Raw genomic sequence first — 144,179 nt, 5'->3', positions numbered from 1 at the left:
GGGGAAACAGGCAATTCAATGATGTTTGTGTCACCAGTATGCAAAGAAAGCTTGAATTAGAGTGTAAACGGAAGCAAAGCCCACATCACTCTAAATTACGGTTATGAAAAGCACTCTGAAGGTTTTAAAGCAGCCCCTATAGCAACCACCCAAAAATAGCCTGCTGTCTGTCTTCATAAAGACACTTGTACAGCGTAAAAATTAGAAATTCTCCGTTGTAGAACTCCCCAAATGTCTCTGTCCAGACATGCTTGACCTGTCTGACCTGTTCAAGGCCTGTTTAAAACATCTATTTTAACCAGCTCTAAGAAGAATAAAAATCGCCCCTTTGTACAATATGTGCCTGTTGCCGTGTGGATAAAGAACACATTTTGAAATGAAGCTCTGAACATTTTTGTGGCCAGCAATTCAACCTTTGGATAGATGTCTCTATTTAAGTGGAGTGCATGTATGGCTGTGGATTGGCTGCACTGCCCTGGTCTGCCTTCTGGTGACCTTGTTAACCAGAGAGCTGACCTGTGTCCTCACCTCACTCTTTTTCCTGCTTCAAGCCAAATTTGTCCTCCAGCATAAATGCAGACCTTTGGCCCCGTCCACTTTTGTAATTTATATTTTTTTTGGTCCAACTGTTATGCCACGGTGTTTGTTTCATGTGCTTTTTTCACCCAGATTCAGACACCCACAAGGTAGAATAACCTTGTCAGAGCTAACATGATAAAATATGCACCTTACATTCCATTTGTATACATCTTATTGGCCACCTACATTTCCTGTTTATTTGTACATAACAGTTCATACTGTCAAACCTCTTTTACACTATTATTACAATATTTATTTTCATTAAATCACTTACATTTGTGGGCTTCTGCAAAGGTCCGACACATCCATTCATGTAGTTTTCAACTTAATGTCACATGACAGTTCTTCAAAAGCTGTGTCAGACAATCTCAGACTGATCATGGACACATGAACGTAAAAGCACACCGCACTTCCACACCGTTCCCTAATAACACTTTGCAAATGTTCTCAGTTTTCTAAAAGTTCAGGTACATCAACAGCCACCATCAGAGTAGACACACAAGTGAGTGAGTGAAAGGTCTGTGGATCCATTGTGTGCCCACATAAAAATCGCCACTCCAGCATGTTAACCAAGGCACAGCAGAAGGCATGTTAGAATTTAAGTTACCAGTCAAGAGGTTGTCTTTGTGTGGAAACCCATCTGTTGCGTTATTTTGTTATGCTCTGAGCATTACAAACAAGACGGATGGTGGTTTCATATTTCCGTTGACATGTTTGCTGTGGTCTCTTTCCTTCTCGTTCTTTTTATGTTTAATTGTCGATGACAAGATGGTGGTAATGCTCTGAAGTATGTTCATGCTTTTCCCTCAGAGCCTTTGTTTACATCTTGGGAACACAAACATGATGGTACTTTCAGCCAGCACATCTGGACAGTGGTTGTACCTGAGCATGTTGAAAATACAGACTGTAGTAGCCAGAGAAGAGGCTCGGGCAGCTGGGGTACACTCATTTTGCTGCTGTCTAAATTTGAAACTAATATTTGTTTTTCTAAGAACTAATGTACTTTTTGTACATTTAATAGTAGCTATAGTATGAAGTATAGCAGCCTAGTGGTGGAATGGGTAGGGCAATTTATCGAAAGGGATGCATTCTATTGAGAGGGGCTGTATGCCATTGGCCCTCAAACCAAGCCCTGCTTGTAATTAACACTTGAAATATTGCTCTAAATGAGCATTTAACAAATGAACATCAGTTCACTTTTACCAGATAATGTAAGTGCAATGACAGATAATACTGAGTGATGGGAAATGTCTTTCCCAAGAACGCTTTCATTGTAATGTGGTAGCCATGTCAGGGTATTGGAGCTGAAGGACTCCATTGACACATGGAGCATTTTAATTATTTAGCCCATAGGTGGTGCTATTCATCAATTTCATCATGACTTCAAGTTCTCCATCGTTATTGTCTTTACCATGAAAAAACAAATCCAATATCCATTTTCCTGACTGTTCTATAATGCACTGTGTTTCATTTCATTGTGTCTTGTGCCTTATCGATGACAACAGCAGGCTTTTATACGTAGCTTCAGCTGGCAGAGTGTGCATTGGTGGACATCTAAGCAGGTAGACAGGCAGGTGGGCCCTGCAATAATTTTTGACCAAATGAAATGATCAGATGGGCTTATTACAGAACTGTCACAGCTTTAACAGCCAGTAACCAGGGTTGTCAGAGCATTTTATTTATTGGTTGCTGTCAGGATGTTAAGAGATTTTCTACAAATACAACAAAAAAATAACTTCCCAGCCTGCCTGTGATTTTGCCTGGTCTGTTGCAAAAGTTGGTCTCTCTGGGCGTTAAGAGGCAGTGCAGTGTAGACACACTCCTGCAGACACACAGCAGAACTGAAATATGAATATATGTGAATATTAAACAAATGAGAGATTGTCAGTTTACAGAATCAACCAGTGATACTATGATCATGCACAAACAACATCTAAAGTTTGTGATCAAACATTCGTTTGTGAAATGTTTGTACTACAGTATCATTATTTCCAAAGGTGCGCTTCCAAGTCACTCCAGGCACACGATCACATCAAAAATAACATGAAAAGGGAGCGTACATTCATTGACATACCTAGACAGTTTAGCATGTAACCTCTTAGGTCCACATGTGGAAATTCCCTCAACATATTCTGTCAGATTTCTTCAAAGCTCTTCAAGTCAAAGAGGGCAACATGCGATGTAATACTGGCAGAAATCAAGGCAACCTCTCGAGGTTTCAGAGACAGGTGCTATTTTTTTGTTTTATTTTTTTGTATTGTTCTTTTTTATTCTTCAACAGGAACCTTAAAGAAGAAAAAAAAGCTTATCTTGGGGCTAGTACAAGAAGCTGAACATCAATATGAATGTGATACTGTCAAAGAGCTTCATTTCTGGGCCACTTAATATTCCCGTCTGGCATCTGTTAGCTCCATTTTATGTAGAGAGCTGAATGGCTCAGTGGGAAAATGCAATGTCAATGAATTACATGACATTATCTTAGCCACCTAGCTTTGTCATTCAGTTGATGGGGCTGTTGCCTGTATGCCTGGACAACTCTGGCTGTTTGCCAGCATGTCCTGTTGATGTAGCCAACTTTATCCCCTTTGCCAGTGAGCTGTGACTAATATGAAAACACATCTGACATCTGGCTCACTCAGTCTGCTGGTTTTAAATAGATGTTGGCTCGGTAAAGCATTCATTCGCTCTTTTCTTTAAGGGGTTAGACATCTGCCTCCTCAGTGTCTGGGGAAAATGCAAGAGAAGCTTCTCAGATGGTGATATTTATCATGAAAGTGTAATATGTATATATGGATAAGCAAGCATGTGTGACCTTTTAATATTTATTTTACAAGTGCTGTGGAGTTTTTGTTTTTGGCACATAAAAGCACAGACAAATAAAAAGAATGAGTGGAAAATATGTCCTTGTTGCTGCACTGGGAGCTTCTTCTGGATGGTCAGCTCACATGAGTCATTTGCATTCAGGTGAAACTACTCTTGTGAAATGAAAATGAAAAAAATCTGATGACTCCATGCATATCACAGCAAATCCACTTCACAGTGGTTCTTAACCTTTTTGCCTTGCGACACCTTTAAAAGAAGCCAAGTCTGCATGTGATCCCATGTCACAGGTCATGGCCTCATTGTGGACAACCACAGAGTGATTTTTTTTCGGATTGTTTCATTTTAAGTATAGAAGAGAAAAAGGTGTCCAGTATTTCACAAATATTTGAAAAAAGTCAGAAAAATGTAAATAAATAAATAAATAAATAAATAAGAAGTTTAATTTTAACAATTCATTTTAATTAAGCAATTTTGTTTAAATTTAAATATATCTTTCTGCCCTTTAATTATACTGTGACCCCTCATATTTATTTTTGGAACTTTTGGCAGGCCCAAACCTCAAGTTGGGAACTTCTGGCCAACAGAGGGATTTAGCAGTGATCAAGACTGTTCCTGGTTGGTAGAAAGGCTGACCAAGGCCCGGCCTGTCTCACCCTCCTTATTACAGTTTGTGACTAGCACACCTCCAACACATCATCGAGGTTAATAACTTTGCCTTGAAGTTTGATGCAGTGGAAAAACAATTCCACCACATCACAGTGGTTCGATGGCTCACAGACGTTCACGGTACGGCCGCACCCCACCAAAACACTTTACTGCTTTTTATCTTGGTGACATGAAACTTTACTGGCTGGCTGGCACTTGCAGAGTCTCAGTGTTTACCAACAGCACCCTTCACAATTTCTGACATTATTTGTAGCTCAATCAGTGGTGTTCAGTCAATGAACAGGAAAACTGCTGAATAAAATATGATATCTTCAGGGCGAGGAGATGGTTTGATACATGCTCATTATGCTGTAAAAGATTACTTGCTGTTAGTGTCTAATTACTCCTCCTATTGCACATCCTTTTTCTGCCTCTTGTCCTCTCTGTCTGACCTCAAACTGTTTGGTATCCCTTTGTTTCTTTTGCCTTTTTTTTGTAATTTTTAGCATGAACAGCTAATTCATCAAATGCCTCACATTTACTGTGCCCTTAGGCTCCCTGACATTAGAAAAACCTTTTGTTTTTGTTCTCCCAGTCTTTCACTCTGTATGTAAGTGCTATTATTCAAACTCATGTTTAATTACTATGAGGGGAAAATAAATATGTGTCTTGGTACTGCAAATTAGGCAAAACCCGAATAGTAGCTCCTAACAAACATCAGCTTGTGCACAAATTCATGGCAATTGCCTGCTTATCAAATCAAAAACTGGAGGTTAAACTCAGGTACCACTCATTCCATATTGGTGTCATGTATCTACTGTAGAACCCATGAGGCATAAATAATAAATTGTCCATTGACTGAAGTAGTTGATAATTAGTGCACAGTCATTGTACATCCTTGGCCTCAGGCTGCTCCTCTGAAGACATCCTGCAGTGCCAGCTAAGGACAAGGCAACACTGTGTGGCTACATTTTACAAATTAATGTGCAGAAACAGCTGTGGTACACGTTTCAGGGCTGCAGAGTGCAGTTTATGTATGGTGTGACATGCATTCACAGCTTATTCCAAGAGATACTGTGTTTGAGTTGTACTTTCTTGGGGGTTACAGATACATATCCCATGCCATGTAACTCAAGACCCCTTGATTATAAAGAACAGAAAGAGCTGCTCAATTGACTGTGTGCTTTTAAAAGTTTCCCAATTAGTAATGAACAGCTTAATGTTCTAACAGATACAGGTACATCTTCCGATACCACCCACTGGGCCCAGTTAGTAGACTGCCACATGTGTAACTGAGGTTGATGTGTTCTTTCTTAGTATGCTGGGATGCCAAGTACTGAGGCTATCATCAAAAACACTTTTTTCTAACTACCAGTGAAAAGCACAGAAAAACTTCAGTGCTCTAACTTCTTGTTTTGTGTATTTTTAACTAAAATTATTGGTGTATTTAATGTGATATTCATACAATAGTGATAAAAACAAGTATGGCATAATAAGAAGTGTTTTTTTCAATGTTAGGGCAGGAACATGCAATAAATATGAATAATTGTCTGATACCAACTAGGGTGAAAAGATGGAAAGTTTCTTTCTTGAAATGCACCTTTGATCAAGAACAAACTCTTTACGGTCACTTTTCATGCCTGCACAGGTATTTCATACTGGAAAGATGAAGGTGTCACTTTACAGCAACAACTGTTTGAAAAACTGCCCTATTATTTAGCAAGTTGGCAAACAGGTTTTATTGCCTGTGTACAACATGGGCAGTGGTCACATGACAGTGAACATTTTAATGTGTCCTATTTTTCATGTCAAAAGGGATCTATTGTGATATTTAATAGCTTTCTGAATTTTGTCAGCATGCTTGTCTTTCAGTTTAATGTGGCTGCTGCGTGGCCTGTTTTGTCCATATCCCCTTTTAGCATTTTTACTGACAAAGCACAGTGATATTTGTTCTTCTATTGTCATAAATATAAGAATGAGCTGTACGTCGCTCTATTCAATACATATAATATGCTCACTGTTTGTTGTCATGGTTATATAACATCCTCAGATACCTCCGCACTCCCTATGTCTGTCTCGTTGCCTGGGACTGCAGCTTGTTCTTTGCAAAATCTACAAGTGTTGTTTGGGTTTTGGCAACAAACTACTGTCACTCACAAAGGTTTTTCCAGTGACATCCCATTCTACAGAAATAACTTTCTCTTGGAAACAACTTCTTTGCTGAATTTGACCTGAGGTTGACCTTTAAATTGACAGTCAAACCTATAAAAAAATGATTAGATCATAATAAACCAAATGCTGCAAACTCATCTAAATATTAAAATATACAGATTATTATGGTAGTGCTCAAGGAGAGCATGCTTTTATCATTTCTTTGTATCTAATGTAATAATCTAAACTTAATATTTCTCAAAAGGTTTGACGTTTGGAGAACTATACTCATTTTTTTGTTTTTTTGCAGAGAGTTACATGAGGTGACTGACCCCACTCTCTAGCCAGCAGCAAAACAACAAATAATATATTACCATCTAAGACATATTTTGGTTCAGCACATAAATTCAAATCTGCAACAAGAACTAATTATTTGTCCCATGGTCAACAGCATATTCGCAACACATTTCGCTAATGCAGTTCCTTTAAAAAAAAAAAAAATCTCACCAACAAGTCAAACAGGGCTGAAAAGATCATCTCTTTGACAAAGGAAGCACTAAACACATTAAATAAAAATTCACTTGATTTTTAAAGGATTAAAAGATGAAGATGGATGAATAAAACAAAGGTATTATAACTTAATGCATGGTAAGATTATGTGAGCATTACCCAGCATCAACAATAGGGATAAGACAAGTATTAGGGAAGGTTTAAAATGATATACGTAGCCCAGGCAGTGGCTGCCATTTGAGAAAGAGTAAGACAGGGAGGTGGAGGGATGGAAGAATTGATGGGAACGAAGAGAAAGAAGCCAGTGCAGTGATCTTTCATCATAATCCTGTTACTGTTGAATAATTTAAGTATCTCCTTGCTGACATTAATTTCCTATCATCTACTCTGCCTCTAATTCAGTGGGTGAATTAATGAGGATTGACATGGCCGCTCTTTCTTGTGCCGTGAAAGCCAACATGGAGCTGTTGATAAGCGGGATGTGGTGGTGGAACAATGGGCAGCTGGTTATAGCCTAATCATTTATTTTACATTTTATCCAAGCTTTCATTAGCTCCCAAGAAAAAGGGAATTATATATATATATACATATATATATATAGGCCAATATATGGAACGTAATGTTAATTAACAACAGTACCAATGTTCAAAGTTCTACAGATGTGTTGCATTTCCACTGAAAAAAAATAGCAGTATCATAATAGTATCATCTTTAGTGTGCATTATCTTTGAAAGGTCACCTCTATGCAGTGTAGAAGAAATGTCGAGGACAAAGCCATGCAACTGATAGGCCATCTGTTTCAAAGATTGATAGCTCTCTGTCAATATCAATGATATGCCCATGTGCCTCTTAGCATTCTGTAGATCTCCATTGTTTTTCTTCAAGGACATCAGGGATATACAACACCATATAAAATGACATTTCTGAATAATAGAAAGAGAGATGCAGGAGAAAGAGTGGGAGAAATAAAGAGATTATAGTCCTAAAAAATACACCACTGTCAACAATGTTACTACAATTGGTTTGAAATACAGTGCTGTAACATCGGACAGATCTTAGAGCTCGTCATTTTAGGCTGGAAGGAGACGAACATCGCCGGGTAGAGTCGAGAGTGCAGCTTCAAAGATCTGTCATGTTCCAGGCCAACTTTAATGGGAGAACGGGAGAACAGAGTTGCAGTGACATTCACATCATAGACACCCAGAGGAATTTTGTAAAAGATAAAAACCTGAAGATGTCAGTGTCTAGATGTAGAATAGTGAAGGGGAATTATCCTAATTTTTATTTCATATGTTTTTTGTGAATGGACAATCACCTAACTGTGCCTGTGTGTCTTTTGCGCAGTCTTTTCCGACAGCAGACATCTTCTGGCTGTCAGTGAAACTCGAGAATGTCTGCCACTTCTATCCTCTCCTGCTTTAGTTGGGGATATTTCCTACGCTTTTCTAAGAATTCAAATCCTTCAGAGTGAAAAAAAATATCCATACGAGATATGAAGTCAACAATACTCTTGGCACATGTGATAGCAATTTAATTGAAATGTCAGTCGAGAGACAGGGACTCAAAATCCACGATGTGTTTTTTTTCCCACTGTCCTCATCTCTTTATCTTCTCTTCTCTCTGTCTTTCAGTGCTCTGAGTTACAACTTCATCTTTCAGCCATTGCCGAGGACACGGGGAGAGCCATGCATCAGGTAACGCCATCAATGCTGCACTCATTTGAACCATCACCCCAACAATGGAGGCTGACCCTGAACTGCTCCTTCAATTAATCACCCAACCTTCCCTTCAACACCACCAGCTGCCCTCCCTCCTCCTCCTCCTCCTCTCTCCACCCAGACCGCCCCCATCCAAGTTGACCCAAGGTGGCTGAAAACCTCCACCACTTCCCCTGCCTATGAGGGTCGAAGACAGTGGTCCACCATTCCACATGACTGCCAGTATAAATCTGACGGAAGTAATTACCCATCACCCTCTGGGGGCCATGAGCAGGCTTCCCGCCCCCTCTTCAACTTCAACGTAGTTCAACCTTATTATAGTCAGCTGGGAGGAGAAGTGCGGTGCATGAGCTGAGAGAGTCGTATTTAGAGTTAATTGCCTCTGGCAGGTGAGGACATCAGTTCCACCCGGTGCCCAGGCAGATGGCTCACTGGAGGCAGGTTCAATCAACTAATTGTAAAGTTCTGAAAGGGCTTCGGGGAGGCGTTGACCTAGAGGCGAGGTTGAGGGACATGACACAGACTGAACAGATAAAGGTCTGCGCAGGGTGTGATTTATTCTGCATGTTTCATAATTCTCACCATTTGAGATATTTCTGGACTTCTCAACATCACATTAAGTGCGCATGCAGGCTTTCTGGAATTCACAACACACACATACCACACACAGGTATGTGTGAACAGGTGCTCGTATAAAGCGAGGCCCCGCTCAAGCACATGTCCTTGCAGTTGCCTTGAGCTGTGGCCTTTATTGCTGAGGGAATTGGGGGAGATGTAAATAAAGTTGTAGGCTGAAGCGAAATTACTTTGCTGGCAAAAACAAAAGGTAAGGAAGCCAATATGGAACAAGGCCAACGAGAAGCCAGAGGTGATATCCAACACCCACAGCTGTCAGATGCCACACTTATGAAAAAAAAAAAAAAAAAATAGAGGCTGTTTTATTTACTTTTAATATTGACTTGAGGTTTCATTTATTCTCACACAGCATATTGCTGTCTTTATTTCAAAAGTTAAAGGTACAAAAGCTACAATAATATATAAAACAAGGTCAGAGCCAGACATTCGAAGTTAAGAGACAGAGAGAGGTGATGTGAAATGGATGGAGCGTACTACAGTTAGCAGAAAGAGAATGATGACAGGTCAGGTATGCCCATGGGGTTTGTGTCAGTGAATAATCCTCACATTAACGTTGACTCATTTAAATAATATGGCTCATTCAGCAGATACAGTGTTGCAACAGGAATATTAAACCCTCAGCTGCCTTGATACAAACTTATCTTTAAAACCACTCTTGGGTTGATGTTTTGGCTGTTTCATTACCTAAATACAATAGCGCACTGACTTACAGTTGATTCTGTGAATTTTTAATTACAAAATATGTAGTAAAATATTGACTAAATAGATTGTATACTGTTTGTCAAGCCTCACGTGATGTTCTGAGACCTACACTGACCTACACTGATATTCCAAATTGAAGCACGCAACCTCAGCAAGCAACCTCAGTTTTCTGTGAGTAAGTACAATAGGGTTTACAATAGGGTAAGCGAAACTGTTACTGTACAGTGTTGGCTATTAATTAAAATATTAAAGCATTAAAGCAACAATCTATTCACTATTAGAACAAGCTGACTATCATTTTGACTTTAAACAACAGCTTCTGCCTGTTTCTGGGTGTCCTGGTTCCATAGGGGTGTGTTCTTTTAACCACAATTTATGACTATATTTATATTTCATCACTTAACCAAACTCAAGTTTCAGTCAAGACTTTTACTGACCTGCAAAACACCAGAAACATGCTCAGCACAAGCCAACATGAACTGAACAAAACTGAGCTGAGGCCCCTTGCGGAGAGGCGAACTACACTGAGCAGAGTGCTGGGGTGCTGCCACTTCCTCATCTCAGGTGCAACACAGCAGTCCTCACAGCAAAAACAGAGCAGTCTACATTCATGTCCCAGTGCTCTTTATGACATGCATTAGGTATGGGGACCCAGCCTCCAACCAAAAGTCAGGTCCACTGAGCGAAAGAAAACTGCAAAAAGATTTACAAGCAAATAAACAACATAGCTGGTTAAACACAGGCAGAGCTTGTAGTCCTTGTAGTTCTCTAACAAGTAGTTCATTTACAAAGGGAGAACAAAAATTAGCTCACCATGCTGCGTACTAAATGAAACTTTGACAATGACCTACTCTTCCCCTCTGGTATAGGCATAACACATAAAATCACTACAAACATGTTGAGCACAAGGTTCCAACACAGCACACAACCAACTCATCAGATCAAAGCAAGAACAAGAGGACGAAACTTAACTAATGCACTGTGACAAAGGGATGAAGTGTGCTTGATAAGTCATCACTTTTATGACAAAACCTGCCGAGCCAATCGCTACCAGCTGCGAACAGAAGTGATATATATTCACTTCATAAGAGGAACATTTCCCACCACATAGGGATTTAGCCACTTTAATGGGCTTGCCTCCTCATGTACAAACTAAGTTCCCCTGACACTATTTTGCAGGGGCACAACTGCCAGATCCTGGACACCAGGAATACGATTGTCATTGATTTAAGGGAATAAAAACAAGCCAGGGTTTTTCCCCCTTCCCTATAGCAGAATGTTAATGGATGCAACCAGGTCTTTGTCCAGTCCTGACACAGCGCTGTGGACTACTCCTATGCTAACATTAACACAATACCAGTCTAGATAAATGAAGCGAAACAAAATGGCAGGTCAGTCTGATTATCAGGCTACCTCTTAGATTAGTATGATGTTCAGTTATTGTATTACTAGACTTGAAAATAGAGAAATCAATTCAGCATTTGTTTTCTATCACGTTTCATTACTTCAAACGATATTACTCAGGTGAAAGGCACTGCAATGCAGTTACAACCTGCTGCTCTGCTGCATTAAATGAGAAAACTTTTATGGTCTTTTGCACATGAAGCTGACTAGTGCAACTGAAGGCAGGAGTTCATGGATGAGTTCATGTTCAAGCGGTTGCTGCTTTAAATACCAATAAACTGCAATAGTGTTTTGGATTCGTTAAATAGGTTTCTTGGGGTCAGAGCAGGCATGAAGGAACAAATTCACTCTGCTGATGTTGGGATAAACTTTTTGCAAAACAAAAATTGTCTCAGTTTTGAGTTTCTGACAGTTTTGTATTAGAATTCAAAGAAAACATAAAAACAGAAGTGTGACAGGCGCTCGGGGCAATTTTGCTTGGGGAAGTCTTTTTGTTTACTGTGATGTCAATCAACTATCGGTTTAGATGGAACATGTAATGCTTCTAAAGCAGCTGGCAGCTCCCTTTTCTTGACAGGATATCCGTCATAAAACGTGATAGTCTTTCATTCCTCACCGAGACACTCAAAGTCAGCTCTCCGTCTCTCACACATTACACATTCGATCCACTTTGGATCTCTCTATTCGTCATGTTGGGCTGTTGACTGCTCTGTGTTGTGGTGATGCAGTTGATAAACACCAACGGGGATGACTGCTAAATCTCACCTTGGCAAAAACATTAGGGCTGAAAAGTGCCAGACATGACTGAAACCACACCTTGACTTTGATGGGTCACAACAGGAGCAAAACAGCAACGAGCTGCTGCGGCTCCATCAGAGAAAGAGCAAGTGAGAGTCTGAGGGATGAGCTGAGGTGGCATTATACTCATCAGGCACAATGACAGCTCTGGTGGATTGGATTTGTCTCCTTTTTTCCAGCCATAACTCATTCTGCCTCTGCAGCCACTGAGCCGCAGTAGACAGAGACTACGAGTGTCGTTTCAGTGGGTTATTGAATTGTTTTTGTTCTCTTATTTTAGTGCAAATGAATTCAGTTCATATTTGAGTGCAATGCTTTTAGCTCAAGCTGCATGATGAATGTGTCAAATGAAGTGTGTTACACAAGCTCCTTGGCCTTGGGAGAACTGTGCTGCTTTCACTGAATAAACCATTGTGTGTGTGTGTGTGTGTGTGTGTGTGTGTGTGTGTGTGTGTGTGTGTTTGTGCGCGCACCAGAGAGAGTTAATGGTCTCTGTGTGTTTTCACATATGTACTGTACGTGCTCAGACAATGATGTGCATTAGTGGGCAAGCAATAGGGATCCAAACTGCTTTCACAGAGGTGAGAGTATTGAAAGTTTTGTTGCCGCAGCAACCATGATGGCAACTATAAATCACATTAATGGTGCCTCTCATTGTGCCTCCATCTTGATCAAATTTACGTGCTGAAAAAATGACGGGGCCCTGCCCAGAGTGCTGCCAATCTGTCATAGGGAAAGGAATAGTGACAGTAAGTTGCAGTGATGACTCGGTAGTTCCATGTGTGTTTACTATCAATATCATAATATCTTATGCCCAGCACTACAGATGTGGTAAGAGGGAAACTCAGAGAGGCAGTCAGTACTGTTGATAATTGTTGAATCAGTGTAAAAGATTCATATGTTGTTCTGGGACTGAAGAGTAGAAGTACATAAAACACAATGAAATTACCACGAATGGATCATCACTTCAGTTGTGTCATCTGACCAGCCTTGAGAAAATGAAATACTCTTATGTGAGCATTCCTCCATTCCCAACATTTACACAGTCTAGAAACAGAAATATTTGTGTGTTAAACCTTCATTAATTCATTATTTTTGGCCCCATGACAGCAGCAGAACAAGCTGGTCCCACAACACTGACATATTACCACATTGTAAAGCTGATATGGATAATAATGTGTGAGCAAAGAACAATTTACAGCAGACATGGAACAGCATGCCCATTAACTTAGAGTTGTATTTATATACCCAGTCTAATATTGACTGTCCTTAAGCTCTCCGCCAACTCCCGAGGGAAATATCTGATTTTAGCTCCTCTGTGTTTTGCCTGACTTCCAGTGAAGGGAAATCTTACTTCAGCATATCAAGACATTTTGGACAAAGCTATGCTTCCAACATTGTGGCAACAGTTTGGGGAAGACCCTTTTCTATTCCAGCATGACTGTGCCCCAGTGCACAACGCAAAGTCCATAAAGACATGTTGGATGAGTTTGGTGTGGAAGAACTTGACTGGCCCACACAGAGTGCTGACCTCAACCCCATCCAACACCTTTGGGATGAACTGGAACAGAGACTGTGAGCCAGGACTTTTGACCCAACATCAGTGAATGACCTGACAAATGATCTACTGCATGAATGGGCAAAAATTCCCAAAGAAACACTTTAAAGTTTTTTGGAAAGTCTTCCCAGAAGAGTGCAAGCTGTTATAGCTGCAAAGCTGTCTGTTTATTTAGAATGTGATGTTATTTAAGTTCCTGTTGATGCAATGGTCAGGTGTCTCAATACTTTTGTCCATATAGTGTATTTCTTGTACTGTATATGTAAATGTTTAAGTAAAATAAGTCTGGGCACAAATTCATACCACTTGCTCTGCCCCTGTACAGGCTCCTGGCAGTGACTATGGCTTCTGACTTTGACAGTTAAAATGAAATTGCCAATTTGAAGTCAGATGAGAAGTGAAAGACGCATTGTTCACCTCCCCAGCTTTCTTCACAGAGATGGCAGCAAAGCTTCCAGATAGATAAACATCTTCACACAACACATCTTATGTGCTGTTGCAGCTCACTGCAGCTGAATCTGAAATTGTTACTTTGGCTGGAAATCCTTTAAAGGCAACATATATAGTTAATCTTTAATATGATCAGTAAACTCTACTCTATTGATATCATATTCTTGCTGCAGTAATAACTAAATTCGCCCTTGGGGATCAATAGATTTCATTTCACCCTCCTCCTTTACCTCCTTTAACAACAAGGGAGCTGTAAAAATGCCGTCCACAGCCAGCTATGCAAGCCCCCCCATCTGAGCCAATCAACAATACAGAATGTTCACCTGGAATATGTTGTGGGGTAATTTCAATCAAACTGTGAGATGCATCATTTTGCACGTTCTCCAGTTGTTCAAAATGTAATCTGCTGTGCTATAATCAGCACATGTACAGTTTGTAGCTTGATTGAGATAAAAAAGAAGCATTCTTTTGAAAACTCCACAATGCAGTTTTTTTTAAGCTGATCAGGTAGCAAACAGAAGGAAACCCACTTTCCTCTCCTACAGTTTCAAAACACATTTTTATCTTTGTTGTATGCTGAGCAGTAATCCAGGTCAAACAGATCATCAGCACTTTGTGTGTCTATACCTGTTCTTGTTTCCTGTTTTATCCTTTAAAGTCTGCCATTGTTCTCTCCAATTATATGAAGAAAAACCACTCTGCAGATGACTCAGTCTCACACAGTTAAAAGAGAGAAAGCCCTTATAAACAATCTCCCAGACTGGAATAAGCATCAGTGACTCTAAAGTGTCCTTTTGGGTCTTCATTTTCAACGGGACATGATGCACTCACTCTGGTGAATGCTCACACATGTGTTTGTAAGAACACACACACACACACACACACACAGAGTCGTGCACTGTGACCTCACTCTGACATGAAGGGGGCAGCAGCACTGAGGCGTGGCCAGGGTTGGAGGGCATGAATCAAGATCACCATAAACAGAATTAAAAAGAATAAATACTTAGCTATCATAGAGGCCGAGTGATTTATTCCACACATTCACAGCGCTGGCTGAACAGCGGCCCCTGAGAAATCAATATGTAATTATAGACATCCTACCCTGGGCCGTTCCTCTCCCAGCATCCACCTCCCACCACCTGCCCCGCACCAACACCACCAACCTCAAAACAAATGTCAGAACAGCACTGGGCCCAGAACAAGAACAACAAGACATAAAAGACTTCTCCCTGTTGAGCACAGCCTTCTGTTTTTGTGTGTTTACCGTCTATACATGCACAGTTTTGTGTTTTGGAGCCCTTTTGTATTTTTGTTTCTTTTGGATTTGATTCAACTGAAATAATATAAGGAATTCAATAAAAAATACCCACAATATATCTACATTATGAGATAGAAAATTGACTCAAAATGAAAGCAAAAATTGAACAACTGAGCATTAAGACATTAAGACAGGAGAAAATAAAAAAGTTTGTTTAATCTGTACAAAAGGAAAAGAGTAAAAATGACTAGTTGCACATATGTACCTATGTGTTTTTCTCTGTTCACATGGTCCAGCTGAAAACTAGAGGCGTCAGGGCATTCACAGTCAAAGCACCAAAGCTGTGGAACGAGCTGCCTGAGGAAATCAGATAAAACATACTTTTGTCTGAGAGCTTTCCTTAATTGTACTTAATATTTATTGACTGTCCTTTCAATCATTTATTGCTTTTATTTGTTTTATTTGCTTACTAATTTAGGGGCAATTGTTCATATGTTGTGTTAAGCACTTTGTAACATGGGTTTAGAAAAGTACTCAATAAATTAAAAAAATATTTATCATTATTATTATTATTATTACAGGGGCTTATGTGGCAGACTGGAGTTGTCATACAACCACACAGGGACAACAAGACTATATATATATATATATATATATATATATATATAGTATATATAAAGTAACTTCCACCAAGTTAGGAAAGACAACTAGCACATGCAGCACTTGACTGAACATTAAGTACCTGTTTGGTTGGCAATTGTATAAGTCAGTGTAAAGAAGCAATTATGTGGATGTCACTTTATCCTTGATGCAGCAATAGGAGCAATGCAATCAAGCCTGCGTGTTTGAGAAAAAAGAATGATTGCTAAACTGGAAAGAAAATAATAAGAATGTTCCTGATAAGTTTTGTTACCAGGTAGAAGCTGGGCTGTCACATGAGCACACCCACAGGGGTTCTGATGCACACGTTGCTGGCTAGTTACAGCTAACATTGGTGGTGCGCTGGCTGTTTGGGGCTGACTGAAAAAAACATCCATTAATTAAACTGTTCGAACAATAATCTGTGATATATAATCTGATATTATTTAACATTTAAGCATATTTTATACAGTATTTCAGCACTTGAGTGGGCCAAACAGATTTCAACAATGAATTCAAGACAGTAATATGTGAGGGAGCAGCTTAAGCTCATGTAAAAAACTAAAGAATGTTTCATTTTAGTTGCTTTTGAGTGATTGATGAGTGGGAAATATTTTGTGGTGGCTTATTCCTTTTTAATGAAACCCACTAAAATCTTTGTGTACTGGTGTGTTTAATGCAAAATATACAATATAAAAAGGCAGGCACAAGGCTAAGAATATGTCAATTGCAAGCATCCAGTCAAGAAAACCAGAATGAGTCTTGGGATGATAGATATGATTCCTCATGTGCATCCATGGCTAAAAAAAAAAAAAAAAAAAAAGTTTAAATGATGCCCCATATTTTTATTGTGTCCCCTCACTGTCCAGTAGAGACAGGCCTCGGTGGGTGCTGTAGGCCCTGACAGGTTGATGAACAATTGTACAGGTCAGAACTCTGCTCATCACTCTGTGCTCACTCCCAGCTAAATCAATGAGGTAACCAGTCAATGCGTGCCCACACTCAAGCTATTGCCAAGCCCTTATCTGGCCCCGGCAGTTTAACACTGACCCCCACACAGGTAGAGGGAGACACACTAATCCATCTCTCCTTGCCCTGACAGACTCATCTCATCTCATTCCTGCTATCTCCCCCCTCTCTTTTTCTCCCAGCCTCAACGATTCAGTTGCTCAAACACATTTTCTTTTCTCTTCTTCAGTTTCTCCTTTCGTGTCTCACACAGTTTCATTTTCCCCATATCTATGTAGTCATCCATTTCCCTGCTGCTGCATTTCTCTCTGTATCCTGATCCATCTCTAAACGCCCCCTCCCATCTTCCATGCATTGTCCAATGCTTTCTCCCCATCCACCTTGCTCTCACCATGGGTGCCTTCTGGTCTGGCCACGATGGACGGAGCTCTGGTCAAATTGACACACACATCATTGCCTATCAATATCTGCTCTCAGTGGGGGCTGAAATGATTGGGAACTGGAGCTGTTTTGATTTGCCTCCCCCTCCTTCCGCCTCAGGCTCCAGCGTTTGATTACAAAGAGCTTCTGTCGAGTTGCACAAGAATGTCTGAAAATATCTCGGTAACCATAATAGCCATATGGAAGAAGTGAAGTCATTTGATGCAACACACCTCTCTGATTATTGCACAGGAACAAGTGTTGGTAGCAGATTGAGACTGCAGACATAATTTTATCATAGTAGCAGACAGTGAATGTTGGAAACAGCTATCGCTTGTGGCATTTCCATTGTGGAAACAATTATGTAATGTTGTGAAAGCAGAGGATTGAAACAACTTCTGTAACTGAAGACTGTTTCAATGGTATAATGTGTGAGAAAACACAAGCCACTGAATGCATCATGCATGAAGCTCTGGATATTGTGGTGTGAAATGTGACTTAATCTCAGTTCATTTTACATAAAACTGAGCCCCTCCCCAGCCTTATTTATGTTTCTGGTCGACCCTCTCTCTGACATTGAATAAAGTGCAATACCTCCAAGATTTCAAGTTACTAAATAAAAGGGGTTGAGGTCAGGGCTCTGTGTGGGCCAGTCAAGTTCTTCCACACCAAACTCATCCAACCATGTCTTTATGGACTTTGCTTTGTGCACTGGGGCACAGTCATGCTGGAATAGAAAAGGGCCTTCTCCAAACTTTTGCCACAAAGTTGGAAGCATAGCTTTGTCCAAAATGTCTTGATATGCTGAAGCATTAAGGCTTCCCTTCACTGGAAGTCAGAGGCTGAGTCCAAAACCTGAAAAACAGCCCCAATTCGCACGTGAATTCAATAATAAAGAGGTTTGTCCCAATACTTCTGTCTTTGTAGTGTAGCTGAATGAGTAAAACATGCACAGATGCAGTGTAATTTTCGTTGCCCCACTGAGGATTAGAAACAATAAAAATAATTACATCAGATCGTAGTGTACCCTGAATGAGATCAAATATTTAACTGTCATCAAGCAATTACATGTTGTCTGAATTGCATAAACAGATGTGTTGGGGACAACAGTGGAACAAATTACAATGAATAGGATGCAGGTATATTAAGTGGCATATTCATGTGATTTCTGTCTCTTTTGTCATAACATAGTGTCTCTTAGTCCATTTCCAAGACTGCATGCCCTCACAATACAGTGTTGTCCTGCTGATAACTCAAGCCTGCCTCACCTCAGTGTGATGGCAGCATCAGCACCTGGGACAGTGATCATAACTCACTTGGGGCAGAATGCAAAAGATGCACCTGTAAAGCTAGGCTAAGCTGCAAGCCGAAGTCCTAATAGCCTTCGCCCTCATCACAGCTGGACTTTGACATCAGTAAAGTTTTCTGGTCATCGTAGCTTTGTTATCCAGAAGTAACCAAGCAGACAGACAGATTGCAGATAGACAGCCCTGCAGCATTTTAGAAAATCTCCAGCTATTTGAAATCAATGCTTCTTTTCCCTTTTTAAAGTCTGTTTAACAAATTTTATTTCATTGTTCATTTGGTAAAAGTCAGTGAAAATCATTAGTTTTATACAGACAACACAGCAACAGGTATGCGGTATGTGTAGGTCAGGATCATAGCTGATTTATAAAAGTTGTAGTTCAGTCTGCTACCCGTGAGTGCTGCTGTTGATGGAGATATCTGATAGGGCAGACACATAACTCTTGGCTGCAAAATTTTGGATTAATTTAGAGCAGTGAATGGTGATACATGTGAAAGAAACATACTGCTCAAGTCTCTCACGTCACCTTTGCTCTAATTCTACACCATAAACACATGCCACAAACAAGAATTATTTGGAACTGTAACAGTACTCTTATCCTTCTCTCTCTGTCTCTCTCAATTCAACATCTCTCCACCTGAGGAATCTGTAACACACATCCATCCCTAAAGTGTAGATGGAAATGCAGCAGGACCTAATTTGGTAATGTTATAGCTTTAAATACTTCACATATGGGACATAACTGAAACTAAAAACAAGTAAGACTTTGAAAAGAGAGTTTGGGAGAAAGAAAAACACTGAGTCAAACATGTATCCAGAGTTCTTCATACAGAATGTCTGATGACAGGGCTATGACACGCTGAACTGACCAAGAATTAAAGGGAGAGACCTAGAAACTGAGAGCGCAGAGAAGACGGCAAACGTCTTCAGTACAAACAAAGACATGAAAACACATAAAGACACTGGTGCACTTAGGGGAAATCAAGTGAATGGCAATACGGCAGATAAAACATGATGAAGTGTCACCTCGGGTGCCCTTCCTGTGGAGGGAACATCATGCAGTGACATATTGACATCCCTACATGCTAGAAAACCATGAACTCTACATGTCTCTTAATGATCAAATACATCTTGGTTCCGTGTGTGCTTTTGTTGAAGGGATTGTAGTAGTTATACGTTAAATCTGAATTACAAAATAAAACAATTTTACTCTTGAGCAGGTTTCATGATAAATGTACCGAGACTTTCTGCTCAATGCAACTGGGGCCCTTTTTGTTTTTTTGCCCCTACTCCTTGAACAGTCCACCAGTGAGTGAAGGAGTGAAGGCTGTATTGCCAGCAGGCATTGGCATTTAAGATTCATTATGGGCAAGCGTGCCTGTTTCAACAGGGAGAAATGCAGCTGTCACCCTGATATATGATAGCAGTGTTTCCCTCTAAATTCTGAAGGCCCACGGTAATTTGGTATTTAGTAAGTGATGTTTATCCGCCCTCCTCCTCTTTCTCCCTCTCACTCTCTGTAATAGCTGTACATTGACATTCTAGTTGGCTTTAAGGAGCTACTGTAAATAAACAAGATAAAGTCTCTGTGGATGTATTTGTATGTTAGAAAGAGACAGCTACTTACTTGATGTGAAGCGACATCATGTCCCATCAGCAGGTGGGGGTTCTGTTTAATATTTATTTAGGTTTATGCAGTGTCCCAACTTTTCTAGGAATCAGGGTTGTAGTTTACGTTCCCCAGTGTGGGAACGGTTTGGTAACCACTCATTCAAAGAATTATTGCAGTGAAATTAACACTGGACTGATTTGTGCTCCAGACTAAACGCTGTTTACCACATCCCCACTGCTCCCCGGGCGCTGCACGCGGTCGCCCACTGCCCCGGGTTTGCTGTGTGTGTGTGCACGTCACTTGGGTGGGTTAAATGCAGAGAACAAATTTCGTTGGAGTGAGTTCCCTCCAATGACAAAATATGTCACTTTAATCTTTTAATCTTTAATCTCAAAAGCAATGAGTGTTTCACTGGCACTTCAGTCACAATACAGATTATTTCTTATGGTCAGCTGGTGATAGCCTATTGAAAACAGAGTAAAACATTATCATTATCTATTAGAACACGAGCACCCAGGCCATGTGGTTGAAGAAGTTAAACATCCAAAATGTGCAGCAAAGACTGACACATTATGATCAGTCTATTACTTTAAGCTTGCATTATAAATTGTATGATCACTCAATGATAAAACTGTTATCTGAAATAATTTTGTTGCTTGTTTTAATTGCAATTTATTTCATTTTTGACAGAAACTTAGTTGAAGGTTGTTGACTTTAATCAACTGAGGGAACTGTGTCTCCCAAACTATGAGTGTTTCTCTCTCTTTCAGCTCTGCCTAGGTTACGGGTTGTGGTGGAGGCCTTGCTCTTGTTTTTAAATATGAGCATTAGAGCAATAGCGTCATCAGTTTCTTAAGTTTTGAGGTGTTGATGCTGAAAATTACTGGGGCCTCTTGACCCCGAAAAGCGAATCCTGTGTTTTTATAAAAATTCTCTGCACGATAAGATGACCCTGGTTGGTGATGTTGACATAAATGGTACCTCTAATTCTACTGTAGTTGTGTTTTTCAGTATTACTGAGTCCAGTGTTTCTCTGAGTTAAAAACCACCAATTTGCACAGTTCCAGATTTTTATTTACAGCCATTAATCTTCTTGTCAGACCTCCCACCACTCGCCCCTCTGCATTAAGTGCTGCTGACGGTGAGAAATTTCCCTCCTTTTCTTGTCACCAAATTCAATCAAATATCACCTGTCCACTTTAGCCCATGATTCTTTCTTGTCCATGTCCTGATTCAATCTGTCCCTGGATATTACCCCAGCTGAACTGTTCAGAGAAGTTATGGGGTATTTAGGCCCCAAGAGCCCTCTTTGCTTATGTTCAGCCATAAAAATACCTGGCCTCCATCCATCAGTTTTAAATTATTTTAGATCAGTATCAAAATTATCCTAAAACTCCAAAGTTTTTTGAAAACTGGCTTTAGAACAACCTCTGGAAGCACTTAATAACAATAGAATTTTTGTGAAATTTCAGTCTGACTTCTAAGGGCTGCAAATGCCTTGCTAATGGCTGCAGACTGCACTCTCTGCTCTGTACTAGTTGACCTTAGCGTTGGTCACACCACTGTAATCAACAGACTTAAGAATTGGTTGGCATCTTTGGAATGGCCGTGGAGTAGTTGTACTCCTATCTGTCAGAAATTTTGATTTATCCATCTCCTGAACTGCATGTTTGCTGTTTATTTAAAGCACTTTGCATTATTGTTATTATTATTATTCTTATTATTGTTAGGAATATTTGGCTATGATCAGATTTCACTGAGCATACATTTTCCTGTCACACTTATCGTGTGCCTTGAGTCATTCATCTTTTCTCCTAATCTGAATGCCTGCCATGCTCACATGAGTCTTTTTATAGGCTAGCTGCCACACCACAACCTCCGCCTGTACTTGGCATGCCAGTGTTTATTTTGTAATAATGTAAGCACAAGTAAATGTTACGATTGCACACATGCATGTGTGGCTGTGCAGCTTAGCTTTAAATACTTATATTTACTTGGTATGCATGGGTGTAACCCAAAGAGTTCCTATGTCTGCAAAGTCCTATCAGCTATTTCAGCCTTGTCTCTTGAGTACATCAGATTCACCCTGAACTGTTCGCCAGAGGCTTTTTCCCAAAAGATCTTTGTACCAGTGAAACAAAAAGGCCTCATATCAGACCTGCTGCATCCTTTGCTTTGGGCTAAGTGGCAAAGATATGAAGACAACCCCAGCCTTCCTCCATGCAGGCTGTTTTCATTCACCCCCAAGTCGAGATGCATACAGCCCAGCATGGCAAATCTCTGCTGGTGGCCTGCATTTTCTCATCATCATTCCTCACCTGGGGATCCAGCCATGGATGCATATGTGAAGGGAGGCTAAGAGAGAGAGAGGACAAGAGAGAAAGAGAGGAAGATGGAGGAGAAAGATGAAACTTTCATGAGGCACAGGGCTGATGTGGGCAACCACAATGAAAATGCAAAGATTGAACTTTTCTCCAGGACTGAGGGTGGAGTGATGAGAGTAAAGACTGCCGGGAGGTACATGAGTGTGGGGGAGGAGGGGCAGGTGAGGGGCTGGGGGAGTCAGGAAGTGAAGATAGCCTCTGGATGTGGGGGGGGAGGGAGAGAAAGGGCTTATCGCTACAATTCTAATCCCACATTTCCTCTTCTATTTCTACCCTCTTGTATTGTTTACCCCCTTTAATCTCCTCCCTTCTTTATTCCCCACCGGTTTCATTTTTCATTTATTTCATTTTTCATGTATTTCAGTCAAACCTCCTATTCTATTATTTTCCATCTCCACCAATACTGCACCATCCCCCCGGATGTGGGAATGAAAACTCTGACCACAGCCTGGAAGAAGCACCAGGAGACCAGGGTTGGGAGGTGGCAGATGTCTGGGTGGTATCTCACAGGATGTCTAAGTCCCCAGAATGTCTTCCAGTCATCTATTGTATCTGTACAGACACACACACACACACACACACACACACACACACACACACGCACACAAACACACGAGTGCACCGGCTCCACTCTTCTCTCTGTCTACATCATCTTGTCTCCCTCTTCCAGGAAATGTTCGGTGCCGTGTAATGATCGATGGGTTGCGTTCAGAGACAGAGCAGTCCCCACTGTTTGTTTGTCTCTGTCACGCATGGCTGCAGAATGACAGCTGGGACCAATGCATGGTTTTGAGTCTGTCTGGCACGAGAAGTTAGGCTCCTTTGGTTTAACTCTTCTTTTGTTCCAAATAAGGAAAGAGAAGAGCGATCCAGAATGCCACATGGCTCTGATATGAATATCCTTTGGTAAACCATATTCACTCTGGGCACTTGAGGAATTTTGAATATTACATGCTGCTGCTAGAATTTATGTCATCCAAACTTGATTATGCAGCAGAAGGAATCAGAGCAATGTTAGTTTTGCAAGTGTGTGTGTGTGTGTGGTGTGTGTATCTAGGATGTTTGCCATCAGACAGAGTCTGTTTGAGGAAGAAAAAGAAAGAGGGTCAGCATGTGTGTTTAGCATGTGTGAAGGCTAGGAACACTTTCAATTATTGCTCATCTCTGTGTGTTCTGTCATATCCTGTGTATACAAATACTACATGCTAATCCATGCTGTGTGTGTGTGTGTGTGTGTGTGTGCAAAGAAGAAAAAAATGAATCATCAAAAATATGAAAAGATGTGTTTTCGATCTGGACGTCTAACTCAGGAAATATAGGGGTTTTTATCTGAGTTCATCTGATAATAAATTCTGCTTTTATAGCCCACAACATAAAAGCATTTCCTGTTCTGGACTGGATTCATTAATTGCCATTCTCTTGGCATGACATACTGGAAATTAACCACAACTACACTGATCAAACCCTACACTGCAGACACTGCACTGCAACTAATCTAAGGACAATCTCCTGTGGAAGCAACTTCCACTGGCAGTTTTGTCTTTTAGTAACAGTGACAAAAGTTTACTTTGATAGTAATAGACATCAAAGTCTCCAGACAACTGGAGTATTACAAGAGAAAATAAGCTCTAGATTTCCAAAATGCTATTTCAGGAGGTGTTCTACTCTGGGTTTTTCTGCTAAAGATTTTTGTGTGTGTGTGTGTCAAAACACTGCAACATGCTTTGAAATTTATGACAGCAATTAGACCAATTCTCATCACAGGTCTGCTGTTTTACTTTATGTACTTTAAGTTCTCCAAACTCAGTTTCACTGTGACAAGCTCTCAATGAAATGAGCTTAACTAAACTATTGCAGTCTATCTTAGAGCTGTTAGTTAACTGTCAGTCAAAATTTACAAACACTGACTCAACATATTTACCTGACAGCTTTGGCTACCAGGAGCTAATCATTTCTGTTATTACCAATAATAGAAAGTACACACATTTTTTAATAACCAGTTAAGAACTGATTTAACCGGTATACCTCAGTGCAAAAAAATTGCTGTGTTTCATGCTGCAGAATGACATTGCTCACAGAAAGTTTCAATAAAAAAGGAACTTGCTGACCATGTTGACAGTTTAAAATGCTGCTGAGAAGAATGGGAAGTAATGCAAATGAGGTACCAATTACTCCCTCTACTTTTTCACAGTGTTTTTTGTATTACCTTTTATTAATGACTTTTGTTTGCTGTGTTTGGATGATCAAAGTGACTTGACTTTGCTTTCATAGGGAGAAATACTTAAAGGTTGCACAATGGAATGACATATTTGCTTTAATTCCTTGACTCTCCTGAGTCAAACAAGTTTTGATAATGCTGTGATGATGTGCACAATTGGTGCTTATATGCTACTAGACAGCTAACAGCTACCTATTGTGTATATACTGTATAGTTTAAGCAGGCAAATAAAGACTGCAGTGACACTCTTAACAGTCAGGTTTCAAGCTTTTCTTTCTACCTTCTACAAAAACCAAATGTAATGCTGTGAAGCCACTGTAGGATCATCTGGATGCAATCCCCCCTTTTCTGAATTATTTACAGGATTTTACATTAAGGATTTTGCACCTGGAAGTTATTCAAAAAATGCAAGAGAATGAAAAATGTATCAGGCAAACACAGAACAAGTGAACATACAGCAGCCTCGCGCCGCCTCAACACCACCACCCGCACCCGTGGAGACATCAAAGCATGTCTCATCACAGTGGGGAAAGTTTCGAAGCTGGTTAAAATTATACACCTGAACACAGTTGTTGTATCATCATATCATCATCCTCATGAAACCTACACGGAGAAATGCTGGCAGGCAGGCAGGCAGGCAGGCTTCATGCTGCTTTCACAGATAGATAATGTATGACCTGTACAGCGTTCCAACTCAGCAACCTCTAATATGAAAAAGTCTCATAATAGTCTTCATAGCTGTATATTTGTTGTACCTCAGCATAAATGATACTCTTGCTTTTTTTTGTTTTATTCACAGGTTTACCTTATTAAATAGATATACAATGACGTCTTGTATAATGACATAGAAAATACACCTTTAATACATCTGCGTAAACACATGTGAATGCAACCACACACCAGTACATTACTTACAATAAGGTGTACAAATGGAATTATACATGGAACACAGATATAAATAGAAATTACTGCCAGTAACAGTCAGTGTAGCACCTGGTGCTCAAGCCTGGTGATAACATACACTATATTCACATTCACTTAACACACCAGTACATCAATGTAAACAAGCACATACTGTAAAATTACAGCCACAAAGCAAACATGCGTGAGTCCCAGGTTGCACACGTGTGAACAAAGGAGTACATATATATGTATAAACATATGTATAAACATGCACACAGTGAATGGAAATACCTGCCTTTTTTTCTCTGACACACACACCTGTATATGCAAATATATCCCTCCTCCCATGAGAAGCTCAGACATAAATACTTACACAGGTAGCAGAGTTGCCTGGGGTTTTCTCTGCACCTTTCGTCTTAACCTTGATGTTCTCTCCAATTCCCACACATCTGCTTAACACGTGTAGCCCTGAGCATTCACTTCCGCCTGACAAGAGAAAAAGGAGAGATGAGAAGAGAGGAGAGAAGGATTGGGAGGGGATCAGGTGTCTCCAGAGACTATGATTGGCATTCAGAAGCAGCTTCTACTCGTGCCCTGCATCCCTTAGAGGTCCAAGCGGCCTTCGCAAGGTGTTGAGAAGAGGACCAGAAGTCCTTCAACGTTCCTTATGCTCAGTTCCTCTCTGGCAAGAGTTGAATGGTTTGTCAGGGAGTAGGATTATGAATTATAACAATTCCCTGGTTTGGTTTTGTGTGACATCACGTTGACTTGAGCTCAGTTAAGTTTGATTGCAGATGGGGGCTTAAGTAGTGAACGTAATTTGTATTGAACTTAATCCACTCAGTTACTTACACTTGGATCACAAGTTTATGATCCTCAGTGCCTCTTAGGTCTTCATTTGCTTACTTTTTATTGTTCTGGTGCACTCAATCACTCCTTCCTCTTCACTTTCCCGACTTTATTCTAAATTTCCAAATTGCTGAAGTGCAAATATTAGTAGTGTAAGTGTAAGTATATATATGCTTATTTTTGTTATGTTTTAGACTAAAGATGGACTCCAAAGGAGCAGGTAAACAAGGCAGGATAAAAGTTAATGATCTTTTACTGAACAAAGGAGAATTTAAACAGTTCACTGAAAGAGTTCCAAATGTCCGATACAAAACAACCCATAAACAGGGGAACAAGTCAGTACTCAACTGTCCAAAGCTTAATAGAATAAACTGAAATCCAGAGGTAAGGCAGGTGAACCGATAAAAATAGAATAAAAAAACATCCAGGGGTAGCAAGCAAGGAGTGAAAAGAGCCTGACTAAATACCACTATGGCGACGGAATAATCTGGTGATGATGGACTGGGAGAGTCGATCTTAAGTAGTGGAGTGGTGAAGAGGATATTGGCCACAGATGAGAAACAGGTGTGCAGGTAGGTGGATGACTGGAGGAATGTCCGCTTCGCCCTACTCCGGTAGATCAGGTAAATTAAAACAGCAGGGAAGGGAATGAATAGCTGGGGAAAAGGATGAAGGAGAGAGCAACAAAAACAAAGAGCAGAAACCAAACAAGATAGCAATCCTAACAATTTTTTTGTCTTTTTTGAAATTTCCATCACGTAGATGATTAGATCTACATGGATCTTTGAGGCACAGAGCTGAATGTCAGATTTACCTAAAATTACTATTTTTGAAAGACTCATACATGTGTATGAGTATCTATATCATGTATCTGTTTGTTTTAAGTGTTTCCCAAGTTGTGACTGTATTTATTAATCCAGGGACATGTATCCAGAAATTATATATATCCTTGCCCTTCTGATAAAAGACAAAGTGTTTTGAGTGAACTTAAAAAATATTGGAAAAAACTAAACAACTAAAAATCTCTCATTTTATTGTACACACTGATGTGTCGTCTCTGCCCATCAGGTTTGTTTGGATTAGGAAAAAGAGACTCAATATTTCTTTATCCGGAAGGTTCAGTCTTTGAAACAGTCTTTGAGGATTCTTAAATATCTTTAAACTGACAGTGTGTTTTGATTTCTAGCAAATCGGATGCTTCTGTGGTAGATTATTAGATTTGACTTTGGTGTCCATGTCACGTACTGAAACCTTAATGTCTTGAATATTGGCTGCTAAATGGTTCTTTGAGAGATATTTATTTCATCCTTGGAAGACATCACAGACCTTAATAAGCAAACAAGAAGGGCAAACATTTCTTTTATTTCTGGTCACAGACAGAGAGAAGAATCAGAAGGAAATATCTTCAGTTACAGGAAGAACAAATCCTGAGTATCTCTGCCTTTGTATATGTGTGTGTGCTCATATATGTGTGTGTGTGGAGGGTGTTATTGCTGAGGGCAGAAAATCAAAGGGAAGAGAAAACAATACAGGCTATTCTCTACATTCTCTCCCTCAGTGGTTCTCAGAGACTGGCTTCTCTACAGAGATGAGCTGCCTTCTCTTAATATTCGCTTCCCCCATCTCTTTGTATATTCTGTTTTCCTACTGTGTTGTAAGTGTGTTTGTATGTATGTTTCTATAACCTGATGAATTTGAGACAGATTCGAGTCACAAATTTAATGACTTCAAGATCGACAAAGATAAAAAAAAAAAAATGCTTAAAATGCTGGCAAATTTTCCATTTGGTGAGAAAGTCTCAGAAGGCTCTTCGTCATTGCTACCAAAACAGTCATGTCGCTTCTGTCTCCTGTTGCTTGTCTATATTGGAGTTTGATATACACACAGAGACGTGGAGATATGGAAACACGGTGCATTCAAGTGCATCTCATAAACAAACCACCTGAACAAAAGCAAATTAGCGTAAGCAAAATGTGCAGGCACAAAGAACAGTAAGTCAAGGTTGTTAAAATGGTAGTGGAGAGCACATTATGACCTGTTCAGGATTCAAAGCCCAGAGTTTAGGACTTGGCATTTGACTCACTGTGTCTACTGTCAAAGAAATTAATAGTGACATGTTCTCAGCACACAGAGATGTGTAAACACACACACACACACACACACACTTATACAACTCATGTAGAGCATTCAAGTCATGCCCCCCTTGTAACAACAGCACATCCTGGGATAAATGTTCCTGCTCTCAAACCACTTCAACCCAACTCTCGGCTTGAATAAACAGCACTTGTCATCTTGTAAAATATCCTCTATTCCTCTCTGTTTTCCTGTCTGACTGAGTCCTCACTCCATCATTCTCCCACTCCAAAGACGTGATGTGACTTTTAAAGAAGATGATGAGGAAAAAAAGGGAGGTCTGGTCCTCATGGACTGACTGGTTCCTGTCCAACCATTTGTGGCTTCCATTAACCCAGCCCATGCAGCCTCACTGGTTTCACACTACATTTCCCTTCATTCACTTTAACACTCCATTGGGTCTCGAAAAGAAAGAGGTGGGGTGTAATTGCATTTTGAGTGATGTTTGTGTCATTACCTTGCTTCAAAGTCAGCGACAACAACAGTTTAGCAACACACACTCAGCCTGCCTCAAAAGTCGCAGCTGGCAAATTGTGGCGGAGATGGTCTCAGCCGAAAATTGTCAGCTACAGGAGTCACTTTGAACAGTGCTTAATACTGATTACAGATCATTTCGAATAAATTTAAGCTGAACCCGAAATTTGAATTCTCAGTGTATTTTAATTTTTCTTAAGTATATAAATCCATTTTGAACATATTTCTAAGCATTTTAGATCCTGACCTATTGGCGGGTGCATCCCAGGACATGTGCTGTTGGCATGCTCCTTTGTAGTTTAGAAACCCTAAACCAAGTATGTTTTCCTCCTTTTTCAACAAACCATAAGCAATTTAAGTCCAAGTTCCAAGTCCAAGTTTATGTCCATTCCTTTACAATACTGAACATTTGTGATGACCTATTGTGCTGTTAAATTTGTTAAGTCTATATTCCGTCTGCTGGCCTAGATTCCTGTCATTAACACTGATTCCCACTCAATGTTACATTTCAATGTCATGTTTTTTCAACACCCACCTACCATATTCAGTGTTGTGTCTGTCCTACATTATAGAAAAGAGTGGGACAGTGGCTCATTCAACAGAGACCAGACTGTCAAAACTCAATCCAGTGGGTAGATCTGAGTCTACAGCACTCCAAGCATTATCCTACGATTCAAATCACGACATGGTGACTAAATGCTAACAATCTGAGTCTCTGAGAGTTTTCTGAGTTTTCCTCAGATGTTACAGTTGTTTCTTCTTTACAGGCTATGTAACGTTTTGATTACATTTGAATATTGCATGTGACAACAGGATGCTTTTAGTCTGTTCTATCTTTTCAGTATCAGAAGAGCTTGTAATTGTTTGTCATTTGGCTCGCTGTTACAATGGTGGTCTGAACTTATTCTGCCATTGGTCCTGTTATAGATGTCTCTGTTGTTACAGTGTGATTTCCTATCGGTATGATGTGATGCACAACATTTTAATGGCTGCATCTAAGCTCAGCTTCATTTAGAAGCCAAGCACACTCCAACAGTTGCATAAACACAGCTGTTGTTTGTTTATTTTTGCAAAGGCTTGCAAGTGCAAATTGTTCCTCTGTTTCAGATTCAAAGATAATAAAATTATGTGCTCAATTTCAACTCCAAAAAGCTGCAAAGCACTGACCAGAAATAGACCGCTGTCTGTCAGATTAATGAGGGAGTCATTTGCCAAAGCGAGAGAGATGCTCAGCTGGACTGACTCATCAAATAACCATATTCCAACCCAAAACACAGCTTTGGTTCAACCTGTCAAAAAGTCAACAGTCATGTTATGCTTTTCATGTCCTCCATTGTCAAGCTGCAGGGACTGGCATACTGCATTGCCTTTGCTATCTGGTGCTCCGCATGCACCTACCATGTTGGCGTGCAACATGCATGTACATGCACATGTATCCTGTTTGAGCACGGTTTTGCTGTGCAGTCCTATGCTAATTTGCTCAGACAACAGGACCAGCCGTATCCAGAGGCTATGGGCTAAGGACAGAAGGACCTTGACAACGCTATGTCTGCGAGAGTGTATGAATGCCTCCACCCACACTGAACGGTTGGCCTATCTTACAGCGTGACTGTCAAGGCAATTATGATGGTGCCCATAGTGTAGAATTAGATCTTTTTTAAAAAAAAAAAAAAGAAAAAAAAGAAAAGGTAATGGTCTGAAACATAAACAACCATCTAATGTGCAGTCTCAGACACACGTTAGGCATTTCAGCAGCAACAGCAGGTGAGTCAGATTTATACAGTGAAATAAAAAGACTGAGATTAAATGAAAGACAGGCGAGTTTAACTGATTGACAGGAAAGAGAACAAGATAGCAGCATGGCAGTAGTGCAGAGACAGGAGAGGGGGAGATAAGAGAGAGGGACAGAGAAAGAAAGAGGGAGAGAGAGAGCCAGAGAGATGTGGGCAGCCAGCCAGTGGTGGCTCTGTGGGGAAGCTGGGATTGCTGGCGGTTGAACAGCACGTAAAGCAGCTGGTCAGTCCGCGCCATTTGCTATATTGGCCTTAAAGCACTGCTGAGATGAAAGCCTCCCACAACTCCAACCCTTACACACACACACACACACAGAGAGAGAGAGAGAGAGAGAGAGAGAGACTCCCATATGCCATCCTCTGAGCACATGCACCTGCACTCCTGTGGCTAAAAGGCAACTACAGTTATCGCATAACGGATCTTTGCCCCGTTGCTGGAACCTAGCCACCTGGATATCAGATGAACTGAACTTCTTCTTCAGGTGTATGATATAACCCAGAAAAGGAAAAAAAAAATAAAGTGAGTAAGAGAGATAGGGCTTAAAACACACAAACACACACACATACACACACAGTTGTGGGGTCAGTCCATTATTAGTAGTCCACAAGTAGCAGAAATCACATACATCAACTATAATAGCTTTCATTCATCACAGTGCTCACTGAGGAGGACCAAACTTATGCATACAGGGCTCCCTGCCAAAGACACATTACTCGTTGTCAGTGTGAGGGGCACTTCATAGATTAGATTCATCACTGACCTCATCAACTGCACAAAGAAAACAAATTGGTTGAAAATGTGCAGTGTTTGTCATTAGCTGACATGTGGCCTGTTTTCCACCTCTTCTTGTCACAGCATCGACGCCGCGGGCTGCCATACAGTGCAAACAAATGTAACAGCACTGCGCCGCAGAGAGCACGCGCTGACTTGTATCTAGACAAACAAATCGATAAGCAGTCCACTCTGTTCCATTATCGGGCAGAAAAGTTAACCAACAGCACCAACAGCGGGAGTACAAAAGCAGCAGAGAGTCATGAGGGGGAGGAGGAACAAAACAATATGAATTCCAAATTCATTTGAGAGCAAACACTAACGCTGGCATCCTATTGATTGAGAACAAGTTGGGTGGAAAATGTAAGTGTTTTAATGTTGAATTCAGTAGGGCTTTCTCGGCAGTGCCACCTCGGACAAAAATATTAGATACGGCATTAAAGTTTGACCCCAGTTCCATCTGAAGTTCGCTCCAAACTCCAGACGAAACTTTGAAAATTGATGTGATATTTCTCTCTCGTGTTCAAAAAATGTCATCTTCAAGGTTGTACTTACTGTAAATATCAAGAGGCAAAATTTGTCTTTCAAGCCATCTGTTGTGTGCTTTATTTTTCCCGTTTGATTTCATATAATCACCCCTGAATGCAAGATTTATCCTGGAACAACTCCATAACAACAGATCTTGATACATCGTTTCACTCCAGGAAGGTGCAAGATGTACTCACTGTGGCACAAAGAAAAACCTTGCCTACAATATTCAAATTAAAAAACTTCACAATTTGAATAAAGCTCTGTGCTGTGCTCTAAGTGAGGTAATTTGTGATGTCGCAGCCTCTGTGGCAGGGGTCACTGCTAATCAGCCAAACCAGCAGGGGCATATAATCTCTCTCACCTACGCATCTGAAAGTTGGCCTGCTCCGAGGGCGTCTGTAGCTGGCACATATATTTCCAAGGCTCTCTCTCGCTCATTACCTGAATCCTTTCCCTCTCTCTCTCTCTCTCTCTCTCTCTCTCTCTCTCACTCTTTCTCTCTTTGTCTTTTTTCTAAACACAGTCTCTTGCTTTTCTCAAATCATCACTGGTGTTACTATTTTTACCAATCTAACAAGGTTGCTTGGTCACAGAGGACTGTGGGGAGATGAGAAGGAAAGAAATGTTCACTGAGATCGGAAATGCAGACATGCTACTTCTCTTACGCCTGCCCTCAGAGTAAAGGGCCCTGGGGCTGTAAGTGGAGCCCCCCGAGATAGAGAGAGAAGGGAGAAAAAGAAGACAGAGCGAGTGCAAGAGCTGATCCAGGCAATGGTTAGACAAACCCTTAACCTTGAAGACGGATGAAAAGAGTCAGCCCGCAGCAAAGTAAAAATGAAGAAAATCGGGGTTTAAATCGGGGTTGAGTGTCGTTTGGGGAAAGAAAAGTTGAACCTCTGAAAAGTCAAAAAGGAAAAAAGACTTTGATGTAGTGAATAAAGTGAACTGCTGGGTAACTATTTGAACTGATCTTACCCTCTCACCGTGTTAACTTCTACTGGAAGCATCAGTTGATCTAATGATTGTTTTGAATTTGTGTCGTCTTTCGATGAATATATATCATCTTTTACATTCCAGTCGAGCCAGGTGAGCTGTTTCACCATCTCCAGTCTTTATGCTCAGCTATGTGGCTTCAGCTTCATAATGAATGGGCAGGTGAGATGAGACTGTCACCTTCTTACTTTTCTCTAGCGTGTGTTTCCCCAAAAACTGTGCTGTTATGCAGTATATATGAAGAGGCTAAACAAAATAATGATGACAACAACTGCCCTGCAGTATAAATAGCATGGAAAAAATTTCTATTTTTTTGTCGAGACAGGGCAAAACAGGAAATTTGTTCTGGGCCCCTACTGACCCGTCTTCTGAAGCCCTTGTATGTGCCCTGTTGCCTCCAAATTCCTATAAAGTGCAGTTTAACTGGAATAATACTTTGATTGCATTAATTTGGTTAAATAGAACTATACTTGGGAATATAAACCATGTGGAAACAGTGTAAAGAAAAAAAAACTGAAATAATAAAGCTGTTAAAAATATATCTTGGATCTCTACAAGACACGGCCACAAAATGTACTAACAATGCAGGACACACTGTGGATGAGATTGTACTTCAATGATGGGATTGCTTTCCTGCTGTGAGGTAAATGACTATTAAAAGCTACCATTAGCCAGTTAGCTGGCTTTATACCTTAGCATAAAGGTAACTGTCCATAGTTATAATAATCCACATGCCAGTACCTTAAAAGCTCACTGGTAAAATGACACATTGTGGTTTTATGAAGGATTTGTGACCACTTCCTGTAGTCTCCACTGGTTGTCTTGCCACCTCACAGGTACGAAAGGACTCTCAGCATCAAAGTGATCGTGCATAATTCTCAACGGGTGAAACTATCAATGAAACTATCAGTACAATATGACTGTCACAGGCATGAGATTGTAACACAGAAATACCAAAGCTTTATTTGAGTATCCACACCACAGGTGGAGAGGATTTACTTTGTAACAGAAATGCTATGGAGCTGGGCTCTGAAAGGACCAGGTCGCATGAAACACAATAGCCTCCTATCTACACAGAGGTCACACACAGTCCATTTGATATAATCTACTGGCTTCCATGACATATGAATAACTCATGCTATGAAAGGAGGAACACACATCAATGCACAAGAAGTCATTTTCTGTCTGTAAGACATGGAGACCCATTCAAACCTACTTGACTGTGCTTCACATTAAGTCTAGTCAGCAAAAAAGAGGAGGGGCTTAATCTGGGAGGGATAAATTATTCAGTGCTTTAATGAAGGTGCACAAGGGTAAATTTGCTCTGTAAAATGGTGCGTCCCTGGGAGAGGACGTTCACTGAGTGACTCGGGACAAACAGAATAGCTGTAAGGTCACAGATTATCAATATTAATAGATGTAAAGCTACAGAGAGCTGCACTATTCCCCAAAGGTTAATGCCACAGACAGGTTACATGACATGATATCCATACAGCACAGTCTGGCTTGGAAAGGGGAAGGCTGGATTCAAAGGTGCCCTCCTTCTGTTGCGTTATTCCATCAAGGTGACCACCAGGGACCACTGCCAATTACATCCCTAACGGACAACAAGACTGCTGACAGACAAAAAGCTGCTAGATGCTCAAACGTCAATTAGATAATATACCACACATCTCAGACTGAAAAAGGTTTTCTAAGTTTTCATGCTGGTGGTATGACACCAGCATGAAAAATTGCAGTCATTCCAAACCTTTCTTCCAGAAGGAAATATCTCTACAGCTAATGAATGAATTGTTATGAAATTTTATACAGAGATTCTTGGTTCAGGATAACTTTTCATGGTGAACATGAAAAACATTATACCTGCCAGAGAACCTAGTATGACTATAGATTCTTGTTTTTGAAGCAGACCAGTGCTTCAGCCATATAACAGAAAACTTGATGGTTGACATGTTTAGAGTCCATCACCTGTCCATTCTGAGAGAGAGAGAAAAAGCACGATGAGCATCTTTGTTGGGGGCTTGCTGTGTCACAGAGGTAGGAGAAAGTATTTTATCATGTCATAGATAAAAAATGTTCACATCAAGGAGAGAGAACACTATTCAGAACTAAAGACAATTATTGCTTGCTCACTCTGAAAATCCTGATAATCAAAGTTAGTAACCCAGGTCTGATCAATTTGCACTCTTGAAAAAAAAAAATGACATAGTTTGACAGCATAGCGTGGGGTCATGGGAGTTGTTGTTTTCATTGTTTAACAACCACCATTGCTGATGAAAGACTATCCAACTTGAATTGTGCAGAGATGTTCACAGATGAGGTGATGTTTTCAAGCTTGTTCACACTACATTTACGTTCTCTGACATCCTTCCTCACTCTCTCACCCTCTCCCATAAGTTGAATCAGCATTCAACCAAATAAAATGCAGTGTCATCTTAAGTTAAATTTTGGATTTTGAGTACACAGCTTAACAAAATATGTAACAAAACTCTAGTCATTTTTACACATTGTTTTTAAGTGAAAATGGTATAAATTATATTTTTACAGACAAACATCAGCTTTGATTTCACCTGCATGCTTTACTAAACCCATTTCTGCTGCATAATGGGCATGGATACATTGTCTTAGAATGAAACCGTTCCCTGTTTCCCATTGAGTGAGCATTTCCAAAGCACAATAACAGTGTAATTTTACTTGCTTCCTATCACCCTTAATGCTTGACAAGATAAACCCACTGATGTATTTGCAGTCGAGCCTCATTAAAGTTTTTGAAATGAGCACAGATTACATGTGATTATATTCATCCACCACAAATTAAATTATGTGAATGGGACATGAGCTAGAGACGCCCTTTTCTCTTGAAGGCCATGGTGCTAATTCTTCCTCATTTCCTTTTTCAGAAGCTGCTATCGGATGCTCTACTCTCTAAAGTCACAGGCATGAAGCTGCCTTGATTTATGTGTCATCTTAAAATAACACATGTAGCACTATATTTTACTGCTTAATTCATTCTTCTTCTTCTTCTTCTTCTTCTTCTTATTATTATTATTGTTATCATTATTATTATTATTACTTCAGTGTGAGTATAAATTCTGTCAATTCAAAAAGTGCCACTCTTTCAGCAGTGACTGGTTATGTTGAATGCTTTATGTATATTGCAGATCTTTGGTGCATATTTGCGCTCTCGCTTAGCGTGAAGGTTCTGTGTTGCTGCTTCACTGCCACTGTAAGCCCTCTAACTGTGAAATAAAGCCAGAAGGTGGTGAAAGATGAAGCAGATGAAAATACACCTCCCACATCCTCACAGGTGGTCAGAAACTTACATAAAGGAAATAGAAATAGCCTTTACACTGTTTATACTGCAGTGTGTGTTATTCCTTATCGGTACATACAGGTGATACTCTTTAGAAGGCAATTTGGGATGTGTAATTGTCCTTAAAACCACCCACATGTCCCCAGTTTCTAGACATACTGCTGCCCTGAAAGGCAAACAAGCTGCTAAAACAGCAATACAAAAATTTTAATTTTTGCTGGTAGATTGCAAGATGCATTTGTAGCAAATACACTGTTGATGGCTCATAGGCAAATTAAACTGGTCTGTAATTTAACTATGAATAGGGATGTTAATCATAAATATTTTTTTCCAAAGAAATCAGCGTGAAATTTCATTCTTTAAAAGAAAGTCTCACTGGTACGCCACATCTGCTGCTGTTGTTGCTTAGCAACAAAAACATGTTATAGATCTGTAACAGTGACATGTTGACCTGCTCACTTGACAGTGCTCTTTGATGGGGACATTGGGCCCCAGAATGATTGCTCTCATATTAGATTACTTTGACAAAGGCACATAAAAATATGGAAATCAGCCCTTTTCCAAACAACACATCAACACATCACATCACATCGCCACTCTGATGTGCAAATTGCTTTCTATATCTTCTGATAGTCTTCCTCTTTACAAAACAAATGGTGCAAAAGCACTGTTTTGTAGAAATTTTCTTCCGGCTGACTTCATTTTTCCTTATCCCTTTTGCCCTTTTGAAGCTGTGCCTTCGCGTTGTACTGGATGGTCTGTTTTCCCTCGTGGTGATTTCAGCTTTGTACCTGATAAGAGGTGCTGTGTTCCTCCGGGATAAGCTGTCTGATGTGAGAAAAGCTTATAGTATTCGAGAATATGTCCATTTCCTCAAGAAACACTCTCACATTCATGCACATGTGCACACGTGCCAGTGGGAACTGACATACAGCCTCACTCACCACTCACCATATAAGATAAGGTAGCTGACTTCACGTCACTGGGCTCGGCCACCAGATGAGCCAATCATAACATCAGGCTGTCACCAGTGTGCTAATGGCACTGTCACATCAAGGATATGTCACATACTGGGGGAATATTTTGATTCAGCACCCTAACCTTTTAATAGCTTTGCAGCGACCTGTGAGACCCCTGACTGTGCTGGTAGGTGTTCAGGGACAGAATAGTGATGTGTACATACCCATCTTAGTTTTATTTAGTGTCTGCAAGTCCACTGCCTGACCACCTCATAACTTGCCAGAAGTTTTACATTACATTTTTTAAACGTGTCCATGGTGGTTACATACTGTACACTACATGATATAATACTACAAGTTAATGTCCCAGTAAAAACGAGTAAGAAGAGTTAGAAATAGCAGCACTGCATTCTGAATTGTGCCTGTACTGCAGGTTAGAGTTAGTTATTCCTGATATTATGGTACAGTATTATCAGTGAGGATGTCACTGAAATGTTATTTGTACTAATATAACCCATGGCTGGTTTTGGTGTTTAAAAGGCAAGGAGGAGGTTAGATTCACACCTTAATGTTTATATTTTCAAACAGTGTGTTTTACTTGTACAAGAGAGGAGTGTTTAGTCAGGATAATTATCTCAGGAAGTGTAAACCCAGCTACCCCAAGAGCACCACTAAACTCTAACACAGTGGCATGTTGATTGGCACACTGTGGATGTTGCAGCGCTATTTTCTCCACATCTTTTAATTTCCAAAGAATGTAGATCAACGGGTGATTTTTCTAGAGATATTTTCTATTCAATTTTTTAGCATATAATTCTCCATTTTTTGAGCTAAGTAAAAATATAATTTACAACCCAGACTCCTAAAATATTGAGACACTGTGTAGAATGTAAATTTAAACAGGATTCAATAAATTCTAAATCCTTTTCAAGCTATTCACTGAAATATAATGAAAGTTTGAATTTGATGCCTTAACAAGTCAATCGAACATAGGTTTTAAAAAAATGAAATTGCCACATTGTTGCATTTAGTTTTTAAACCTTTCAAACAGTGTCCCAATTTTACAGAGTTTAGAGTTTAAATCAAATTCTGTTCACAAAACTGATTGAAGTGAAGGAGTGAGTCAAATTCTATTCATCAGATTGCGTTGCCAAAACAGATTCATAAATGTTCAGTCTTTGTGTTGAGAATGACTGCTGCAGTCCTGAACAGGCACTTATCTTACTGAACTTTAAACCCAGCTAAATGAATAAATAATAAATTTACTGTTTAAAAAGGCTCAAGTAACAAGACACCACCCTCCTTCACTATTCATGACTTGACTTCGCCATCTAAGTAAAGACAGTTTTGCATCAGGGTGCAGGTGTATAAGGGACAGTCAATCCAAAGTGCTTCACATAAAAACTAACAGGTCCTCAACTCTTCAGTACTGTGATATTTTCAATCTCTGACGTAGGCAGTACGAGCTTTGGGCCATCTTATATTATAACATTTCACAAACTTTCTAGCAGCTCTTTGCAGCTACATCAAAACTGCAAAACTCCCTTCCTGTACATACAGTAGCATCAGCCATGTAAGAGCCACGACTGCTGCTTTAGTCTCTTGTCGTATCACAGTGGGAGAAAAAAGGCTCCCTCTGGTCCCCTGGGGACAGCGCTGTCAAGGACACCTGTCTGCTGCTGTGTTTTGCTGTGTTTCTACTGCACTCCAGTCAGCACGCTGCCTGATTACATAAAACACTGAATGCATGAGAGTGTCCTACAGCAGGACGCCTAAGGCTTCAACAGTCATGGTGTGCAGTGCCTGCCCGAGCTCCTCTCTCTCCTGTCCCAGACTCACTCCACCAGCTGGCTGCTCATCTGTCTCCCTCTCTCTGCCTCGCTGTCTCTCTGTTATTTGTACCTCAGAAGACTAGGTGTTTGTGAGGACAGCTTTGCATGCTCGTTTGAATCCCTTACTCTGGTCAGTGTATGTTTGTGTGTGTGTGTCTGTCTGTCTCAGAGTGACAAAGAGGTCGGCTCTAATTAAAATCAGCATTTGTTGCCACGGGGAATGGCAACCATTGTTGTGGCGACAGTCAGCCCACTCAGTCCCCTAAGCAACAGAGCTACAGCTAATGAGAGGAGAAGACATGGCTGTGCTGCCAGAGGAGCATGAGCTGCTCTCTGTCTCTTTTTATTTTCCTTTCCTGTGTCTTTATTCATCTTTACATTGAGCTCATAAACGATTTGGTTTTTCTGCTCTGTCTTTCTGAGACTCCTCATCTGTCTCTCTTTGGTTCTTTGCTAATTTAGGAGACCTATAGGCGTACTTGCCATGCTTTGATAATGTTTTCTATTCTCTCTCCCATTTTTTGACTTCACCCCTACTTTCTAATTACATCTAGTGTTGACTTTCAACCGTTTGTCATCTCACTATTCTTCCATTTTGCTTATTAACCGCAACACATGCATCTCCTCACTCTTCCCCCACATTCGTGTCTTCCTCTCTCTCATATCTTTCGTAATTAGCGACTTCACATTTCTTTCCATCACAGGTTCTCTCTCTGTTTTTCTGTCCTCCCGTCCCTCACTGTCCTTGATGAGGTGAGAATGAACATTTATAACATACTCAAATATCTTTGGAATGACTGTGAGCACATAAAGACATTTTGAAATTCAAAGCAACATTTATCTGTCTGCGGTCTGCAGCCTTATCTCTATAACGTTGGCTCTATTTGCCTCCAGAAATACCACCAAGTTATTAATTTGTGCTGCAATTCAACATACTTTAAGAAAGTTGTATGATGAGAATACAGAATACTTTAGCAGTTCTCCTTTGTGACAAGTACTGCAATGTAACAGCATTATGTCCCTGCCCACCAAGCTGCATGATGGCCTGAAAAACAGGTGATATGAACAAAGTGCTCTCCCTCTTTCTGCTTAAGTTTAGATAGACATGCTCTATTGCTTCTTGTTCCAGCTCTTTGATAGGGGGAAAGTGTATAGGGATGAGCTTAAGCTGAAAATGAACAGCTAGTGTAAAATTCCCATGTGTAGTTCTGAAAATGGCAGGAATGTCTAATTGCCATTTCAAGTGGAGAACCACAAGGTCAGTGGCTCGCACTTGGAGGGAAATAAATATCTGCCTTTGTCTCCTATAAAAGCTGATTGTTTGGGGATTTGCATTATGTGCTGTGTCTGTGGGTCAGCCGAAGCATTCCTGAAGATAAAAACCACAGTGCGGTGCTCAAAATGATAACTTCTTTTTCTGTGTTTCAGCAGCCACTTCAGCATATAATTCACTCCAAAATCCAAGGCTTGATATATGCAAAACTTTGGCTGGTGTCAAAAATCACATCCAGCAATTTTCTTTTCTTGTCTGCCCCCAATTATCTTATTTTGCTCGACACTCAACTCATAACCAGCTATTAATGTGTCAGAAAGCTATATCTACTCTGTGTGTCAGGTCTACAATCTTATTTATTCACCTCAATGGCTTGTTGCTCAGAAACATAAAAGAAATAAGGCCAGAATGCCTTTGACTGTGAATAGCTTTCATCAGATTGTCAGTGTGTCTCTTCAGCATGATTAAATTAAGACTTGAGTCTATTCTCTTTCTTCAGTATTAAATAATTCTGTGTCCCAAAGCCTTTGTAGCTCTGGTTTGCAGTTACCAACTAGCTATGGCCGACCTTTAACGATGAAACAAAGAAACAAGTGAAGTAGAGAATACATATGTTCAAAGCAGTCACATCAAACCTTTTTCAATTTGGCTGATTTGTTGGCGGATAATCATTTATCTCATCTGCAGACTTTAGTAGCCTAAAGCTCAATCGGTTATTCACAGAGTAAACACGATAAATGCTTGGAGTAGGCAGTCGCTTCTCTCATTTACCAATAGTCTGATGTAACTATCCCCTGTGCGTCAGATCTTGTTAAATGAAAAACACTCCCCTCACAGTACAGCAGCTTTCATTAAAACCCTGCAGTTATTGTTTGAATATGGGGCAAAAAAAAACTGCTATGGACAGGTGTCTGTCCAAACCACAAATCATTAGCAGACTTAAAACCTTTAGAATGGTGTGCCATCTTTTATCACAGTGGTGCTCATGATTTCCTGATGGGATGATTCTGGTGTGGTGTGGTGTGCTATTTCTATATAAACGGTGGATCAAATTTATGATGGTAATCTTTCTAAGAAAAAAAAGCTTGCAGACTGAAGAATTTTTGGCGGGATCGTTTTTTAAAGTATTTGTTCTTGCAATGCTCATTTTAGCCATGAGAGGCTGAAGTGCACCACTACACCACGTTGTAAATATAGGACTAAAAGACTTCATGTTTTCTTCAAGGTTAGTTTTCATTTCTCCATTGGTTCTGGTCTGCCGTTAGCATTGGTCATTTAAAGTACATTTAAGAAGGACATCACAGTAATTTTACATTACGTGCTCACACACAGTTCATGTACCTTGTGTTTTGAGTGCACTCAGAAACTAAAATTTACCTGGGGAAAAAACGTGATTACGTAACAGTACATCTGGAATTGGCACACTTCAGCCTCTTGTGGTCGGAATGAGTGTTACACAGAAAACCAAAATCTAAAATATAAATGTGATATAACTATACTAATTATATGTAACTATATACTAATTTTCACTTGTTTTCAGAGTAACGTCATAACTTTTATACTGCCTGTTCTTAAGTTTTAAATATGGGACAGAACAGTCTAGATCAAACTCAAAGATTACTTAGCAGCCATGTTGTGGCTGCCGGCACAGATGATCTACTAGATCTACTACAATTCCGAAATTTTTGGTAAGTATGAGTCATTTATGCTGCAAAATATGCAACGATCAGGTCCAGGTTTAAAAATATCCAAATTCCCCTTTAAAAGCTAATTATGGCATATGTGCGTGGATGAGAGTGGCCAAAAACCTTCTCCCTTAGCATGTGTGACAGCTACAGGGAAATACAAGATGAATTATAAAGTGGACTTGGATGAAGTTCGGAGGAATTCTGCAGGACGGTCAGTTCCAACTGTCCTCCCGCAACAGGACCCGACCTAGAGAGCTCCCCGTATTCTCTGAATCATATCGTCAGTGTGTTGTAGCTTTCTCTCAGGGTGAGTTTTATTGCCAGAGCCAGCAGTGCCTGAAGTCAAATTATGACATTCATTTTAATCTCAATGGAATTAAGAATTGATGCTATGCAGAAATGTAAAAAGTGTTAAGATTTATTTGCAGTATATGAATTATTTAAGAGAGCACGAAATGGATCATAACCCTGTAAGGAATCGCCCACATACTTTCCAATGTCAAAAAGATGTTTATGGAAATGTAGGTTGACATGAAGTTGATTATAAATTTGATGGTCTGTCCCACAGTTAGCCCAGTTGTATTCTTGAGCTCTTAAGTGCATCTTTACCCACCACGTGGTAAGTTAGCAAGCCAAGTACACATAGCCTATATTGAAAGGACACTTATTGTCTAAAATTAAGTCTTATATCTTCAAATCAGTATGCTGTGATGAGTGTATCCCACAGCTCACCACAATCTTCTGCGTCACATCCATCCAGGTGCAGAACTAAGAGCTAATTTGCCATATGTCAGTTTTCAACAAATGTGAGGGGTGTCAAATTGTTAAATATCAAGTGCACAGCATGCTGAATTGTGTAAATACAATCAGATACTCTCATGTTAATGTGATTTCTCTCAGTGCACAGATTCACCACATATACTGCATGTATAAATGATTTTGAAAAATGACATTGGGAGGAAGATGAGAAATAAGACTTTTGGTGATTTTCAAACCACAACAATGAAAAACAGTAAAAATATTCCATTACATAATTATTATCATTGGGGAAATATCTCATCACATATGAGCTTTCTTTACCTTCAATATGTTGGAGAACACATACCTCTGAATATAAAGAGTGATGATTGGGCATTCAGAGGTGTGAGGTGTGACCTTTGGAGGCCTGTCATTGGCTGATTCGGTGCTTGAGGGAGAGAATTTTTGGTAGACATCCCTTTAGTCCTCATTTGACAACACTCAGGAGTCATTGCCGTCGGTACCTTAGTCAGATTTAGATTTATTTTAGCACTTTATACAAAGTGCCTAAGCCTATAAGCTCTGCCTGTGCAAATAATTTCTTGACTCACAAGTCAAAGTGTAAGAATATTCTTGGGAGCATTTCTTATTCATTTTATAATTAGCCGAGGTCTTAAGCTTGGCAGCATCAATGTTATCCTGCTACTGTACAAACCAAGAAGCAAAACTTGTTCTTCGTACGTTCTTGGTGTGGGTGAAGCGCTGTGCTGCGTGTCTGCCGCCTATCTCTGTTATACATGGTGTTTGCATTTCAATGGAGTTCAGGAAGCATTTTTAACAAGCATCTCTGAATCACTCCGAAGAACTGAGCTGAAAGTTTGATTGGACTAAAAATATTCCCACCTCAGAGTTATTTATGAGGCTTCCTACACTCTCAGCGAGTGCTAGACAGTCTCCCATGTGAATGAAATCATCAGTTTAAGATGTCTTGTAGTTTTCCTTGGTAATTACCATGTGCAGTCAAGACTAGCAGACTGATCTACATATAAACTGAATCTGATGCTGGAATTTTAAGTAAGTGTGAAAGCACTTTTCACGTGGATTATTTTACAAGGTGTCCTCTTCTGTGCTGCAGAAATGATTGGATGTGAACTATCCAGTGACACATCTAAGGAGACCATCAGTTTGAGCAGAATCTTTTTAATTCTAAATTCTTTTTAAAAGAACTGTGGGCCTTTGAAGAGGATTATTTCGTATCAAAAGTTTTATATATTACTTTTTCACACCTAGAATGAGTTCAGTAACCTCTGCTCTGTGATCATATTAAGTTGTACTACATGTTTAAACTTAACCTGAATAAATGACTGAAATCCCTCAATTATTCTGGAGATTTACGGAGATGTATACCCGTGTTTTTTGAATGCAGCTCGTTTTCCTTAATTTGAATCTTGTCAATTCTTTATTTAAATTGCCTGCTTGAATTTCAGGTTGTTCGTTTGTACTGTACATGTATTTCTTTGCTATCGTGAGTGTGTGAGAAATGAAATAGTGTGGATTAACAATCAAAGTCCACCACTAAATTCAGGTTTAACCAGATTGACGTTCAGTGTTTAGCTGATGTGAGGTGTCCATATTTGTCTTGTTGTCAGGCACCTCTATATTATTAAGTGCCAAGTCAGATGTATCTTGCAGAGCTTGCAGAAAAATCTTACTTTCCCAGTTGCATTGCAGGATGTTGATGTGAATACTGTTTATCTTAAAGGTTTGCAAAAAAAGAGAGAATGTACAAATCATGGATATCAGAGGCGTAAATGAGTGGGTGTGTGAAAAATGTGATGTGTGAATATTGGCGGAAAAAAAATGATAAGGAAAGAGAGTCTTTCCAAAGGGGGCTGAAGTGTCAGCTTTTATACCAGCTCAGAGCACTGAGTACAGAGTGACCACGCAGCTCAGCTTTTAAAGAGAGCAAGAACAAATGAGCAGGTGAACTCAACTGGGGGGGTGGGGGTCACAAGAGAAACATCTCTGAATTCATAGCATAAGTCCAGCTGTAAGCTGTGAGCAACTTACATGATGGGGGAGGCAGGGAAGGGAAAGTAAATTTTCTTGTTGGATTCCAGCTGGGATCCAGCAAGTGGGGTGTAAAATGGAGATAATCTTTCCAGAGTTAGAGGGGCCCCTACAATAATTTCAATGGGAGGTTTGAATCAGCGCGAAGGTGCCCGAGGCAACAGTATATGAGGGGGCCCAGAATTCCTGGCTACCCCCTGTTGGGATCGCTGCGTCTGTCCAAAACCCCTGGAGGCCCAGTAATGCTGCTGTGTCGTCTTCTGCCTTGGAATAATAATTTTGAGTTTATTGCACACATTTCTATTGCACCTTATCGTCTGTCAGAAAGAAAGAAAATTTAGAGTTTAATTTAGAGAACAGACAGACAATGAGTCCTACAGTAGCCAGGAGCCTCGTGTCCGTCGCTGAACATCCTCTCTCCGGCTTTCACCACACGGTGGCCCCTGTGCCTCTCCTTCTCCATGCTCCTCCTCGCCTCTGCCACCGTAAAGCTCAGCCTCCCTCCCTTCCTCCCTTCTCCTCCTCCTCCTCCTCCACCCCCACCAACACCAGCACCTCCTCCTCCTCGTCCTCCCTCTACTTCCACTCCTTCCTCCCTTCGCGCTGCGCAGAGCCACAGACGGTCCTCCAGCCCCGTGCAGCAACCCGGTGCGAAGATGGTTGGCGGCTTGTGTGCTCGCAGGTTGGCCCGCCGGTCGCGGTCCGCCCTGATAGCAGCCCTCACGGTGCTGCTGGTGCAGACGCTGATTGTGTGGAACTTCAGCAGCCTCGACTCCGGCGAAGACAGGGAAAACGGAGGCTCCAGCATGAAGGGGAAGAGGGACCAGGTCGCAGGCAGCAACGCCGCTGGCAGCGACTATTTCCAGCACGGGGTTCGGCAGCAGCAGCATCTTCCTCCGCCAGGGAAGGGGACGTCTCTCCACATACAGCAGCCGGTGAGATAGAGCCGCTACCCATGTTTTCATATTCCCGCTTTAAATAAAGAGACCGTCTCGCCGGGGATGAAGCCCGGAGGGGCTGGCAGGGAGGTCAACACATCTCCAGTTTGCGCTTTTTGGGGGAGGGAGACAAACACACGGCCGGGCCTCCAGATGAATGAATGTTTGGATGTTGTCACTTGAAAGCAGGCTGCCATGTAGATACATTACAGGGTGTCTGCGAGTCAGATGCAAAGAGAGCCCCTGTTTTTTACGCTGAGACGATCATCCTCATCTGAACGCTTGCTGAGGACAGGAGCCACACTGCGCCGTTTGAATGAACGCACTCCAGTCCAGACCCCGCTTCTCAGTGCCAAAACTGAGTGTGGAATCTGAATTCGGCGGGGTAGTTCATTCCAGGGCGGAATGCTGAGCATGGCAGGGCAAATGCTTTTATAAGATAGTGGCTGAGGAGATGCCCGAATAGCAGAGTCACAGACTGGGGTTGTAACCCGTGACTGTCACGGTCTGTTTGACATTTGAAGTCAAATACAGGAGCTGCGTGGCTCAGCAGCGCTGTCTGAGAAAGGCCAAATTGAAACGTAACCTAATTTGCAGAGTTGGTTTTGATGAGTGCACAAAGATTAGAGTCATCTGCTGTTCGTGAAATCACAAAGAGTTTTATTGGAAGGGACAACATGAGAAACAAAGGTCAAGACCGATGTTATTGTTTATTGTTGAGCAAGCATAAAACGAATAAATCGAGTTAAAGATGTGGGTGCTTGCGGGTCCATTCAGAAGTAGCCCCCCCCCCCCCCCCCCCCCCAAAAAGAAAGCCCCAATCAAAAACATGAATAAACCCTAAAATAAAATAAAATTGTCTACTTGTGGACTTCACTGACTGCTCCCTGTGTCCCGGAGGCTACATACAGCACAGGATTTGTGTTCCTACAGTGCCTTTTCCACACAGCATGTGATTAATTTGCACAAACTGATGTCTGGAATTAAATTCTCCCAAATTGGGCTTCTTGCTTGCGTGGTCTCTCAAGCAGTTAGGCTGCCCTAAAGAAATTGGACGTGGTTGTTTCTGGCAGACGAGCAGTGTTTTCCCTGTTCACAAAGCCACCTGCCATTCAAGTAGAGCCTACTCCTCTGCCGCCATGCAACCAGTAGATAGCCGGCTTCGATGTAGCATGATACACTGTGGCCTCCGTGCTCAGTCAGTCACTCTGAACTGTGCACTGTATCATCTGTCTCCTCTGCAGATTTTACAGTGACTCACTCGCTTCATCTGGTAGGACTGTTTGTCCCACCTGCTGGCATCTCCACAGTACAAAGTCATGCTAAGTACGGGTTGTGTTTGACTCTATTTTTGGAGAACTGGAGAATCCTCTAATGAAGTATCCCTGTAATAGTCCTGCAGGGACTCAAAGTATGTCTGCTCATTAGTGAATTTACGTTATAACTTTTAATGGTATTTTTTATTGCTTGCTGTATGGAAATGACTGTAATATCCCTATAAGGATTGTACATAAATGACTGAAACGGTGACATAACGGGAAGTGTGGCTCCGTTGTGTCACAACCTATTCACACTGCGTCGACACTGATTTGTCCAAATGTGTTTCACTATTAAAACACACAGTGGATCTGCACCCGTGACCTTTTAAAGAAGGGTTTTCATCCCCATCGCCTCAAGGTACTTCACACTGTCTGTATGCCAGTCAGTCCACCTGCCAGTCAGCTCGCCTGCTGCCTGCCTGTCAGACTGGCGACTCCCCCTCTGCAGTTCTGTGGCCTCAGGACTCTTAACATTCAAATGGTCACCCTTGGCCACATGCATTCCCTCAACTGGTTAATCACCGCCTTTTCGTTCTTTCTCCCCTTGTGGGTGCCAGTGTTTGTGTGTGACTTGGCAAGGCAGAGTTGTCAAGCCTAAGGGGTGACGCACAAGTGCCAACTGATGCTATAAGAGGCACCCCATTTGAGAGAGGGGAGAGAAGCACTTTGATCCAGAATAGAGTGCGCCAGAAGCTACAGTATGACAATAGCAGAACTTCTGTGTGATAACTTGCGTTGAATGGAAACATTATGCATAGCTTCGGCTGTGTCATCCCAGCAGGCAGGAGCTACAGTTGTCATTAGTGGTTGTCTTGTGTTGTGTCTCTTGAGGGAAATGCTGCTAGAGAGCGCAGATGTTTTCTTCTCTAGTTTTCTCTTGTTGTTCACATCTCCCCTGCCTTATATATATGGATGCAATCATATGAAGGATATTATGCTTGCTGTGTGTTTTTTCTTTTGTTTTGTCTTTCTTCACAAAGCGTTGGCCACCAGTTGATTCCTAATCAGAAATGTCTGCATACACTTATTAATTAGTCTGTCTTGTTTTGCCTGACATCAGTTTATTAGAGGAGATAGCATCACTATTATTATTAATAGCTGCTTATTAAGGCGGTGCAGGTGATAGTTGGGAAAAACTGATAATGTGCCCAAATTAAAGCGGCCTACATTCAGCAGGAGACTGAGAAAAGCTTTGAAAAGCGTCTGGCTCCAATCTTCACATCTGGTCGTCAGCATTTTCTTTCCATCTGCCACGGTAGTCATATACTATCAGTGATCCCCATGTGCCCAGCGGGGGTCCAGCTCACACATGTTGTTAAGAGTTTTCCTATTAGTCATGGCATTACATGTAACATTACCTCCGATGTACACTTTTTCCATTGCTCTGAGTTTCCTTAATGGTTTCTTATGGCACAGATGGCATTAGAAACCCTCAGAAAGTGCACATTCACCTCAGGTTTTTCTCCATGGTTCCACTGTTTAGTGTTTAATACATACATGACAAGCTTTACCACAAGATATCACACGTTATATTTTATTAGAAGGATGTTCACCACACTTATTTTCCCTCAGTGGTTCACTTGGCTCTGCTGCAGACATCATTTATACAAAGAAAAGATTCCAGAAGATGTGTTACTTCAGTAGTTTGTGACTGACAGACAGTGTTGGACACTCTGTATCAGAGAGGGAAACGCAAAGTTTAGAGATGGAAAAAGTGGAACAACTGTCTCACCAGCTCTGTGGGAGTTCCTGTAGTGTGACTGTAAGTAGCCTGGTATTAATGTTCTTATGTAACTTTAAATAACACCTTTTATTCTTCTATAGTGATGGCTGCTTGTACTGCAATCAAAGTCATTCAAGCTGCTTTTCAGGAGTTAGAGATAATAAAGGAGCTCTCAGATGTTTGGTAAAGATGGTAAGAATTAACATGAAAGGGACTGAAAATGAAATAACTTGGTAAACACTCCAGTAATGCTGGGATTATCGTTTAGATTGTAATCATGTGCAGTACAAGTAACAATGCACTGTACATACGGTTTGCATTTAGGAGCTTTGCTGAAATCTATTGTTTCTGCTATTCCATTCTCCAACCACCACCACAACCACAATGTGATTCATCCCACTGTGTCCATGATAACAGTGCTGACTCACACTCACACACACACACACACACACACGCACACACACCAGAACTCACAAATACCCAAAACTCTGTACTTACACGATGCTGGGAAGCACTACAACACAAACATATCGACATATATGTATTTATAGTAATGCACAAATTGTCTCCTGTGCGCCAAATTGTTTTTTTTTTTTTCTTTTGGATTTGGCGCACAGCGTTATAGCCTGTGTTATGGTGAAATGGGCGAACAGTCGTAACTAATGGCTGTACTAATGATAATGAATTGAAATTCAAACTACAGTTTGATTGTGGGAACAAATTCTAAATTCACATCAAAATCTACCAGTTTTTTGTGAGCACATTCATGGTTAAGAATGAAGCAAGCATAATTTTACTCATGTGAAACAGCACAGGAACAAAATCGATTCTGCAACATTAGTTCAGAATTAGACTGTGTGTGTTGTGTTAGAATTACTTTGGACAGTTTATTTGTTAGTTGTCATTCATTGGAGCATAATTTTTGGGCAGTCACAACCCTAACATGTACTGCATATTAAAGAGGCGTCAAAGTATGTTATTGTGTGCCAGCCGTCTCAATTTCCTTTCCTGAACATCTTTGTAACTAAAACCTTTTGTAACAAAACCGCATTTCTCACGTTTCGCATGTGTTTCGGATTCAGCTCTTTGTCACATTGCGTTCCAGTATCATTTCATGTGCCACTCAGAGTCTGTGCTGGTCTTTGTATCATAGCAAAACACTTTAGCAATTGGCAGTTAAATTGGCAATCCCTAAAAGTAAATCGTCTTGAAGTGTGTGGGCTATTCTGCTTTAAACAGACCTTTGAGCATACATAATTACAGTCCAGAGACACCCAGAAGATGTACTGTGTGATTTAAAATTTCTAACGTCGCAGTCATTACACCAATAAAGTGTTACTCTGTAAAACCTGTGATGAAGGAAAAGTAAAGTATGGCCTGCCCATCAGTCCATCCATCTGTCATTGTGATTTCACTCACAGAGCTTCTTTTTTTTTTCTAGTGCCGTTAGTGTGGGAGAGAGGTGGGAATATATTGAGATCTGAGGGAAGAAGTATGCACCTCAGACTTGAAAGAGACACATCGAAAAGCCGAGACACTTTGATGTTGAAGTGTAATTTGTATACATGACACGATCCCTCAAAACCTGAAATGGGAAAACATTTCATTATTCTAATAATGCAGTGCAGTGTTAAAACTCTCCCATGTTAATTTGCTGAGTTGATCTTGCTTATATGCAAAATATTAGTATACCAGTATGGAGTCCTAAAACTTCAGTCTACATATAGTTTGTACACCGAAGGTTCAGGTATCCATAGCAGCTCAAACATCACAACACAGACACCTGCCTGTGAAACACTCCTTGTAGCACAGGTGCTGAATGTAGTGCAGACCTCTTCAGTATCCATCGGATCTCTTTAGAGCAGAGACAGCAGCCTCTCTCTCTCTCTCTCTCTCTCTCTCTCTCTCTCTCTCTCTCTCTGCCCCCTTCTTCTTTGCTGACTTTGTGTAAAGGAAGGAAAAAGTATTCAACAAATGTGAGGATGTTAGAAATACTGTGTGTACCCATGGGATCAGAAAACACACTGGGATGATTCACACAGTTCACCAATTATATTGACTTTTGCTTAGAAGATGAGAGAAGAGAAAGTTTCATTATCATGTTATATTTAATAGGGCGAATGGTTAAGCACATCATCATGTTTATAGCAAACAGTGTGATGAGGATTTAACATGAGTATGCAATGCAGTCATAAAGAATAGGGTCGTTAATGTTAGAATTGTCAGTGCAAGAACTTTTCCCGACTGGTTGAAGAATAAGAAGATAAGACCTCTGACCGAGCAATCAGGGTCAACTTCAAGTGTTTAGTGGTTTATGATACTCTTTGCAATTTAAGGAGGGTGTTGAGCTTCAGAGTACAAGTCTGCAATAGGATGGGAAACCATATGAAAGGAAAATATTCTGTATTTTACCACAAAGTTTGTGTAATTCCTTATTGTGTAATTCCTTTATTCATAAGAATTTCCCTTCAGGGATAAATAAAGGAGTTCTGATTCTGATTTTACTATAAAGTTTGTGTAAATGCTTCTGTTTTTGATTCACATTTTGCCAAATAGACTTGTCAACTGTGAGGATTCTGTGCATACTGTACATTGAATATTGTGAATTTTACAGGCAAACCAAGCTGGAGATATCACTTTAGAAAATTCTGACAGGCATTAGTCACTGTTTTCTGATGTGTTACTGACTAAAAGATGACTCAGTATTCACACAAGAAATGCAGCTCCATTCGTAATAGTCCTGTAATGTATGAACAAGGCCAGCATTGAGCTTTTCTATTACAGAGGCCTACAGATTAGTGTCAAATTAAAGGAAAAATCAAATGAGGGGTGGTAGTAGTAGTAAGGTGTTGGCCCACTAAGAGCTTCCTCAGCGGCTCCAGGGCTCCTTCTCACAAGCAGTGTTTCCATTAACGAATTTTGATTCAAATTTATGACGCTGAATTGGAAAAGGTTAATGGAAACGATTTAATAAAAACTTCCTCAATTTTACAAAAAAAATTGTTACGGTCACTTGAGGTAGTTTTTGTCTTTGTTGTAAAAAAAGTTAATGCACTTCAGGGGAGCTGGAAAACACCTTTGCAGAGTAAGTCCTGACATAGCGAAAATTTAACTTAGATGACTGATCGGCTGTTTCTGTTTCAAGAGAAGAAGGAGCTGTGTCCGCTGTCTACATCTCCCCAGATATCCCCTTGAGGTTCCACATCAAATTGCACATTTCCTTTTTGACAACTGAAACTCAGAAGTTTTAAATTTGCTTGACAAGTAGATGGAAACACGACTACAGACACTCCAAGTCTCTGGTCCTCTGCTGAAAAGATAAACTCTCATTGGGTGTTTTGATGATGATGGTGGTTATGATTGTTTGGCCTAATGGTTCAGCCCTGGGACTGTGTATGTGTGCAGCTGGTTTTCTTGCCATTGGGTCTTGCTCCCGGTGCATGAACCCCTCATGGCTCCAATCAAAGTCTGCTAGTGCCATGGGTGAACAGTGGCGAGTGAAGCAGAAGACACACCTTCAGTGGAAGAATTTCTCTGTATGTTTCTCTTACAGAACCACACACACATACTTACACACAATCTGAGTATGATGTTAAATGTAATCCCTATTGGTCACTTACTTACACCATTCTCAGCCTGCCTAAACTCAACAAACCCTTGGCGTGTACATCTTCCTTTGCATTTTTAATCTGATGCACCACAGTGGCTTCAGGGCATTTCTGATCAGTGCCTTAGACTTTCCAAAACACTGATTGTATTGAGATCTGATGACTGCGAAGGTCATTGCTTCTTTCCTCCTCAACTCATCCTCCAAACTCCACCGTAACATAAAGACTACACCTTACATTTCATTGCACAACCTTGTGTTGTAGAATGGCTAAGAAATGAATGCTGAATAGGTGACCCTTCATGTCCCGTGCATCAGCAGTGGCATCTGTACTCTTTCTACCCTCATTTATTTGTGTTTTTCCTCTGTCACCTGTTTGTTTGTTTGAAAGCCTCAAACCCATTACTTTAACAGATATGGAAATGTTGCAGATGACATTTCTGAAAGGGGCAAAGTTGTGAGAAACAGATCTTTTTGACAGTACATTTGCAGAGTGATGTGCATGTCTGAAAGGGGCTTAACAGACACACTAATTTGCTGTCCTTTCTGCGCTGTTTGTCTGTGTGTGCTTTGTGCTCAGCCCGATGCCTTTGTGTGCCTCGTCTGTAGAACTGCAAAACCAAAGATCATACCTACTGTTCATCTCTCTCCTGTCAAGTCTGTTCAAACAAACCTCGCCATTATTGCCAATTAGAGTTGCACATGCACAAACACACACACACCATCACCACAGCTCAGCCCAGCCATCTATCCTGCCTCTGTGAGACAGCCTGCCCCCCTCCCCGAATCTTACCCTCATCCTACCATCATCCTCTGCCGCTGTTACAGATGGTTTCATTCCCCAACACATTAATAACGCATCATCCAGATGAATGAAGCTATATAATACCTAGCGTTGCCAATAATCCGATAGGTAAGAGGCTTAGCAGACAGCCCTGAGGGGGGGGGGGGGGGCGACGAGGCTGGGGAGGGAGACAGGGTTGAATTAGTTTTATCTGAAGTCGGGTATCCATGTTGGTATTTAGCACAGAGCCAAAAGGCAACACACACACACACACAGAGTTTTGACTAGACCACCACCATATGGAGGGGTTACAGGGCCAATCACTCATCTCCCTTGCTGTTTAGGCCTTGCAGGGTTATCCCTTTAAATAGATCTGCTGGGTTTTATAACAACACATCAGTGCCAACTGTGGTAAGACTGTGTACTTGAATTCCGTAATTTTGAATTTATCTTCATCATATTTATCTGCTTATTGACTGCTAATGATTTTTTATTTTCTCAAAGGGCACTATTGTTAAATTCATTGCAGTGGTTTGAATTTTAAACAGGTTATTGTAGACTTCAACTTTGATTTGTCTCTTCTTCTTTCTTCTTGCAATATTCATGTAACATTTAGTCTCTGAATAGGGAAGAACATACTGGTTTTAGCTATCATGGAGCCACTGGGACCAGTTGCAGATATTACGTGAAGTTGGATTTCAATACCAGATTCATTGAAATAGTTTCTGAAAACTAAGACTCAGAGTAGCATGTGATAGGCTTTTTATTTTTAAGCCCAAGCACGTGACAAGTGCCTGTGAGCCTACAAAAACCTGTAAAAGCAAACTGAAGTTAAAGCTCCTGAAAACTTGGCTTTGGCAAACTGGAGGTGCGAAGGAGTTTGAAAGACACGACTGTTTAGCATCCAAGGAGGGTCTAACTGAAAGACTCCAGTTGTGTAATGAGAAATGCAGCATTTTTGGATCTTGACCCATACGAAGGCCTGATATCAGGATATCCTGACTTATGCTGTATGTTCTTTTTGAATCCGTCTCTCACATGCCCCCCTCGATAAAATTTTTTAGGGGCTTTAAGGTCACACATTTTGAATGAAATATCTTTCAAGCTGTTAAGTTAAAATTTGAATTATGCCTTTCAGACTCATATTCTGAACTAATATATTCAACAAATACAGTTTTTGAACCCAGTGATTCCTTTACTTACTTACTTATTACTGCTGCCAAAATATAACCTCTGCAGACACTAACCTCTATAATCAGCAGAGGGGCAATCAGTGATAAAAAGCGTGCTGTTTTATTGTTCTTTTTCAGTGCATCACTTCTGCAGAGAGTTGTACTTTACTGAGGATTCTGTGTTTGTTCTATAATGGAAGACAAGTGAATTTTCCCCTTATGGTGTAAGCTGCCAAGCCAGGAGGTGTGACAAGATGAGAAGCTGCACTGGCACTTTCCCATTAGGCCAGATTGCCTGTAGTGAAGGTAATATTTCCCTTTTGTTGCTGATTTTTCAGCTTTGATCACAGTGTGTACTGTAGCTATAGCATCTATATTGTGGCCCTTGTGTTTGTCTCTCAACCATAATGGTCACATCAAGATGAGAATCACTTTACGGCCTCGTTGTTGGGGAAGCGTACAGCAAATTGCCCACTTCCTAGAAACTGCTACATTGCCGCGACAGACATGCAACATGCTGATCTACGTGTAACACCCAAATGCACATGAACATGTAATCACACCCACACAGACTAATGACACTGAGCATGAGCTACTGTCTTGCTATCTCCTCCTGAACACACCATACACTAATCCCCATGAATTGTGTTATTCTAATAAGATGGGGGGGGGGAGAGTACGTGGCAGTATGGTGAGGACGCAGGGTGAGACATGTCAGCTGTGTAGAGATAGGGCCGATCCGGTCTGTCAGGGAAAGCTTTTGTCCTTCCAGTCCTGTGGAGCAAGAGGAGAGAAACTGACAGCGACGCTTTTCTTCTTCTTCTTCCTCCTCCTCCTCCTCCTCCTCCTCCTCCTCCCCTTCTTCCTTTTTTCTTCTTCTCACCACTGGAGCTGAATGCCAACAGCCGAGAAAACTTGTCTCTATCTGTGATTAAGAGAGAAAGTGAGAGGAGAAAGAAACATAGATAGAGACAGGCAGAGAATGAGACTGATATGCAAGACAGTAGAAAGCTGAAGGAAGAAATGTTGGGCAGGGGGGTGTGGGGGAAGGGGGGAATAAACGTCTCATCCCTTCTACAAATCCTACGTCGACTCAAATCCCAGCATAATCCTCAGGGAAACCTGGTTTGGTTTTGAAGATTTGTTAGCGTAGCTTGGGCCAGGCTGGCAAAGACTGCAAAGTTGGAGGATGTTTCTGGAAACTCACCTGAGTCCAAACGGCCTTCACGCATTCAGGGATCAGGTCTGTAATTTTCCCCTCTGTTGGTGAAGTTTAAGTTTTAGAGGTAAACTAATGCTGGTTTATCAAGCATCTCTAAGCAGGATATCAGATTTAGGATTACGCTGAATAAGATGGTTGAAGGAATCTGCCCAATAATCTCAGCTCTCCACGGCTGCTTGACACAGTGCGATTCCACTGATTTAATTCTGTTCATTTTCATAATGATTTTCAACCCTATGTATGCATGTTTATTCAAATATAAAATATAAAAACATAATTTGGTATTGGCACCAGCACTGAAATTTGAAATAAAATGTTGCAACCATAAAGAAAATGCAATTGGGGCTTAAATGTTTAGCTCAAGGTGGAGTAAGCAGATAAAAAATATGCATCATATCAAAAAATTCGGGAACTGAAGGGGATGTTGGAATGTACACTGGAGACAGCTGGGACGTACCAGGAAGACCTACCTGCAAAACATCCACACAAATGCATACATGCGCATACATACTCCCACACACTCTACAGCGTCCCGTCGGCGCTAAAGGCACACACCTACTGAATGCATAAAATTATAAAATACTCTCTTTTCTGCTTCACAAAAACACTCACCCACACAATATCCCTCTCCCCCTCTCTGTCTCTCTCACGCACACACACACACACACACACTTGCACATACACAACCTTGGTTCATGCACACCACACACACACACACACGCTTTGAGTGTAAGTAAAATAATAAAACACCACATGAATCGCTGCTCTTCAGTATTCATGTTAACCATCAGGACCAGCCTCACTACTACACATTTGTTTTCTCCCTCAGCAGTGCATTTAGATCCTGCCTGTCTTTGCTGTCTGTCCCCACTCAGCCGAACAGCTCAATTGCAGTGCTCATGAGGTCTTAACGCAAATGCACGAGGGAACGCTGTCACGTTTACATCCTTCTCTTTGACGACTTCCTCGCGCTCTTCACCACCGCGTGCTCTCACTCCTTCCTCTCCTCGGTCGTCCCCTCCTGTCAACTCTTCTTCTCCCATCTGGAGTGGGGATGTCTTACCGTGCAGATGAGTCCTCCAGACGCCGCAGGCCTCCCAAATCAGCTTCAATGAGGAGCCCTGCCGAGGCTGTCGCAGCCAGGGAGAAATTGCGCTGTAATTGAGCTGCTTGATAATAATACGTTCTTCTCTCTGATTTCCTACCAGCGGTGAATCATCAACACCATCATCATCGTGCCATCACATCAGCAGACGCTTCCACGCTGCTGCCGCCGGAGTTGACCTGCTCTTTCACTCGATTCTCTCTCTCTCTCTCTCTCTCTCTCTCTCTCTCTCTCTCTATCTATCTCGTCAATTGCTCTCGTTCCACTTATTTTATTCCCATTTCCTCTCTCCTCCACTTTTCTCCCCCTCCGTCCTTGTTACTACCAGCTCTTCTCATCTTTCTCCAACTATCTTTCCCGTTTCTGTTCCATTTCATTGGACGGCATGCCTCAGAGGTATACAGAAATTACAATGTACGAAAAAAAAGTGTGTGTGTGTGTGTGTAGGGGGAGGGGAGGAAAGGGGGGCAAGGAGAGAGAGGATAATTAGGATCGGTGATTGTGTGAGCACAATGTCAAATGCCTTTTTGCTACTTACTTGAGGTATTCTATTGCAGGAAGTAGGTAAGCTTGATATTTTTTGTGCAACAGTTTGAGTTTACTTTTTTTGTGAAACGATCTGAATTTCAAACACTTGCAACATTTAAGCCATGAACGCTCTCTTTTTCTTATTCTCTCCATTTTGTTGTGAAACATCCTCCTGTTCATTCCCACATGAAACTTTCACAGGGCATAAAGGCTTCTGTGCTTCACTCCATAGCATTTGCAGACGGCTTGTTAAAGGTGAGGGAATGTGCGTGTGTCTGTGTGCATGCTCATGTAAATGTGAGAAGGGATGAGAAAGAGTGAAATCATGAAACTGTAGCTGAGCAATGTTGAAACGTTGGTTAAATTATGAGGAAAGTCAAAAACGTAAAGACTTTGTGGTGTAAAAGCGGAAAAACTGAGACAGAGGGTTAATAACCCTCTCCACTCTGAGACACAGACTCAGATGTAAAGAGAAAAAGAGGTTAAAGGAAAGGGAGTGCTTCTGTGTGTGTGTGTGTGTGTGTGTGTGTGAGAGAGCCACTGGCGGGGGGAGTTTACACATGGCTTTCAATGCATTAACCGTCCTCCTGGGAATTACCTTTCCAACCATTAGGAAAATCATTGACTGCTTATTGGTGTCAACACTCTATTAGTGTTTGTGTGTGTGTTTGTGTGTGTGTTTGCACGTGCATGTGTGTGTGAGCTCAAACACAGAACAATACAGCTCTTTTTCTCACTCTCTCTCTCTCTCTCTCTCCTCCAAATAACCCATCCACCTTTCACTGGGGGGTGTTTGACTTCTCTCTTTGTCCTCAAGTTTCCCCCCGTAACTACTGTGAGTGAAATCCATTTTAGTCTGCCAAACAGGCATACAGCAATCTTTTTATGTAACTCTCAGTTTATCCACTGAATAGATGAATAGTCTTTTTTTTGCAGAGGGCCAAGTAGGTCTCACAGCACTCCTCTGGTAACTTTCATACATACTTCATGGCTGTGTCAGGTTATCTGTGGAAAAGGCTTGTCTGCTTCTTCAATGTGAGTACCCCCAAACACGTGCCATACCTGTACGAGCAAAATACTAGCAAGTAGCTGGTGTACAAGCTTGTATATATTGTATGAATGTGTCTTTTTGCATATTATCCCACTGCACATATGCGTGTATTCCAGAGGTATATAGAGTATGCAGACATAATTGTCTTAACTGCTGAGAAAGAGATTTGGTCAAGGCAATTATAATTCAGCCAGGACACATCTGCTTGCGTAGCACTCAGTCTATTTGCCTAAAAGACACAAATGACTGCAATTTAACAGCAATAGAGAAGGACTGTAATGAGTTGGTAACTGTTTGCCTGATGTGAGCGTGTTGCTCTAAGGTGGGAAGAATAATCAAAGGAATGGGGCTGTATTTTCACTGGCATTATGTCCAGTGGCAGCAATGGAGATTAATGAGTGTGAGGTTTATTAGCTTCTCACTGCTATTCTGCTACTTTTTTCATTCTTATTTTCCTTTCTTTATTCACTAATAGACTGGCAATATAGCTTATATATTACTTCTGCTGAAATTATTCCATTTCATAAATGAGGAGGATGTTATAATGATGCCTGCTGCCCTGGTAACAGTAGCAAGAAAATGTGGAGCTCATGTTAGTCCAGGTACAGTTAAGCCATGTTTCCCCCAAGCAGTCTGCTTCAGCTCAGTTCCACGTTAGAATGATTATTTTTGCTTTTCCATTAAGAAAATTTGTCCAATTTGTTTGTCACCCCCTTGCTGAGGTACCCTGCAAACTCAGCTGATACAAAAGGTGGAGTTAAAACATGACAGGCCAGATTGGTTAATTGGAACAGTCCAAGTCTTAACATCGACTGTGCTCTGATGTCATAATTCACGATCGCAACCGTGTTTTTTCAGCATCGCCTGCAGCCTTTTCTCAAACAAAGCTTGGTGTCTTGTTTTAACTATAACTATAACTGAGAAGAGAGTGTGTGATTGAGCGAGTCAGGGAGAACGAGCAGCAGAACAAGACCAAGAAAAAGTCTTGTCTGTTGTTACCCAACAGCTGGAAACGTGAATCTCCTGAAATAACTCTGCCTACATTTAAGATGACCACGTTTCTTGTCTTTATTTAAGTTAAGCTAAGTGACTGCTAACTCCAGCCACACACCATGCATGTATCAGTCTTCTTATCTAATGCTAGGCAAGAGAGCAAATAAATGTCTTGCCTTATTTGTCAAACTATTCCTACTAAGTATTATATTGTTTTTAATTATGTTTAGAATATGACCTTTACACAGAGCAAAGAGAACCCTGGTGATGCTTATTTGTATCCCTGAATATATCTTTGTGTCATTATCCAGGTTTATGGCCGTCAATATAATTGCAATCCTGAGTGTCTGTCATTTGTGCAACATTTGATTTACGTCAGATGATGAGGATGCTGCAGCTTTCTAATCACAGGTGATTTGAGACGGGAGTGACAAATGATCAGATTTATTCTCCGCATTGCTGATTTTGGACTTTCACTTCAGTTTACGTTGTTATTATGTGGTTTATCATAGTTTTGTTCTTCCAACCGCCATGTGTTTTGAGTCGAGGATGCACCAGCACACCTTTCAGAAAAGTGTAAAATGTGTTCACATCCATCAGCATGTGAGTCCAACATCTTGGGGTTAAACAGAACTGAGATGAAACAGCGGTTGACAGAACGATTTCAGCTTATGGTCCACTTATGTTCTTATTCTGGAGCTTTCAGCCGTACCACGTGGCCCACGTCAGCAGATGGAGGTTGCTCATTTGAGTCCTGCAGTTGTAGATGCTCAAACTTTCCATTGTATTGGACGCCATCTGCTGAAGGGGTTTGTGTGATGTGGGTGAAAGCCCCAGAAAGAAGCTGCAGTGGACCTTTGACATTGTTTATATTTATATTGTTTACACAGTGTGTACGCATAACAGCAAGGACCACAGCCTGATAATAAGTGGGACATTACTCTTCAGCTGAACATACCTGGTTAGTGAATCATCACAGAGTTAAGTCGCCATGTTTATGTTTCTGAGCTCATATTAATATAATAATATTTATGCACAGGTAAAGAGTAGCCTGACTCACATCAAGTAGTCTGTTGGTAAGCAAATTCCTTTACATACATTTGACTTGAATAAACCAAGTAAGGACATAATCCCTGTGAGAACGACAGACTTGTATATTCTGAATTATAAATGCAGTGTGTTGAGTGTGTGAGATCAAACTGTTTGTTACCAGCATGGCTCATGCTGTCCAACTTGTGAACTGCATACTGTATATATCATGTACAGAAATCCTGTGTTGCCTATGTTTAATGGATGAAAGTTGTAAGTTTATGATGGCCTGTGGCTGTGCACACTTTTCACGTTATGTGGGTGTGTGTAGAAGTGAGGTGGGGGTGAGGGGGTATGTTCCTGCTGCACTGAACATCAAAGGTTAGAGAAGGTGATAGTTCTCTGTTGTTGTGTGTGTGTGTGTGTGTGTTGTGCTCCACATGGCGTCCCAGCCTGCAGCAAACCCGATGATTCAGATGACACAGGCTGCATGACATGCACTGTCTTTGACCCTGCTCTACAGCAGCTGTTAGTATAACGCTGCAGCTGTGTGTTTGTTTGCGTTGTCGTGTTGGGCTGATGAGGGGAGAGGACTCTTTAAATGGGACTAAATATATACGTTTGTCACACACTTGTCTCTATCAGTATGCATCCATTGCAAATGATATGTACATCTTTGCGTGTTTTTCATATCAGTGTACAGCTGTGTGTATTTAGTGCCTTTTGGTTCACCCCAGGCCCTTTGTGTTCCTGCCAGTGCCCTGCTTTGGCTCCCAGGGGCCCCAGAGGATTTTTTACTGGGATATGCTGACAAATTGATGCTACCGGACTGGCTAACTGCTCCTTCTGTGCCTGGCACCAGCCACAGCGCACTCTGAATACCGAGCAATGGCCAGGAGCGCTTTTCCCTCTCTTTGTTTCCCACAAACGCACACACACAAACGATGTGACCTCATCGCGCAAACCCAGATTTTCAGATGGACCCAGCTTGAGGAAAAACCCCCAAATGCAGCCTAAAATCTGGATCAAAAACCTAATCCCCAACTCTGGAGGATCAGATCTGAGTCACTGCGGGGTCTGGATATTGGCCATTGCTCCATTCCTCTCCCTCTGTCTCTCTTTCTCTTCTCTCTCTCTCACACACTCTCGTTCGCTCTCTCAAATTTTAGACAGCTGTTTCACACTGTGAAAAGAGGAGAAAATAGCTTTAATTTTTCCAATAATGCCTCAGTCTGTGCATCTGCTATGTCGGAGTGATTAGCACAGCAGAAGCTGTCTTTACTGTGTTGACAAGCCCATATGGTTTCCGTATGTACTAGTAAGCATTAGGCTTGATCTGTCACTTTGTATTAGAATTTGTTTTACACGGTAATATAACCATTAACTGTTTTCGACAATACAGTGGGAACAGCAAGCGTTGCTGTATTTGATTGTACATGACTGTCCGGGATAAGTGAACCAAAACCAAATCGTAGCACACGTGCATACACACCCAGACACTCACACACGCAGTGTAGTCTTTACATCCAGTGTGACTGAACCCAGTGAACCTCAGCTATTCCTACACCCCTTAGTGAAGATAGTCCTTCTCACTGCATCACACACACACACACACACACACACACACACACAGAGGGGGCTCTGTATTTTCTCTCGGACTCAGGGAGTTTAGCGTCAGCCTGGTTTCACTTTGCCACACAGTGCACCACTGTAGCCTGCTAGCCTTGCCTTCAGCTTCCACGCCTTTAGCTGTATCAATAATCAACTAACCTCCACCACTTGCCAAGGCTAACCACATAATTACTGCACTCATCTAGCTGAATCTCTCCTCAGTACAGCACAGAAGCATGATTCTGCAGTTGCAGAGAGCCGCTTTAGCCAAACACTGGAGCACATGAGACTACAAGGCTACAACTCAGCCCTCGTAACCCTCACTGCAGTGTAGTGAAGATATAGCCGACTTTCTCAGCTTATCTTTCTCAGAAGGTCATGGATTAGCAATCCTCGGGTCTTGTAGCTCTGACTCCTTCTTATGGATCAGCATGGAGTTTGAACTGCTCAGACTTGTAGGAAAGTCTGATTGTTAGTGGTCAGACTGTGTTGGAACAGGATAGTGCTGGCATTCCTCTGGAGGACTGGAGAGTCACTCTGCTACACCAGTGCAGGAGAGGGACCCAGACAGGCCGAAGTAATTATATAGAATATGCATCAGTAAGTGGTCATAGATGACATGAATTTCCTCTGGTTACATCCTGTCACCATGTAGACAAAACTCAGCCAGGAAGTACTTTAATTGAAAGTCTTTTGGTGCAGTCATTCAAGAAACATGGGGACTGTGTTTTTTCCTGCATTGTACGTCAGAGAGTAACAGAGGAACTGGCAGGAATGTAAGATCTAAAAGAACTGGATTAGTGTGTCAACGAAATAAATAATTTGTTATTTCCCTGTTGTTTCATCTCTATCTCTCTGCATCATCTCAACGAGGCACTATCTGCTTACCCCAGAAAGGCAGACATTATTAGATCACATTATAACATTTTTATAATTTTCAACTCTGGTCTGGTGTAATTATGTGGGGTTTTTTGCAGGAAAAAAACATGATTAATAATGTTCTCCCTGTGCCTGCATGGGTTTTCTCCGGGTACTCCCACAGGTTTCCTCCCACAGTCCCAAAAACATGCACATTATAGGTTAATTGCTACTCTACACTGGCCCAAGGTGTGAGTGTGTGTGATTGTCTCTGTGTTGGTCCTGCGATTGACTGGTCCAGGTTGTACCCCGCCTCTCACCTGTTGTCAGCTGGGATAGACCAAAGCCATTCAACAATAACCCAGCGGCGCCCGACAGCTTGGTGCATCTGGGTGCTTACACGTACCGACTGATCGTAAAAGAGAATTGCAACCAGAAAGGTAGTCCCTCAGTTGTGTGTTAGACCCCTCAGCAAAACATTTAAGTCATAGTAAATGTCCTGCTGTGCCAGTGGAAAATGTGTAAAAGATTTTGCCTTGTCAGACACTTTGTAGAAAAGTAATTTCCTCTTGTTTCTACTGAGGCTGGAGATAAGCCAGGACTCCTGGTACACTGAGGAACAACTTAAAGATTAAACACTTCTTTCTGTTATGGTAGAGAACAAACACACAACACAAACACAACACAAACGCATACGTGCACGCAAGTGTGCTTGCTATAAACCGTAAGAATATTGTTTAAGGTCTCAAGGACACACAAAATATGAACTTGCATCCATACAAGCTGTACATTCTGGCCTGCTTAAACATACATGTGTACATATACAGACAGTTTGTCTACTGGCACGAGGTTCAAAATTCACACCTCTAAAAGCTGACAACAGCTCTTCAGTGTTTGGGTTCGTTTGTTTGCTTGGTTTTTTTCAAGTCATGTACGGTAATTTTCTTCCACCAGAGACACTCTGAAAAGAGATTTCTCCATTTAAAACTGCACATTTATTTAATTCCACGATTCAATTATGTATTTACCTCTGCAGTATTTACTTTTGGCAAAAACCACTGTATGTCATTAGTAAGATAACCCGCCGAGCAAAACTGACAAGTGCGAAAAAAAGAGAGAATGAGAGAAGAAGGAGGCAAATGACAAACATGATGAAATAAAAAAGTTTTTCGAAATAACGCTGCGTGGGAGGAGATTTGGAGTGACCTAATTAAAATGTTGGAATCCTGAGAGGAATAAATTAAGAAAATGTCAGTTAGGCTGAGCCGGAGGAGGGAAGATTAAGAGGCGCAAGCTCGAATACTGTCTTATTTCTGCTCTTCTTCTCTTTTATCACTGCTGGATGGAACATTGGTCTCTCACAACAATACAGAGAGCTGGTGATGCCTTAATGTTAACCATGTGAGCATGTGTAGAGAATGTGAAGTAAACGTAAAAAGTGGTGCTGCAAGTCTGCAAGTTGAGAAAGTTCTGAACTTTAGGTGTTATGCAAAAATAAAGTTAAATTGGTGTCTTTGTCTAAGTCTTATACAGCTGATGTTCTGTGCTTTAGACTTCCTCAGGAAACTTTGAAATGAAAATGGAAATATGGAGAATAAAAAATAGAGAGAGGGAGAGAGACAGGAAGCTACAGAGCTTCATAAAAATAGTCCCACCTTGCAGTTTAAGCTGCTTAAGGCTTCCACATCATTACTGTACAGAAGCACTATAAAAGCCACCGGTGACCATTCAGCTAGCATCCTCGCAGACTTCGTTTCAGATTCATTCTCCCTGTGGGGAAGCTCCATATGGGGCCAACATGTTTCTGCTGTGCTGGACAGGACGGGAGCATACGGGGGCTGTCGGACTGCATGTCGCGTGTACTAGAGCAATGGCAATGTGTCGATTGTGAGCACACAGGAGGAGAGAGATGGGATGAACAATGAGAAGGGGGCTGAGCAGGAGGAGGAGGGAGGGAGGAGAAGGGAAAAAGGACAGCTGGTACCAAGATTGGTGTTAGTTAAGGATGACTAAGTGACATGTTGACAAGAGACAGATAAAACAACTCCATGGAACGAAGATGAAAAAGGAAAGTATCAGTGAGCCTCTGATGCCACTGTGCTTTAGTAAAGAACAAGATCTTTCATTCCACTTCCCTTTGAAGTGATCCATGGAAATAACACCATGTGGCATGCATGAATTTCAGCACTGGATGGAAAAAAAAGATCCAGCCTGGTGCAGCATCCCTAATGTCAAGTTTTCACATTGACTTGCAAGGCGACAGCGTTTTTCCACGTGCTGTGACAACATTATACCATGGTGCACCCTCACACGTTGTATTCCATCAAAATTCTTAACAATGAAAAGCTTCTGCCCTGAAAAGGATGTTATAACTAATCTATTGGACAGTAATCGCTCGCACATGAACAGTGGTTTCAGTTTTCATTTTCAGGCTTCAGAGCCGAAATGAACATTTGCGTGCACCCACTCCAGCACCCAGACCCCCACACTGTGTAATCCAAGTATGTGGTGTTTGTCCAGGGGGCATCCATTTCAGTGCTGCACTCCACAACAACAACAACAGCAGGTCATTTGTTTCAATCTAACAAGAGATGGTTGCAACATCTATTTTTCTCTCACATCCTCCAAAAAGCTTGCATCCTCTCCGATAGGGTTTACATAATTTCTGTCATCATTTCTTATCCTGACCTTAAATCTCCTGTGGACTCTCAGGTGTGTGCTGCTCAGCTCTCCTGTGCAGTACCAGACAGCAGTGGGTCAGTGTTGGTGGTTAGCGGCGTAACAATGGCCGCGGGGCACCACTTAAGCTGTCATGCCTGTAATGAACAGCAAATTTCAGTGTGAAGCAGCTCGTCGATCGTTGTGTGTGTGTGTCTGAAAGAGAGAAAGAGAGGGGATTCTGAAGTACAACATGGCAGACATTGTAGCTTCTGGGAGAAGACCTGACTAACTGCTGTGGTTTTATTTGGTCTGTTTCCATCCACCTGTTGTTATGCGCTTTTTAAAATTGCCCAATTAAAAGATCTTATATCTCAGCCACTATGACAGATAGCATCAAAATTTTGTACAGGTGTTTGTGGCTCCTATATGATAAATCTTAATCAGAATCAGAATTCCTTTATTTATCCCTGAGGGGAAATTCTTGTTCTTACAGAAGTATGATGATCCCCTGAGATTTTCCCCAGTGCCAAAATGTGTTACTTGTGGTTTTGAGTGTTGATATTGTGTTGATATTGTTTGATATTGTGAGCATGTTGGCATGCTGTTGTGAGCATTTATATTTCAGCAATGAAAAGGTGATAAAGGAAGACTTAATTGCTCCTGTTCTTAAAAAGACAAACCGTTTCTGTTGTACTGCCACACTGAAACCTGAAGGTGTGTTGTTTTGAGGGTGTACATACTGTGACTACAACTGAACAACTGAGCTGCTCCGAGTTCAGTCCAGCCTTACCCACGGCAGCTGATAAACCCATTGCATTCGTTAGAAAAAAAACACACAAATGCCCTCTTAGATGTGCAACAGCAATGAAATGTCATAATTTATCAGAGCTGCTGGTGCTCAGCCAATTATCTAATCTTGTGATGCACAAATTCAATTTAACTGTAGTTGAAGCAAACATGCACTCATTCACATTTTGTACTGCAGAAATTTCACTGTAATGAAAACATGACTAGTGGGGCTCAACAGGATGTTGCTGTTTGACAGAGCTCAGCTTTTCTGTCTCTCTCTTTAGTTCCCCTTCCTTTTCTCACTACTCATTTTTTAAATCATTTTTCCTCATTTGCTCGATTCCCTGGGTCTTCTTCTCTTCCTCTGTATGTCTGTGTCTGGTTTTTCCTCTTTCGGTTTCCCTCTTCTTTTTGGTTCCTCTTACTTTCACACAGTAGCTTGTCGCCTCAGCACTTCTCCCAATGTGTGTGTCTGTTGCACTAAGTGTGTGTGTGCACACGCATGTCTGTGTGTGCATGTGTGTGTTTCTTTTCCTAGTGACATTTCCGTGCCAGGTGTGACAAATGGCAGGCAGAGAGGAAACATTTATTCCCTGTGGTGAGCTTAATTAGCCTATCAGCTAAGCCTTGGCACCAGCTTGTTTTGAAAACCACACACACACGCTCACGCACACACATACACACACAAATCACTTCAGTACATGAACTGCATAGATAATTGGACAGTACAATTAAATGATGTCTAAATCACAGCTCTAGTCCTTATATTTCTTCTCTGGCTTCACAACCAGAGGGACTCAGCTATAGCCAACCTCATCTTTTCTCTGTTAAAAGGTTAAATCATTTACAAATTACAGCCCTCTTCCAGCAGTTAGCATATGGTGGGTGTGCAGAGGCCATGCAAGGCCAGCAGGCAAGTCTGGAGGAGAGACAGTGAAGTGATGGCATGTGAGTCTCTTCTGTCTGTGATTTGGTATATTATACTCCATGTATGACAATTCCATGTGCTTATATCTGTTCATGCATGCATGTACGTGTGGAAACATCTGTCCTCTTCTCTGCTGTTCCATTGTCGTGCCAAACCCAACATCTGCAGCTGGGGTGGGGGGGGGGGGGGGGGGGGTGGATGATGACGGAGCAGGATGAGGAGGAGGAGGAGATGGAGTCCTGGTGTCCAGTAACCCTGCAGCCAAGCAAGGGAGCTGTGACATGGTGCTGCTAATTACTCACACACATGAATGCAAACATACACACACACACACACACGCATAAATGTGCTTTCAACTGAATGAGCGGTGTCTGAGGACCTTCTTTGTCTCTTCTCTCCTCAGTCTGTGGACAAATTACTGACATTATTGGCTGCAAAAGAGACTCCCTGTCTACCTCAGTGTTTTTCTCTTTCACACTGAGCCGGGGGCCTGGCATGTCCCTGTGCACTCCTGCTGTGCAGAAGGAAATGAAAGCCAAAACTGTTTCTGATGTGTCTCCATGTTAAGCACTGGGTTTCTGGGCTTTGATGCCAGCCAGGTGGTGAAGGGGATATTAAGGTGCCCTTAAAGGGTAGAAAAGGGTGAACATTGTAATTTGACCAGATTGCGTCGTGACTTGTTTTGGGTGTGGCCCGGTCCGGCAGCCCTGCTGGCAGCAAATGGCTTTTGATGTTGGGGTTAAAAGGTTTGGTGGGATTTTGGAGAGACTTCATGCTGTTCTGAGGTGGGATTAGTGTTGGAAAGTCAACAGTGAGAAGCGACGCATGGCGCTTGTTGTTCTCAGGAACCTCAGCAGTTCAGCTGATTAGCTGTAATTGCGGGAGAATTACATGCTATGTTTCCTTGTAAATGACTGTTTAAAGGCATGCTAAATATGCTATTTTGTGTTTTGGTGATAACAAGCAAAATCATGTGCTTTGGTGAAAAGTGGGAATGTCTACATTTTGTTTGTCTTTGCTGTCCTGTGCTTCTGTAATGAGACAACAGTGTATTTCCGTTGTTAACATCTCTCTCTTTCATGATCTCTACCAATGAAAAATCTCCCCCAAGCTGGTACTGCAGATACAGTTGAACAGGAGTTAAATGTTAGCACGTGAGCCAGTTTTTAATGAAGGCGGTCCACTTTGTCCAGTCAAAGTTTGGTATTTGTAACTTATTGGAGATTAAGAGTCAAGATAGAGAGGGGAGAAGGAAAAGGCAGTTCTGATGTGATTGTTTCTGAATAGTACAGGTACTGATGCTGTCCAGTACTATCCATACTATCATCAGGTAAAAGCTTCAGTTTGTCCAATTCACCTACAACCCTAATGGCATCAGCTCCAGCTCTACATATTGTTCATGTGCTAATTAGCAAATGTTAGCTAAGATGGTGATTGCACTGTCAATGTGAGCATGTTAGCACGCTGACTTTAGCGTTTAATCGTTGCTGTACCTGTAGCCTGACCAGTGGTTACCAAGCGACTGTTTTTAATGAACATCTGTCTTTGAATACGAGCTTAACAGACTTTGAATAGTCTCAGTCTTCCCCCTCTTCATCCCTTTCTCTCCCTGGTTTACACTCAGAGTTATCCTTTACCTCCATCTTAAAAAAGCATTAAATTTAACAGACCGTCAAATCAACAAAACTTTTGTTGTGAATCCAGCAGTGCCTTGCCAATGAGGAACAAGTGTCCAAATCATCTGCACGTAACTTGAGAGATGCAGAGGTCAGTTCCACTGATCAAAACAGTATTGTTTAAAAAAAACAAAAACAAACTGTAGTTAACTGCTGCCAAAATTAATAGCCGGTCTAACAGGGAAATCTGTGGCTGTGTCATTCTAAACAGGATTAGAAATAATCAATAGCTCCCTTTAAACACAATTACTGTAGTTACTGCTGTAGAGGGACTCTGGACTCTGTCACACTAAATGCTTGTTTTGTTTTGTTGCAAAGTGATCGTTCGAACATTTTCACCCTGTAAATGTTATCATTGATTTTGAATGGATTTTTCTGTGGATTCTTTGAGTTTCTGGTCCTTAAAACTATGAAGACAGTTTAAAGCCTAAAATCTCCTTTCTGCCTCTGGATCTGCTGTGCTGGACAGCAGGGCCCTCCATCATTTAGATGTTTTAATGATCTGGGTGTCAGACCAGAAGATCGTATCAGCCGTCTCTCCACTCGTTATTGCTAGCTTAGGTGCTTTACTCCTCACCTTCACTTTTCGCCTCCTCCCTGTTTTTCTCTGATCTTTATCTCTCTCTCATTCCATCAGACAGATGCCTCTGTCACTTTTGTGACTTTAGAAAGTTATCAGCTACATTCCTCTGAAACTATAGATTGTTAGAGTTTACCTTTTCTTTCTTTATTTATTTACTTTTTTCTTTTTTGTTGGAGGGGGGGTTACTGGCATTACTGGTGGTGTGTCTCACTGTGAGTTTCACAGCTGCTTGGAGAAAAGCCATTAGTTGCTTGCATTTGTTGTTTAAATGCAAATTTGACCACATGATATGACTCTCAAATGAATTGATTATAATAATCTGGAAAATGATATTCAAGACAAATTCTGCTCAGCATGCAAAATGCATTAAACAAATGTAAATGCAACAACTGGACCACTCACACTTACTACAAAAACAAATTTTTATCGTATTTCTGCTTCAGTAAATGTTTGTACTGCACCCTGACAGATTTCCACCCCCAGTTCTCTCAGCGGATATCCAACCAACAACTGTGTCCACAGGCCACCTCTGTGTGACAACCAAGAAGTGATTGTGACCAAATATCCCCTTTGGAAATAATTACAGTTCTAGAGGGGTTGTCAGTTACACGTGAATACTCACCTCAGTATATGACTTGTCCTGGCCCTGGGTTAGTCTAGCTGCCATGGTATAACCATTATTTAAATGCTGGCTAAACACAAAACAGTGTCATTCAGCTAAATGCGTGGTTTAAAGTTACTGTTTATGCTCCCTCTGCCTGCTGGTTTGTTTGGTGTCGGTGTGTTCAATGTCTGTTTGGTCTCTAAGTTTTTTGTGTCCAGACTGATCTGCTGAACGCACAGGGCAGATGCAAGGAGAAATGGGTCTCCTAGTTATTCCAGAGTTGTCTTAGTTATTTATTGTGTTTTGGCCATGGGTGTGCATACATTCAAGGGTTAGTTAGTCTTGTTCAGAGTTAAATTGTGGAGAGCTGAGTGCATTGGCAGAGGCTAAGCCCACTGCTTCGTATGAAGAAAAGCCCTGCCTTCAGATTGCAGGGCTGCTAGTTAAACCACAATGTCTTGTTTTCTACACTACACACTACACCAGGTACAAAAGTGGGAGTAGGGATGGGCGATCTGGCCAAGCGTAAAATTACAGTATATTTATTTACAATTACTGTCCATGATCTAAATTTCAGATTTTTTCTCTGTTTTGACATGCCCTAAGAATTTCTCCATTTGCACTATTAAAAACACAATAACTCTTTTGTGGCACGAGCTCCTTCTCCACCATGTCATTAGCCACTGAATTACTCAGTCACATTAAATTACTTATATTTCGTCTCCTATATTTCATCATGGAAGAACCATGTGAAGTAATTGAACTGTTTTTAATTAATTTGTTTCCTTCATAGTGTTTTTAAAAACTGGACCAAAAATATCTAGTGTTGACATCTGAAGCTATCTAAATACGTATTGTGGCTCTTCCATTTCTTTTTGTTGTTCATTTTTCACCCCACCTTAGTCTATCAATATACAGAAATTAATTTCCTCTGCAGCTGTAAACACAGCAAATAGGGTTGTAATCTCTGTTTACAGTACATGTGTTCTTTGTATTGTTAGAGTGACATAGGTCACTGACAATTTATGTAATTTGCAAGACTGTGTTCCCAGCAAAAATTTTGTTACTGTCTGGACCTGATGCATTCAGGTGTTCTTTCGAGCTAAATTTGTCCTGACACTGCATGTAGATGAGAGAGAGCGCTGATGTGTGACAAGGCAATGAGCCTCATTTGAACCCGTGTTGAGGTCAAGTGTAAATCCGCCATGACATCATCCTTTGGATTGTCGACTACTATTTTGAAGCCTCAAGTTTAGCATTACAGCTGTTGTCATCTTGGTTTTTTGGATCCAGAGAGGTATTTGGACAAGATGGTGGAGTTGGAGAGGCTACGCATTGCTACACCTCTATCCTGAATGGATCTGACAGAGAACACATGGACACGCCGTGGCGGCAATTTGTCAATTACAAGATAGCCACACCCTAAACCATACGCTGTTTTATCATCTGTTTTATTCTTAATGGCACTATAATTTACATCATGTTGTATTGAAGAAGAAACAAGTGATTGAGACCATAAACTCATTAGCAGACTGTTTACTGAAGTAATAAATCAACTGGAACATCAATGTCAGTACAGAATTTCATTGCAGTTCACCCAGAACAAGACTCATAGTGGGGCTAGAGGGACAGTCAAGGATTACCAAAGTCAACAGAGTTCATCCTCTGGAGAACACCAATATATGTGCAAAGTTATTTGTCAGTGCGACTGTTGAGATATTTGACTCTGGAATGAGCAAAGAGTGAAATTGCCCTGCATGAAGTCAGGCCACTGGCACAGCTAAATTTGTTTGAATTTGTTTGAAGACTTTTTGTGATTAAAATAAACAACAAATCTGGAGCTTTGTTTGTCCTTGGCAGCCTTATGGACCCTTTATGGGTTCTCTTTTTGTTTAGTCATCTTTCAACCTTAATCAAGAACATAGACCTTAGACAAGAGGAAAAATAGTTATGTAAAATAGCTTGTGTTTTCAGTGGAGTTGGTGAAAAGAGAATTAATTTCTAACTTCTCCATGTTATTTATGTTACACAATAATGTGCTTCTGGAGGCTTGTCCTGCAGACAGAATTTGTGGTTGCATTGTGGAAGTGAAACCCAAGACTTTCACCACAGTCATGCATTTGCACATCATTAGTATGCTGTACTCAAACATAGGCATGTTAGGGAAACACACACACACATCCACCCTATTTTTTACTCATCTTATATAAGAGTGATACAGTGACTGAATGGATTCCCCTTTTTTCTTTTGACATGAAGGAGCCGACCTGCTCTGACCTCTGCATGGGGGTCACACTGGGGTGATACCATGTCACCGCTATGTCACACAGATGCCTGGAATCTCAACTATGTTCCCTGACACACTCCCCACAGATCTTACATCATACATTCACACGTTGTTCCCACCAGCGCATTCATACAGAAGAAAGAAAAGGGGATGGGGGGCCTTTCCCATCAGGGGTCTTTTACCCCCTCCCTCTCTCTCTCTCTCACTCTCTCTTTTGTTCTGCTTCTCTGAACTTCTTCTTCACTTTTTTTCTCTCAGGCTTTTTTTTTTACTCTGTCTCCTGCACCCTCCTCCACTTGTAATCTCTAGCCCCCTTTTTCTCCTTTTTCCCTGTTATTCTTAACCCCTGGTCTATTTAGAGCTTCTGTGAAATGTTTGTGTGAAGGGCTATTAGCCTGTGGCACATACACACCCACACACTCACACCCACTCACACACACACAAACACACACACACATACACACCTTCTTTGCACCCCCATAGAATCCCACTATACTGTCTGACCACGTGGCCTCAATGCACAGAAGGGACCCACTGTTTGCAGCACCATTGAGCAGGGGCCCATGATGTCACAGCAACGCCCCCATTTCTTCTCGTTTCTTTTCTTCTCATCGCCGTGGTGAATGGAATTGCATGGCTGTGCAGTTCAATCACTGTCAAGTGCAAAGAAAAGGGGTCTCTTGTGCAAAATTTCATGATTCACAATTGATTAAATAGGGGTGTCATTTCATGGCTGAACAGGGAGGTGTGGTGAGATGGGGGGGGGGGACTTTTTCATGCTCTTGTGAGATATGGCTCAGAAATCGCCTGATGCGCTCCATTCAAAGCTGGAGATGTAAAGTTCTGGGGTTTATTCACAGAGCAAAAGAAGCAGCTGGTTTAAGTGAGAGGGGGGGTAAAGGGACACAGCAGGAGAGTTACCAGTATCTTCTCATGGCTTGTTAAAGGACTTGCATGTCCTTGACACATTTGGATCTAATATACTGTATGTTAGCCACATGATTTAGATTCCTGTTGTCATGTGGAAACTCCCAGGGTTTGCCCAGCAGGGAGGCAGAGGAAGTTAGAAAACAGGAAGTCACTTTGAGGCAAAAAAAAAAAAAAAAAGACGGGGAAAGAGTGAGGTGTTTAAGGAGGGAGTGGGCGCATATCATTTCACTGCACTCTAGAAAAAGAGGGAGCTAATTCCAAAGTCAGAGCTGAATCTGATCAGGATCAGAGTTTAAGGAGATGTAACACTGTGTAACTTTGGAGCCAGAAGTCCCACCAGAAGGCCTGAAATTTTGTTCCACTGGTGCTGGTTTGGAAAACGTATTTGTGTTTGTGGATTGAAACAAACTCTTCACCTGTTTTTACTTTTCCAAGTTATCACAGGTGCTTGGCCCTCATTACCTTGCATAACGCATGCCAGGTTTGGCTAGCTGATCATGGTTCAGGAAGCATTGCTAGCTCACTGTGACATCACTGAAATGGATTATAAACTACTTGTGTACTGAATTTCATTATTTATTTCTTTTCATAGGGCTCCCAAACTAGGAGGATTTAAAAGGAAATAATCTTCATGAGGAGAATTTTAGCCATTTATAGCTGAAGTAGGAATTATACTGCCATAAGGCAACTTAAAGAGCTGTGAATGCGGGAGTGATTATAGTCCCACATTCACTCACTCACTGCTCCCTACATAATAGAAACACAAGTTGACTCGATGGCAAGCAGTAAATTAAGATTCAGAGTACTTGGGAATCATCATAATTTTTTGTCATCACTGACAGCTGTACAGTCGCACAATATATTAATATTATCATCTTTAGTAATATTTTCATCTTTATTATGTTACAATAGCACTCAACAAGCATGTTAATCTAAATCTACTGATATGTGATGGATTAGCAAGTAGCGTTAAGATACTTGTGAATGAGTGCCCAATTATTTTTGTATGTCACTCAGACACATAGAGAAATAGAGAAAACAATTTGCATAGATATGTACTTGAAGAGCGGATTTTTTTAACACTACAGTCTCTACTGTACATAAACATTAAGGCACTCACACCCTCAGCTTCAATACCCTCCCTGCCTTCTGGCTCCCACTGCCTCCACAGCAGAGGAATCATATATTACTCCACTCTCTCTCTCTCTCTCTCTCTCTCTCTCTCACACACACACACACACACACACACAGGCCTCAGGATAAATATGACTTGCAGTAAACCAGTGTGTGTGTGTGTGTGTGTGTGTTTGGTAATCCATCTATGTAAGCTGCTTGGATGCCAAGTAAAGATTTTTAAGGAGAGAGGGCAAATCAAACCTTGTGAGACTCAGGCAGCCTGGCTTCACTTTGGCCACATGCTTTGTGGATTTTAGCTCTAACATTGTTCCCAATGTGAAATTCCTTGTTGTTAGTGCACACTCTCATATTCCACTCTTAATAAATCTTAGAGGTTATATGAGGCTATTCCATAAGAGAATGATCTTGATATCAACACAGTATTAGTACTGTAATATTACAGTATTACAATATAGTATAGTTACAGTATTTTCTTATTTTGTTCAGTGTTCAGTTCATTTCCACAACAGTGAGCAGGTTCTAGATTAAATTATGCTCATGAAGTGACTCATTTACATTTCAGTCATTTATCCGATGTTTTTATGAAGAGCGAGTTAGTACAAAATATGAATTGCTTGAATTCCTAGTGTTTCAATGCCTAAAACAGCCAAGAGTAAGGAAATTAATGGTCAAGAATTGGAGCATAGAATACTCATGTGTGATTGTGCTACATAAAGCATAGTGGAGAAGATTTTTACAGAAGGAAAATAATTAACATAGGTGTCATATCGGACATATATTGAAGTGGAACTGAATCACCACTGGAGGCTGAAAACAGCGACAAACTGTGTGTCAAACTGCCCTGGGAGGAGAGGGAGGAATTTCCCAGCACTTTCAGTCAGGCAGGCAGCGTCCTGGTGAATCCGGTCTTTATGCTAAGCTAAGCTAATTACATTCTTCATAATCAATGACACCCAAAAAAAGTCCTGAGCATACCAAAACATTAAGAAAATAGAAGCAGAGATAGAGACACCACCACACACTTCTTGTGGGTCATAGTGTAAGTGATGATTTAGAGACATTGTTTTGTAGTGTGTAAACACTGATTTTAGGACAGTCTTATACATTTAAATATTATCTGTAGGATGATTTGAACTGCACAGATGTGGGTTTTGCGTATCAACAGGCTAACAGAGAACATCTACACTGTCGGTGAGCTGAACACTACATACACAGAAGGAGCTCTGGGGGAAAGTTAGTGCAAAATATCACAAAAGTTTTGTCATGGCATTCTAACGTATTGTGTGGGAAGCAGAAAAATTTTGAATTCCACATTGGCCTTGAGAGAATCCATCAAAAAATCCCCCACAGTTAATACATTTTGTCATATGTATCTTTGTGTGGACCATTTCATGTAGAGCTTTTCTGTATTCTAAAAGGTTATTTTTATAAGTACAAGAAACTCCTCATGTCTTCACTCCTTGTGTCTGTGGTTCCAGAGGTCTGGGTTTTTTGACTTTGCCCAGTTCAAATGCGTGCATACAAATATGGCCATATAATTGCAATACAAGAATACCCATCAGAAAGAAGTGGAAATTCAACAGCGGTTTGTGAATTCACCTCTGCCCTCTGCTCTTACTGAACACCCAAGTCTCGGCCTCAAGATCATTGTCTCTGGGAGACATTAATCTTTTTTTACTGGTTTCACGAGTAGCCAGTTACAATCATTTGTCTGTTTAAGAAGATTTCCCGAGGAAAGACTCTTTTTTTGGATTTTTATTTTTGGTTTCATTTCAGATAATGCAAATGCTTCTCCAAATACCATTTGCCAGACCTAAAGCTGTTAAACAGTTTTCAGAGGTCCTCACTGTCTGTCTCCTCTAGGTTTTTGTGACACATTCGCACATGCACACACACACACACAAACACACACTCCCTTTTCACCACTTTAGCTCTGGGGCTTGTTGCAGGGCACACAACAAGAGGCTTCTGTGCATACCAAACCCAGACTGTTCAATCAGAGCGCCTCTAATTGTGCATTTGCACACACACGCACGCACACACACACACACACACACACACACACGTACACACTTACATTACATGTGACCAGCATTCCTCCGGTTTTAGCCATTGGGAGAGAAGAGGATTGAAGGGATTGACCGAAGGGAGAAAAAGAAGAAAGAAAAAGGCAGCAGCAGCTCAGGAAATATTCATAACCTGAAAACTACAATGAACACACTAGAGAGTCACCCTAAGCATGTGAATGAGGCATCAGTGGCTCATTTTTGTAATTCTTTACCCTTTTTCCAGCTTGAGTGTTGTTGTTGTCATTTGCCAGTTCAGACCCCTTGAAACTCTTTTCTGTGGGCTATTTGTTATTGAATACAATTTTAAGCTCAGTCTGTGGCTGTTCCTTGTTTGAGTGTTATATACCTAAACTGTCTAACTAAGAAAGCAGAAAAAAGCAGCTGCTCTCACCCCCAAACTCTACAGCTTATAAACTACAATAATTAAGACTTCTGAGAAGTCACTAAGCATTTAGGTCGCCCTGAATCTACCCTAGCTCATTTCTTCGAGAGGTGTCCTGAGGTAGAGCAGCTGTGAACCAAGTCTGTCAGTGTATCAGTCTCCCGTGTCATGCCAGATGCCACATCTTGTTCAGAGTATTGCAGGGATTCGGTCCAGGTAATTAATCTGAGCTCGTTAGCCACGTGGCAGGAAGGTCATAGCAGAAGCTGGCCTGTATGCTGCTGAGATGACTTAACAGCCACCTACTCAACCATAAGAAATACTGTATTTTTTAATCAACTTGAATATATGTTTAAATACATGGCGATACAGTCGTCTACATGGCAGTCCACACGCTGGCTTGTGTTGACAGAGTACATACTGCTGGCACATGCAGCTTATCTCAGCTCAGCCCCATAGGAATGATGTGTTTTAAAGGGATCGGGCTGAGAGGGTGGGGTGAAACTGATATGTGATGGTACCTTTCTCTCCCTCACATCTACCATGGGACTGTAACAGTAAATTATGGCATTAGGGGGGTGGGGAGGGGGGGGTGGAGCAGATGAACTGCTTTCCTTCCTAGAGCGAGGGATGATACGTAGGCCAGGGGAGGAGGTGGAGGAGGAGAGTGGTGAAGCTGGACAGGTGCTGAGGGAGAGATATGTGCTTTTTTTTCTCTGCTGCACAGGAGATTGGGGAGAGAGGGAAAAAGAGAGAGAAAAAGGACAGGTGAAATATTTCCCCCTGTGGCAGAGGAAATGGGGGAAAGTGGAAAGGGCCAACTCTGTACTGAGGAATGGACTAAACCATTCCCGGAGGGGATGCTGAAACTCCCAGCAGCACGGGCTTCTCTCTAAATGTACCTACCAGTGATGGATGATATTAACGTTTACCCCCTCCGGTTTTTCCTAACTCCTCAGCAGAGCTCAGGGAGGGCTGTGTGTGTGTGTGTGTGTGTTTGTGTGTATGTGTGTGCTCACAACCAGCACACCGCATGCCGGGCAATCCTGACTTGGCCTCCTCGACACTCCCAGGGAGTAGAAAACATATCCCCTGTAACAATCGATAGCTACCCCCAGCTCCCAGATCCATCTGCAGTCCAGCCCTGCTCCTAGCTCCAATGGCCGCCACCACTATTAATTCTGTTCCCCGCAGCTTCCTGCTTAGAGCCCAGTCCCTGAGATTAAAGAGCAACACAGCTACTGGAGTCCTTTGCTCACAGGAGGAGGGGGAGAAGAAGGGAGAGGGGAGCACAGTGTGAAGATTGTTTATCCAGAGGAATCTCCTCAGTGGCAGCTTACAAATACTACTCATTTCCACTTCAGAGCCACATGGGGCTAACCTCATGTGACTCTTATTCGTGTCAATTAATTAGCAACAAATCAACATCTTTGTGAGGCTTTTTTGCTTTTTCCCCCAAAGAAACAATTATAGCCAGCTGGAATGCATTCAAAGAGTTCATTTTAAAGACAGCAATCTCATGCTTAAATGATAAGTCGATTGATCAGCCAGTTACTTGAAATGAGTAAAGAACAATTTTAGCAATCTACTCATTTTTGATGAATCATTTATCAATAAAAAAATGGCAAACATGGTTTCATCTTTTTAAATATGAGCTTTTGATTGATGATGCTGATTTTGTCTGTATGATACAAATTCTTTTAATTAAATATCTTCGAGTTCTGGAGAGTTTGTTGGACAAAAGACACATTGACACCTGACTGTGAAGGGGCTGTTTGTTTTTACTTTACTTGCAAAAACTTGTAGCGTTTAACCTTTTCCTCAATATTGCAATGTGTTGCTCTGATTAATTTCTATAAAGCGAACATAAGATGTGGTAATGTCAGTGCTGTCTGCTGAGCTGATCAGACACAATTCACTTTCTTGCCAAGAGTTATATGACAAGGTTAAGACCACTCTCATGTCTGTAGATATAGTGCAAAGCTACAGCCAGAAATTAGTTAGCTTGGCTCAGCTAACTTCCTGAAGTCTCTCAGCTGGTTTTCAGCCAAAAAATAGTCTGGCAAAAAATGGCAAATTGTTCATTTTTATGCTATTTGTTGTCAGGTTTAAACACACAAGATATAATGTGTTAGTAAGTGAGATTTAAAAGTGCTGGTAGATGGATTTTATTACCTTTGGACAGCGCCAGAATGTCTGTTTGCCACTTTCTCTAGTCTTTAACTGAACTACCTGCTAGTTCCAACTTTATTTTTATCATACAGACATGACAGTGATATTGCTGTTCTCATCTAACTCTCAGCATGAAGGTAGGTGAAGGAGTGTATCACCTATAATCCTGGCTATTCTTTTAATAAGCCTAGTATTATATTTAATAAAAACTGATTAATTGATAATGAAAATAATCATTAGTTGATGTCAATCCTTTTTTTTGTCATTTACAGACAGAGATAAGCCGCACATGGCTTTGCCGTGATGAGTGTGTGAGGCTATTCATACAAAGAGGGGCTTAGTAGACTTTTGTAAAGATTTTGTGTACTGTGGATACTTTGCATTCTGTGATAAGAGAATATGGAGAATGCTTCATCAGCTGATGTTTGGTTCTTATCGGCTGTAGGCAAAATAGATTTGTTCCACAATGATGGGCTGAGGGACATTTCAGTGCCCTTTTAATGTCTGTTCACTTAGGCTTTTTTTCAATTTAACTGTGTCCCTCATTGTCTCATGTCTCTCATAGAGGGACTCAAAGCAAAAGTATCCATCTCTCCAGGGCAAACACATGCTGCCTGTGTTTTAATTGGTTTATCTCACCCTTAAACACACTAACCCTCACTTTTTTTTAGAAAAAAATCCACATGAAGCAAGCACTGTGCACACATAATTGTCAAAACACACAGACTCATTTTACCTCTACAAACATCCAGTGAGTTGCACTGCATGGATTAGCTCCCTAAAGCATACCCTTTGAAACGCAGCAAGACAGGATTTCTTTTTAGGTGATCACTGGACTAAGCAGCTGTTACATGCAGGATTAGCAGGTTCTGCCATTCAGACAACATGGTCTGTTTAAACTGGCAGGGCAAAGAAAGCAGAAGACAAGAAGAGGAGGGGAACGGAGAGGCTATGACAGACAGCAGCAAAGATGAAGCTGGAAAGAGAGAGTGGAGGGAAAAAAGAGGTGCAAAAAGACATGAAATGAGGGTATATATGAGGAGATAAGAGGAGTGAGATGTGGAGCAGAAGGGATGAGAGGTGAAAGGAGCAGAGCAGAGGAGTTGAATCAGGATGTGTGAAGAGAAGTGTGAAGGGAAAGAGAGGAAACGGCAATGAGTCAAGAGAAGTCAGAGATACGCTGAGAGCAGAGGAGAAGAGAGGAGAGGAAACGAAGAGAGGCAAGGCAGAAGCTTAAAGATATCCAGTGTTAGACCTCTGCCAAGGAAGCACCTTAAAAGGAGCTGACAGTGAGAATATTATTCCTCTGCTTTTCATTCAGTTTGTTGTTTCTTGTTTCACTTCTTTAAGATCTTCCACTCCCCTGTCTCTCTGAGTGTGAAAGTGTGTCATCCAGCCACCTATGTAATTGTGCTGGTACAAGGTGTTGCAGAGACAGAAGGTTGATGGGCTGATAACATGCTTGGCTTCAGGGGACATTTCCATGCCAGGTGACTGGCTCACAATAGCATCTCACTGGTTTCCCTTGTATCTCTCACGTCTCCTGCTTCCATCCTGTCTTACAGTCCTCATAGTGCACTTAGCCTTAGCCCTCCTCTCTCTTTCTTTCCTCTTTGTTGTGCCTTGTAAATGGAGAACACATCAGGAATCCATGTAGTTATGAGCTCTATCTTTCCTCGCCAGCCTTTTGTTGTTCTGTTCCCTCTCACTTTTTGCCCTCCACCTCTTCTCTTGTGTGTCTAGCAAGGTGTGCAACAGTGGTGCGGCAGCCGGACAGCTTTCTTAGTTTTCCATTTGATGCATCGCAGCACATTTCACTTGAACAAGCCAGTGCTTCTTGGGAGCAGAACTCATGCCTCGTGTCAGCGCTCCTTTGCCTTACACTCCCCACTTTCACTCATTACCCTTTTTCCTCTGTGCCGCTCCTTCGCTTTCAGCCTATTCTGCTGAAAAGATAGGGTAATTGTACATTCAGACGTTCTCTCTCTCTCTCTCTCTCTCACACACACACACACACACACACACACACAAACACACAATATACGCTCACACTCTATCTCGCATATGCAGACGAACAGTGCTGCAGCCTTTCCAGTCACACGCCACACCACTACAATTTCGTCACATGATCATGTGGCTTGACTGAAAAAGAAATTGCACACATGCAAGCACACACACATAAACACAAACACCCACACAATCTCACAGTCATATTCTGGCCCTTTGTCCTTTCTTGGTAATCTGTTTACGGAGTGCTGGGCCCATTTGAAGGAGAATTTAATTGAAACCAGGGCTAATCTGATGATGACGGCGTAGAGTGGCAAAGCTCTCAGCCCTGCATCACCTCCAGTTAGGTTGCACCTCGTAGTTCTCACACTCAATACCTTGCTACTTCATTTCATGCCTCACGGTTCATTGCAGCGCTGCCCACTCGTACATACTACATTGATTGTTAATCTGACATTTGATATGCGCCGCACTCGCTCAGTTCTGATCTTGTTTTTCTTATGTCCCCCCTCCTCCTCTTTACTTCCCATCATTTACCCAACACTTCCCTTGTCTTTTTCCCTTTGTTCCCTCTCTCTTCACCCAGGATGGATATTACTCCCACCGCCCGAAGGAAAAAAGTAGAGTCGACAGCAACAACGAGAACTCTGTGCCAAAAGACTTTGAGAACATAGACAATAGTAATTTTGGCGCCCGCTCACAGCCACACCGGCAGTCTGTAGGGGCCAGCAGCAGCAAGCAGCAGCAGGAGCATCTGCGGGAGAAGGCCCACGCCCAGCAGCAGGCCTGGCGGGACAATTCCCCGAGTCTGGGCCGCAGTTCAAACGAAGTGCTGCCAGTAGGCCACCAACCGCTGGTGGTTGGCAATAATGCCTCCTACCCGGGTGGTCAGGGTATCGCAGGAGTGTCGCGGCAACCCTACCGTGCCTCACAGACCCAGTCCCAGCACAGACATCAGCACCCTCACAGGAGGCAGGCGACTGTAGCGCCGCTGGAGGTGACCTACGACCAGCCACCCAAGTGTGAGATCAGTGGGAAGGAAGCCATTTCAGCTCTATCCAGGGCTAAGAGCAAGGAGTGCCGGCAACAGATCGCTGAAGTGTACTGCAGACACAAGGGAGGGCAGTTAATGCCTGAGAAGGTCACTCGCTACTGCCCCCTTGAGGGTGAGTAATCAATCATTGTAATTTGTTTGGTTGGTTATTTGATTTTAGTTAGTACAAATGGTTATGTTATTCAGTTATTCACTTTGTATTCTGCACAAAATTGTCTCACTGAAAGGGTCAACCTGTGTCAAGCTTCCCAGTGTGACAACATCTGATTGTTGAGTTCCAAATGGTTGTGTTATGACAAATAACACCACTTTAAAGCCCAAGAAAGCTGTTATCAAATCTTGAGTATTTCTCTCTTATCTTATTTTGATGACTAAATAAGGAACAATCAACAAGCTGCAACGCTTCTCTGTGTCGTTGTATTGTTCCCCAGTCCTGACAACTGTGCCAAGTACATATTTTTGTGGGTTAGGTTTTGCCCATAGACTTTGATAACAGTTTGGGTGGGTGTGGTTATTAACAAAATCATTTGCACATCACTATCCACAGAAAACTTCACTTAGTTTGGTTGCTTTCTTCTTTTACGGCCAATGTACAGTAAGGTAAGGTATTGTTATTATTGGTTGTTTGGGGAAAATAAACACAAATGATTCTGTAATATATCTTAAAGAAAAGTTTTTGGGTTGATTGTTGAGTCTTACTCCTACGACATCCAATAATGATGCATTGTGTCAGCAGTCGTGGATTGTTTTTAAACACAGATAGTATTTGATCAGAATTTCTCTTGAACACTGAAATCTTCCAGGACATGTGGGCCGGCACCAGCTCTGCTTGACATTTATGTTTTTCGAGCAAGCATACAGAACAATAAGAAAAGTAATATCCTCAAAGCTTAGTACATGCTAAAATATTTCCTGTTCTTGTAACTGCAATTTCTGTCAAAGCAAGAAATGTGTTTTTTTGCTGATGTGTGATTGATGAAGTAAATTGTTGGTCAAAATGGGGATGCTGCTTAGATTCTCTCCAAATTGGTTTGCAATTTTCATATGTTTTGTTAAGCTGGCCATAGAACACAGGTTCTCATTTCTTTTTTTTTAAACAGACGCTCACACATAGACAGGGCCCTTTTGTCTAAGAATTTATGGGCATCTGTACTGTGGTTGTGGCTTCTGTAAATCTGCTGCGGCTGAAACCATTGTTGAGCAGTATGCATCAGCAACTGTGTTTAAGTGAACAGCACATAGACACACATTCATTTACACTCACGTGAATGGACTGAACACAGAATTGACAGAAGGGGAGGAGAGAAAGCTATTATACATCAGACACCTTCCCAGCCCTCGCTCATATTATTGGAACTCAAGAAGGCACTGTGACTTAGCAACTTTTGTGCATTCCCCTTCCCGAGAGGAGAAGTGTCGTTTGTCTGCACCTAAGCTCCTGTCATCTCACACAACAACTCACCATCCCACTCAAACTGACAGTTTGATCAAAGGAGACAAAGAAATTGAAAAGGGCTTTCCCCTGGTGGCTGGGCTGTAACAACACGACAGCTAAATTAAATCACTTTTCTTTCTTACTCTCTGCCTGCCTACTGCCTGCCAATGCATTATCTCTCTCCTCTCTCTCTCCCCTCTCTCTCTCTCTCTTTCTTTCTTTTCCTTCCTCTGTTCCCCATCCTAATTCAAGTCCTAACCTTGTTAGCAGAAAATTGTCCAATTTGATTTGATCGGTAGTCTGTCCTTGAGGCCTTGGCTAGATTAGCAATTGTGTTAGCTCTGGTATTAGCATCATTGAATACAGAGGGAACTTCTCTCCCTCCCATATGCTGACCTGGCTAATAATGATATGATATGATGACCATGTCATTGTCTATGTTTTCTGGCCCTCAGCTTAGCTGTTTTGGTTCACTCACACCCCGTCATTATTTTTTTTGCATTGTTTTCCAGTTGCAGCAGAGAGCTTTCTTTCTTCAGCTCTGATATGCTAGCTGCCTAAAACTAAACAGCAGACAGAGTTGGGAACTGCTGGTAAACTTGGACCAATCAGCATATAAAGACCCATAAATTTCACACAGCTGTTGTTGACTAGCATCTTACATTTTTGCTGTTAAATGTTGCATTGAGCAGCATCCTGCTAATTATAGCAACACGCTAGTTTGTTCAACATACTGGTTTTAGTCAGCTTCAAATTAATGCTTTTGATGCTTTGTGTCTGCTGGATGTGTAAACTATTTCCTAACAAGTTCCCTATATCGCCATAAAAGTTGATAATATGTAAGTGGTGTGTGCAGTGTTGTGTTTGCTCTGCCTCCAACTGACCCAAAATCAGTTGTAGAAAGAAAGAAAATAAATTTTGTTGTAGAATTCTTAAAAATCAAACCCATATCATTTGTATGTCTGCAAATCTGACTTTGTTGATGGTTTCAAAAAACAGGTGCCAACCACAATACATCATCAAAAGCAATTTGACACAAGTGTTTCTGGGTATAGCTCAGTTCCTTTTCTAACCTCTCACATGAGCAGTTAAAGATGGAGGGTGGGTAAGAGCTTGAAGTTACACAAGATGATAATGAAGGAAGAGAATAGGGTGATAGCAGATGAGGGAGAGGCAGTTTAAAAGATTGATGGCGATGGGAAGCATGATGAAGAGTGATAAGTTCGAAAGGAAGGCCTCTGTTGTCTTTTTTTTTTTTTTTTTTTTTTTTCAGAAAAGGTCTGCACTCCTTTTGGGTGCAGGGCCTGATTTGAAAATGCTGCACATGAAGCTCTTCTGCAAATAAACACACATGCTCTACAAAACTGACAGTAAATTTTGAGTTCTCTCTCTCCTTTTCACACAGAGCAGTGCTCATTAGATCGGCTAGCTAGCATAGCACACACTCAAAGTGCTTTGTGAAGCGACTGGCCAATTATCCATGTGCAAAGCAAGCCAGTGAACCTTCTTAGCTGGCCACCAATTACCGTTCAAGCTGATACGGCCCACAGCAGATTGCCCCCCTCAGCTGTCACACACACACTCACATGCAGAGAGACAAGTGAGAAATAAGTATGAGTGACAGACAGAAGCCACAGCCAACTGGGGCCAATTGGAAGCAAGGGAGCATGTCATTAACCCCGGCCTTGTGGTCAAACTGTAGACAAGCCATGTTGAACACCTGCCCTTACATTTGAATGAATAAGATTAGATGAATGGGAGGAACCAGGCCTTCTTAGCCCACCCCTGTCAGCTCCTAAAGAGAAGATATGTCAGACGCTTGCTCTTAAATTTTGAGTAATTACAGGACCATAGGACCAGACAGGGAGAGGAGTCGGGAGGGGCATTTTTGAGGAAACATAACCTCAGGGTAACAGCCCCCACAGTATTCCCTCAGCTTCCTCTACTTCTTCAGCACAAACAGGCTCTTGGGAACTGAAGTCCCAAATTATAGTCATTAATCTGCTTAAGGCACATTCTGTGAACAAATATGTCTCATAAGCTGTATGTGCACATATGCTGTAAGAACTGAAGATTTAAAGACAAATAATGTTTGGGATAATGTCGGGGGACTTGATGGTGCAGAACAGCTTCGAGGAAGGTTTTTTTCGGGTTTGAAGTGTAAGTGTTTGTTTTGGAGCTTTTAAGGGTGGTACAAAACCACACAATGGAGCTACCAATGGCTCTCCAGAGATTGGGGAAATTGCTTAATTTGATAGTAGCTTGGCAGGCCCCGACCAGGGCGATGTTTTCTCTGCATGCTTATTGTTGTCATTTCTGTGAAATCCAAGGCATCTTCTGGGAGTTTTGCCCAAGAGGAGCGATGGCACATTGTCAAACCGTGCTCCACCCTGAAAGCCCCAGAGAAATCACTTATAGGATTCCTGTCTGAATGAGAGTAGTAGTTACAGTGTGTGTAGTGTCTTGTTGAAACTGTCATAGTTCCAATTCAATCACACAAGAAAATGGATGACTGAGGCGTGTTTTCTTGGTTATGTTTTTTTTCTTGTGTTCCACAGAAGGGCTGGAGTAGTTGTATGGCTTTTATATTCTTAGTTATTCATTTACATATGAACATCTCAGTTGTATACAGTGTAATAGAAATTATAGTTCTGGCTCTTTCCCTGTGGATAATCCTTCTCCCTGAGAACATCCGATGTATTTAACTGAAATAGCAGGGAGCAAAGTAAAGTTACCCATGTCCGACAACTACCTCTGTTACATTCAGTGTTTTCCAAGACATTGCGGCTGTTTTATTGTGTTAATGTATATCTTCAAGAGAGCATCTTCTTGGCAGTAGAAGTAAAACTCAGTTCAAGCTTTGTCACATTTAGAGACAATATAAAATACCCACTGAATGTTCACTTTTGACGTTGCAGTTTATTATTATGAATATGCTAATCATACCACTTCAACTGCTACTTACCGTGTTGCCTAGCAACCTTCTTGTTTAGTTACTTCTCTTTATTGTTTAATAAAAGAATAATATTTAATTATCATTAATAACTATATTCATTATGCTTTCCATTTGCTTTCTTGGTCCCTCGAGGATATTTTTATGTGCTCCCCATTATATAGTGACTAATAGAACCAATTGTGCAGCATAACAGATTTGATTTGGTAATCAAACAAGCAAACAATCCCTGATTATATCACTGATAAAGAATCCATGCAATGTTGTGTGAATTAAATGCTGCTAATACAAGATTTGTATTTACTAGTATGATTTCATGACTATACATGCTGTCTTTGTACCTCACAGGTAAAGCCAATGCTAATGTCCAGTGGGATGAAGACTCTGCTGAGAGCTTTCCATCAAAACCAGTCAGAATAGCATTTGTCCTGGTGGTTCACGGACGAGCTTCTCGCCAGTTTCAACGCCTCTTCAAAGCCATCTACCACATCTCGCACTACTACTACATACACGTCGATCAGGTGAGCCTGAGACTGAGCCTATGAACATGATGCACTTATAACGCAAGCTTCTAGTCCAGTCCATAGTTTTTTCAGTGGAAGCTTGGTACATATTAAAAGTTACTTTTTTATAGCATTTCCTTGTTAAATTTTATCTCTTGATATAAGACACAATATTAATGAGTGTGATTATTTCCTTTGTTCAGCGCTCTAACTACCTGCACAGGCAGGTGCAGGCTCTGGCTGCACAGTATCCGAATGTGAGGGTAACACCCTGGCGCATGGCCACCATCTGGGGTGGTGCCAGCCTGCTGACCATGTATCTTCGCAGTATGTCTGACCTACTGGCCATGAGGGACTGGAGCTGGGATTTCTTCATCAACCTCAGTGCTGCCGACTACCCCATCAGGTAGCAAAAATTAATCTCACAGCAAGGAGAGTTCAGTAAAGGATAGTGGGAGAGGTTTGAGGGGAAGGCTGTCTGGTAATGAATTGTCTGGTGAGGAAATGAAGTCAGGTGTCAGGGCAATGTAAGTGACAAAAGCAGTCACCAGGGCATAAACAATAGTAGATGGCTTTCAGCCAATAAGGAAGAAATCCAATACACACTGACCTGAGCTGTTGTGGTTAACTGTGAGCTTTAAATAAAGAGTCACTCCAAACCAAACAGATCAATAAAGTAGAGCCTCTGCTTTTCTCAAACGCAATTCGTTAACACCTTCTCTTCCAACTCCATGCTTCCTTGCTTGCACTTCACTGAACAGGTTACATGCTGAACTGATTACAATTTAATTGTGTAGGGTCAATACCTATTGACTTGCCAGGCCTTTTGTGTACTGTATGGTCCAAAAGTCATCTCTCCACTTGAAAACATCCCTTTTGAGAAGGTGTTTAAGGTAATTAAACCCACAAGGTCTAAATTAACTGGACATGAAGTCATGGAAATAGCCTACTGAAGTTAAAAATTTTGTGTCATGTCTCCTTTTTTAAAGTCAGTTTATAGTCCTTCTGGGAGTTCAGGGTCTGCTGGGTTTTTGATGTAGCTCTGCAACAGCCAATTAAAATCCTCCTATTAAGGAGAGAGTTATCTCTTCTGCGCAGCCAGATGTCCACCCGCTGAATTTAGACAAGCTGTAATGGCCACTGGGTAACAGGAACCTGGATCTGATGATTCCACAGCTGGAGCCAAGATGCAGGGGCAAAAGTGGATTTTGTTCACAGACAAATTCAGTTTATTTTTTTTCACCATATCAATGAACACCGCTGACAGCCTGTGCGGGTGTCTGTGTGCACATCTGAGTTTATGTCATGCCGTCTGCATAGCTGTGTGTCTCAGCACCTGCCTGCGTACATGTGTCTGTGTTTATCCTGTCTGTATGCCTGTCTGTCTGTCTGTCTGTCGCTGCACGGTTAAAGGTATTTGTGAGCGTGCACTCCGAGACACTGTTTTCGTCCCTTCTTGTGCCTCCTCATTTGCATGAGGGTGATGTTGTTGAGAAAAGGGCTGACAGTGGAGGTTTTAAGCCCCATCTGTTGGGAAACGAAATGATTGATGGAGCAAAAGGGGGAACCAAGAAGAAGAAATGACAGGGACAGGTGAGAGAGCAAGAATAAGCAGTTAGGTGTAGGGAAGCAAGGGGAGAGCTGCATGTTTTGGATATGTGCAACATGGAAATATGTAAATTGTTTAGCAAGTGCATTTGTAACTACAGCATGGATTTGACTAGGCTGTAGGTGTATGCGCTACTTATTTACTATGTTAAACTCTCAGATATGGTCCTTTTAATGTGGCAGTCCTGGATTCAAGCCCTTGTGATAGGGAGCATTGTTGCTACTCAAGTGTGCTGAAGCAAGAAACTGAAATGCATTCAACTGATTTCTTTTGGGAGACTTTCTGCCTCAAAAACAAACACCTTACACTACATTATCATTATAGACTTACTATTAGACTATCCAGCACAAACAAAACATGTTATAATAAGCAGATGTCTCACTTTTGTCAGACTACAAATAGAACCATGTTAAGCTGATAGTGTGCTTCATCAGGACTGCCTGTCAGATGATCAAATAGCTTTGGAAATCCCCTTGTCCCCTCACCTTTGCATTTCCATTGCATTCGAAAAATCGACAATGTGACATTCACACCTAGTTCTCAGCTTGATTGACCAGGTATGCGGAAGGTGAGAAGGGAGCCTGAGCCAAAGAAATATATTTTCAGACATAACTCCACCCTTACTCTTCTTACTTACTCTTACCCTTACTCTTCATCTGTCCATTAACTAATTTGAAACCATAACACATTATTACATTGTATTGAACAACATACATTTATGTACATATTGTGAACTTTTTTTTCTTTATCTTCATCAAGTTTTAGCTTTTAGTATTTTGGAGCACAGATTTTCCAAGTGACACTCATTTTTCCGCTGTGACCATAATGCACAGTAGCAGACAGAATAGGGTGGGGACTCCCCTGCCCCACGCTGCCCTGACTACTGCTGTTGTTATCAGTGGGACTGGAGACAGGCATTATTTCCCCTCTAATTCCCTGATAATGTCTGTCCTGCCGCATGGATGGCTCTCAAAGGCAAACCCAGAGCCCCCGACACCAGCAGAGGGGCTGTGTGTCCAGAGGGACATACACTGTGTGAGTGTGTGTGCGTGAGTGTGTGTGTGTGTCCAGAGAAGCCAGAGGATGAGTTACACGCTTGCTTTGTCAAAGTACCCCTCTTTCCCAGCTTTTATCTACCCTCCTTGCTCTTACCCCTTTCTTTCTTTAAAGCCTCTTTCATGAACTTTACAGCAGCTTTTAAGCAGTCTGAGCAGTCTGGCTGCAGGCATCATTTCTTTTAATCTCTTTCACTTTGTCATCTCTGTCAGGACAGTGTCGTATGTCATATTTTAGCTTTGTTCTATAAGTGATAGGTGACATTTATGGAAGAAAACCCTAATAACCCATTAGAGCTAAACCAACTCAGTTGAATGAAGATGTAATTCTAAAAATGGAAAAAAAAAAAACCTTGCTGAAAAACTAGCAAGATTGTTGAATTAACTTTTTCTGAGTTTTTCTAGAACAAATATGATGAGTGTATGGTCTGAGTCTCATCTGTTGTTAATGTTGTTAGCAGTGGTTTCATAACCTATTGGCCACAGGAATTCAACTATTCCCTTCAGGAATGGTATGTTTAAAGTCCTTGTTATAAAAAGGCACTTTATTAATTTAACAGAAAGATGTGAAACAGGAGTGAAACAGTGGCATAATGACAAAGTTTAATTGGTTCTGATATTGAAGAGGTGCACATTTTGTAGTTATCAGGTGTGGTTGAAACTCACAGCATTGCTTGTGTGTGTGTGTGTGTGTGTGTGTGTGTGTTAATGTAGTGTGTGCGTGCGAATACCACTGTGAGAAAGAGCAGCCACAGGGCTGACAGTAAGCAAACTAGACCCAGTGGACGGGGTGACCACTCAGGTGGCAAATCTGGAGTTTGACATGAATTCCCCTCGCTCTGTGTATGTGTGTGTGTGCGTATCTGTATGCCTCTGTGCATGTATATTGCATTGTCAATGCGCATACTTGACAGATACGCAGCATCTGTGCGTGTGTGTGTGTAGGAAGCAGATACACAGAAGTGTGTGTGTGTCTGTGCAGCACATCATCAGTTAGGCTTTATGGCTCAGGACCTCCTAAGATAAGCCCCCCAGGCTGTGAAATTGCTCCCTCAAGAGAAAATGACATTAATATGCACTTGTCCCTCCCCTCACTGATCCTTGAGCTTTTTACCAGTGCCTCGCTGCTCTTTTAGAAAGACATGCCAAACCATCATGAAAAGGCTCCACCACAAATGAAATGTTAGAGCCATTGACTGGGGCATAGCCTGCAGAGCAATGCTTTTAGCCTGTCTGGCCTGTATATAAGGAAGCAGACTGCTCTACAATGTAAGAGCAGCATGAAGTCATTCATCAAAATCATGGAAAATACAATCTTTTGTATGATCCTAAATAGTTTTAAGGGCTTGAAGGAACTAAGGGACTGACACACAAGTTCAGCCGAGGTCTTCAATTGATCACTAAACTGACTTCAACTGACTTTTGCTTGTCAGTGATTTTGCGTGTCAGTGCTTCACTTGGATGTTTAACCCTCACCCTCAAACTCCCAGGCCTCTGGTAGATTTATTTCTTTTCAAATAAGGTAAAATCAAATAATTAGGAACAGAGGATCAGAGATAGAAAACCGTATTTTTGTTTCACTGTCTCTTTAAGGAACTTATTTTAGTAACGACCAATAGAAAGTTAATTTTCCACAACATGTGCTGTACTGCAAAATCAACATTCCACATCCAGCTAGGTTTCACCATATGTTTCCCAGTCAAAAGTAAGTCATTTTCTTCCATTTCAGGACCAATAACCAGTTGGTGGCCTTCCTGTCCAAGTACAGAGACATGAACTTCATCAAGTCACACGGCAGGGACAATGCCAGGTGAGATGCAATTTTTCAGACTTGATTTTAACCTACCTACAACACTTACCCCCTCTCCCCAACTGGCCTCCACTCTGTGTTTGTCTCTGTTACTCACACACAGCAGCACCTATGCGCACACACACACAAACACACACACATAGTACACTCCTGCCAGCACGCCATGGCCACTGAATCATAATACAATTAGCTCCCATCTGTGGCTTCATTAATTAACCTTCTTGGCGGGGTGAGCTACTGAGTTCGCTGCCCTTCTCTGCTGCCACCACCCTGCCACCCTCTACTTTCTGCCCCATCACACCCCGGTGACAAACCAGTCATCACCCAACGCCACAGGCAAAAGCACAAAAAACCCAGAACACATGAAAAAAAAGAAAAAAAAAACTGGCCGGCGAGGATGAGTCAGCATGACTCAGCAGTACCTTTTTGTGTTTGCAGTCACAGAATTTTATTCAGTGCTGTTTGATGAGAGTGCAGCAGGTTTGTTCCTGATTTCATTCCATATTAACAACAATAAATATGTCAGTAATTAACCACTGCAGTCTATCCATTTGTGTGGATGGATGGACCAAAGCGACACAATGCACGAGTGCTGTTTCTGAAACGTCGTCTGTGTATGTACATGTGCATGTTCCTGTGAGGCACAAGGTCCGTAGCCCAACAGTCTTTGTCACTGAGGAGAGAACAGAAAGAACAATCTGACCTGGTTGACCTGAATTTGACTCCCTCCATCTGACAGCGATAGGAGTAACACCATCCATTATGTATGCAGGGTGTCACTCTTGTTGTTGCTGATAAAAGTGTGTAGTCACGAAGTGTGAATGACACATTTGTCAAGTCGCGGATGACACGGACAGGAGATCAATTCTGCTATAAAGCTATATACAAATATTGTAATATTAAGCTAATAATGATCATTGTTAACAATGAATCTCTTTAGTCTGCTGATTTAGCAGTTGAGTTGTTCTGCTCTTTATCTAATTCTCACCAAGACGATACCCAGATTTCTTTTGGAAGGAGCACATGCAGATTTACACCCTGACTTTATTACAGGCACTCAGAAGTTGTGTTTCCTACTCAAAGAGGACAATGTTCACTGAAGTTTTAAGTCAACAAGGGCACCTCGTGACAAGCATATCCCAAAACTCTCCTGCTTACAGAAAGAAAAGAGAAAAATTGGGAGAAAATATATATGAGCTGCTGATTATAAGCAAGTGTCCCTCTAAATATAAAACAAGAAGTACAGAGCACATGCTTTTACGTAAAGAATCATTTCAAAGTCTGATTTTTACCTGGATTTTTGTATCATTATCGTATCATATCACAGTTTTTTTTCTACCACATAAATACACTTTAGCCTTCACTGTTCTGTATGATTAAATGCAGTGGTCAGTGGTATGACCATATCATCACGTGTGTTCTTCAGGTTTATCCGCAAGCAGGGTTTGGATCGTCTGTTTTATGAGTGCGACACCCACATGTGGAGGCTGGGTGACCGTAAAATCCCAGAAGGCATCTCGGTGGACGGCGGGTCCGACTGGTTCCTCCTCAACCGCATGTTTGTCGAATATGTCATAAAATCCAAAGACGACTTGGTCACCAACATGAAGCGCTTCTATGCCTACACTTTGCTACCTGCTGAGGTGACACACACACACACACAGACACCACTTCAAGCGTTTCCTAACCTTTGACTGACGGATGAGCACTGCTTTGTATATTACTTGTAGAAACCGTATATGCTGTTCTTTTTTCATTGCTGCAAAGGCAAGATGTAAAGGCTGACTTTCCAGTTGTATACAAGGTTTGAATGAGAACTGAATGATCTCTGAGGGGAAATTGGATTTTTATCATGGGCTCCTGTGAATCTCCATTCTCAGCCTCTACTCTATTTCCTCTCTGTGAATTGAATGGTGTAAAAAAAAGGGGTATACAATTTTCTAATTTTGTCTCTCTGTCTCCATCTCTGCCTCCCGCCGCTCACCCTCCCCCATCTTATATTTGTTTCTCAATAGTCGTTCTTCCACACGGTGCTGGAGAACAGTGCCCACTGTGAGAGCATGGTGGATAACAACTTGCGCATCACCAACTGGAACCGTAAACTGGGCTGCAAGTGCCAGTACAAGCACATTGTGGACTGGTGTGGATGCTCCCCTAATGACTTCAAACCTGTGGACTTCCACCGCTTCCAGGTAGTAATAACACACAACACTAATGTGGAGAATATCAAGCAGTGGCCAAAAGCATAGCGAGGGGCGGTAGTTGGTCAGGGCCCATATGCATCAGACTTAGCTATTTCCCAGAGGACTGTAAAACCGAAATTTTACTACAAGAGCTTCTCTGTGACTAGAGAATGCTGACAACAGCATGGTTAAAACATGTCGGACATATATGTTTTCATGTTTTTCTCCAGTAGATAAATATATCAGTGATGGTGAAATATTTGGAATAGAAAACAAACAGTCATAAGATTAAATAACGTAAAAAAGATAAATCCCTATTCAATCCGAGAAGGGAAATTCAGATGTGGCCGGAGTATAAGGACTGAAATAGGTACAGATAAATGAAGATATGTAAAGAATGAACAAGTTTAATAAAGTTGAATAAAAATAAGAATAGAAATAAAAACAAAAAACAAGCAAAAAAAAGTCAAGCTTACAAGGCAACTAATAGGGCAGTATTGTTGCACGTTTAGTGACACAGCAGTGTGATTAGAAAGTCAACAAAGTACATAAAGAATAACACAATACAGTGACTACTATCCTATACCAGAATATATATCATATGATTAAGTAATGATACTTTGTGTTTGTCTTCTGATAGGATAAAATACATAACTACATAGCATGTCAAAATAATATGATATTAAAATCTATGATATGAACATTGTGTAAAATGCTGCAAAAAAGAGGCACACCAGATAAAAACATACTAAAAACATATTAGTGAAAATCTAGTATGACAAATGCGAGAGAAAATGGATGCACAGAAATTTCTAAACTAAAATTTGCTTTCGTATGATTTTCACCTCTTAAAAATGGTAATATCCAAGGATTCAAATGTGTTATTTGACAGACGATATGTGGAATGTGTGTTTAGAAAAATATAAATTGGAAAACTTAAATAAACTCACACAAAATTTAGCAGCATTGTAAGTCAAAGTAAATTTAATCAACAGGTTTTATTCTTACATTTGTGAGTAGGAGTAAAAGTGGAGGATTTTTACTTTAAAATTTCACTTTCAGCAGGTTGATGAATGCAGGCACTGTGCCGTGTTCCAGATAAAAGGCTTTATCTTCCAATAGATGTCCATCAGAGACATCAGACAAACTTGCAAACATTCAGTAATTAAAATGAAATGAATACATCACTCTCGTTGGATGTTGGCTGCACACACACCTTTGCATGTCGTGGGAAATCAGCAGCAGTCAATCTCTAAATTCTCTGCCCTCAAGGTCTGTTCTCTCAGCCTCGGCATCCAGCCTGTTCCCACAGTTTTCACAATCAATATGTGCAAAATTATGTCTCTATTAGTATGACCCTGAAAGGGGAGAACAATTAATAGTAATTACATCGTCTTTGCCTTGAGTATAAGGGCGAGAAGAGGCTTTCAAAATCAAAGTGAACAAGTGACAGTGACTCTAGGACCCCAGAGAAAGTCGCTATCGCAGTTTGACTTTCAACATGCTCAAAAAAAGCAAAAAGCTGCTGTACAAAGTGGAAACGTTCTGCCACAGTTAAATATCACTTCAAGTCATATCCCCTGAGTGCCGTGACTCACTTCGTTTCTCCTGTCCTTCACATACCAGTCAAAGCCGTCGCACTGACCTCACTTCTCCTTTCACTAGACCCGTCTGCCGTCTGTCTCGCCTCAGTCTCTACCAGCCCAGTGCCAACACATTACCACAGATCCTTGGCACTGCCGCTGGGTCTGGTTGGCACCCTGGTATCAGTAAAGTTCGACTATGGGAACAAAGCAGCCTTTCCAAAAGCGAAGCCAGGCTACGGTATTAATAGGACTTAATATCCCATTGAGTGCACAAGCCCAGTTTCCCTTTGAACTATAGTGTTGCGGAAGATAGGGACAAGCAAAGCAGACTTCAATTTGGTTTGCAGATGAGACAAATAATTTAAGGTACAACTGTCTAGTTTCCCACGCAGTGATTTTGAAGCACACTCACCAGGGGACGGGGTTGTTCTGGAGCGGGACAGCAGTGATGTGCCTTTTGTCTTAGTGCATCATTGTTTAGTAATGTGTTTCAGAATGAGGCGAGTTTGGGAAGTGTGTTCGAAAGACAGGCTGTGACAGGTTGGTGCTTTCCGCTGACTGCACTGAGGGCATGTCAGAGCGCACAAAATCTGGGAATGTGATAAAAAAAAACAACTGCCTCCTTTGTGTTTCACTTTATATATGTAGGTGATTACTGAGGGTTAATGCATCATCCGGTGACGTTCTCTCATGCCGCTCTGGCTTGTCTCTACTCTCAAGCTTGATTAGGCCTTCTGTTTTTTTAGCAGGTCACACTGAGGTGCTCAATACTGAGTCAGTTGGTAAATAGTTTTAGTGTCTAGGACTGTAAAGAGGTCTTTGTGTGTATGCCAAGCCGTGGAGGTGGCACATTTCATGATGCACCAACAACCACACAAGCAACAGCGTGGCAGGGACAGAGAAGGTGAGAAAAGACATGGGCGGAGTAGAGGAGGCCAGACAGAGCAACAAACACAAAGCAGTGTTGAGAAAAAGAGGTGATGAATGGACAGAAGGTGGACAGTACCTTATGGAGCATCGTTTGTGCCTCCGAAGAATTGTAAGGCATCATCTTGCTTAGACGGGTACCTTAAACACTAACATTGACTATAATTCCTGTAATGAAGCTATCTAACAAAGATGCCCTGAGTGACTTGCAGCTCTATCAATGGACCCAAAATCCTTTCATCAGTTGCACTGTGATGTGATTAACTTTTTAAGCCCTCTCACAATGGGTAATTTATCTTCTCCTCAAGTTCTCTTTAACCATTGACACACTGCCCAGAGACAGCAATCACAGTCTTTCAACATCAACAAAGGTTCGGGGGGAGGGGTTTCACATAAAATGTGTACTAGTACATTATGTTTTTCCCATCCTCCAGGCGTAATACAGGGTGTTTAAGATGTGCAGTTTCCTTAATTTAAGTTAATTCAAATATTATAGTGAGTGTTCTGACAAACTGGCAAAAGGGCTGAACACAGTCTTTTAGGTCACAACTCTTTAACACAAAGTTATGTTTACTTTCCTCACCAGTTGGACCAGGTTTTTATTTTATCCTGGTTTTATTCAGATACATTTCAGAGTCTTAAAGGATCCCATTCAACCAGTAATTTACAAAAATATCAAATATTAGAGGAAAGTTATAAAAGGATTGCATGACTGTGTGTACCAGAAAAGGTCTGCTTTCCTCTGTTCTTAAAGGAGAACTGCTCCAGTTTGATACATCAGCGTCTGTATGCAGGTCTTGGAGAGTACTAACTTCCTTATAATGTGAAAACACTTATATATAGCCTTTTGCAGTTCCATCTGGAGGGCTGAAAACAGTAATAGATAGTAGTAATTGTACTGTGTAATTTCCCATGTACTTTGCTAGCCTTCTAATCACACCTCTTTGTCACTAAGCTTGAAACAGTTTCACTTTATTAGTTGCCTTCAAAATTTGAGTTTATTTGCTCAGGCATGTTTTCTGCTTTTATTTCTATTCTTATTTTTTACTAAACTTAAGCTTGGAGAGTACTTCCTTAATATGTCAAAAAATCTTGCGTAAAGCCTTTTGCAGCTCCATCTGCAGCCGTTTGATGTCTGATAACTTGTGGAGTTAGAAAGAAGTGAGCTTACCAGATCTCTGTTGTCTGCGTCTCATCTCTGTTTAGCATAGCACCTCAGATCCTCTGAACCAAACTGCTGGAGCTCGAGTTGCGTTGTGGGTAACACAGGCAGGTTTAGACAAGGAAGAAGAATGTGTGGAATAAAAAGACGACCTCTTTGGTTCTACTGCATCAATTTTTTTTTTTTAAAAAAGTGTCCATTGTGAGTCTGGCGATGTAAGCGCCATGCTTAATTAATCTTTCAGTTACCTCACAACTCTTATTTTGCAACCCCTTTTGGTGGTCCCAACAACCATGTTGGGAATCAGTAACACAGAGAACAAAATCTAAATGTAGACCATTTATGTTATGTCTATAATAATTTATTCACATAATCATACAGAGATTTAGCTCAGTTTTATCTGCCACCTTCTACCACATCTACTCCTTCTCTGTCTTCTGTCTGCCCACGCATCACTTCAGCACACATCTAACACATCATATTTGTTCCCCTGCCATGGTGGCACACCACTGTTTCCTAATCTTCTTCTTTTTTTTCTCTCTTTATCTCGCCCTTCCCTGCTTTGCTGTTATGCTCCCCTCCCGCCCCTCTCTGCAGCAAACTGTGCGGCCCACCTTTTTTGCTAGGAAGTTTGAAGCCAGCGTGAATCAGGAGATAGTGAACCAGCTGGACAGCTACCTGTTCGGACAGTTTCCCCAGGGAACACCGAGCCTAAACTCTTACTGGGAGAATGTGTACGACGAGCCAGATGGCGTGGCCAGTCTGTCGGACACACAGCTCACATACTACCACTCCTTCTCACGACTGGGCCTGGCCAGAGCTGCCGCATCACTGCAGGGAAACCCAAAGGATCACAGCTGCAGGTTAGTTATGTGAAAGCATTCTCCTATGCAAATACTTTTGACTTTGTCGTTCTTTTCCCCATCTACACACACACACATCATCATCACAGCATCGTGACACACCTGCACCTGCATTCACAGGTGCACTTCAGCTTGTCTCTACTCTCAAAAGCAAGCCAAACCCATGTTATCATAAGAAACCGCAACTTTTGTCCCTCTGTTGATGCACAGTCTGGCATCGCATGTCATGGAAATAGGATAACAATGAATAGTTCCAATGAGAAGCTGGGATCTCTGGGTAATGCTATTCATTTTGTAACATGATGTGACACTCTGTCAATTTATCCCTGAGATAATGAGGCTATGTGTGTTGTAGACTCAAAAGCTGTCCCACGAGGCCCGTGTGTTATTAGTGGAAATGTATGAATTTCAGAGCTGTTAACATGCAGTATGTTGTTAAAATGAAAAGGGGAAATCCACACTATGCTTTCATATTTAATGGCCAAATGGAACATTTCAGCTTCATGTACTTCAGTACGGTTTTCAACAGCACATGTTTTCAGTAGCAGCTGGCAGAGGACCTTATTAGGTGAGCTCTCAGTTTATTCTGCCTATTTTCACACCAATGATACCCAGCCACAATGCGGTTGAAAAACAGTTGAAAATTAAATATGCTGATTCATATGCTCATTTGTGTGACAGAAAGCCTCATGTATCTTATAAAAAGCATCTTACCTAGAATCAAAAGATAAAGCGAACTAACATAACACCGACAGGAGCAGCAAGCAGTAAGATGACATCTTTATGTTCATCTTAATGACATCAACAAACATTAAAACTCTGAGAAGACTTTCCCCCCAAGACACAAGAAAAGAGAAAGTAAATGGAGCACAGCGTGAAGGAAAGCTGTTATAACCATACGAGGAGACACACAGGATTGGATCTGCTGAACTTTTTGTTGGTAGCCATCCAAGCTGCCAACTCATATTGGTTCTATTGAGGAAAGTTTCTCAAATCGTCAGGTGAACAGACTGGCAGCATTTTCGAGTGCAGCATCACTTGCTTTTGTAGAGGAAATCCAAGAAGCAACACAAACTCTTGTGTCAGCTGAGATGGTTTGCTCCTCGTGAGCGGGGCTCCTGCACAGCAAGACATCCAGTCCCCCTGCTGCAGTGTGGGCGTTCTATAAAGTCCTGCGGGTAAAACCGAGCAGAGAAAGGAAGCGTGTTTCCATCTGTCAAACCTCAAACCCATCTACTGGCTGGAGACGTTTCTGTTCACGTGGCATCAGTTAAAATAGCAGACAGGGCTTATTACATACATGCATCTGTGTTTTTGCATGTATAACTATCATTTGGCAGAAAATTAGCCTGTGAGAAAAAGCATTTCCTTAAGTCACAAAAGCAAACCTCAGTCTTATATGTAAAAACAATTTTTGATAGCTGAGAGGCTAAAGGTCAAAAAACAGGAAATAGAGAGAATTACTGTAAGTGTCTGCATGTGCGTGTGTATGCAAACAACTCAAGAGTGTTCCAGTTAATGTTTTGCTTCCTATTAACATATACATACAAATTCAGGTTCCCCTTACGCGTGTGAGCGTTTTTGCAAGTTTTTAAGCGTATATGAACTCCTCTGCGTCCACCAGGAGTGATCCAGCTAGTGTATCCATATATTAAGCAAAGTGTCACCTTGTGTGTGAGCTGTATTAGGCATTCTGTGTAAAGTCCCAGGTCCTTATATGCAAACTGTAAATGAAGTCAGTGAGGTGTCAGAATTCTTGGAAAGCTGTTTATTGCTGTTCTTACATCACCGAATCCAAAGTCTGTCATTGTATTTTATTTTGGAGTTAATTGAACAGATGAGAAGGTGGGTTTGGTGGTGTATGCCCACCAGAATATGCGAAAAGCAGATGTTGCTTAGTGGTACGCAATGCCAGAAAATGTATAAATGCTTTTTCTTCTAGTGAATGACAGACTAAATAAATCTTTAAGCATATCCAACATTAGCCTCAGTTTGTGCCTCTCTTGTATTAATATTACATTTGAGTCACCCAGCTAAGCACCTGATTTTCTAAGAATAACATATAAATAATTCACCGGTGATCTTTGAAAAACCCAGTTGTGTGTTTAAGATCACCTGCCATTGTTACTGAAAGTATTTCCAGAATCCTCTGCTGACATTCTGTCTGCGACGCAAAAACAAAGATTTTTAACCCCTTACTCAGGCTGTGCCACAACACAAACACGAAGATGGTTGCTGGAAACGACGTATCTCTGCTCAGTTTATAATATTAATATAACCGATAATTTTATGTTGATACAAAATAATGAATGAATATTATGATTGTGTTTTACAAAAGGAGCAAGGATATATGTCATCTCCAAATGTGTTCTTCAAATGGACGGAATCATTTTTGATTCAGACTGAATCTGAATCAAAAAATTCCTGTAGTTGTGGGGACAAAAAAGTGTTTTCACAGTCACACTTGGAGGACTTGTGGCCTTATCACCTTACATATTGGGACAAAATGCAAGTCTCCACAACATAAATCATTAAATATTATGGTGAAGACTTGCTTTAATGTTAGGCTGAGGTTAGGGTTAGGTTAAGGTAAGGGTTAGGATTAGGCAAGTAATTTTATTGTTATTGTTAGGTGGTGGTTAAGCCTCCAGGAAATGAATGCAAGTCCATGTAATGTTCCCACAAGTAATGGAAACATGACTGTGTGTGTGTGTGTGTGTGTGTGTTTGTGGTTTGACCTGTCTTATTTATGTTATACTGATATGGAATTTTACTGATCAAGCCAAGCAATTAAACTGATTAAGGTTTTGCTTTGGAGTCTTGGTCTGAAGTCGCTAATCCAGCCACATATGGTCTGTATGTGCCCAGATATTTGGTATGCATGTAGAATTCAGATGTGCTACCAGCAGATGGATGGGTTAGCACTCCTGAGTGGAGATGGCAGGGACAGACTGGCACTAGTTCACAGATATTCCATCACCCCCACCCTATCGATGCCGGGCATTGGTGTGGGGGCTGTGGGGGCAATTTTAGGCCATTTGGGAGCGCTATTTCTCCCAGTGGTCAGTCTGACTATGGGAAAAGGCCACATAGAGGGATTGGCTCTTTCAGCAGCCCTCTGTGACTCGATTGGAGAGACTGTGGTCAAAAAGGCTGAATGGAGCTTCTGTGCTGGCTACGCCCTGACCCCTTCTCGATGACTCTCACGCTGGCAGCCACGTTTCTATTGGGAAAGACGAAGGAAGGGGGGAGGATAGCCAAGGGCGAGGACAGAAAGCATGATAAAAGAAGGAGAAGAGAGGAGCAAAGAGGAAAAGGAAGATGGGAGAGGACAGAAGAGAAGAGGAGAAAGGGAGAAAGGCACAGAGAGAGGGAGCAGGAGAGGAGGGAGTGTGCATTGCTATCCTTGTGGGTGTAAATATTTGCTGTTCTGCTTGTCAGGGTAGCATTTACCAGGACAGGTTGACTCCTGGTCCTTTAGTGGAATACTGATGAGGACGTGTTCACTGGGGAGCAGAGAGGGACAGTGTGTGTGTGCGTGTGTGTGTGTGTGCGCACATGAGGAGGGGGATTCAAGACGAATTCACAGAAGCAGGAGGATGACAAATCTGGGTGAGAAGGAGTTAGGATGTGTGCAGAGAGCAGCTGTGGAGTTTTCCCCAGCAGTGCCCACTCAGGCCCCCTTTTTGTTTTTCCAGAAGTCACTCAGGCTGAGTGCCCCGAGGGCCAGCCCTCTGTCACGTATGAGGCGACACACAAACAAACAACAGACTAATCAGAGGGGCAAGACCTTCATTTGCTTCAGCTGACTGGATGACCCAGTTCAACTTTGTTCAACAAACTTGTAATGTGTTTAGTTGGATTTGTCTGTGTGTGTTCAGAACTCTGACTAATCTGAATCTGCTGCCAATATAGCCCATGACTGTTCTGTAATTTTCTGTAGCCAGCAGAACACTGCGGTCTCTACCGTCATGTCTTCTTTAACCATCCCTTCCACTTGAGAACCGGAGCGAATGCTGATGCACCGACATGAGTTAAAGCAATAATTAGCATAGAGGACATGTATTATTCACTTATTCAGATGTTCTTAGTGGTACTTGGGCTGTAATGGACTGTTCACTAAGCCGTTATTTAGCTTTGATATACTGTAATAATCATTTACAAAAAAATGTTGTTGAAGACTAATTATCCAGGCACTGGCACAGCAACCAACAAGCAGTGCTTAATTGGCATGGTCAACACATGTTTTTGACTCAGTGGTTTTCCATTAAAGGTCATTGAATTAATGTACACCATGTCACACAATTGCAAAGCACATTGACTCCCCACTTATCTTCCCTGCAAACACACATTACCATCCAGCCACGTAAGCATGTACAAGGCTGGTTTCAGATGTTATCCAGATATCCTCCTCCTCTTACGCTGCTGGCCCTGGAAAGTGGCACAGCAGGTAGGTTAGCAGGTATCAGGTTTACTAATGGATTCTCTCTCTCTCAATGTTCTGCCAGGTACTTCCCCATGGGCCACCCAGTGTCAGTGCATCTTTACTTCCAGTCAGACCAGTTCCAGGGTTACTTGGTCAAGCACCATGCCACCAATCTGGCCACTAGCAAGCTGGAGACCATGGAAACCTGGGTGGCACCCAAGAAGAACTTCAGGCTAACCACCCCTCCCAGCAGCACATTCAGCAGGTTGCAGTTTGCAGAGGTGAGTCAGCAGATGGCTTGTGTGGCATAGCGTTTATTTTTCACTTACATCTACAGCAAGTCGCTTGTATGGCATGAGTCACAAAACAATCAGTCAGCCATTTCTGGTGTCAGGAAATGACTTGCATTAAAACCCTGAGCACCCTGTGGTTTTTTCCTATGTGGTGCTTATAATTAGAGGTGAGATATACAGCTCATTGCCATGGTGACCTTATATTCATTGCTGCATAGCAGCACATCTCCACACAATTAAACTAGTGTCTGTAATGGCCTTGTAAAATGTAAATTGATTGAATTCATCCAAGTTTATAGGGATGAGCGCTTCATGTGCTGCTTATTTGTTGTCTCCTAATAAAACGTCTTCTCACCTTCACACTGGAATGCTCCCCTTGATTGTCTTGTTATGTTAATCTGTGTTTCTGTTTACCACAACGCCTGTTCAGGACACAGCAGCTCGGTTATGACAGCCACAGAGTTTTAAAATGGACAATTAATTGAGTGAATGTAAATTGGTCTTTTTCTCTGGTTCATCATGAGCAGCTTTGGGGTAAGCACAAATATTGACAAATTTAGAATTGTTTGAAATGAATTTGTTTGCCTTCTTGGTGCCTGTGGACCACATTTATCCAGCTGGTCATACCTTGACGTCATTTGACCTCTTCCAGCCATTTCAAAGTGAAATCGAAGGGATGCAGTAGGGCCAGTGGCCATGCCAGCTCCTCTCACTGAGCCCTGTTTGTGTGTCTGGCCTATGAAATTGTGAGTGACAGAGAAGTGATGTGAGCTGTGGCTTTTATCTGGATGCTCAGCCAGAGAAAGCATTCACTGTCTGGCACTGTGCAGTGGCTGTCAGTCAGTCAGTTTGTCCATGTGTCATTCAAAAGCAGAGCAGAAAGAACTTAAATAAGACAGCACAGCATGGCAGCAGAAGCTCTGTGCTTTTTGTCAACTTAGCAGATATGACCCATTATACTAAAGCTATACACTGGAGTTTGCTAGATAAACCATATGGCTGGCTTAACAATGTGTTCCTTGTCCTCCTTTAGATATAAAGGAAGAGAGATATATCTCTCTTTTCACTTCTCTTCTGCCGCCTTCCAGCTGCCTTTATAGGCCTTTTTACTGCATGATTTAGTGTGGGACCACTTATAGCCCACACAGTTAGAATTAGTGTTTCACCTCAAGTCAGACTTGACATTGAGAGGCATATTACCCTTTGTTGGACAAAACTTATACAGTAGAATGACTGACTTTGGCTGATGGTTTAGTCCTCGTTTTAACGCTGTGTGTTTTCACATGTTGTGATAGAGGAACTCATTATGATGCAAGTAGGATAAACATTTGTCCACAATCTAAACATAACAATATGAACTTCCATTATGTCTTACAGTACACTGATGATAGTATAAAATATTGTCATTTTGTCCACCATTTGTGTCATATTGTCATATACAGTGTGAGATCTAGGAAAGATTTCAGCTGGAGGAAAACAAATAGTCCCAACGTAGTTTTTAAATTTTATTTATAAAGTACAGCTCTACTTTTTCCTTCATGTCCTGCATGGTTAGGCACATGACTAACACATAGGAGACCTTATACAAACAATAGCTAACTAGTTATCGGATTTGTATGAATGGCTGTAACAGATAGAGATTTCAGGAAATATACTTATTTGCTTGCTTTGGCTAGAGTAATGATCAAATATAAATACCACTCTTGAGACTGGAGGAAAATAGTTAGCTTGGTTCTGTGTGAAGAAATACTTTGAGCATGCAGCCTCACATAGAACATCAGTGTGTCATTTTCACACTTCCTTTTTGTTTTTACATGTTAATTTGTGAGCATGTGCTATTAGGAAGATTTTTTTTTCCCTTTGCGTAGATCCAGGGCAAGCTAACCTGCTGCTCTCTGTAGCTTCACGACTATCTTAAACGCGTGAAATTTGTATCAGTCTTTTCATTTAACTAGACTCTAACAGACTAGTCTGTTTTTTGATGCACCACACAACCCTCAGCTTGGACCTTTATGACAGAGAAAATGTCGTGTTCTTTGTTTTTCACTCCCTATATGGGATCTCAGGGAAGTCTTGTGGTGCTGCTGGTGAGCACCTGTGTTTGATTACCCCTACAAAACTACCACTAATAAGCCTCTGAATAGAGCCTGGAGGGACATTCATGGCCTATGTTTTTAAGCAGGGCCAGATGTAGACTGGGACTGTCCATGCAGCTGCCTGATCAAAATGACATGTCTTTTGTAATGGAGGGGGTAGAGTATGGGCGCCGGCAAGGCGGTGACGTGGAGAAAAGGTTTGTAGTGTTGCTGGGTCAGTAGGAAGAAATGGAATAGAAGTAGATTATGGGACGGGAGAATTTTATGGTTCCCATTAAGTCAGGTAGGGAATTGAGCAGAGGATTAAATGAGTAATATGGTTAATTGATATGAATGATGAGGCATATGTGGAGACAAGTAAAATGTGTAATGTACAAGTCATTATCAGGTGTAAGTTCCTCCTTCTGCAGACAGTAAATGAGTGTTGACTCTGCTGAAATTAACAGTAATTGTCAGTAATTTCCGGTTATGAATGGAAAGTATGAATAATTTGTTCAAGTGAGTGGAAAGTGTAAGTAAACAGGCCAGTGCAGAGATGGGAGTAATTGGAAAAAAAAGGGGAGGTGGGAGGTATAGAGATCATGATGAGGAGGCCAGATCAGCATTAGTTCCACAAAATCATGTTCTTCTAAGTACACCTACAAGTGCAAGGAGATCGTAAGCCTGCAACTTGGTGAGTGGTCATAAGGCTTGATTGGGTATTGGTCTTAAGCCAAAGCTTATAGGGTAGAAGCAGCAAGGGACAGGTTGAGTGTGGAGGTCAGTGTAGGCTATAGGCTGAGGCTGAGGCTGAAATGGGCCACAAGTTAATCCTTCTTTGACCCACTTTGATACTGCAAGAAAGGAGTTCTCGCTACAGGCTGCTTCCTTCGTCATCCTGTAGCGGTGCAGGTGCAGCTGCAGGTGTACCAAGTGAAAGGTACCAATAACTGCAGCATTTAAAGCCATAAACTTTGTGAACAAAGTTAAAATGTTTTGAAATAACTTTCAGCTGATGTGGAAACAATAACATGTATCTGTGTGGGCTGTGCATACCATGGGTCAAGATCCAGTATAGTACTATTTATTTTACACTGTTTTTTTAGCAGGAATTGCCTCGTGTTGCCAAGCATTTCTGTGAAAATCAGGGTTAGAATCGAGTTCCATTCACAAGGCAGGCAGCCAGTCAGCAAGTTGCTTACTTTATTAACCTGTGTGTACAATATGTACCGTATGTGTGTATGTGTGTGTTGTGCTGAGAGCGAAAAGCCAGTGAGGTGAAGCAGAGAAGCTGCCCACTCGTCTGGCCTGAAACTGCTCCAAAAAAGTGGAACTTGGATCATATAGCATAATTCACGTCGCACTTATTTGTTGTTTGTTGCAGAGCAAACTATGGTCAAGAAACAGGAGCAAGTCTCACTTTAACTTAAGTAAATCTTCTGCAGGCTCTCTCTTAGTGGATTACAGTGAGATTCTTCTGTCAATACTCGCTGCATTTCTTTCGGAGGCTTAGAACAAGAGTGCTGCCAATCAATTGGGGAGGTAGTGTGTGCCAGCAAGTCAGCCTTGAATAAAGTAATAAGCTACAGAGGCGCCAGACAAGAGAGTTGATTAGTAATTTAAAGAGAAAGGATCTAAGGTCCAAGGGGTAGAAATGGCAGAGGTCAGTTCAATAATTGAGATGAAAATGAGGTGTCTTTTACGAATGGCCCAAACACACATACACACACACACACACACACACTGTCTCATTCATGCAAGTAATGTCTATTTATACTGTACATCTCAGTTGTAACTCTCAGAGGGTGTAACACAGAGTCAGTTCCAGTCAGCCATTGATCGTCCAGCAGGGTGAGGCTGTGTTAATCAGCTACCATTGTAAGGATGAACGCTTGCTAATGCCGCCATCCCTCTCACATTTCTGCCAACACCCCAGACATATTTCATTGTCAGTGCATGTGTGTGTGTGTGTGTGTTGCCTCCTTCTTCATCACCCCATCTAACCCATCAATCTCAATCGCTCCATGTCTCTCATTTTGCACACCTCATGCTTTTGCAGTCTCTACGATCAGGCACACACGCAGGTCACACCTCTTCAGTTACAGCCTTGACCGCAATAAAGACATTAAAGACAATTAGCTGCATGTATTTTTTTCCTGTTTTTGTAATTTATTCTTTCTTGCCTTTTTTTTATTTAATTCAAGATGAGAGACAGAATCAGTCTTGTAAAATAACCTACAAATCACAGTTCAATCAAACACACCTGCAAACATTGGGATTCTAAATGTTAACCGTGTAAGATTACAGGATGAAATAATCTTAATCTGTTCTATTGTTTCACTGGCAGTTCTTCAGTTTGCAGCAGAGTGGCAACCAGTCTTGTGTTCTGCTACCAGACTACTCATACCTAACCAAAGATATATCTAACTTTGGTATTATCTGTCACTAACATTCATATTCTCAAAATTGTTGCAGAGAATGCAGCCTTCTCTGTCTCACTAAAACCTTATTTTTATGGACGTTTCCTGCACAGACTCCATCATATCCTGCCAAAAGACCACAGTCATCATGTCTGCACATAATGTCAGTATGTATAGTGTCTGTCCCTCTTTTGGTTTTTCCCGCTGTTGTCAGGTTGTAATCTCCTCCCCGGCGGTGTCTGTTTAGGTTAAATGCTGCTCACACTGGATGCTTGTGTTCATTGCTTTGCTTCTCTCTTTCTGTCTCTCTGAAATGTGTTCAGAGAGCAAAGAGAGATGCAGTTGATCGTCATCCCAAGGGGGTACGGCTGGGGTCTAATCATGCGCCTTCCTTAGTCTGCCTCTCATATTCTTTCCCAAAGACCTACTCAGGAATACAGTACTAGAAACTGTGGACAGCATGTAGGACGAAACAATCAGGCTTGTCAGCTTCTGCATATTGTAACATTATATAACGGCTGTGTGGAGGGCTGGGCTGGAGTGTGGTGCTGTTTGATGAAAAATACATGGTGAAGATTATTTCCCATGATAATTCAACACAGATATTGGTTATCTTAATAGTGTGGTCAAATGGTGATGCATGCACACGGTGTGTTACTTATTTACGAACGCTGCACACTATGGGGTGAATTCGCTGAAGGATTGCTTGGCTTTTGCAGCTGCTAAACCTGCACACATGAGACAAAAAGAAAGTGTGTAATGCTGTAAGCACCCGCATGGTGAAGACTGTGCACTGGTGCTATTTGCGCATATTTCAGTCAGGTTTATGCAGTCAAATGAGCCTCATTGCAAAAGAGAACAGGTCAAGCATACCAATGCTAAAAGCCTCACACAGAGGGAAAATGATAAGGGGTGTGACCGTGGTGGGTAATCAGCAAAGACTTTCCAGAATTATCATTCTTATTGTGTCAACAAAATAGATCCCTCTCACGAAGACTGTACTGATTGATATGAATCTAAACATAAGTTCGATCAGGAAAACTGTGTTACACATTCATTCTTACTCCCCTCTCCCTCTCTTTTCTCTATTTCATCTCCTACTTCTGTAGGGGCATTTACTCTTTTGCCACAGTTTCTGTCAGCAGATCATATCTTTGCTGTTCTCCTGTCTGTTGCTGTCAGTTGTCATTTGTGTGTATGAGTATGTGTGTGTGTGTTATACTTGGACACATGGATAACTGCAGTCAGACACCAAGCAGGGGATTGTAGTGCATAAGATATTCACTACTGTAATATCAGCAGTGCAGTATCTTCTGTGAATCAGACCTTGAGATGGGGCAGATAACAGTTGCAATTGATGTGGAAGTCATGGTGCTATCAGCGGCCACAATCCATTCTTTGTAACTGTGCCCATATATGCAGTGTCATTACTTGTGTTCCTGTTTTCACTGCTTCTCATTTCATTATTCTCCTTCTTCAACTATCAGATCGGTACGGAGTGGGATGCCAAGGAACGTATGTTCCGAAACTTCGGTGGGCTGATGGGCCCCATGGATGAGACGGTGGGCATGCAGAAGTGGAGCAAGGGTCCTAACGTCACTGTCACAGTTGTGTGGATCGACCCTACCAATGTCATCGCAGCCACCTATGACATTCTGATCGATGCCAGCGCCGAGTTCACCCACTACCGCCCACCACTCAACCAGCCTCTGCGGCCTGGTGTGTGGAGCGTTCGCATCCTGTACCACTGGAGCCCCGTGGCTGAGATGCGCTTCCTTATAGCCCCACTGGCCTACAATAAGCACCAACCCATACGACAAGGTGAGAGAGAGATTTCTCTGTGATTGTCATGAGGCTTGTTTAAGTAGTGCTTGTTTCAGCTTCATCATAACACAAAAGTACTATTGACTGTGTTATTTGCACATTTAGCCTTGCTATACTTATTGCACTGCTGTGCCGTTCCTTAACAACAGATAATCATTCATCAAAAATTTTAATCAGTCTAAATGCCAAACATTTCCCTTTATATCTATATTCAGCGAAAGCCCCACACAGTGCAGGCACCATAACATCTACACACTGTAATCACAATTGCAAACACAACAGCCCTGCAGTAAATTGTGAAGCTTATAACATTTTACTGTGTTGGGGGTAATGCAGTACTTTGTACTCCTCTACATTCATCTGACAGTTAAACTTACAAGTTACTTTGAAGAATGAGATTTTATGTAATCCATACACAGTAAAAATCTCAGTCTTTCTCCAAATAAGTTGAGATATAAAAGCACTTTTTTCAAAAAAGTGAAAAACAGCCTCTGCAGCAGATCAATTTCAACCAGTTTCAGCAGTACAGGTTGAAGGAATTTTCTGACAAAATGCCGTTGCTTTATTCTGTCTTCCATCGAAAATTTCAGATTTCTTTTGTGTTTGTAGTGTACAATGTGTGATTTAAAGTACTTGAAATTGACTCCATCTTGAAACGGTGAATGCATAGGTAAAAATAATCCAGTAACATAAAATATTGAAATACTGTCAAAGGGGAAATTTTTGATAAGTACTTATACCTGAGATATTTTAAGTGCTTTTGGGTAATCATGCTTACCTTTACATAAGTAAAATTTTTAATGCAGGACTTTTTCTTGTAAATAAGTATTTGTAAAGTATATTTATATATTATTCTTATATAGCAGTGTATACAGTCTGAAATAAAAGTCTGAGCACAAATTGATTGCAAAGGCTTTAAAGTTATTAAAGTTATTGCAGGGCAGAGGCATCTACTCTACATGCTCAAGTGGATTTATTACTTATTTAATTTAGTTTTTAATTTATTATTTAATTTGATTCGCACCAAGTGCCCGGCTGATGTACCATAGATCATTACTTCATGTTCAGGATGCTGAAAGTGAAAATACAGAGCCTGAGTGTATATACGTAGTACAGTTTACTTTTTCAGTATTTTCTTTTCAGTTGACACTAACATGCTGTCACAGAGCAACACTACATTCACTGTGAAGTAACTGTTGCTACTTTAGGTGCTCCAAAATGTCTTCACACACACACACAAACACACACACAGAGCCTTGCATTTGCATTGATGCCCTTTCTAATCAAGCCTGTGGGCCTCTGCAGACCGTGGCTGTTTGTCATCAAGTCACCCTTAATAAACCAGCATGCTGCTCATACACACTAAACAGTGTGTTCAACAACGGCGCACTTAGCCCTCAAAAAACAATGACACAATTAAATCAATCAGCCAGCATGGATAAGGGGCAAGACTGCATTGTTCTAGACCATAAGCAGCCACTTTGCTCTGAAAGTCACATGAGACTTGAGACGCTAGCTTCGGCATAATCGCGCCTTTCACCGTTTAATAATCTCACTGAGCCGTTTTAATGATGAAGAGAGACGACAAATGAAGGTACAGCTTTTGTCTTTGACCTGAGTCTCAGCGGGGCTGGAGGATATGTTGTGCGACAGTTAAATATTCATCTCTGGTTTACGGCTGTTTAGGTTTGCATTATGCAGTTGTTTTCTGACTTGTGGACGGAGAAATTTGTCTGGTACTAATTTAACCGTGTCACGCTAATACATTTTCATTCTTAACTTGTCGTCAATGCAGTCTTAATACTGAATGAAAGTAAGTAAGTAAGGTTGTTAGGTTAGGTTGTTTTCTTGTGTAAGACTGAGTATTAAAATAGCAAATGATTAGTAACGAGATCCAATCACGTATATGTGTATTTGGACTATGCTTAATTGTTTTTGGATCAAAGATTGTCCCTTTAACTCATACACCATAACACATAGCTGATATTAAATTGAAAACAAATATTTGACGTATTTTATAATATAAATAAGGGTCCATAATTATTATTTCTATAGAATTATCAAGTGTTTATGTTGAGTTTATAGGCATCAAATTATAATCTTCGGTATGCTTGCTTTACTCTGTGTGTGTGTGTGTGTGTGTGTGTGTGTGTGTGTGTGGATGTGTGTGTTTTCATCTTAACTGTTCCTTCCACACACCTTTAATTTACTGCCGTGTCTGGCACCAGGTTTCCCTCCTGCATGCACTGCCAGTAAAACTTTATGACGTGGCCTTCCCCCCGCGTTGGCAACAGCAGCCACATGCATACAAACACACACACGCACACACTACACAGTTTTATACACAAACACAAAACTTAACACAGATGCATGATTTCATAACACACACCACAAAGCTACCACCTAAAGCTAGCTGGCACACATCGGACATCTCCTGGTCTGGCTTAGTACCTCATGTGTGACTGCATCTTTCTGTCACCAGTGCATGAAAAGTGCCGATGTCTGCTCAGCCGTGCCTAGAAAGGATGGCCAGCGCCCCATTTAGAGGAACAGTGAGGAATTTACAGCTTCGGTGGAGCCCAGGGTGGAGAAAGTGTTTTAGGTTGCGTCTACATTTTCTGTCTTCCTGCCGGGAATGACCGTCATGGGAAGAAAGAATGAGGACGTGTCTGAGTGTTTCTCACCGTTCCCTTAAAGTCAGCATTGCAGTGGCTTGACAGACCACATCAAAGAAAGCGATTCAGGGAGTCCAGTCGTAAAAATCAATACAAGCAAATTAGCAACCAGTTGAAGCTTTTCACGTAATAATAAAGCAAATCACGTCTTTGCTTTGATATTTTACTTTTCATGTATCCCTTTGTCCTGTTCTCCCTTTCCCTTCAACTCTACAAACTGCTCTCTCTGACCACTGATTATCAACTCCTCACACATCATCCCTCTGTCTTCTCTCTTTCTTCCTTCCCACATTTCTCCAGAGGACACCCTGAAGCTCCACAACGGGCCAGCGAAGAACAGCTACATGGAGCAGAGTTTCCATGGCCTCAACCCAGTGCTCAACATCCCGGTCAGCCTGGGCTACGTGGAGCAGGCTAAGAGGAACGCGGCCCTGACCGGCCAGGAGCTCGAGCGCTGGTTAGACAGCCTGGTGGGCGAGTTGTGGGAGGCAGCCGACATCTGCGCTGTGGGCCCTACCGCCTGCCCTGTCATGCAGGCCTGCCCCAAGAACCCTTGGAGCTCCCTGAGCCCAGACCCCAAGTCTCATCTGGGACCACCGCGTGCCGACGGCCGCATCAGGTAGCAGCGAGGCCTCCAGCTGGACAGGAGGCCACAGCACAGGAGATTCACTGTTGTTTTTTTTATTTATTTAAGGGGTTTGTTGTAGGTCGGGGAAGGAAAAGTGTCCTTCCCCTGTACAGGGAAAAGGATGAAACAAAAGAAAAAGTGGATTTCTGGGGGTAGGTTGGTGAGGGTGTCTGGACAGAAAGCAGGGAGAATGATTTTCAGATCCTCCCACAGGGTTTTTCCTTTTATGGGATTATGCTGGCTTTGCTGTTTCACTTTCTCAGTGTATTTATTTTTCTTCTCATGGCTGAGTTTTACTGTGATCAAAGTTGCAATTTTCTAGCATTTATTTTGCTGCTGGATGAATTATGAAGTCAGCTTTTAAAGCCCTGCACAGGGCACGACGGTCATGTGAGTGTGGATTGTCAACACTGGTAGCAGACGAAGTTCTGCTGCAAAAAGGCCTTAGCTGTAAGAGTATGTGTATGTCAACAAAAACAAAATGAGATGATAACTGAGTGTTCAGACAAGCCCAAACATTCAAAAAAAAGAGTTTGCATTTTGATATGCCACAAATGCAGAGCCATTAAAAGCAAATTTCCAAGAAACTTTGAACAACAAATATTTCAGCATTATTAAAGCCAATTACTTCAAAACCTTTGAGTTTCTGATAGTTCAGTGACTCTGTTTGTAAATCAGTAGAATAAATCAGCAACGGCAGCACAACTTCTTTCAGTTCAGTGCCTGATCAGGATGTGGAACTGCATCTGCTGCAGTCACATTTCGTAAATATGGAAAAAGAGAAATGCAAATACAGAGGCCTTCGCAGAATAATTAAACCTATTTAGATTATGATAGAGTGTTCTAAATTCATGAATGCTTCATTTCTGGTTGTTGTACAATAGTATTTTAAGACTTAACATTCACATAGTGAAGGATTTTTTTAGTCAAATCCAGATGTTGTGACAGGCAGAGGACAAAGAAAGAATTGTTTTGTCCATTTTGGTTTTCTGACCAACCTGCCTCAAACTTGAAACACAATTATCTCAAGCTGACCTTAAAATTCTTCTCCTTGTTTTCAGTGTCACCTTTTTTAATTTTCTTCCAGTCATTTCAATGACACCTTTATGTGTCAAAACGTGTGAATGAGGGGTGGGGGGATGAGTCCATGAGTCGCTATTTATTTCTAAGTTTATATTAATACTGATATTTTTAGTCAGTGACTAAATAACTGCAACGCTGCCTTGGCAGCATGATAAATATTTTTTTGTAAAGAAAGCCGCCTTTATTTACAAAGGCCAACACCCCAAACTTATGCTGTACCTTTTTATGGCCCGCACCTGTGTGTTAGTCAGTGTTGTCCTGTCTGAATAGATCTTCTTGTCTTGGTTTCTTACATGGCTGTTTGCCAAGTGCATCACAAGAGAAAACCACCCTGACCTGGGAGGTCAGAGGTCAGCTACCTAACAACCTCACCAAACAGAGAAGGTGAACAAAGACACTGTTCACAACATACTGCACGTCTGGCCATCGAAGGAGAAACTGTGCTTTTTGGTGTTTTACGGTTCCTGTCAGTTTAAGAATGATAGTGAGTGGTAGTGATCTTCATGCTGTGACAATAATGTACAATTACAAGTGAAATATTATATTGTGTCTGGATAACAAAATGCATCATTTACTAGATCGGGTCTATGGCACCTTGTCAACTCTGTGTACATTTGAAGTACTTTTTCTGCCATCAAGACAATCTCTGGACTTTTGAGACAGGTTGATCACACTGAGGGTAGCGCTGTACCACAACACATCCTGAACAGGAGGTATGGTCACGCACATGTCTTACTTTGGAATAAGTTTCATCTGAAGTCAATTAGGATTTCAATCTGCGATTGTCAACATTGTTTAGCCACCACACGAGCTAAGTGAGTGTTTTTGCACAGGCTGATTAAGAGACATTACTGTTCATTAATGTCAAGTTCACCTTGCCTCTCTGTCGGATGTGTCCATTGTAATTGCTATCACTGCTTCCCTCTCAAAAATACACAGTTTCTGGGGCTGGGTTGTGAAGGTCTTTTTTTTTCTTTTTCATTGGCCAGTTTCTGCTGCCACCTTTTAACTTATAGTGCCACCCTGCGAAGAACAATTACTGCATACAATACACATTATTATGTAAGCTCAATGACAGTTTCAGAAAAAGGTGAATTAAATAAATGTAATTCATGGTGGAAGTCCTATTTTGTAACAAATTGATGAACAAATGAAGATGATGTACATAGGTATTTTGTATTGAACTATTGTTTAAAAGGTATTGTAATGTAAATACAGATGTGGTAAAATGACATTGACATTATTAAGAGATTTTGAAGTGTCAACAACTGGGTTTGATGAATTGTTTGACTGAATTGATGGTGTTTATTGATCAAAATACATAACCTGTTTCAGTGTTTATGGACAGCTGTGACAGCAACCTTGTCCTATTTGCCTCTCAGAGAAAATCACATGCCAGATTGTTGTTGTTCTTTGCTGGAATGTAATGTTGAGCAACTGTTGCACAAATTTCTCTGAATCAACGTTTCCCCCATTGTTTTGGTTTTTTTTTTTTTTGTTTGTTTGTTTGTTTTTGGGTTGTTTTTTTTTCGGGGAGGCTCTGTGTGCCTTAGCTGACTTTAAGAACCTTCTCTGTCTATTAAAAGAAAAACCATTTTATGTTATTTGTTTTGATTTGTCTGATTTGTCGAGTGATTCACTGGTACTGCAACACCAAAAAGATGTGTGCTGTTGTATATATCATCAGGCCTTCTGTTTTATCAGCTTTTTATTTCTTTCCTTTGGGGGATTTGTTTTGTTGTACTTGACAGGCTTGTTTTACTTTTCTCTGACTGCTTTTTGGAAATAAAATTCTATGGCAAAACAGTTTATGTGGTAAAATATTAGTGAGAGTGTTGTGGCGCATAACAAAACATTAATCATCTTTCCACCATTACTCTGTTGTTGCCTCATGAAAGCATGCTGCTACAGCTGAAATCCACATAACTGGGTAATATAATACATTTAATACAGGAAATTTTTACTCGCTCACAAGAATCAGTAAACGTAAATTTTATTTAATTATTTTAACGTCAGGAAAATTTAAAGTATAAAGTATTTCTAAGTATGTCTAAGTATTTCTAAGTTTGTTTCATCTCTTATGTATGTACTTATGTATCTCTTTAGTTCCCCTCACCGTTAAGGTCCGTTTTTGCATCTTTCAGCTCATTGTTGTGGTTTTTCCGCTCACAACTTCATTATTTTGGTTTAGTCCACTGCTCTCATCAGTGTTGTTTCCAGCTGGAGCATGCAGCTCTTTTCAACAAAGAAAGCTCTAATTAATGGCTCACAGACAAAGTTAGTAACTAGCTGTTGGCGCTTTAAGCCATTAAAAAGCCAGATTTTTCCCTCAGGACTTAAGGGAGAGCAGATTAAATTTTTTAAGGCTAGGGAATGATGAATTTACATCTGCCAGGTGCTCAGAAACACTACTCTAAAAATAAATGCTAATATTCTGTGACTGTTAGATGTGTAAATAAGAAACTGTTTGCTATCGTGTTAGCAAAGCAATGATACAAACGTGAAAGACAATGTCCATGTTTTCAGCTTTTTTGGAACAGGCAAACAGTTTTAAAAACACTATTGCAGTAATAATAATCAAACACAGATGACAAATATGAATAAAATAAAATTAAAAAAGGCATTCCTATTAAACTCAACACCTGAGAGACTTTCAAAACTTGGTTCACCTCACCTCACCCCACCTTGGAAATAATTTTGGGTTTGAACCATCAGTCTGTGCCTTGAGTCGTTTCCTCAATCAAAGTGAGGTAGTTGAATTGTTAACAATGGGTACAGCTAGTTGCTCCCATATGTTTTCCATTAAATTAGCTCCAACAATTGTTTTCTTGCCAAGATTCTCACAAAATACCCACACTAAAACACAGCTCTACAATAAGCAGTTGCAGGGATAGTTAAAAACTTTTCAAATGAATGATGGTTTCCTATAAACCAGATAATTCAAGTTATGCTATTCAAGCATAAAGATAGTCATGAAGTGCAGTTACACTTTTTCTGTTTACAGCATCTCTGAACAAAAGCAGGGACCTGTCAATTGTTAGACAAACAAATCTTAATTTTTAGTCAAGTCTTTATGAGTGTATTTGTGTGTTCCCCAGAGAGGCTCTACCACAGCGCAGGGCCGTTGGGTGTTTGACAGGCCTTGATCAAAGGAACACCACAGTGCCAACAGAGCCCATTTTCTGTCCCATAAGACTTGGGACAGACGGCCTAATTAGTCCTTCCTTGCTCTGCTGTATGCTAACGTGTGTGTGTGTGTGTGTGTGTATGTGTTTCCTGAATAAACGACCAAGTGAGAAAGCTAAAAACCATTGCATGCAGGTTTACATGTGTGGGTGTACCATATAAGGCGGATGTGAGGAGAAACGCACATACTTGTGCCGCTGACTTCACACGCAGCAAGATGAGCTTTATTATGTTTGTTTGACTGCGATGTGAAACACTGAAAGTTATCCTGCTGATGTTGGGAGGAAATGACTCGGATTAATGGCAGATAAGCACTCTGATGATCATTTTCAGCTTTTAACTCTAGCTCACTGACACACATGCTGCTTGATTAATTAGCACCCCTGTAACGGAGAGAGACTGTAAGAACAGTGATAGTAAGCATCTCTCCACTACTCTAACACGGCCATCTGCATGTGGAGAGCACTGAATACATTTAAGTCACAACACAGTGTAAAAATGATAGATAACATGTATGCATACACCCATGTTAAATGATAATACAGATAACTGGAAGATATATACAGTATATATATTAAGGATTATATTAAGGATTTATATATAGCAAAGATGTCAGATGTCAGATGCCATAAACCCTCATTAGTTCACTAAATGTGTATTAATATTCAACTGAATAGTCCACAGCAAATCAACTATTGACTCCTGACTGAGTAACATTTGTTTACAACTACAGAGCCCAGCTTCTTTTTTCAGTCGGAACCAAAGGGTTTTTGGCTTAGAACCACAGACATGCGGTGAAAATCAAGAAGTACGACGGGAGGGAATAACACACTGCTGATTTTGGTTTCGTGGAAGGTGGTGACAATAGCAAAAGTACAAAGTATCATCAGTCTAAGGTTAGTGATTCTCAAGCAGTACAGATTATCATTGTGTTTCAAAATCAGGAGATTTGAGCAAATTTGCCCATCTGACATTTTGCTCACATTGGCAGAGTAGCACATCTTCATATTAAGAGAACAATTAAACAACGTAGAAGTTTCAGTTTAACAGGACAATACTGTAATGTAGACTGAAATTAAATAGACTGGAAAACAATTTCAGTCTGCATCTGAAGTCTGACTCTGATGAGTTGCCCTTCTGCAACTAGCCCAAGATAACAACAAAAAATGGCTGTTTGGCATGTATTGGTTTTATGTCATTTTAAAGCACTTTGTAACTTGTTTTTTAAAAAGCTACACAAATAAATATCAAGCTAAAATCCAAGGTTTTGTGAAAAAAAAGAGATTTCTTAAAATCTCCACATTAAAAAGAAGCAAGATCATCGTAACAACATCCTCAGTTGTAAAATGTGCCATACAATAACTCTGGCAAGAAATACACAAACAGATGTCACACGATCAGCACATAACCTGGCATGAAAAAGTCACACTGTTACTGCGATGTCACTGAAGTAGTCGTGCCAGAGGAGATGGTGCTCCCCTCTCTATGTTTTGTTGAGAGGGAAGCACCATCCATCCACTCTGACCCCACTGACCTCAGTTGTTTTGAGGCACTGGCTGACACAGTTACACTTCCTGAGAGGAGAGTCTCGTCTAATGTGTCGCTGTGTCCTGTTGCCCCTGATTTTCTCTCCTGTCCTCATCTCTCCCACTATCTTCTCTCTTTCATGCTTTACTACATTATATGAAGATTTATAAATATGGCACATTATTGTATGCAGTATGTATACATCACTCTTTTCCAATAATATTTACTTAAATCTAGTGTAATAAACAATAGGTTATATTTAAAGTCACTAATTCACCATCTAATAGTGAGATACTTGATGATTTATTTCACCTCTCATCTCTCATCCTCCATCTATATAGTCTGCAGTACTGAGATACTGAGTATCAAGATTTTCACATCCCCGCTGGCAAAACTGTTCTCCAGTCAAATTTATCTTCAAACCAAGCCAGCATCCTCACAGCACTCTGAATGCAAAATATAAAAACTTATGACAATCACAAACTCCCATTTTTTAAGCCCAAATTCTGGGGGGGGGAACAAAAACAGTTTTTATATTATTTAGCAGCCTAGAGGTTTATTGAAGTGGCTTGTGATCAGAGGGTCACCGGTTCAATTCCCCCACTGGACAGGCAGGAAAAATTTGGGTCGCTACTTGATGCTTGGACTTTGAAATGCCACTTTGGAAACAATGAAGACTTTATCAGTAAAGCTTGTGGCTATCATAACCACGAAGCTTACAGTCAAGTCAAGTGTCAGTGTAAGAAATCATCAAGTGTCCATCTGGTCACCAGTGCCAGTCAGTCTGCCAACACACAGATGGCAGACTTTTTTTAATGCTTTTCCATGTTTGAAGAGTCAATGAACCATTAATCCAAACCCAGCTGATGTAATGTTTTGTTCTCTAAATCTTCAAGCTGACCTAATCAAATTGCTTATTATGTCTTCCTTCCTTTCTGTAAAATTTCAAAGCAATTGCTGAGCCTCCTTACTTAGTGCATACACATACACACAGACTGAGTTCAGGCTGTGCGCTGCTGCATACCTCAATTCCTCTGAAAGTTACATATTAATGCTGCGTCAGAAAATAATCAACTCAAAACTAAATCACCTGCAGTGCAGAACTAAGTAGCCATAACGGATGTGAAAATAAAAAACCTCATAAACAGTTCATACTGTCTGTCAGCCATATACATGTAGAACTTAAGGTGACAATAAGTTTCAGTTTAAAATTTTAGAACATGTACTACTGCAAACATGGGCAGTGTATTTTATTTTGAGTGTGTATCATGTATCAACCCACTGCTAAACAGAGAAATATACTTTTTAGTTTTAAATCAAGTACCAAGCCGTTTTGAGACCTTTTTAAAGAATGAAACTTTGCATTTCCTGTTTGTGTCATTTTTTTCTTAATTCGGTTAAACAGGCTTCCTGAGCATGTTCACAGCAGTCATTTCCATGATTTAGTCTGTAACAATCACATACACCCAAAAGTGACAGTGCAGTCACAGTCTTCACTGAAAACTCAGGTCCCTTTTGCTAAGATGCTATTGATGCATCAGAGGGGATGAAATGTATTCAGTTTGAAGAATTTGTGACGGCTCAAGGGTCTGCATGTATTCTTTCATCAGCTACACTGAATTTGCGATGAGCTTCGCTGACTTTCTCTGTGTGTATTTGTTATGGTCTAACCCTACTGTTCTGTCTTTATGAACAATTCCTCCCTGCAACACTCAGCAGCACCACTGAAAATGTTGTTCCCTGTGGCCAGTGAAACACTCAAGCTGAGATGAGAATCGATCTGAAACCATGGACTGGGGAAACTATCAGTTGATGCCTCCATCACCAACCACTAATAGATTTAAATGAAATGAAAATGGTTAGACTTTGATCACCAGCTGGCTGGTAATGACACTTATCTCTCCTATCTTTTTTCATTTGGACAAAATAATGACATCATCTTCCAGGGCCAACATGCTCCTGCTACTCTGTGGAGAACAGCAGGCTTCAACTGCACATTCGCCAAATGTGAAAAAAAAAAAGATCCTTAACAGTAAAACCCGATTTGAAGCACCTCCACACTGCACAGCTCCATCTTATACTGCCAGACCAATAGATTTCCAGCCAGGCAGAACAAAGGAAGTACATGCTTGTGAGCTGGAGTGGGTGCTAAATATTTAAATAACAGCTTACTGACAGTGGAAAAGAGAGCAAGAGAGCAGGAGGTGCAGCAGGTCTTGGTGCTAGACGCTGTGGGAGCAGCAGGGAGAGGTGACAGGTCGGTGCCGGTGTTACGTGAGGAAGTGTCTGAAAACATCAGCAGCCATCGGACGAATAACAACAACAGGAACATTAAGAGCGAGAAGTGGGCCAAGGCCTCATGGCACATTGATCAAAGAGGCTGGCGAAAGGCATCCGTCGAGTCTCCACTTATACACCTGCTGGTACAAGATGTGTATGAGTAGTAGGCAGGAGACAGGAAGAGGCAGTCTTTTACTCTCGTAGACAACACAACCACGGGTGAGGAAACCCAGTGAGAGAATAATGCAAGTTCATACACAGTTTTTATAAATTTATGTATGGAGAAGAAGAAGAATGGAGATTCACTTCAGACATCTGCTGAACATCAAGCAGACATGAAATCTTAAAAAAAAACAAAAAAAACAGCAAAGATGGATTATGGATGATGGACAAAGATCACATTTGCTTTGAGGAAATACAAGAAACTGTTGTTTATTAATATGCTGTCTTGTTCAGTATTAGTCATACATGAAAAAATCATGAAAACCAGGCCGGAAACACAAGTGTGGCGGTTTCATTCCCCCTGCCTACCCATCCTTCACCCAGAGTCTGTCCTCTGAATGTCCCTGCAAAGTTCAGTTCACATGTACACTTGAATAGATCACACATTGACAATGGATTGTCTTCACTGTAGTCCAGTTTGAACCTCCCTAAATGTCCAGGGAGCAAATGAGCAGTATTTTTCTTTTACAATGTTCATCTATCTCGTGTTTATGTTTTCCAGCCTAGGAGTCATTAATCTAAATGTGGACGTCCGTCATTCTCCAGTAATAAGTCTGTCGCTGGACAGTGGCTGAGAGATGTATCAAGCACACGTCATACTGTGCTAAACGTTAATGAACTGTTATGTTTGAGTTATTTCCTGGCTGGGAAAAATTAGATCACACTTAGGATGGGGAGGGTTTCCATATAAAAGTGACATTCTGTTGAAAAGTATGCACTGACTTCACAGTTAATGGGGAAAGTTAGCCAGCTTACTGGCTAGTTGGATGGCAGCTAGCTAAACAGGCTACTTAGATACTCCTGGGTAATGTAAACCTGTATTAATCTCAATTCTTGACACCTATTTATGTTTTAAAAATGATGATTAACATGTTTTATTTGATCATTTAACTGCTTGTGTCATGCATATTCCATTCACTGTGAAAGTTTGATGGAGTGACACTTTACTTGAGTGGGGCACATGAATGTTAAACTCATGCCATGAAGCGAGAATTTCTTATTGGTTTTGTGCCATCTAGCACCATTCAGAGACTATCAGGAACAATTAATGAGGCCAGCAGTCGGAAAGAGCATTAAGAAAGTAATTATGTTACATCGTCCTCACTGGAAAACACAACAGCTTTCCTTTGGTCATCTTTTGAATGCAATTTTTGCATAACCTCAATGTTAAACCATGTAACTTTTGATAGAAGAAATAACAGATTATGAAAAGTTGAGTTAATTTAATTCAGCATTCCTAAGGGCTTTTGGTGCTACACTTAGTCTAATGGGACATTATTTTATTATCACTTTGCTGACTCTATGACCCTTCTCTGGTACAACTTTTACAATACTGGTATGTTTCCGCATTTACCTTTTACCTTGTTTCCACCATGTCTGCTTTTCAGCTGAAGCAGTTTTAATTAAATAAAATAAAGAATTGTGGTTGCAGACTAGGAAATACTCATATAAATTTTGGTAGTGATAGTTTTGAAAGCACTGAAAAACAAAGTTGTCCTGCCATTAGCAGTGCCAGATCATAAAACACACACTGGTCATCGTATTTAGTAAGTAAGTGTTTGATTTGATCAGATTTTGTCATTTTGCCATTAATAAGTAACTACCCACTGTGTGCATTATTTTAAGAAATGATCTCTGTCTAATACTCAGTTATGTTTACACTAGTAAACCAACTGAGTATTCAGAGTCATGTCTAAACCAAACAAAACAATAATATAGTATAAAAAAGAAATATACCTGTTGAAAATGCTGCCACTCACTGAACTAGAACACCTGCACATAAGAGAAAGAGTTGTTTTTTAACAACTTTTATCCTAAAACAAAGCAGATATTTTCCCCAAACCCACAGCGCTGAATTAACATATTAGGATTATTCAGTCCCAGTCTAACTCAGCTATTGATTCACTCAGAGCAAAGAGCCTCCGGTCGATTTTAAAATGCTGATCAGCTGTGTGTTCGAGTTAAGATGTACAGTGGAAATAAGTCAAGAGGGGAATTGAGAACGAGGCACAGAGCCAGAGACAGGGAAGAAGTGTGAGTGTGTGAGAGTGTGTGTGTGTGTGTGTGTGTGTGTGTGTGTGTGTGTGGAGTGTGAAGCAGCAGAGAAAGAGACAGAGACAAGGAGACAGCTCCCAGCAGAACTCTAAAACAACAGCGTGTCTTTCTGACGGATGATACGCTGAGGCCGACTGGCCAGCCATGCGAGCAGCCCATTCCCTCCTGAACAACCCGTCACAGAATAGGATCCACATCAGCGGTGCACAAGAGGAGAGGGAAGGAGAGGGAAGGAAAAAGAGATGAGCAGGGGAAAGGGAGGGGAGGAGAAGGTCAGAGGGAAGGAGAGGAACGGGTGATAGGAATAGGTGAGAAGGGAGGAGATGGAACGATAAGGCAAAGACGTAGAAAGACGAGCGGAAGGAGGCTAAATGAATTCGAGAGGAGGCCAGGGAGAATTGAAAAGGGCAGTTAAGCCGACTTTCTCAATTATTCATTTAGAAATCAATACGCAGCAGCAAAGGAGGTTAAAGAAAGAACATCAGAAAAGAAGAAGATGTGTGATAGAATTTCACCTGATTTTGTCTTTAATTTTGTGAACAGTTATTTAGCTTTGGATTCCTGTTATTTCTAAACAGCCTCTTTGTCCTTTGTGACAGAGTTTTTGAAAGAAAATGGTGAGGAAATGGGAAGTGAATGTTGTGGTCTGAGAGGTCACACTGCCCTCAGTGCTGTTTTATTGCGGTGATTACGGTGAGTCAGGCTGACTGATTGAAAGACGGAACAACATCATCTTTGTTTTAGGAATGTGTTTTTAATTGACCCGCCTGGATTAGGGTTACAGGATTGTAAAAAGCAAAGAAAGGAGTTGTAAAAATAACAATAAAAATGTGTCATACAGAGGATTTACCTTGCAGAGTGCACTCCTCCTCTCATTTTTAATGTGTAGCAGTTAAGTTGTACAGCTAGGAAAGCTGCTGACTGGTATAACAAGAAAAATTACACCTTAAGTGAGGCCAATACATTTTGTTTGTGATCAGATCAACTCATTAAACTCCCTGACTCATCGGGTCCTCGCTGCTTCCTCTCCAAACTTATTCTTTGTGCGGCATGGCCATAGAGATCGAGGGATAGATCTCTTAAATGTCATGAAGACTGATGGCGGGTGTTTTAAAGTGCGGTGACATTACTGCCTCCACTCTCCCTCTCCCTCTAAGTCAGGCTTGTCTGCTTTCTGCACTGACATTTCGCCGGCCGTGTTTACGTGGGACTTGCTGGCCAAAATGCCACTCCAAGATTTATGGCTGTGAACACTGGCTGGTGAAGCGGAGAGAAGGTGAGTGCAACCAGGTAGAGAGGGGCCCAGAACAAATGAGTTTGAGCATTCATTGGTTCTCCATCTTCTCGCTTTCCTTTTTTAACTTTCATCAGCTCCTCTTTTCCTTGATATCCAATGTCATCTCCTCTGTACTATGAAATCCTCCTCCTTTCTTGTCTTGCTTTTATTTTTTTGTCCTTTTGTCCATTCTCTTCTAATGTTTCATCTCCTCTCTTCTCTTACCAACATTTCAATACTTTCTCTCGTGTTTTTCTTTTCTCTATGTTGTTGTGTAAAGTATAGGACTGACAATGTCTCATAAAAGACCAAAACCAGCAATGCACTCACCTTTTTCAGACTTCCTCCACTATTGCACTCGGCTGTAAGCCAATTCCTTCCTGCTGAAGATGCAAATAAAAATCTGAAAAAGCAGGTCACAAACCCAAACAGGAGTAAATAGTTCATTTGTCGAGGACTGCTTTCAGAGGGTGCTCTACTGAGTATTTCTAATAAAAGGACAGTGTGTGGACCCAAAATAAACTGCGGCGCCCGTGGTCATCATAATGAAGGGACATTCACCCAGTGCAATGGTGTGGCCAATTAATGTGTCTTTGCATTTAAACAATGGAGCTGTGCGGGACAGAGGAATAAAATATATCATGCTTTGGCTACATAGACAATAGAACCACATGTCAGTAGGATGCATTTATTGTGGACTTTGGTCTATAATATGCAAGTCGTTTTGAATATGCTGTTCTAGCAGCTTGGCTATGTCTGGAGGGACAACTTACATCATTTCATGCATCAAAGAGGTACTGAAAAAGGGGGAAAAGCTCTAGCTGTAGCTAACTAGCTTGAGCTGTAGCTAACTAGCAAAATATTTAGCTTGGTTGGTAACAGGACAATAAGTTCACAGTTTATTCAACAAACATACTTGTACCATTGACCATTCTTCTCATGCTAGAGATTTACTGATTTCTTAGGTTTCAGATTTTTCTATTCTCCAATTCTACAAATGACTAAAATTTTCCTTGATATCATCTTATATGATGTGGATAATAAGTAGTGGAAATTAAGTTGTGATCACAGTGTATCAAATAACACAGTTTCTGCTAGCTCTGTTTCACTCTGAAACACAAACCACAAGAGGAAAATCTAAAGTTTACACTTGCAATGCAAATACACTTCTGTTTTACTCGTTCCTTTTCCTTCTCATTAAAAGGCTTGTAACATTCCTGTTTAGAAAAACGAGATTCAGTGAAAAGAGAATAGTTAGAGAGGAAAATGTTACTGAATGCACGGTAGAAAAGGAATAATACATGCAAGTGCAACTTTTTTCATGGTTCAATGTCACAGACGTGAACCACATATAACTCTGTGTGGTGATTTCCTGTGAGACAAGAAGTCACATCTCAAGGGCATGCTTTTCCTTCCTTTATGGGTTGCATGAAAAACGTCCTTTCTACCCTGCTGCGCCCCAGTACACCGTGTGTGACCCACATAAAACAGTCAAAACGAACAATGGCCCTAGCATATGTGCTTACTGTTTGTACACACATCATATGTCAAACCGCACTGAGTGTCATCATCACATGGTGAGGACATCAACTTCCTCTGTGGGAGCAGCTCTGCTGTATAATGTGTGGGATGCATCATTCCTCAGCCGCTGCACTAACCTCCAACCACCACAATCTCTCAATGTGAAGAAGTGATCTGTCATGCTGGCAAGGTGGCACATTGAGTCCCACTAAAACATGCACTGCAAATTGTTTCTTTATGTAATGAATTACATCTCACTGACGCCATGTGTGACTGTTGACTCTGAATATATTTATCATGTATCACCACATGTTGGATCAGTGGTTCTGCACATCCCTTTTTCGAGACTTCTGGACCTAATGATTAGCACTGATGTTACGTGGATGACTTGCATTGTTTGACATTATTAAATGAGCTTTGGAGAGATTTTATGAACACAACGGGTCACACAAATGTCTCACAGATGCTACTTCAACATCTGAAAATAATCAAAGAAACTAGAAAAACACAAGATTTCCAGCAGACAAAGACAACATAGTGATATATTGTGAACAGATAGACACATATTGGCCTTCCTCACACTGTGCAGTACTGCCGCCTGAATGCACACGCTAATCACAAGCTAAATGAGAGTAATGAGTATTGGCAACAGCTGATTCTATAGATAAACATTTTGGACAACATTAGCACACTGTTTCTCACATGTCTTTATCTACTGGGTAACATACTGTTAATTACAAATCTGACTTGGCCAGTAAAATTATTTTGTGTTTTCTGCTGCACCTATAACCATGCCCCACAGAAAGCTGAGAAGTTAAACTGGCAGGTTTTCCATTGCAGTCATGTTTCGCTCTTAGGAAGTAGCATGCAAACTTAGAAATGTTTGAATTTTGAGAATACAATGCATTATTGAAGATTAAACTACCTCAGTGTATATTATGTACTTTCTGCAAATCAGCCAGCAGTACCAAGCTATATTTATCAATTTTTTCAATCTTTTAATTCTAGTAATACTTCTGTATTTTAACTTACATTTTAATGAAGAGCTTTTACTTGTAATTGAGGATTTTTACACTGATGAAGAATTTCGATAAGTTTGAAGTTTCCGTAGGTTATGATAAGACTGCATTTGACTAATCCTTTAATACTGGAAACTCTAAGTTATCCACCTCACAATTGGTATCATATCTTCTAATTTTTCTCATAAGCTGCCTTACCAGGTCATCTCTTGTCCTTGCTCCAACCCAGTACAGCCCACTGCCAAAGCCCTTTGAGTAAGACAGATCAACATCATGTCCTTTTCAGTCCCTGTGAGGCTTGTCTTCCCTCCCTGCCTGCCAGGCTCTACCAGTCTCTCAGTCCTGCCTGCTCTGCAGGCTCACAGACTCAGGCAGTCATGATGAATGTGGAACAGAGCCCAGTCCAGGCTCCTGCCATTACCCTGTGACAATTTATTACCCTTTATCTGTGGGCACAATTAACCCAGGCCCAGGAAATAGGGACTTATCAGTCCTTCATTACCAGGACCTGCCCATGTCCCCATTCCTCCCTGTCACCTGAAGCACACACACACACACACACACACGCTTCAGTCTGTGTGGGCTTTCTTCAGTTTCCCTTTTGTATATGGCTTGCTGTTTTTCTTACCATCCCCATTACACCCACAGACACTCTCTCGCACACATACTCCCTTAATCTGTCGTTTTCACATATACTTTCGCTCTCTGTCACACACACAGACACATACACACGCACACATACACACTCTTTCTTAGAGATTGTAACCATCGATTGTAGCTAAGATGATGAACACCCACATTGACATTACAGTGCATGTGGTCTAATCTGAGTTTTTATGATCCATTACGTCAACACTCCATTGGCTTGAAAGGAAAAAGGAAAAAGAAAGTCCCTACCACAGACAGTTTTCCCTGAAACTACCCTCTACTGAAGAAATAGTTCTGGAGAAAATTGTTGATGGTGTGTTCTGGGGATTATCAAGAGAAATGTGTGTTTATATTACGGTATATATAGTATTATATTATATATTATATTTGGTGAATGTTATTTTTTGAGGCAATTTGTCAGGAAATAAATCTTTGAGAAACAAGCATTACTAATTTGGAAACAACTGAACTTTTATTATTATTTTTATTTTTTTATTTTTTTTACACAGCTACATCAGGTTAATTATGACCCTTAGAGCCCTTGAAAATTAATATATTTTGTCATAATAATGTATCAAAAGACTGTGGAAGCAATGTGACCCACCAATGTGACAGATGTTTTCAGTGGAAAAGCTTTGAAAATCCATAGAATACACATAGAAGCAGACAGATAGTTAGTGACTATCTGATGAACACACTGGAGCACTTAGCAGCTCAAGAGTCTGATATTTTCCTCTGGAGTTAGTCGACACCAAAAACAGACTTGTTGGACTTCCACTTGTCATGTGGGCAGTAACACAACTCCAAATGAATTATAATGTTGCTCTGTATCAGGTGGATGTGTAAATAAGCAACTGTTCGTTGGCAAGTTCACCGTATCAACTTAAAACTTTAAATATGTCAGTGCTGTGTTCACAACTTGTTTTCACTGCCCCCAAGAGGCCAACAATGTAATGAACGAAATTTAATCTTGAAATTTAACTGAAGGTTTAAGTGTTTCTTTCTGAAGGAAACACTTAAACCATGACTAAGTGACAATCAGTCAGTGGAAAAGTGGAGGTGACAGTGGAAAATGGTTAAATACTATGCATAAGATCGATATTCTTCATCAGGACTGTGGTTGTGGTGTGGTCATATTTTGTGGTCCAGTATCAATTTCTTACAATAATTCCATCACATTGTGATTGTAGGGAGGTATGTGAGATCACCTTTTTCCAACTGAGCCCCACCGATACAATCCAGTGAGAGGGGCACAAACACAAACACAAATATAGAAATCTCTCCGATGAAATAACTGAAATAAATATTGTTTAAATGTAGAGCTCCATCGGTTATAGTAAAAAGCTGATTGAGAAAGTGCACATAGTCATAGATCTACATCACAACATTAAAACAACCAGACTCAGCTGATATGGAGTCTCACACCACAGTATGGACACATATATTGGTATATTGCTCTCAGTTTTACAGGTAAATTGCAGTTCTATAATCTTCAGGAGTCCCTTTGTATGAATGATAGCACAAATCTGTCCACATTAGCCATGCATGTCAAGGGGATATCCCCCTAGTGTGCATCCAGACATCAGACAATAGCCTACTATGTACACCACATACCAGGTTGCCATTCAGGCTTATTCAAAGCTAATCGGATGCAGCCTATGAGCGACTGCCATTGGCTACCACAACTGGCAGCACTGCTCCACAGTAAAATGAAGGAAGCCACAGTCAATCATGTCCGAGGTGAGCCAGCTCTCCTGCGGTCTGCGCCCCGACCAGGCCTCACTGGACGCACTCGCTCTCTGCAGTCACATATACTTCTGCTTGTAAAATTATATAAGGGCATGAAGTTGACTAATGAATGCGAGCCCTGTCCAGTTTGCTGGGAGCAAGAGGATGATGACAGCCAGGCTTAACAATACGGACATTTAGGAGAGCTGTTGTGTATTTTTGTGTGTGGGTGTGAGTTTAGGAGGTGTTCTTCAATTGTAGCCTTACGGGCTTATAAAGTGAACCAAACTAAATTTGCACATTACATAAACCAGATATGATGGATGTTTTATCCAATTCATCTGCCCTTTGCTCTCTGACTCTTTCATTCTTTTGAGAGCAGCCAAACATTTCTCCTTATCTTTCTTGAAATCTCTAACAGCTCTCTTTTCTATAGAGCCCATGAATGTGTGTGCCCGAATATGTCGACATACATTAGAGTCACATCGTTATCTAAATCCGTTTTGACAATGATAACTTTCACTGTCTAAGCTGGTGGGGAACTGAGTGAAAAGCCGAGGTCCATGTAGGAGTTGACTCTGGAGACGCAGAGTCGCTGGAAGCAAAGAAGAATCAGAAAAGCCAAGACTCCTGCTGCTAACTGATAACAGCATAAACAAATAGTCCCAGTTATACATCCCTCTTGCCATGCTCTCTGCATCGTAGTGTATATGCAACTGTACAGAGATTATAAAATGAGCGAATTAGAGGATACATACTGTTAATACTGAGGAGTCTGTAAATATCAAAATGTGTTTGACTGTAGACAAACAACTGACCAGATTTGGCGCCTTGAAGGAATCACTTCAATAAAAATGGTATTACAGAGTGTACCTCCTTCTCTTCTCTTCTGTGTCGACAGATCCAGACAAGCATCTAAGAGAGAAAGCAGGCAATCAGTCATTTTGAATTGAATTCAGCAAGGAGCACATTCAACCCCAAAAGGAGTTGCAGCATGTAATTCTAACAGAGATGTTTCCTCAAAGACAGTTTGGGACATGTATGTTCAGAAAAATAGCTCAAACGGTATCATGAAATGAGCAGGATCAACACATGAAACTCCTCCGTGAAAACAGCTTTCATAATAGAACACTATTCCAGTCTACAGAGCTTTGAAAATCTGGTGCCTTGACAAACACAACAAGAGGATCTTAAGGCTCATAACTCCTTCTCCCAGAGGCACGCCACCAAAACTGCAACAGCTTGTGTGTTATTCGGCTTGTGTGTTGTCACACGAGGAGAACGGAAGGTAGCACATATCAAGTCGTGCTGGAGGCAAAATGCCCAAACAAACGTCCACCGGCAGACGACGCTTTCTTTGCAACTTACAAAGTGCATCTTTAAACAAGGATTAGCTTAAGGTTTACAGGGCTGGATGCTTTTAGCTCCTTGAGGCGGCTCGACCTCTTCCCTCAGAGAGTAATCCTCCCTCCCATTTCACTCATCCTTTACACTCATTAAACAGAATGGAGATGTGTGATAGAGTAGAAAGTGAGAGGGAGAGAAAGACAGAGGGAGAGGGTGAAAGGGAGAGAATTAGATTCTCTGACACCCTGCTAATTGAGCGATCTCCTTTGTGCCCAGCCCAGCCTGCCAAGTTTTAATTAGCAACTAATCAAATCAATATGGAGGCTGCCAAGCGAAGAGGCAGGCACCTAGATTGTGGGATGGCTGCCTGGATCACAGCCTCCTCTGACCTTTGCACCTGGAGGTAGTTTTTCAAGGATGTAAATGATGAGGGCCAGGTGATGATCAGTAGATCTCTCTGTATGAGAAGCACTGAGCCACTGTGAAGTAATGATATCTGAGTGGATCAAACATGGGGATATGACCTGGGAGCTGATGTTCAAATGAGGGGTCAGCCATTTGCATGAGACGAGGAGTGAGTTTTTGAAATGTCCAATCTGTAACTCCTACATGTAAACATAAAGTATATTTATCCACATGAGACAATGAATCAAGGATGCACACACTCTTTCAAATAACTTTTTTTGACACAAGTTGATGACATTCCTGCACATACATTCCAGCCCCCACCAGCCATACATACCCTTCAATAAACCCTTGAGAAGTGTTAATTACAGCGAAACCTGACGTGATGTGTTGTGCCATCTTCAGAGACATCCAAATAAGCTGGAGAAGAGAAGCAGAGCCACTTCTGCTCTCTCATCTGCCTCAGGAAGCTGTCAACACATCCTGACCTCCCCTGCAGCCGTCCAGCTGGGTTTGACGTCTTCTAGAGCCCGGGGGCCCCCTGGCTTCTACAGCTGCTACCTCTCTCTCTCTCTATGTCAAACACACACAAATACATAAACACACACACTGACATTAAAGAACACATAAAAGCACAAACACTCACATGTGCCCCAGAACACCAATATCCTTCCAGTTGCGCTTGCTAACATGCCCTCACACCACTAGTGTACTTCACTCTCATCAAACACAAAGTCAAAGCATTCATCGGCTTTACTAGCCTGCGACATGTATGTGTTTCTTTTGCCCGCAAAGACTGGATGATGTAATTAGGAGGTGATGTCATTTCACAAAGTCTTGGGTGTTGAGAGGGCATTGGCAGCAGCGCAGAGGCCAAATTACACAAGGATACTAACTGAAAAATATTACCACAAATAAACTCTTCAGCAGTGCTTACAGAAAGAGTCAGTTAACTTAAGATTCGGTTTCTGTCCATCCATCAACCCCAGCCAAAGTGTCCTTGAACAAGGCACCACACTTAAGCTCTCCGTCAGTTCTTCTGAAAAAAACAAAAAAACAAAAAAAAAACAAATTTAAGCAAAATGCAGCAAATGCCAAAACAGCAACAAGTGTACCCACGGCAGATTGTTCTAAAGCAAAGATATGGTAGTTATCCTTGTCTCTCCAGATAAGCTTATAAGGATTTTATTCTGTAATGGCCCCGATTTCCCGTACTGCTTGGAGGGATGTTGAAACTATTAACATATTTAGTAAAAATCCTTGCCCCTGTTTTATTACGATAGGTATTTTCATCATCTTTGTAAACGAAGTACTTATGTTCAGGGGGCATAACAGAGAAAAGGTTTTATTTTTGAGATACAGAGAATGCACATCCTTAAGGAAGATGATTCACCACCTGCGAATAATGAACTGACTTGGATATTGGCAGATGGGAGCCTGCAGCGGTAACTGCACAGAAAATGTCCATCAACTATATGATACAAATAGAAGCTCAGGTCCTGCAAGAGAAGCAAAGACACTTCATCCAGATTTCCTCTGAAGCAAAAAAATAAAGAAATAACACAGCAATCTTCTAGTATGGTCCGTGCAGATTCTAATATGTGATGATGCCGTGAAATGCAGACAAAAGATGCAATGTGATGCTGTGGTAGTGTGGGTATGTCTTGATTGATCATTTGCTCGAATGCATGAAAACACCTACGTTAACATTTTCCTGACAAATACCTCTCGTGGCTGTGGAAAATGCTACCACTGTCTGTGAGGAGCCGAGTTGGAAATATTGTGATGTAGCTTTGATCCTGCAAAAGCTTTGAGGGAAGAGGTCAGAGTGGTATATGGGAGCACAAAATGTATGACATTTAAATCATACCTAACACCAAAACAACACAAGACATGCTAACAATTAGTCAGTCCACCACTTTGGTCTATGCTAAGATGTATCAACTATTTGATGGACTGTCAACTCCATATTCCCTGCGGTATCAATTGCAATAAACTGGTGAACAGAGATGCAGTAACTTCAACAGTGTTTCTAGCACCATCATTAGCTAAAACATTCTTTTAAAAAAAATAAAAAATTGAAAGGTCCACATTAGTTAATGATGATGATGATGTTGACTGATGACTGATGTCCTCTTCAGGAGGAGAAAAATGTTCTGCGATGTTATTTTTTCCAATACTTTTAAACCAATAAAAGTGAGCCTATGAGCCTAACTAACTAATTAATCTACGCTCTGTGCAGCTAAAAGTTGAACATTCATTGATAGGATGTGGATAGGATAGGATGTCACACTTTTATTGGTTTAAAATGTTTGGTTTTAGTGGCACATGTAGCCAAAAATATTCATTCTACAGGTATAAAATGACCCAGATCTCCCACACAAATGTTCACAATCTTAAAAAGGGATACCTTGATTTAATTGTGCAGCTCCAAATATTATGGGACAGAATGGATCAAATTCTGATAGAGAAATGAATGTGCATCAGGTGACATTGTAATGATACAATATGGCCACTACAGAACCTGTCATCCTGTACATTTATAGCGCTGGCTTTGGAACATGCTTCCCATTGTCCTGCTGATAGGGCCGATGAATCAGAACGTGCTCATTTGAGTCAGTTTAAAAGCCAGTGACAGTCAATCTATCTTGTTGCTCAGTTCGGAGTACTTGGTTGGTCCAGTAAAAAGCTATGTGATATGATAGAATGAGTGTGCCTTAAGTACCATTACATACCCGCACATTAATTATTAAAAGCCTAAACAGTAATCACTTCTTATGCTGTGACTTACTTCAGGGTATACTGTACATCATCCACATAAGAGACCAAAATGCACTGTATTGCTCAAGGTGATGTATAGTGGACAAAGGAGAGGCCTAATTAATAACAGCAGTCCCTTGCTGGCACCTCTTAGCCTCCCTGTTATTATACGTACATTAGCAGCTTGTGTTCATTGCCTGCTAATTTGCCATTGCTTAACATGCCGTGAGGGGTGGAGGAGTATAAGCAAGCAATCCAAGCTTCGGCTGTACTACAACAACAACAGCAGCAGCAGTGGTGGTGGGATCCCCGGTGAGCCACCTAAGATGGGACCCGGAGGAGCACGATGCCCTTGAGGACATCTGGGGACTGCAGGGCAGAATAGATGGCTGCATTCACAGCCATAAATTCACTGCTTCCTAACTATCTCATTCATCACATGCACACCAGACTCCTTCGCACCATGAATACACCAACACACACTCACACATGCGCCCTTCCCCACCGCTACTCCTGCCTCCCTGGCTCGTCCTAGTAAATAAGGCATACAGACAGAGATAGAGCAGAGAGTGAAAAACATGAGATAAGTGTATCAGTGAAATGACCATATGACAATGCAGAGCCCTCTATTTCACCTTGGGATGTGTGAATTCTTTCATTTGTTCCTACAAAAGATACATTTTCATATCTTTTTCTCAGCTGGTCACCATTTATTTCAGAATTTCCTCGGGTCTTTGTAGATAGGGCGTCTATCAGAGCCATGTTGGGTGGTGGAATAAATCACATGGCTGAAGGTAGAAGTGCAATGTAGAATACAGTATGATCTCATGCAAAACCAGTATGGTAACATAAACAAGATGTGTTTGCTTTGGTGCAAGAAGCAGCCCCGCCTGAGTCGGCGCAGCCTTGTAAACTGAAATCACTCTCATGTTGTTGTTTACAGTGACGTAAAGGGTATTGTTTGCCCTTGATTGCGGTTTCTGATTCTGCATTTCTTTCCCCATAAAGCCTTACAGTGACCGAAGACGTCGCTGATCAACGTTAAAACGAATCACCTACTTTTATCACATTTGTAGTGACTGCCAAAGTTAATAGTTAATATCCAACAGACTGTTTCTCCATCCCTTTGTCTGAATCTTCATATTTGAAGTACGTATAAATTTGTAAGCTTCAATTCACTTTTGCACATCCGCTCTCACTTTTCTAATCGTCTTTGTTTTTCTCCCTCATTTCACTGCGACCCACTAAGTGGTTTATGGCAGAAGAAGACAATATAGAGCTGGGTTAAAAGAATTTTTTCTCTTTTGACTCAATCCACGTTTCATACTTTTACTGCTATTCCAATATTAATTCTGTTATCTTTGAATCAATCATAATTAGTCTTGCTGCTTGCCGACCAGCCTGGCCTGAATGCAGTATGAGGACCAGGACCGTGGAAGGAAAACCGCAGATGAGACATATTTCTACTGCCCTCAAGTGGTCAGTTGGGGAACTTCAATGAAAGTACAAATAGAGCCACTGGTATTAGACCTCACTAACACCATCAATTATCCACAGTACAACTGGACAAGGGGCTCTATGAAAACCGATGCCGTGATAGCAAGCAGCTAATTTGTTTCCAGACTCCAACGGTCAGATTCTCGCTTTTCTGTGGTAATGGATGTGATGTTTGCACAAGGACCTTGGTGTCAACTGTAAAATGCTTTCTTCCTGCCAGGAATTTGTAACGTTGAATTGCTTTGCTCAAGCTCCATCACCATCACACTGGGAAAGAACACATAGAGACCAAATCATTTCACACTACTCTCATTTTTCAGCCCAAGCAGCAACGAGAATTACTGGAGGGGATGGAGATTTTGTTTACAGGAATGACAGAGGTGAGCGAGTAGAACAAAAATCAGTGTGGACAGGCCAACAATATTTTCAGCCCTGGAGAGGCACATTTAGTCCACACTTTGAGAAAATGTATACTGTAATTCTTGCTACTGTCAGAAACTTTTTGGCCACAAAAAAAAAAAAAAGAAAAAGAAAATTGTAATTAATTCATTCTCCAGAGCTACTGAAACGTACCTACTATTGGCAGACTGCCTGAAGACGAGCCTTGAAATGGAAAAAAATATTTTAAGGGTCAACCAAATAACAACAACAACAAAAATTCTGCCAGAATTTGAGTTTTATTTTATTTGACCACCTTCTGAGGTATCCACCTTTTCATCTGCACTGCTCTCTACCCAAGAAATGGATTATCCATAGCAACTGAGATCAGGTTTTTACAAAGATTTGTTTACAAGAAAAAAGGGAATTAAAAAGAAATGCTGTTCTATTGTTTAATATGACGCACAAACAAAACCTTGTCAGCATTTATTTAGGAATTTGCACGTCAAAAGACACCTAGGCATCAAGGCCAAAATGTATTGGTTCAATAGAGTGACAGAATACCTATTTCAATGGTGAGTTAAAAACTTATTCAGATTGGAAATACAGTAATTCAAAAGTATTCTTTTTATTTCACCAATTCCTTTTAATCTTCAACCACCAAATTGGATGATTTGCTGGTCACTGATATGACAAATCTGTCTGAAGTGTGTTGAGAGCTGTTTGATAGGGCTGTTGGAATATAAGCTCAAAAATACTGGCAAGTCAATGCAAAATGACTTTATATTACTTAGATTCTGTGCTAAAGAAAACATTAAAGAAAGAAGCATGTCATCATGTTTTCATAAGTACAGCACTCGCAAAGACAACCGTGTCTCTCTCTCTCTTGCTCCCTCTGCCTCTGGCTCTCTCTGTCAGAGCGAGCCAAACGGCAGACTTTTTGTTTCCGTATTAATGTATTCTATTTGTTTTGAGAGCTGCACATCTTTCTCTTCTCCTGCACAGCGGTCCCTTCAGGGACATCTCAGAGAACCAGCTGACATATGGTGAAGACTACATAAACATGTTGGAGGCTGTCAGGCTGTGAACCCCAAACCCCAGATGTGTAGATGCATATTGTCTTCAAACAGACTATGTCGCTGTAGCAGAAACACTGAGAGGTTTTGAGCAACGAGGGAGGCTTTTCAGGCTTCCTCCTCAAGCCATTTTCTGTTTGAAAGAGCCTGGGGCATTTAGGGAGCTAGAGCACGTTTGAAATGTGTAAATACTGCAGTTATCTATACAATGTAGGCTAACAAGTCATGGAGTAACATTCAGTCAGAAGAAAACAGGTGAGGTTACATGGACGCTTTATTTGTAACAAGCCACCGTCCAAGTAGCTTCTCTAACTCAGTGCCAGCTCTCGTTTGGCATCACTTTCACGTGTCTCCTGAGAACAAGAAACAAGTTCTTTCCCGGGGTTTACTTTCAGTGAGACACATTAGTATGTCCCCCATAAAAATGTACCATGACAGCAAGCGCACTTGTGTCATCATGACTTGGTTTCTCCTTAAAAAATCAGATTCATCAGCATCATCTTCTTTAGTCATCTTTCAAAATTTTAAGCCGAATCTTTGCAGTGAAAAAATGTCTCAAACGTTTTAGTCCTTGTTTGTCTTTTTTGTTGTTGCAGCCATCCACGTCCGCTTCCACTGGCAACACTGTTGTGTCTTCCATTTTGGGGAATTTGCCACTTAGCCACAGTTATATGTTAAGGTGAAAAAGGCAACACAAAAGAATAATACAGTGTTTTATAGACTAATTATATATTTGATATACTTGATATGTTTAGACAACTTTTAGCACCCCTGGACTCATGACCTCAGTTTGCAAAAAATGCTGGCTATTTTTTGTCTCAGCTAGTCACAGATACATGAGATTGGCTTCATTCTCTGAAGCTGGTAAATGCAACTCCCTTTGGTCTCAGGATTATGGGAAGTGATGTTCATAAAGGGCTGCTAAAAATATGTTATCAATTAAATGTTAAATTGGTTTTAAAAACATTTACTCTCATTATCTGTATATGTGGAATGGACCACAGAAGGTACTGTTGAGTGTTATTTTTGTAGGCATGGATTAGTAATAGTAATTTGTTATCAAAAATGCCATTGTGATTTTTAACAAGTTTTATTTGTTCTGAAGTAAAATCCCTCAAATTTCTCTCCATCTTACTAGTCTACCAAAACTTTGTGAATAAACTAAGCAAAAGAATGTAGAAATACTTCCCCTTCATTTTCACACTCTCTGAACTTTTTATAATTACGTACTTTCCTATTTGATATTTCAAATGTCTTTTCTTGTGGCATTTGATACCTGTATTTTAAGAAAAATATATTGTTTTTTTATCCCTTTGAAAGGGTATGTAAATGCCACTATCCAAAGTTCACCAGAAATTAGTTTTTAAAAGCAGTTTTTCACAAATTTCTCCCTAGGAGAACATCTTTACTCTGGACTCTGACAGATTATGCCCTATCAGAGGTTCTTGTTTAAAGGTATTTCTGCTTCATCAGAAAGTTCAAAGTGAAGAAAAAGCCAGCAGAACTGGGAATCAGTGTGTTTTAGACTTTCACGGATCCTGAAATGTCTTTAACTCACAACATGGTCAGAGTCTCGACCAAACCAGGTAAGATACCCGAGCCTCTTTCAGTCGGGCACGCTAAAGCAGCTCTTTGATACTGTACAGCATTTCACCACTTGAAAAACTACAAGTACTATGAGACTGTTTACAGGCTCATTCTGTCGGAACAATTGAATTATTTGTTGCTGCCAAACCAGGTGACCCTAGATGGTTAAATGTCAGAAAGTCCACTGCAAACAGAGCACGAAAGCCGTACGTCTGCAGCCTCTTCTCGTCCTCTGAACTCAGCATCCCTGATCTTTAAAACAGCAGCACCATAACAGTTTGTTTTTCCTTTTACAAGGTGGCGCTTAAGTGCTGTGAGCGAGGCAGGCTGCGTGCTCTCAGCCCTCAAGGAGCTCTTGGACAGAGCTGATGCATTAGCAGGCTGTTACTTCTTCTTTTCAGAGTCTAATGTGAGGTCAGCAGCCAGACTCCAAAGAGGTTGGGGACAAGACAAAATACACTGAGGACCCCAGAAAAGGTCACGCTGGCAAGAGGATTTCAGGGGCACAAAGCCAGGGCTTTTTACAAGCTGGCAGCTCTGTAGAAAAGATGTCTCAAGCAGCTCCCAATAGCTGCTGGGGCCACAGCCACAACAGGCATGTGCATATTAGACATTTGTCTGCAGCTAGAGCACAAGTTCCATACAGTCGGGTGTATAGCCTGTATACAGCGTGGCCTTCTGTGTGTGTGTGACCTGGACACGCCACAAAATTCAACCTCTTGTGCTTCCTGTTCAAACCCAAACTTGATATTAGGCTTTCACAATGTAAGCTGCCCATGTTGTTGCTTCATTCCATTACATCTTGTCTACAGAGAATTTTGACCGTTTAGATCAGTCTTCTCTCGTTTTGAAAACTTTTACAGTACTCATGTGGATCAGTTATCTTCCTTTCATCTTTCATTTTCTCTTGGGTTTGATCTTACTTTGACTGCCACTTCAATGTTTAATGAAGACATAACTTGTGTTACAGCAGGTTTGTTTCAAGTTTGCTCACCTGTTGCGCATTAACATCTCGCTATAAACCATATAGCAAAAAGTACTGGGCCACCTGTCATTACACCAATACCAACAACACACTTTAATGATATTGCATTCTAAATACAGACAGCTTTGCAGCTGTAACAGCTTCCACTCATCTGAGGCTGCTTTCCACAAGATTTTGGAGTGTTTCTGTAGGAATTTCTAAAGCATTTGTGAGGTCAGGCACTGATGTTGGACCAAAAGGCCTGGCTCACAGTCTCTGTTCCAGTTCATCCCAAAGGTGTTGGATGGGGTTGAGGTCAGGACTCTGTGTGGGCCAGTCAAGTTCTTCCACACCAAACTCATCCAACATGTCTTTATGGACTTTGCTTTGTGCACTGGGGCACAGTCATGCTGGAATAGAAAAGGGCCTTCTCCAAACTGTGGCCACAACGTTGGAAGCATAGCTTTGTCCAAAATGTCTTGTCATGCTGAAGCATTAAGATTTCCCTTCACTGAAAGTAAGGGGCTGAGCCCAACCCCTGAAAAACTGCCCCATAAAGAGGTGTGGCTGGATACTTAGTCTACACAGTGTAGATGTGCACCAATCAGTCAACGATAGGTAAATCACACTGAGCATCTCATATCATTTCAATTTTCTGCTAGTTTTTCACCCAGGTACATTTTAAAAGACCAAGCACACCCGCCTCATTGCAACACAATGCCAGATGGCACCCGCCTCACCCAGAAGGACATGCACTCACCTTACTTCAAAAACTGCCAAGCAAAGGCTCAAACATTGAGTCAAAGGCACTGACCAGGCCTCAAATCACCTAAAGATAAAAATATTGTAGGAACAAATGGTGCAGATTCTACTTTTTGCCAAGTTAATTTTACTTAGTTACCGCTGCTTTAAATGAAATGTAGCTGATGTATTTCTGTGGTGTTTTTAAGGACAGAGTGAATTGTGTTAAGTTGTTCTTAGATAACCAAGAAATACCAGCCTACTAGTGACCTTGTCTTGTCTGCTACTATACTTCTGACAAAAGTCTTAAAAATCCATCTCTCTCCCCAGACACCTCTTAGGATGAAATAAGTCACAGCAGACGACAAGCTTTCCCCTGGTTGTTTTTTATTTGCAGCTCATTACATTTTAGAAAAAGAATCCAAGGATTTTGCCTCCTGTGTGTTTCCGTCTGGCCTCTTCGTGGTCCATGATGCCAGCTGAGGTGGTCAGCACAATGTATCTGTGGAAATACAGATACATACAAGTCAGATGAATAAGTCACACTGCAAGTGATTGTCATGAAAGCAAGGACAGGCAATGTGTCATACACGCTTCATCTTTTAAAAAGGGATCACAATTATAGTTATATAGGTAACTATCTCTCTCTCTTTCTGTGTGTGTATATATAGATAGATGGATATGCATATAGATATATATACATCTGTATGGATCTCAAGTCAGCCAAAATAATGTATGCACACATCAGGAAAAGAAAAACATGCATAAATATTTAATTTGTATAAGTACTTCTATACATACAGATGCCTCTTTCAAAGTTTGATCAAATTTACAATAACACTGTGTACTGTTGTACGATGTTTTCCCAACAGATGGCATCACCCTTTTTTGCTGATGCGTGTATACATTATTTTGGCTGACTCTCTCTATATGTGTGTGTGTGTGTGTGTGTATATATTTTAGAGAGAGTAACATAGCACAGAAAAAAGAGCGAAGAAGAAAAAGAGCGAGACCACATCAGCCATGTGGCTTGATCAAGTCATACAGGGTCCAAAATCCGTCAGGCAATTCAAAGATGACTAGTGGCCACACTGGCAGGTAAATGTTTGCACCAAAAGAATCGTGTAATAAAATAACAAAAAATAAAAAACTATTCTGAGAGGGTCTACCATGTTTTGATATCCTTTACAGGCATGCAGCCTCTGACCGGTGTTCTTTTGTCACGTAGAACACACTCAAACTTCACGGTGCATTCAGGGGCACTTTATGAAACATGAAATTTACAAGGTCTTGTACAGCCAAGTGTATTGGCATTGATGGACATTACTGTTCATTCATATCCTGTAAACTCAAATCTATGCTGGATTAGCAATAAGGTTTGGTGAAAAACAGCTAAATTTTGTTTTTTCCCTTTTTCTGAGCAGTGCCCAACCCTATTAGCACACGTATCGATGTCAGAGTTACATGTGTTATGATTCTGTACTCAAAGCACGTTAACTGCCTACTCAATGTGCCATTACGCTCATGCTTCAGGCTATCCCACAACGTATTAACACCAACTACTTAGCAAGGCCTGCTATAGTTTGAATTTTACCCCCCTTGCATTACAGCAACAGAAGCTATTCATGACCACCACTCACTGTCGCCACAAAAAATAACTTCTACTCAGAAAGACAAACAACACCATAGCTTAGCACCATAGGTTTTACGTCACAGTCAAGAATTGATATCCTGCAGATACAGAACAGGGGTGTACAATATACAGGGGACATTTACATTATCGGCCATCAGCTAACAAAGAAGCAAGCTATGTGGCCTTCGCTGACTTGACGCAGCATCTACATGTTCTGATACTGTAGAGAACATGTGCACACACTGTGGAGTGTGCACCTGTAATATTGGTTTAGTATTGGACAAAAAAAAGAACAAAAAGAATATGCTGTACACTGCTGTTACTTTGATGTCAAACAAGTGCACTGAAATAGACATATAGTCCACACCCGTAACAATGTTTTTGTTTTTACAGCTTCAGAGGAACACAACATCATCTTTGCTAACTTCATCTTTGCCTTTCTTAACACTGCATGTGGAAAAATCTGTTAACTTACTGAAATCGGTCATGAAAAGCAGCTAATAATCTGTATCAGCTGGAGAAAAAAAATCCATATTGTGCATCCCTAACACAGAATGATAAGCACAATTTCTGAGGGGATTCTTCCTATCATTAACACCTACTTCCATCCTCTTACTAGCACCTACTCTGACTCAGTAACAATGTCGAAAATCCATGGATCAAAGTAATTTGTGATAAATATTCATTCAAGACACCATTAACCTTTGTAGAAAATAACATCATCCAGCACTTGAAACACTGTCCAGTTTGTACCGCATTTAGGATTCTGAACATAACCATTAAAATTCTTAGATGAAATGTGCTGAATGAAAACCAAATAAACCACTTTTCCAAAAGCAACCACAAAGGACAGTCAAGCAAAGGAAGCATCACAGATTAGCTCATCAAGAGCAAGACTGGGCACGATTAGGACTAAAAAGTCTAAACTCTCCTATCCAGTTGATTTAACACTACATCATTGACACCACTCAGTTTTACATTTAACGTGATTCTCACCCAAACTGTCTTGAGGGCAGCAGGTTGTTCTGCCACTTCTCCAGGTCCTTGAGCTGGAGATCAAAACGTGGACTGATCACACCGCACTGAAAAATAAAAAACACGCTGGTTTAAATTCACCATTCACATATAAGGCGGCAAGTGGGAACACAAAGCTACAGGCTGCATGATATACAGCACACCATCTGTGTTGGATTTAGCATTCTGCTCAGCTCACTGAGAAGGCTGATGCATTTACCGCTTTACAAACAAAAAACAACAAAGGTGAAGTTATTGCCATGTGGCCAGCCATCCACATCTTTTTAGTAACTTGTTTAATAAAAACAGTTACTCAGAAAACACATTTTATATCTGGAGGCATTTAGAAAAAATTGCTAGTGTGATTCACATTAACACTCAATCCATCACAGCTTGCGCAAACATATTTATAATTCACCTGAAATTGACTTACAAATAAGGGTATAATAATATCTGCAGAACTTGGTCAACTAATAGACTTTACCTTATTCAGCCTGCCTGTGAGATTGACGACAATTTTTCCGGCTCTGTGGTCGTCAATGATCTCAAACTCACCAATGTAACCTGTAGATTCAGAAGAAAAAGGACACCATTAAGCAACACATCAAACTGTTACTCTTTTGACCTGATAAACTAAGTCTTTAGAGCCCTCAACATGTTGACAGTGCTTCTACCAATTAAGCCAATCCTGTAGATTGCATCCTTCTAATAGCTCTACAACAGCACTTACACTGACTGGGCCAAAGCCATGCTATTGTTATGCAGCCAAGTTATCAACTAAGAGTTTATTACCACTTTACCACTCACTGAGACCTGAGAAATAAGAGCCACTCACCGTGCTTCATCATGACGGTTAGGAAGCGCACAATAACCTTGGAGCAGGGCCTGATGAGGACCTGGCGTTTCCCACGCTTCTCTGCATTGTTGATGCTTTTCAGAGCATCTGCGAGAACGTTCATGCGCACCATGATGCCTGCAGAGTCACACAAATACAAACATTTCGTTTATAGAAGGACACATCTAAGCATGAAATGAGAGACGATCTACTCTACTACATCTACTCTGACAGGGACACACATTTATGAATACTCCAGGTCACGACACGTACTACGATATTAGCAACTTGGCTAACATTAGCAAGTTACTTTAAATAAGTATTTTTCTGATACCAAATGAACTTTACTTTCAGCAGTTCACGTTGACGCCATTGAGTAAGTTACAATCAACGTTAAACGCAGACTCCCATAAAGCATGGTCCTTCATGAGCACACAGAAAAGCTAGCTGGCACTATCCGACTATATTAGCAAAGCATCTCTAAACATTGACAGAGACGACGGTTGACGCAGTATAGACCGCGTATTAAATGTGTTACAAACGGGCATCACCGGAGAGCTTACAGGTGTAAATCGTTCAAAGTGTAGGGAGACTTTATGGTCACGAAGCTAAGTCAAAAAGGCGGCTTGAAAGCACCGTTTCCCAGGGCC

General features: G+C 41.1%; 2 protein-coding genes across 2 annotated transcripts in view; one reads left to right on the top strand and one right to left on the bottom strand.

Annotated features, from left to right (window-relative positions):
* The first annotated feature begins 45,620 nt into the window (after window positions 1-45,620).
* Window positions 45,621-115,636, top strand: xylt1 (xylosyltransferase I). Its single transcript, XM_046404854.1, has 11 exons — window positions 45,621-46,036; window positions 81,853-82,432; window positions 87,057-87,229; window positions 87,415-87,617; window positions 91,605-91,685; window positions 93,112-93,328; window positions 93,701-93,877; window positions 98,141-98,406; window positions 102,915-103,113; window positions 109,108-109,441; window positions 112,420-115,636. The coding sequence occupies exons 1-11, from the start codon at window positions 45,758-45,760 to the stop codon at window positions 112,740-112,742; spliced, it is 2,832 nt and encodes a 943-aa protein (XP_046260810.1). The 5' UTR covers window positions 45,621-45,757; the 3' UTR covers window positions 112,743-115,636.
* A 24,781-nt stretch (window positions 115,637-140,417) lies between these two features.
* rps15a (ribosomal protein S15a) overlaps window positions 140,418-144,179 on the bottom strand; it is a 4,098-nt gene continuing 336 nt past the window's right edge. Inside the window, exons 2-5 of the mRNA XM_046404841.1 lie at window positions 143,530-143,667; window positions 143,179-143,258; window positions 142,677-142,762; window positions 140,418-140,549 (exon numbers count right to left, since the gene is read on the bottom strand). Of these exons, the coding sequence (XP_046260797.1) occupies window positions 140,456-140,549; window positions 142,677-142,762; window positions 143,179-143,258; window positions 143,530-143,662 (393 nt within the window). The 5' untranslated portion in view covers window positions 143,663-143,667 and the 3' untranslated portion in view covers window positions 140,418-140,455. The remainder of the gene's footprint in view (window positions 140,550-142,676; window positions 142,763-143,178; window positions 143,259-143,529; window positions 143,668-144,179) is intronic.

This window comes from Scatophagus argus, chromosome 2 (genome assembly GCF_020382885.2).
Source record: "Scatophagus argus isolate fScaArg1 chromosome 2, fScaArg1.pri, whole genome shotgun sequence".
Taxonomy (NCBI): Eukaryota; Metazoa; Chordata; class Actinopteri; family Scatophagidae; genus Scatophagus; species Scatophagus argus.
The sequence above is the reverse complement of the archived record's forward strand: the minus strand, read 5'-3'. Positions and strand labels throughout refer to the sequence as shown.

Bases quoted from the DNA above. Each gene is read 5' to 3' on its own strand.
- xylt1 (XM_046404854.1), top strand. From the start codon at position 45,758: ATGGTTGGCGGCTTGTGTGCTCGCAGGTTGGCCCGCCGGTCGCGGTCC. The intron at 91,686-93,111 runs GTGAGATGCAAT...TGTGTTCTTCAG, and splicing joins CACGGCAGGGACAATGCCAG to GTTTATCCGCAAGCAGGGTT. The intron at 103,114-109,107 runs GTGAGTCAGCAG...TTCAACTATCAG, and splicing joins GCAGGTTGCAGTTTGCAGAG to ATCGGTACGGAGTGGGATGC.